The following is a 111,442-nucleotide window of genomic DNA, read 5'->3' as shown; positions in this document are numbered from 1 at the left end:
TAGTGCTGCTATAACAGAAATACCACAAGTGGATAGCTTCAACAAAGAGAAATTTATTCTCTCACAGTCTAGTAGGCTAGAAGTCCAAATTCAGGGCATCCGGTCCAGGGGAAAGCTTTCTCTCTCTGTCAGCTCTGGAGGAAGTTTCTTGTCATCAGTCTTCCCCCGGACTAGGAGCTTCTCCACACAGGAACTCCGGGTCCAAAGGACGCACTCTGCTTCCGGCACTGCTGTATTGGTGGTACGAGGTCCCCATTTTTCTCTGGTCGATTCTCTCTTTGAAATATCAAAAGAGATGGGCTTAAAACACAACCTAATCTTGGAGATTGAGTTCTGCCTTGTTAACATAACTGCCACTAATCCCATCTTATTAACATCATAGAGGTAGGATTTACAACACACAAGAAAATAACATCAGATGACAAAATGCTGGACAATCACACAATACTGGGAATCATGGTCCAGCCAGATTGGTACACATTTTTGGGGGGACACAATTCAAACCATGACAATGTCCTCTTCTGAATCTGGCTTGAATTTCTGGCAGTTCCCTGTTGATATACTGCTGCAACAGCTTTTGAATGATCTTAAGCAAAATTTTACTTGCATATGATAATAATGATACTGTTCAATAATTTCGGCATTCAGCTGGATCACCTTTCTTGGGAATGGTCACAAATATGGATCTCTTCCAGTCAGTTGGCTAGGTAACTGTCTTCCAAATTTCTTGGCATAGACGAGTGAGTGCTTCAGTGCTGCATCCATTTATTGAAACATCTCAATTGGTATTCAGTCAATTCCTGGATCCTTGTTTTTCACCAATGCCTTCAGTGCAGCCTGGGCTTCTTCCTTCGGTACCATCGGTTCCTGATCATATGCTGCCTCTTGAAATGGTTGAACATCAACCATTTCTTTTTGGTATAGTGACTCTGTGTATTCCTTCCATCTTCTTTTGATGCTTCCTGTGTCGTTTAATATTTTCCCCATAGAATCCTTCAATATCGCAACTCAAGACTTGCATTTTTCTTCAGTTGTTTTCAGCTTGAGAAATACCAAGCATGTTCTTCCCTTTTGGTTTTCTAACTCTAGGTTTTTGCACATTTCATTATAATACTTTACTTTGTCTTCTCGAGTTGCCCTTTGAAATCTTCTGTTTACCTGTTTTACTTCATCATTTCTTCCATTTGCTTTGGCTACTCTATGTTCAAGAGCAAGTTTCAGAGTCTCCTCTGACATCCATTTTGGTCTTTTCTTTCTCTCCTGTCTTTTTAATGACCTCTTGCTTTGTTCATGTATGATGTCCTTGATGTCATTCCATCACTTGTCTGGTCTTCGGTCATTAGTGTTTTATGAGTCAAATCTATTCTTGAGATGGTGTCTAAATTCCGGTGGAATATACTCAAGGTCATAGTTTGGCTCTCATGGACTTGTTCTAATTTTCCTCAGCTTCCACTTGAACTTGCATGTGAGCAATTGATAGGCTGTTCCACAGTCGGCCCCTGGCCTTGTTCTGACTGATGAGATTGAGCTTTTTCATCATCTCTTTCCACAGATGTAGTCAATTAGATTCCTGTGTATTCCATCTGGCAAGGTCCACGTGTATAGTCACCGTGTATGTTAGTGAAAATGACATTTGCAATGAAGAAGTCATTGGTCTTGCAAAATTCTATCGTGATCTCTGGCATCATTTCTATCATGAAGGCCATATTTTCCAAATACTGTTCTTCTTTGATTCCAACTTTTGCATTCCCATCACCAGTAATTATCAATGCATCTTGATCACATGTTTGATCAATTTCTGACTACAGAAGTTGGTAAAAATCTTCAATTTCCTCAACTTTGGCTTTAGTGGTTGGTGTGTAGATTTGAATAATAGTCATATTAACTGCTCTTCCTTGTAGTCGTATGGATATTATCTTATTACTGACAGCATTGTACTTCAGGATAGACCTTGAAATGTTCTTTTTGACGATGAATGCAACGCCATTCCTCTTCAATTTGTCATTTCCAGCATAGTATACCATATGATTGTCCTATTCAAAATGGCCAATACCAGTCAATTTCAGCTCACTAATGCCTAAGATATCAGTCTTTATGCAGTCCATTTCACTTTTGATGACTTCCAATTTTCCTAGATTCATACTTTGTACATTCCACATTCCAATTATTAATGGATGTTTGCAGCTGTTTCTTCTTATTTTGAGTCATGCCACATCAGGAAATGAAGGTCCTGAAAGCCTGACTCCATCACGTCATTAAGGTTGACTCTACTTTGAGGAGGCAGCTCTTCCCCAGCCGTATTTTGAGTGCCTTCCAACCTGAGGGACTCATCTTCTGGCACTATATCAGACAATGTTCTGCTGGTATTCAAGGTTTTCACTGGCTAATTTTTTCAGAAATAGACCGCCAGGTCCTTCTTCCTAGTCTGTCTTAGTCTGGAAGCTCAGCTGAAACCTGTCCACCATGGGTGACCCTGCCGGTATTTGAAATACTGGTGGCACAGCTTCCAGCATCACAGCAACACGCAAGCCACCACAGTACAACAAACTGACAGACGTGTGGGGATACACAGAATAAGGGACTATCTTTCTCTGAATCTTTCCCCTTCAGGACTCCCCCTTCACTTTTCAGTAGCCTTGGCTGCCCCAGATTTCATCCCTGGCTCCCTGGGCAGAAAGATGGTAGACTTTCTATGGGAATTTTAGCTGCTTGCATAATGTCATGACTCGAAATAAATGTGTATTCTGCGGTTGTTGGGTGAGGTGTTCTATAAATGTCAGATAGGTCAAATTGGTTGACAGTATTGTTTAAGTCTTCTACATCCTTGTTGATTTTCTGTCTGTTGTTCTGTCAGTTATTGAGAGCCAGGTTTTGAAATCTCTATTTTCATTGACTTGTCTATTTCATTTCTAAATTTTGCCTGTTTTTGCTTCATGTATTTTAGGGTTTTGTTGTGGGGAGTGAATTCATTTATAATAATTGTATCTTCCTGATGTATATCATTACAAAATGTCCCTCTTTGTTTCTGGTAATATTTCTCACCTTAAAGTCTGCTTTATCTGATATTAATATAGCCACTTTAGGTTGCATAGTTACCGTTTGCATAGTTACTGTTTCCCATCCTCTTATTTCAACCATTTTTGGCTTTGAATCTAAGGTGTGTCTCTTATGTACAGTGTATGGTTAGGTTTTCTTTTTTCTTTATCAAGTCTGATAATCTGTGTCTATTGATTAGAATGTTTAATCCATTAACATTTAATTTAATTATTCATATGGTTGGATTTACATCTGCCATTTTGCTATTGGCTTCTTGTCTCAATTTTTTTGTTCCTCTTCTTCCTTTATTGGCGTCATTTTGTTAAATAATATATTTTAGTGTACCATTTCATTCTTCTGTTGATTTTTAAAAGTTTGTGTTATGTAACGTATATCTGTGTGGGCCCTGGTGGCGCAGTGGTTAAGAGCTCACCTGCTAACCAAAAGGTTGGTGGTCCGAATCCACCAGCCACTCCCTGGAAACCTTATGGGGCAGTTCTACTCTGTCCTATAGGGTTGCTATGAGTTGGAATGAACTCAATGGCAATGGGTTTGGTTTTGGTTTATGTATATCCATGTAGTAGTTGCTCTAGGGATTACAATGTGCATCTTAATTTATCACTATCTACTTCTGAAAAACACTAATTTAATTCTGGTAAAATATAGAAACTTTAATATATTCTCCATTCCTTTCAACTTTTTTAAGCTATTATGGTTATATGTCATGTCTGTGTATGTTATAAAGCCAACAACATAACGTTATATTGCTTTATAAAACCTTACATCTTTTAAAGAAGACGAGATACAAGAAAGAGTGTATTTGTAGAATGTTATATTTACCCACATATTTACCATTTCCAGAAGTTTTCATTTCTCCTTGCAGATTCCACTTACTGTCTAGTATCACTTCCTTTAAGCCTGAAGAACTTCCTTTAGTATTTCTTGTAAGGTAGGTCTGCCAGCCACAAATCCTTTCAGTTTTGGTTTATCTGGGAATGTCTTTATTTTGCCTTCATTTTTGAAAGACAGTTTTGCTGAATATAGAATTCTAGGTTGACAGTTTTTTTTTCTTTCAGCATTTTGAATGTCATCTAACTGCCTTTTGGCCTCCATTGTTTCCAATGAGAAATCATCTGTTAATTGTTCCTCTGTTCATGATGCATTGTTTTTCTCTTGCTGCTTTCAAGATTTTCTCTGTCTTTCAATCTTTTGACTATTTTGTATCTAGGTGAGTTTATTTCACTTGGGGTTCACTGAGCTTCTTGGATTTGTCAAATTTGGGAAGTTTTCAGCTACCATTTCTTCAAATATTTTTCTCTCTCTTTCTCGCCTCTCCTGGAACTCCCCACACATATATGTTGGTATGCTTGATGTTGTCCCACAGGTCTCTGAGACTTTTTTTTTATAATAATATTGTATTGAGTTTTTGTGAAAGTTTACACAGCAAGTTAGGTTCCCATTTGACAATTCCCACACAAATTGTTCTGTGACATTAGTTACATTTATCACAACATGTCAGCATTCTCTTTAATTGTGTACAGTTTGTTCCCTTTCCAGTACTCTAATTTCCCTGCCGCCTTATCTTCTCATCTTTGCTTTTGAGTAATTGTTGACCTTCTGGTCTCATATTGATGCTTTTCAGGTAGGGCACTGATCTTACAGGTAATATCCTTTATTTTGTGTGCCACTCTGCTATTTCACTAAAAGGTGATCTCAGGATAGGCTCAGTTCTAGGTTTAAAGAGTGTCTAAGGGCGACAGTTTCAGGTAATCCTCTGTTTGCTACTGTTTCAGTTTGTCTGGATTTTTTTTTTTTTTTAAATAAGAATCTGATTTCTGCTCCATATTTTTCTGCTATTCTATCCAGGAGCAACTATTGTGACCTCAGCCAGAATGGTCAGTGGTAGTAGCTGGGCACCATCTAGTTCTTCTGGTCTCAGGGTAGATGAGGTTGTGGCTCACATAGACTTGTTTCTTCTCGATGCTTTGGTTACCTTCTTACTGTTTTGCTCCTGGCAAGTAGAGACCAGTAGTTGTGTCTTAGATGGCCACTTGAAAGCTTTTAAGACCCCAGGCACTACTCACTTCACTAGGATGCAGATTCTGATTTTTGTGAGCTATGTTATGGCAATTGACTGAGTCATCCCATGGGACTATGGTCCTAAACCTTCAAACCCAGAAAACCAATGTTAGAAGGTGTTCACTTATGTCTAAGGAGTATCTGTATTTGTGTCTTCAGTGAATATATGTGCCTGCACCCACATATTTGTATTTACTTGTACCTATAGATAATTCTATCTGTTCTCACCTATGTACACATCTGTACCTACCCATATACCAGTTTGCCTATACCCATCCATTTGTGCTCACTCGTTTTTACTTTGGTTGTGCTGTGCTCACTACATCCACTTTTGGTGCCACTTTTCCCATTGCCAAAAATAACTAGTCTCTGTGGTATAAAACATACTTTCCCCACCCTCCTCCACTCCCTGGTAACCACCAATGAACATTGGTCTCTCTATATTTGTCTATTCTTGTCTTCTTATAAAAGAGGGATCTTACAATATTTGCCCTTATATGATTGACTTATTTCAGCTAGCATTACGCCCTCCAGGTCCATCATGTTATAATGTTTTGAGGATTTATCATTGTTCTTTATGACAGCATACTATCCCATTGTATGTATATACCACAATTTGGTTATCCATTCATCCACTGATGGATGGACGCTTCCATTGTTTCCATTTATTTGCTGTTGTGAATAAAGCAGCAATGAACATAGCTGTGCATATATCTGTTCCTGTCATTTTTAGGTCTCTAGGGTATATACTGGAAACCCTGGTGGCGTAGTGGTTAAGTGCTACCACTGCTAACCAAAAGGTCAGCAGTTCAAATCCACCAGGCGCTCCTTGGAAACTGTATAGGGCAGTTCTACTCTGTCCAATAGGGTAGCTATGAGTCAGAATCGACTCAATGGCAACTTTTTTTTTTTTTTGGTTTAGGGTATATACCTAGGAGTGGAATTGCTGGATTGTAGGGTAGTTCTATTTCTAGTTTTTTGAGAAAGTGCCATACCATTTTCCATAGTGGTTATATCATTTTACAGTCCCACCGGCAATGGATAAGGATTCCAGTCTCCTCACATCCTCACCAACATTTGTTGTTATCAGGTTTCTTTTATCGGTGCTATTTTAGCTGGGGTAAGATGGTCTCTCATTGTAGTTTTGATTTGCATCTCTTTAATGACTAATGAGAGCCATTAGAGAGATGCAAATCAAAACTACAATGAGAGACCATCTTACCCCAGCTAAAATAGCACTGATAAAAGACGGCAACAGGTTTGGTTTTTTTGGTTTAATGGCTAATGATCATGAACATATTTTCATGTTTGTTGGTAGCTTGGATGTCCTCTTTGGTGAAGGTTCTGTTCGTGTCCTTTGCGCATTTTGTTATTGGGTTGTTTGTCTTTTTGTTGTGGAATTATTGTGGTTTTCTGTAGATTTTAGAGATTAGACCCTTATCAGCTAATTTCTGAAGATTTTCCCAGTCTGTAGGTTGTCTATTTACTCTTTTAATGAAGTCTTTTGATGAGTATAAGTTTTCAATTTTTATGATGTCCCATTTATCTGTTTTGTCTTCTTCTATTTGTGCATTTGTTGTCATGTTTGTTATCCTATTTTTACAAAAGATTAAGTCCCATAGTTTTCTCCCTATGTTGTCTTCCAGGGATTTTATGGTTAGGTTTAACATTTAGGTCTTTGATCCATTTTGAGTTAGTTTTTGTTGTATGGTGTGAGGTATGGGTCCTATTTCATTTTTCTGCAGGTGGATATCCAGAGACTGTTTCTGCCCCACTGAATGGACTTTGAATCCTTGTCAAAAAACAGTTGTCCATAGATGGCTGGGTTTAATTCTGAGTTTCAATTCTATTCCACTGGTCTATGTGTCTATCACTGAACAAATACCAGGCTGTTTTGATAACAGTAGCTGTATAGTATGTTTTGATATTGGGAATGTGAGGCCTCCTGCTTTGTTGTTTTTCTTCAATATTGCTTTGGCTATTTGGGGTTTCTTTCCTTTCCATATGAAGTTGGTCGTTAGTTTTTCCATTTCAGTAAAGACTGTTGTTGGGATTTATATCAGGATTGCATTGTATCTGTAGATTACTTTAGGTGGAATTGACATTTTCACTATATTAAGTCTTCCTCCTATCCACATGCACGATGTCTTTCCATTTTTGTAGGTCTCTTTTAGTCTCTTGTGGTGTGTTTCATGATTTTCTTTGTATAAGTCTTTTATGTCCCTGGTTAGGTTAATTTCTAGATATTTTATTGATTTGGAGGCTACTGTAAATTTTTTTTTTTTTAATTTCTTTTTCAGAGTAGTCTTTTTTAGTGTTGAGGAACTCAATTGATTTTTGCATGTTGATCTTGTACCTTGCAACATTGCTAACTTCTTCTGTCAGTTCAACAGTTTTCTTGTGGAATCTTTAGGGTCTTCTATGTTATCTGCAAATAGAAATAGTCGTACTTCTTTCTTTCCAATTTGGATACATTTTCTTTCTCTTTCTTGTCTTATTGCTCTGGCTAGGACTTCCAGTACAATGTTGAACAAGAATAGTGATAATGGGCATCTTTGTCTTGTTCCTGTCCTCAAAGGGAAGGCTGTCAGCCTTTCTCTGTTGAGTATAATGTTGGCTGTTGGATTTGCATATATGCCCTTAATTATGTTGAGAAATTTCCCTTCTACTCCTATTTTTCTGAGAGTTTTTATCAGGAAAGGGTGTTGAATTTTATTGAAAACCTTTTCTGCATCATTGATAGGATCATATGGTTCTTTTCCCTTGTTTTATTTATGTGGTAGATTACATTGAATGAATTTTCTGATGTTGAACCACACTTGTAATCCTGGTATGAATCCCACTTGATCATGGTGTATGATTTTTTTTGATATGTTGCTGAAGTCTGTTGGCTAGAATTTTATTGAAAAATTTTGCATATATGTTCAGAAGGGATATTTGTCTGTAATTTTCTTCTTCTGTGATGTCTTCGCCTGGTTTAAAAGTGTTAAAAGCAAAGATGTCACTTTGAGGACTAAAGTGAGCCTGACCCAAGCCATAGTATTTCCAGTCCCCTCATACGCATGTGAAAGCTGGACAATAAATAAGGAAGGCTGAAGAAGAATCGAAATATGGTGTTGGTGAAGAATATTGAATATACCATGGACTACCAGAAGAATGAACAAGTTTGTCTTGGAAGAAGTACAGCCAGAGTGCTTCCTGGAAGTGAGGATGGCAAGACTTCATCTCATGTACTTTGGACATGTTATCAGGAGGGATCAGTCCCTGGAGAAAGACATCATGCTTGATAAGGCAGAGGGTCAGCAGAAAAGAGGAAGACCCTCAACGAGATGGATTGACATAGTGGCTGTGACAATGGGCTCAAATATAGCAATGATTGTGAGGCTGGTGCAGGACTGGGCAGTGTTTTGTTGTGTTGTGCATAGGATCTGTATGAGTCACAACTGACTCAACAGCACCTAACCACAACAACAATTTTCTTTTCTTTTTCTTTCTTTCTTTTTTTTTTTGTCTTTGCCTGGTTTAGGTATCAGGGTTATGCTGGCTTCATACAAAGAGTTCAATAGTGTTCCTTCCTCTTCTATGTTTTTGAAGAGATTGAGTAGGATTGATATCAACTCTTCTCTGAATGTTCGGTACAATTCTCCAGTGTAACCGTCTGGTCCTGGGCTTTTTTTTTGCTGGCAGTTTTTTCATGACATCTTCAATCTCTTCTTTTGTAATGGCTCTGTTTAAATTCTCTACCTCTGTGTTAGTTTGGGTATGGAGTGTGTTTCTAGCAATTTGTCCATTTCACCTAAGTTTTCAAATTTGTTGGAGTACAATTTTTCATAGTAATCAGTTGTCTTCTTTATCTCTGTTGGATCAGTTGTAATGTCACCAATTTCATTTCTTAATTTTATTATTTGCCTCTTCTGTTTTTTTTTTTTTTTCCTTTTGTCAGTCTAGCCAGTGGTCTGTCTATTTTATTGATGCTTTCAAAGAACCAACTTCTGGTCTTGCTGATTCTTTCTATTTTTTGTTTCATTTATTTCTGCCCTGATCTTTATTATTTTGTTTTATTCTGGTAGCTTTTGGCTTCTTTTGCTCTTCTTTTTCTATCCATTCATGCTGGTGGTTTAAGTTAATGATTTTGGATCTTTCTTCTTTTTTAATGTAGGCATTTACTGCTATAAATTTTCCTCTGAGTACTACTTTTGCTGTGTCCCAATGGTTTTGATATGTTGCATTTTCATTTTAATTTGATTCTAGGAATTTTTAAGTTTCACTTTTGATTTCTTCTATAACCCAATAGGTTTTTAGCAGTGTATTATTTCATTTCTATGTACTTATTTATTTTCCTTATTTTTCCTGTTGTTGATTTCTAGCTTCATACCATTATGGTCAGAGATGATGCTTTGTATGATTTCAATATTTTTTAGATTTGTTGAGACTTGTTTTATGTCCTAGCATACGGTCCCCTACTTATTACTATGAAGTTGTCTATTTCTCCTTTCATATTAGTATTTGCTTCATGTATTTTGGAGCATTGCTGGTAGGTACATATATATTTATAATTGTTATGTCTTCTTGCTGGATTGACCCTCTTATTATTATATAATGTCCTTCTTTATTTCTTGTAATAGATTTTAATTTAAAGTCTATTTTATATGCTATCATTATGGCCACCCCTGCTCTTTTCTGTTTACTGATTGCATGGACTATTTTTCTCCTTCCTTTTATTTTCAGTCTGTTTATATCCTTATGTCTAAAGTCTGTTTCTTGTAGAGAGCAAAAGGATGGATCATGTTTTTTTTATCCATTCAGCCACTCTCTGCCTTTTTCATGGGGTGTTGACACCATTTACAGTTAATGTTATTACTGAAAATGAAGTGTCTACCTCACTCATTTCACTGTTTATTTATTCAGTGTTTCATATCTTCTTTGTTTTTTTACTCTGATTTTTCTGTTTTTTGTTTGTATTTGGCTGCTTTTTTGTGATGAGCCTATTTACTAACTTCCGTCTTTTCTTCTGAATGTTTCCTCTTGGTGATTTCTTAGTGGTTACCACATATGTTACCTTACACAACTTCCAATTGCAACAATATTTAACATATGAACAACAGTTAACATACAAACTTAACATAATAAATATATTCCTGATATGCTCCTCACTTGCCCATTTCTGTTAGTGTGTCTCCATTAACATCAGTATACAACCTGTATTCAATAAGTTTACTTTGTACTTATTTCTTACAAACTTGACATTGTATTGTTTGCGGGATTTGATTATTGAGTTTATTCTCTGAAAATATTCTTATGATTGCCCATGTTGTTGCATTTTTTGGAGATCTCTCTCTTTTTTTTTTTTCATGTATAGATATGAGTATTTATTTAATGTTTGCCTTTACATTTGGAGTGCTCCCTTGAGTAATGCTTGCATAGCTGGTCTGGTGGTGGCAAATTCCCAGAGCTCCTTTTTGTTTGGGGATGTCTTGATTTCCCCCTTGTTTTTGAATGACAGTTTTGCTAGGCAAAGAATTCTTGCTTGGCGATTGTTTTCTTTAAGTATTTTATGTGTGCTGTTCCATTGTCTTCTGGCCTCTAGAGTTTCTGGGGAGAAATCTGCACTGATTCTTCTGAAAGCCCCTAGATATATCACATTGCATTTTTCTTTGCTGCTTTCAGAATTCTTTCCTTGCTTTGGTTTTCAAGGGTTTTATTAGGCTATGGCATGGAGTTTATCTTTTTATGTCTCTTTTAATTGGGGTTCATGTAGCTTCCTGTATTTGCAAGCTCAGTTTTCAGGTCAGATCTGGGAAATTCTATCTCTTGGAAAATCATTTTTATTCTATGCCTTTGTTGTTGTCATGGTGCTCTGGAATTCTGATAATTCTGTTAGATTTATTAATTCAATCCCATATTTCCTTTTGGGTTTATTTGCTCTTTTTTGATTTTTTTTCTCTTGTTTCTCTGGAGACTTGATAGTTCAGTTATTTTATCTTCTAATTCATTTATTCTATCTTCTGTCTGTTCGACTCTATTTTTGAGTGTTTCTCTTGCTTTTTCTAATTCAGTTGTTTTATTCGTCAGTTTCAGTAGTTCTCTTTGTTTGTTTAATATTTTCAGTTTCCATGTTGGGTCTCTCATCTTGTTCCTCCATTTGTTTCCTGATTTCTGCTACTTTGTTTTCTGTGTGCTTTTTGCTTTTTTTAAAACATATTTATCACCATATTCTGAAAATTATCAATTCTTTGCATTATTCTGGCCTCCATAGGAGAAATTTCCTCTTCTTCATGTTTTGCTTTTGACTGGTCCTTCTTCTCTTGTGATTTTGTTTATTTTACTATTTTTTGTCAAACCTGGACCATTTTGCTATCTTTGTTTCTATACTTTAAATTTTGTATTCTGGTTTTTGTGGGAAATTTTCCTGATTCAATGCCCTGGTGCTACAGGGGCCAAGCACCCAACTGCCAACCAAAAGGCCAGGGCCAGCACCCACCAGCTGCTCTGTGAGACAAAGATGCAGTAGTCCTCCTCCACAAAGACTCACAGGCTGGGAACCCCACAAGACAGCTCCACTCAGCCCCACAGGGTCTCTATGAGTCAGAATTGACCCAGTGGCAGCAGGCTTGGTATCTTCTCCTGAGAACCAGTTGAGGGCACTCTTATCCTTAGGTTTTTTTCAGTGCTGACTGACAAGTTCTGGATGCTTGATCTCTGGAATTCAATACACTTGTGCAGGGTGGGGGGTATTTGCTGTTTTCAGACACTGATGTAAGCAGTGGGGCGTGACTTTCCTATGGTGAAGGTGGGGGGCTCTCTAAGTCTTTCCCTCATTGGCACCCCTGCACAGGCTTTCCCACAGTGTCCCGCTGTGGGCTGTTTCCTTCTGTGTTGCCCCATCAGTCTGAAGTATCCCCCTCACCCTGCTGCCCTGCTGTTCCTCCCGATCCTAGTGCCTATCTGTCTCAGGCCTCAGTGAGATTCAACAGCAGTCTCTCACAACACCACAGTCTCCTCCCTTTGCCCCCTCTCAATTGTATGGCCCACTAACTCCCAGGACCAATTTGTGCTGCCTTAAAAAAAATTGGGCTACAGCTTCCTCAGATTAACTCCTTTTCTGTGTTCCCTGATTGGGGTGTTACCCAGCTCCATTCCAAAATGGCTGCAATGAGAGAGCACTCCCAATGTTAGCAGGTAGCTTTACCAGCTTTTGTGTCATCCCCGCTCGTCCTCTCTCTCACTTCTGGACTCACCCCAACTCTCCAACACCTCAGCTGCCATCCAGAGTTCTGTGATCTCAGTTTGTGCTTGTTTTTATTTGTTGTTCAGTGTGTTAGTTGCTGGGGGTGTGACTGGGATCTTGCTCTGCCCCCTCCCCCAGGTCTCTGAGACTTTTGTTAATTTTTTTTTCAATCTTTTTTTCTTCTTCAGATTGGATAATTATTGATATATCTTAAAGTTCACTGATTTGTTCTTCTGCCATCTCAAATCTGCTACTGAGCCACTCTAGCAAATTTTTCCTTTCAGTTATTGTACTTTTCAACTCCAGAATTTCTGTTTGTTCTTTTTAAAATTTTATTGAGATTCTCTATTCATTGAGTCATTGTCACCGTATTTTCCTTAAATTCTCTACTTCTTTGGACATACTTATATTAGCTGCTTGATGTCTCATCTGCTAAATTAAATATCTGGGGACACGGAGAGAAAGTTTCTATTGACTGCATTTGCATTTTATTTCCTAAGCATGGTTCACATTTTCTTATTTCTTTGCATGTCTCTCTTGTATATCCTCTGCACGTGTGTCAGGCTCCATCAGCCAGGGACGTTTATGTGGCTTAGGCCCAATCTGGTCCCTGATGAGCATTTTCACAGCCTCCAGTCAACCCAGGAACATGAAGAGCTTATCAAATCCCTATGGATGTCTCACCTTCCAGAAGTCCCTGTCACATTCCCAGCTAGTCTATGAGTTCCTCAGTCCTTCCTTATTTTTCATGATATTGATACTTTAGAGGAACACTGGTCAGGTATCCTGTAGGATGTCCCACAATCTGGGTTTGTCTGATGTTTTTCTCACAATTAGACTGGGGTCATGGGCTTTTGGAAAGACTACAGAGGTGAAGTGCCCGTCTCATTTGATTCTGCTTTTACTCTGTGTGAGATTTGCTTGCTTCTAGAATCTGTGGGTTGATGTGCTTCATCAATTTTGGCCAATGTTGGCAGGAGAGATAGTGTGCCAGCTCTAGGCCCAGGACCTAGGAGGCATCATATGTCTCTGCTTGATCCTCTTGTGCTAGCATGCTGGTCCATGGAGCCTGACAGACACACTGAATAGACCTGAACCCAACCTGTGTCATGGAGCCAAGCCCCTCTGAGCCCAGCCTAGATCAAGTGACCCCTAGATGTCCTGAAGATACATGAGCAAGGATAAATTATCCTAGTCTTAATCCACTGAGTTTTAGGAGTGGTTTATTGGTTGCAATAGCTAGCTAATGCAGAGTTAGAGCATCTCACAGGTTCTCTTCCTTCCATCCTGAATAGCTGTTCTGGGAACCTGGTGTTTATCTACTTATCCCAAGTCAAAAGTGTCCTCCTCTACCTCTTCTTCTTCTCTTCTCTCCTTCCCTATGATCCAAGTCTAGAAACAGCCCCAGATCCAGAGGGTCATCATGTACTCACTTTCCTTCCTCTCAGCAGCATGGTAGGCCCAGGATCCTCTGAACCACCCATCAGCAACAACAGCTTCAGGCCCATCCCCTCCCTGAGGCTTTAGGCTACTGGGAGCAGCTGTATATATAGGCTTATATTTCTCAAGTGAGGTGGCACAGCCCAACGTGCTGAGTCCTTAGATATAGGATGATTCGTTCTGTGGGTCAGTGAGTTTGGAATAGGGTGTCAGGGAAAATTTCAGCACCATACCTTTGCTATAGAGTGGAAAATTACAAAAAAGATAAACAAAATAATCTCCCAAGAAGCTTACTTCAGCTGTATGTGAAGTGATTTATGTAAACCATCCACCTAGTAGTTAATTGTCATGCAGCAAAATAACTGTAGGTAATTGAACACAAGGCTAATCATGTTTTATTTCACAATAATATTAAATTCCCTTAGTTTATTTTTGGATATCTGCTGAACATGTAGCAAGACAACCAATCCACACAACAAAAAAATATCAAAGGTACAGGGCTGACCACTCTTCCGGAGCCTGGAACAAGTACGGATGGTTAGGACAGGGGAGGAATGGTGATACAGGGTAGGAGCTGGCTCTGTCCACTGCTCTCAAGTATGAGCACTCTGGGCTGGGATTTCATGGGCTCCTAGAAGCCCAAGACCTTTGCAGCAGGAAAAAGCCAGGAAAGGAGGAAAAGGAAGGGCTCTGTGCAGGAGACAATTTTATGCTTCCATGACTACTTTCCCCACCTCTACCAGCCCAAATCCTGGCCTCAAATCCTGCCCTATCATCCTAGCTCCCATTTGCTTCCAATTTCTCAAACCATTCCAATCTGGCAGATTCAATGTCAGGCTCACGTTCTACCACGCGATGGTCATTTCCCAAGCATGAGTTCCATTTCCCCCAACCAGGCACAAAGCTCTTTGAGGCCAGGCCTTCCATCCTCTACGGTCTTGCCTAGGCACCAGAATAGCACCAGTGAACTTTTGGGGATGGATGAGTCTGCATACAATGTGCACCAGTCCAAGGAGTGAGGTGGGTGTGGGGCATTCTGGGGCCTACCTGGTAGAGAAGGATTGAAGGCTGGGGGCACCTGAGCAACCCTCATCACCCCAACGAAGATAATTCCTCCTTCGGATGGTAAAGTGATCACTGCTCACCCCCTCAGTCTTGGTTCTCCCTCATCAGTGAAATGAAAAGGAGTGAATGAAGAGCATCCCAGAGACAATGAGAGTATCATGTGGCCAAGACAGAGGGAACCAGCATTCAGAGGGTAAGGCCACTAATCTTTACTGAGCCCTTCCTGTAAGCTAGGCACTGGGCTAGGTACTCTGCAGACAATCCCTTTCCAACCCTTTCCAAAAATCAAACCCAACCTATTGCTGTCAAGGGGGTTCTGACCCATGGTAACCCCATGTGTTACAGAGTAGAACTGCTCCATAGGGTTTTCTTGGCTATAATCTTTATGAAAGCAGATCGCCAGGCCTTTCTTCTGTGGTGCCATTGAGCAGGTTTGAACTGCTAACCTCTCAGTTAGCAGCCGAGTGCAAATAGTTTGCGCTACCTAGGGACTTTTTTCCACCATTTAAGGAGATTTTTATTTCCCCCATTTTAGTGCTGAGGAAAGGAGCTAATTAACTTCCTTCTGGTCATTTAGCTAGAAAGTAACTGAACCACTACTGAATTTAAGCCTGTTCCTTCTCCCAAGAGATAGATCCAGAAAGGGCTTCAAGAGGGAATCTGTACCAGATCCTGACAGTAGACATGTAAAGTGTTAGTGCTGTTTTTCAGAAGACCCAGGGAACACGAGAGAGAGAAACTGTGTGTGTGTGTATATTATGTGTGTATGTGTCAGTCTGTGTGTGCGTCCATGTATGTGTGTGAGAGAGAAAGAGGTATTGAACATTAGGAAAGAAAAATCTTGTCAAACTTTCTACCATCTGAGTCCTAGGGAAGAGAGGACAGAATTCAAGACACAAAGGGTTCCCCAAGTCTTTGACAAAATAAGAGGTGGGCCCAGCCAAGAGTTGGAAGAGGAGGCCTAAACCATGCCCCAGAGCCTCAGATCTTTCCTCTAGAAAGAATCCCAGCCCATGTTAGTGGGTGGAGGTCAGCCCACCTATCCCTTTCCATCTACCTCGAGGAATCTAAGGGGCTGTGTGGGCAAACCTCTCTCTCCCCAGTGCAAGGTTCTTTTCAAGGAGAGCCCCAAAGCCTGAGGCTCCAGAAACCATTTACTCCCTGCCCCCTGCCTGTTGCAGGGCCCACAGCAGGACCCTGGCCCAGTACAGGGCCACCCAGTTCTCCACAGGGAGCAAGACCCTCAGCACCAACTGTGGATGGTGGAAAGTGGGGGCTCAGGGAAGGCTGCCCCAGGGCTTCCTGTCCAGCCTGGCACCAGGACAGTGCTAGGGCAGAGGTCCGCTGAAAGTCATGATGGGCAGGCAGAGGAGGGAGCAGAGGTCGGGTGCAGCCTGGGCCAGTGGGTAGGGGGGCCTCTGACGTGGTGGGCGGAGGCTGCTCTTCTCTGGCTTGTAGCAGGGTGAGATCTCACACCTGTGGGGCAGGGCAGGAGTAAGGGCAGGCCTACCATCCCTCCACCTCCCTGTGGGCCTCTAGGGGGCAGATGTTGACCCCTCGCCTGGGGCCCTGCTTCGTTGAGGCAGAGCTGGGCACCCCTCTTTCCTACCTGACCACACTCTGCAGGACCTTCCTCTCATCCTGGTCCAGACACACTGCAAAGGGGCAGCTGTTGGAGCCGATGATCTGAACCTTGTCCACTTTGATCTGTGATATGCTGATCTGGAAGGATGTCCCACGTCAGCGCCCAGAGCCCTGGACACCCAACTGCTAGCCCACTACAGTTCCTTCCTGTGGAATTGCCCATCTGTGTCTTAGGGGTAGGGATGGGGATTTGGACAACGGCTCTCCAGGGTAATGGACCAGGTCGGGGGAGGGGGCCTGAGGCCTCCATCAGACCCTTCCTCCTCTCTGACCTCTGCCCTTTCCTGCATCTGGAAGAAGTGCGCCCTGAGGACAGACTGCACCCCCCACTGCCCTCATTGTGAGAGGCACAGGGGTCCCTGACAGTCTCTCTGCCTCAGACTTAGCCTCTCCTAGTGTCTGCCACAGAAACTTTTCATGTACTCAAATGCTCTCACGAGGGCACCCCTTCCTCCCCCATTCCTCACAACACTCCACACAGGTACACAACCCATACCCTTCACCCTGCCTCTCATCTTCTCCCACCCACTGCCCCAGAATACAGTCTCTCCCTCAGACACCCCACCACACACATGCTCTCTCTCTCTTACACACACTCACACACACAAACACACATACATACACACACTCCAGTAAATCTCCTGTCCCTCGGCCCTTGGGCTGAGGAGGGTGTGGCTGGAAGGGGAGGAAAGCCCTTACCTGATTGAAGCCCTTCTTGGATTTGGGATTCTGCCTCTTTACCACTTCTGTCAGGGTTAGCGTCAGGGCCTCCATGTTGGAGTCTGAAGGATAAGGATGGCTCAGGCCAGGCTCCAAATGCCCCCTGGCACCATTCCCTTTGCCCTGCCCACTCACCTAGCTCCTCCAGCTTCCGGCAGGCCTTGCTGAGGTTGACAGAGGTACAGACCTTCTCCATATTGCTCCAGCGACTCCGTCCACTGATGGCCCCCTGGAAGTGCAGCAAAGTCTGATGCTCTCAGCCCAAAGGCCCCAGAGCCTATACCTTCTCTTCAGAGAGGGGGCTCCAGACCAGCAGCACAGGGAGCGGCTTACAGTCAGCACACCGCTAGGAAGTTCTCATTAAGCTAAGTGGGTGGGCTTCCTCACCAAGAGCCCTTTACCGCCTGTACAGACCTTCATTCACCACCCATCTGTCAGGCTGTCATACTGCGATGGCTTGTGTGCTGATATGATGCTGGAACCCATGCCACAGTGTTTCAGAACTCCCGGGCTTTCAGGATGGCATGCTCCTGGTTACCCACCACCTCTGTGGCTGCTGTTTCTCTGCCCTGCAGGCCACCATCCCCTGGCCACCATTACATGATGAAGGTCCTCAAGGTTGTCTCCTAGGTCCTCTGCTCTTTTTACTCGGGGCTTTTTCCATTAGGGAATCTTGTTCAGGTTCTTTTTTCATTACTACCTATCCACCCATCTTCATATTTTGCCTCTGAATTCAGGCCCGTACATCCAACTTCCTATTCTGACTTTCCTTACACCTCTCACGGGCACCTCAGATTCAACACCACGATCTTCCCCCACCAAACCTGGGCCTTTTCTGTGTTCCCCACTTCAGTGAATGGTACTGCCAATGGCAGAAGACTGAAATCCAAGAGTTTGGGTCCTTCCTTTTCTAAGCCAAGCCTGCTGACCATATAACTCACACAGCTCCATTTCTTTCTGACTCCACCACCACCATCCTACTGCATGCCGCCCTTGTTTCTCCCCACCACAACAGCCTCCTAACTGGCCTCCAGCATCGCTTGTGGACACCTCCAGTCTGTCCTCTACATGTGTGATCATGTCACACACATTACCAGCCTCACCCCATGCTTAAACGCCTTCAAAGGATATCCATTTTCTTAGGACAAGACAGAATTCCTCTCATTGCCCTTGGTATTCTGGCCCTGCCTATTTCTTTAGCCTCTCCTCATCATCACGTTCTCACTCATTTTCTGCTCCAGCCACTCTGGCCTTCTTTCAGTGCTTTTTGACATAGATGCTCCCTCCCACCACAGGGCCTTTGCACATGCTATTTCCCCTGCCTGGAGAGCGTATCCCTCTCTTCTTAGGCTAATTAACTTCCAGTTAATTAACTTAACTATTCTTAATTAACTCTTTCCAATACCAAATCAGTGTCTCTTTTCAAAGAAGCCTTCTCTATCTTTCCTGACTGGATTGAATCCACCCCTCAGGGATCCTCACACTCCTGTGTGCTCCTTCATCTGTTTGTCACAGTTGTATTTTACATTTTGTGGGATCCTCTAACCAATGTCTACCACCCTGTAGATTGCAAGCAGGTCTCTTGGGACTGTTTAATCTTTGCTTACTCTTGGGAACACCCCTGTGCCTAGAAGAGCGTCTGGACATAGTAGGTGTCTAACAAACACCTGACACACAGTCAGCACTCACTCGGTGAGGGTCGGCCCCTCCTGCTCCCTTCCTTGACCACAAATTTAAAGTAGCCCCATCATCTCTATATCAGCTGTTTATTGTCTTGTCATCACACACCACTCTGAAATTGGCCACTTAATTGCTTACTTGTTTCTCATCTGTCTCCTCCTTCAGCAGAGTGAAATAGAGGGCCTAGCCTTCCCCGCTCACTGCTATTTCCTCTTGCCCAGCAGTGAGCTCGCCATAAGTAGGTGCTAAATAAATATCTTTTAAATGGCTGGAGGAAGAAGGAAGAAAAGAAGGAAGGGGGGCTCCCCATCTGTGAGGGCAAGCCTCTCTCGGCCTCTACCTGGGGCAAGACACGCTCAGAGACTCTGCCCTCTGGTGTGTTCAAGTGCTCCCCTCCCGCCCCTAGCCACAGCTCGCCTCACTCCCTGTCTCACATTGGTCCCACCTCCCATGCACCCAGCCAGGCACAACAGCCCCAGAGACCCCGACCTCTCCCTCATGTTGCCTCTGCAAGCCCCACTTTGCCCAGCCAGGCCCAGCAGACTCCTCCCCCAACACTTCACGGAAGATGCTGAGCACATTCAGGTGGTGAGAAAAGGCAGAGGGAGGGAGCCCTAGGCGGTCAGCTGGAAGAATGTCCACTCCCTCCCTTCCGAAGCATCCAGGGGAGCCTGGGGAGGGCCCAGGGACATCAGAATCTGGCTCTGGGCTCATGCTCTGGTGCAGGCAGGATCAGCAGAGGGGACAGGGCCTCTGCGTCATTCTTACCTTGCTGTAAACAATCTGTAGTGTTAGAGGGACGGCCTCCCGGTCGTCATCGATACCCAGCCGCTTACTGCCAGGACCTGTGCCATACACAGAAAGACCCTTCACTTCGTCTGACTTCCTCTGCCCCGCACAGACTGCACCGTTCGGGTGACCCAGCTTCCCGTGACTCCACCTCCTGTGTCCCCGCCTCCCCATGGCCCCGCCTCCCCGTGGCCCCGCCTCCCCAGGACCCTGCTTCTGGTCTGCACCCCGGTACTCACCCGAAGCCTTGATGGCTCGGGTGGCAGCAGAGTGCCCCAGCTCCAGGGACTGGATGAAGATCTCCGTGGTCTTCTCCCCAGTGCTGAAGGTCAGCTGGAGAGAGCATGTGCATCGGTGTGAACCGAGAGAAGGGCCCGCCCACCAGGCTCCTCCAGCCCAGGGCTGCCAGCTGCTGGGAGTGCGGTGGGGGTGGGACCTGCGGGGGCCGCTGAGGCCTCCAGCGCGTGCTGGGCTAGGCGGCGGCGTGGGACAGGCGGGCGGGTGGCCGTACCTCTGTCTGGTAGACCTGCAACAGCACCGGCCGGGCGGCGAAGCGGCAGTAGTAGAGCAGCATGTCGGCCAGGATGGGCAGTTGGGCGGGGCATCCCGCCAGGGGCCGCGATTCAGGCTTCAGAGACTGCTGCGGACCGGAGGGGAGCCCGCGCCGGAGGGACACGTGGGCAGAGTGAGAGAAAGAATGTGAAAGGACGAGAGGCAGAGACGCGGGGGTACCAGAGACAGAGACCGTACACAGGGAAATGGAGAGACAGAAAGAGAGGAAAGAGGTGCAGAGGCAGAGAGCCAGGGAGGGAGATGGTCAGATGCAAGCAGGAAACAGAATGACAGGCAGCCTCCACGGCCCTGCCTCACCTGAGACGTGGGCCTCCAGGGAGTTGAGAAAGGGGGCTGAAGCCTAAGTTCCGCAGAACCCAGCCCGCACACTGCTGAGGACCCTCCCCTGTCAAGGAAGTGCCCCAGCCCTTGCCCAGTGCCCTGGGTTCAGACTTGGCCCTGCCCCCACCCACCTTCCCTGCTCTTTTCCAAGTGAGCCTGGCCCTCCTCAGGGGCCTCCAGCTGGATTCCCCAAGCCCAAGACCTTCTAAGTGAGGCAGGTGTCTGCAGCCAGTGGGCCCCACCCCCACCCCAGGGCTCACTTACCTGGCATAGGACTTCAGGGGGTAGGTGCATGAGGCCCAGCACATTGCGCTCATACCAGGGGTCGAGCATGCCGAGGTAGTGGGAGATGTCATTGGTGCTCTCCTCCCAGGAGACCGAGCCCAGCTCCTGGGACAAAGGGCGAGTGTCATTCCAGGTCCTCAGGAGTCCGCCCAGCACAGTCCCAGGGCCTAGGTGGCCCCTGCACCCCAGTCTGAGCTTCTCCTGCCCTTGGAAAAGGCTGACAGCTTTCAGTACATATCATATGGCAATTCATCACACCCAAGTGCAGGGTGGGGACCACACCAGGGCTCCAGGGCCGGGCAGAGAGGACACCAAAAACCAAACCAGTTGCCTCCAGCCAACTCTGACTCATGGCGACCCCATGTGTGTCAGAGTAGAACTGTGCTCCATAGGGTTTTCAACGGCTGATTTTTTAGAAATAGATCGCCAGGCCTTTCTTCCGAGGTGCCTCTGGATGGATTTGAACCTCCATCCTCTCGGTTAGCAGCTGAGCTTGTTAACCGTTTGTAGCACCCAGGGACTAGGCATGGAGGAGGTGCCCCATAAATACAGATGATTGATGACTTCCAGCCAGCTCCCTTCAGGTAACTGGAACCCACTCATGTCCACTCTACTTTCCCACCCCACTTGGTCCTGGGCTTGGGACATACTGCAGGGCTGGCGTGCCTCGGGGAGTCGGTGGGGACTGGGGGCGTCTGGCTTGGAGGGGCTGGGGAAGCACTGGATCCCGTCCCATGGCGCCGCTTCACAGGTACGTAGAAGAACTGCAGCTTGAAGAACCGGGTGAGGAGTGGACAATTATTCTCCAGCCGCCTGGCACAAGAATAAGACGGTGAGAAGGAAGCCTCCTCAGACGCTAAGCCTCAGGCCCCAGGGGCCATCAGCACCACAGCCAGCTACTCGGCTCTTACCGCAGGTTGCTATACGCCCGTGCGACCTTGCCCGAAATCCGATCGGAGCCAAAAACCACTACACGGAGCGTGGAGGCCTTGGGGTCCTCGTCCCCGCTGAGGAAGGGTCGGCGGGGCTGGTGGCGTGAGGCGGGAGCCAGGAGCCAGCGGGGCACCTGCGCTCTGAGCTTGGACTGGGGCAAGGAGCGGGAGCGCTGGGCGCGGGTGGGGAGCAGGGCCAGGCAGTCTAGGGGGCTGGAGAGGCTCTCCGCCCGCCGCAGCGGGAGGACTTCAGCCGCGCCGCCCTCCAGGCTCCGCGAGTCCCTCCGCAGCATCAGCTGGCTGGTGCTCTTGAAGAGTTTATAGATCCGGTTGAATTTCCGCCCGGGCCTGCGGTGGCCCCGGCGCTCCTGGCTGCCGGGCTTCCGGGGCCACTCGGGGGAGCTCTCCTCGCTGTCCTCCAGGTAGCCACTGTCCACGCCGTCCGAGAGGCCAGAGACGAAGGAAGTCAGCAACTGGCTGGAGAAGGCAGGCCCTGAGGCCTGGGAGGAGGCCAGCGACAGGGCAGAGTCTCGCAAGGCCGACAAGCTGGTGGAGAGCAGAGAGTCCCTCTCGGCACAGTGCCCGTCGGTGTCCAAGTCCTCCTCTTCTTGCTCCTCCTCATCGTCCCCCAGGACCCCTGGCTGGAGCAGCTCCTGTTCCTTGAGCAGGATTTCCTGCAGGATGTCTGCAGAGAAGCCAGGGGAGGCACCATGTGGGTGTCTAGGCCTCCATCCTCCTCTTGCTCACCCTTCCGAGGGTGACAGGTTCAGACAGAACTCGAGGAGGAGGGCAGGACAGCAGGGCCAGGCCAGCCTGGACTCATAGCACCGCCCCTGCTCAGCCTAGAGCCTGCACAGGTGGGAGAGCTCTGGGGGTGGGAGGCACAGACCCAGGGGCAGACAGAGAGCTGGGGCAGGGTGGGGGCACTACTGGGCCCCAGTGCCTTACCAAAGCTGTCCTGGCTCCAGCTGTAGGTGTGGCACCTGGCCACAGGGATGGGGATGGTGTGGAGCTTGCCAGGGTTCGCAGTGTCTGTAGGAACAGGGTGGACAGGAGATGAGGGCTGAGACAGGCTGGTCCGGTCTCCATTTCCTTGTGTTATAGTAGAGAAGATGCCAGAGTTGGGAAAGACCCAACAAGGCCGGATGGGTGGAGGTTGAGTTAGATGCTGGCTGCCTCCCTCCTAGCCAGAAGGCCTTTTTTCCAAACACACCATATAGATGCCATGTCCCTCACTAGCTGTGTGAATGTGGCCAAGTCACAACCTCTGAGTCTCATTTTACAATGTCCGAATGGGAAAATAATGGTACTATGTCATAAGGGTTTTGTGAGGAATATTGTGATCCAACAACACCAGATGCCATTGAGTCGATTCCAACTCATGGCGACCCCATGTGCATCACAGTAGAACTGTGCTCCATAGGGTTTTCAATGGCTAATTTTTCCAGAAGTAGATTGCCAGGTCTTTCCTCCAAGGCACTTCTGGGTGGGCTCAAACCACCAACCTTTCAGTTAGCAGCCGAGTGCATTAACCATCTGCACCACCCAGAGACTCCAATATTGTGATAAAACCAAATGAAACCCGTTGCAGTTGAGTCAATTCTGACTCATAGTAATCCTATAGGACAGAGTAGAACTGCCCCATAGGGTTTCCAAGGCTGTAATCTTTACAGAAGTAGACTGCCACATCTTTCTCCTGTGGAGCAACTGACGGGTTCAAACCAACGACCTTTCAGTTAGCAGCCGAACACTTAAATACTGGGCCACCAGGGCTCCTTCAATATTGTGATTTAAGGAAAAAAAAAACAAAAAACCATTGCCGTTGAGTTGATGTCAACTCATGGAGATGGCTAAATGTTCCCCGGAATCTGTTCTCCCTTCTTCCATGGTAATAGAGTTGTAGAAATAACGTTTCCCAGGCTCCTCTGCAGCTGGGTGTGGCCATGTGACTAAGGAGGCTCAAAGGGATGTTGGTAGAAGTGATGTGTGCAACTTCTGCATTATCTTCAACTTACAAAACCCCCTTGCCCTCAATTAGTGCTCTCTTTTCCTCTTCCCGCAAGTTGGAACATGATGGCAACCCAGTCCTAACTCTGCAGATGGGAGCAATGCCCCAGAGGATTGCAGAGCAAAAAGATGTTGAAGAACCTGAGTCCCTGAATGACTGTGTGGAGCACAGCCACCAGGCAAACCTGGACCACTCGCCTTCGGAGCAAGAACCAGCGCTGGGGAAAGCAAGCAGACCCTCACTCTTCCAAGAGCCTCACCTAAGATGCCAGGGAAGCCGGCTTGTTCTCCCACCTCCTGCAGCTTGGTCCTGAGCCACTGCCGGGCCTCAGCTGCATCCCTGGTGCGAGATGCCAGCTCCTGGGCATCTGTGGTCTCCATGAAGATGTCCTCAAGCTCTTCCAGGGTCTTGGACTGAAACCCCAGGAGGAGACAGGGTTTGCTCCTATACCACAGCCTGGCTGCCCACCTTTTTCCAGCTCCTAGGGTCTCCCTGTGAGCAGCAGCACTCAGAGCCCTCCCCCGGCCTCATTGCCCACCTCTGTCCACAGATGGCCAGGGGGCCAGGTCTCCTCCTCCTGCTCCCCCTATTCCCCGAAAATGGTCATCACAGAAAGGACTTCAGAGTTCAGCACTACAGCCCAGAGAGGGCAAGGGACTTGTCCTGCCCACCAGAGAGGCAGGACTAGAACTCAGGATTTCTGGCTTCAGTCCAAAGCTCATTCCCATCCCATTCAGCCCAGGTCATCTTCTGAAGCACCAGACATTGATGCCCAGCCCCAGGGTGCCACCCAGTCCTGGTCAGTACCCAGCACACAAAAACCCTCTCCATGAGGCCAGGCCTTCAGCCACTGGCCCACCATGTCCCTCTGGGGAGGCCCGTGTACCCTGGAGACCATGGCACTGAGGTGCAGCAGTGGGGGCTGCATCTCTCTGGAGATGTGCTCTGAGGCAAGGGGGCAGTGCTGGGCCCCAGGGCTCCCAGAATGTACCTGCAGCCTGTGGTGCAGGCCCGGGAGGTCGCAGTGGGCCCCAAACGTGGCCTGGAAGGCGTGCAGCAGCAGAGTGATGTAGGCACTATGGGGCGAGTGCCTGGGCGTGCTCAGCTTGTCGGCCACGGCAAGGAACTCGGCCTGCACCTCCACTGGGTTCAGCAACAGGACGGTGCTGGGGGCACAGGGGATGCACTATGGACACCTGGGGAGGGCTGCACAGCACCCCGAGGGGTGGTCCCATGCCTCGTGCCCACTGGTGCTCAGCCCCACCAAGGCCTGGGCCTCCTCACAGCCCAGGCAGGGCCTGAGGAAGTGACCCGAGGCCAGGGGAGAGCCTGGGGCTCAAGGGTCCCAGCTCCCAGGAGAAAGCTTGGCATCTGCTTTTGAACATTTTTTAGCCCAAGTTTTCAAAGACCTTTTCAAAACTGAATTTAGTTTTTTAACACAAAATTCATCTTCATTTTTATTTAAACATATTTCCTACAGGATGCAAGATTACTCAAAGTGGGCACTGTGTTTCAGACAGGTTATTTTAAGTCAGGTGATCTTTATTTGGGCTGGAGGGGGCTGGGCAGCCACACACTGCTGTACGTTGTGGCCTGGGTGAGTGGGGGCAGAATCCAACCCACACTGCTCCTCCAGCAAGGGTCCTGGCATGGGGTGGCATCTGCCTGAGGAAGGGGTGCCAAGTCAGGGCTGCATCTGATTCCTCCGCTCACAGGGCGCCTTTTCCAAATACTAAGAGAACAGTGAACCCCCAAGTGTCCATCGCCCGGTTAACAGTTATCCACACATAGCCCTTCTAACTTCCCCATACCACCCCCTCCATCACTGTGTGAATCTGAAGCGAATTCGAGCCATCACAGTGTTATATCCGTAAATAGTGTAGCAAGAATGATGCTCTCTCTCTCTCGCACACACACAACTCCACACTACTTTTAAACACAGTGCAAAGAAGAACCATGGCAGGTAACGTTTTCTCCAGTCTCCGTGGACTTTTGTCCCAGCATTGCGCTGCCGGGTTCCAGGGCACAGAGACTGTTCCGGTGTCTTTCAGAGCACCCATCATTTTGGGAAAAACTACATTTGATTTCTCCATTTGTAAGAAAAGGAGGGCGAGCTTGCAGAAGCAACCCCTTATGGTGCCACTAGCCCTTGTGAGCACCTGATCCATCCTCTCCATGGACAGATGGATGGATGGATGGACGGACGGACAGAAGTGTGCTAGGTACAGGCTCCGTCCTAGGAGAAGACCAGGGGGTCCCTGTCCTCATGGACTTGCACGTTTTTTCTGCAGAAGAAGCTGCCATCACTCTTGATTCATAGACACTGAAAGAGAGCCCCGGAGCCCTGGTGGCGCAGAGCTACAGCTGCTAACCAAAAGTTGGCAGTTCGAATCCACTCCTTGGAAACCCTGGGAGGCAGTTCTACTCTGTCCTTATAGGATCGCTAGGAGTCGGGATGGACTCGAAGGTTTTCGTCAATGGGTGAAAGCGAGCTGATCTCCCAATCCCCACCTCTTCCTACTAACCTCTCTCTGCCTCAGTTTCTTTATCTGAAAAAGACCTTTCTCATGGAGTATTAAATGAGTACTTAGAACAGTGCCTGGAGCTCAAGAAGTGCCCAAGTGTGTTGACTACTCTCCAATCTGCCTGCCTCTGCCCCTGGGAGGTGTCTTACTTACTCACTAAACTGGAAGGAGGCACAGTATTTTTTGTCCTTTCTGCCTCTCACAAAATCAACCACAGGTTTTGTGTTTTGGGGTTTGTATTTACCTAGAAGGAGCTCAAGGAATATTTGCTCAGTGATGTGCAGTGTGATGTGAAACCCTGGGGCTGAGGAGGGAAAGGGACTGGGGCTGACTATAATCTCTGAGCCCATGGAGGCCAGAGAGCTGCCTGAGGGTCCTCAGAATGGACCTCCTCTCTAGCGCTTTCCAAACTGCAGGCCGCACACGCTAGTGGGCAATGAAATAAACTTTGGGAGTCACAGCCAGAATTGTTTTTTAAATGCAGTAGAATAGGACAGAGCTCATTCTATGTGGTCAGGGTAAGTTTCAGTTCATAAAATTGTTTCAGCTGCTGTGTGTGTGTGTTTGTGTGTATACCAGGCTATTATGTAAAAGGTATTTTTCTTATTGTAGGTCCCAGTCAAAAAAGTTTGGAAAGTACTGTTTTAATAACAGGCAAAAAGACCTCATGAAAAGATCCTGGGCTTTCCAGTAAGACACTTACTAGCTGTGTGATTTGGGGGAAGTTACTTGACCTCTCTGATCTCTAGTTTTTTCATCTGAAAAGTGGCGATAAAGGGAGATAATGTGTGCCCAGCACCTGGCACAATGCCTGGTGGGTGGTACTTTGGGGTTAGCCTTTTTTTTTAAAGTCTCAGACCCCTTTAAGAATCTGAACCCTCCGCCCAGAAAAATGAATCTGTGCACAAAACATTACCAGTGACTTCTGAGGCCCCCTGAAGCCCATTTGTTCATAGACCCTGGCTAAGAACTTTCTGGTAGAAGTGCAGTTAATTTTGATGTGTTGCTGTTGTTGTTAACTGCTGTCAACCCAAAACCAAACCCGCTGCCGCTGCCGTTGAGTTGATGCCGACTCCTAGAGACCCAATAGGACAGAGTAGAACTGCCCCACAGGGTTTCCAAGGAGTGGCTGGTAGATTCGAACTGCTGAACTTTTGGTTAGGAGCCAAACTCTTAACCACAGCACCCATGCACAATGGAATAAAATGCCGCCTGCCTGGTCCTGCGCCATCCCCATAATTGGTTGTGGATCACAGGGTTTTCATTGGCTGATTTTCGGAAGTAGATCACCAGGCCTTTCGTCCTAGTCCATATTAGTCTGGAAGCTCCACTGGAAACTGTTCAGCATCATAGCAACACGCAAGCCTCCACTGACAGACTGGGCAGTGGCTGTGCATGAGGTGCACTGGCCAGGAACACAGCTTGAGCCTCCCGCATGGAAGGTGAGAATTCTAACCCTGAACCACCAATGTCCCCCAGTTACATGATAGTGATTACTAACAGAGCTGTGGCTGGGATGGGAGGAGGTGCAGTGATGGAGGGAAAGCCAGGGTGGGGGAGCCCCCACCTACCCACAAGGCTGCCTCCCCGCCTTCCCCTGCCCTCCCTCCCTTTCTCCCTCCCTCCTCAAGGGCACTCACACAGTGGAACTGCGGTGTCTCCTAGTGGGCAGGCCCTGCTCAGCCCTCACGAGCCTCTGGTAGGAGATTCCTATGGGAAAAAAAGAAGCCATGGGTTGACTTGTTCCTTCAGCAGTCATTTCCTGGTGCCTCATGGGGAGCCAGGCACCAGAGCTGTAAACTCCTGGGTGAGGTTCATAAGAACCTGGGGGAAGGGAGCTGATATTTAGACACTTACTGTGCACCTGGCACTTTGTCTCATGTGTTCCTCACAAGAAACACTCTTATCCTTTTTTTACCTCAGCCTCCAACCCCCCAATTCTGTCCTGGGACTCGCTGCCCCCTGGATTTCCTCAGCATCTCGCTGCACAACCTTCCTAAGGGCTGCCCTCTCGGCTACTCTTCCCAAGCTTCATCCCCAGGCTCGGGGGCAGCCTGGTGAGAGAGAAAGGGATTGAGGGTGAGACGCCCAGGGAAGAAGCCTGAGTTCTTTTCTGGCCCTTCTGTGTGGTCTTGGGCAAGTCACTTTCCTGCTGGGCCTCAGTCCCCTTGTAAGCAGCAGATTAGAACGGAGGCCTCTGAGGCTTTAACAGGCTGTGATTTGAGGCCCCAGCTCGGCTGTACCCACCCTGTCAGGGTTTGCTCCTCTGAGACCTGGAGGCAGGGCATCCTGGGAGCTGGCTGAGCATCATGCGGCCCAGCTGCTCCCTCTCACAATCCTGTGTGTCCTTCACATCCCTCAGCCCCAGCTCAGTCTCAGCACAGGCCAGGCAGCGAGAGCGTCCACATCTCCCCGCCTCACCTCTGCATGTCTGCCTCACTTCCCACGGACTCTCTCAGGTGACTGCCGTCTTGCCTGGTCTGTAAAGCTGACCCCTCCTCGGTCTGCACCACAGACCCTTTCCTCCCAGCCCCTTCCATCACTCTCCCCTGTGATTTCAAACATGCTGAGAGGAAATGAGCCAAACGTGTTTCCTTTTTGCTGCAGCTTAACTCAGTCCTGTAGCTGGAAAACAGTTCCTTTACAATATGCATTCAGTTGTCTGTCAGCCATGGTCAGGAGTTTCAACAAAGGCTGACTCTCTGCAGGCATTGAGGAACTCAGGCCACAGACACTTTTTTGTTAGAGCTTGGAAATAATCACTTAGGCGTCCAGGAGGGGCTGGCAGGGACCAGGGCCAGGACCATGGGTGTCATCACGGCCACCACCCTGGACAAGGTATGAGCTGGGAGCAAGAAGGAACTCCCCTCTGTTAAATTCAGAGCCAAGGCTGGGATTTAGAGACAACTATACACAGAAGAGAATGTGGAACGACGGTTATCATTGTTGATGTCAGATGGATCTTGGCTGAAAGCAGAGAATACCAGGAAGATGTTTACCTGTGTATTGTTGACTAGGCAAAGGCATTCGACTGTGTGGATCATAACAAATTATGGATAACATTGTGAAGAATGGGGATTCCAGAACACTTAATTGTGCTCATGAGGAACCTGTACATAGACCAAGAAGTAATCGTTTGAACAGAACAAGGGGATATTGCATGGTTTAAAATCAGGAAAGGTGTGTGTCAGGGTTGTATCCTTTCACCATACCTGTTCAGTCTGTATGCTGAGCAAATAATCCAAGAAGCTGGACTATATGAAGAAGAATGTGGCATCAGGATTGGAGGGAGACTCATTAACAACCTGTGTTATACAGATGACACAACCTTGCTTGCTAAAAGTGAAGAGGACTTGAATCACTTACTGATGAAGACCAAAGACTACAGCCTTCAGTATGGATTACACCTCAGTGTAAAGAAAACAAAACTCCTCACGAGTGGCCCAATAAGCAAAATCATGATAAACGGAGAAAATATTGAAGTTGTCAAGGATTTCATTTTACTTGGATCGACAATCAACACCCATGGAAGCAGCAGTCAAGAAATCAAATGACCCATTGCATTGGGTAAATCTGCTGCAAAAGACCTCTTTAAAGTGTTAAAAAGTAAAGATGTCACTTTGAGGACTAAGGTGTGCCTGACCCAAGCCATGGTATTTTCAATCTCTCATATGCATACGAAAGCTGGACAATGAATAAGGAAGACTGAAGAAGAATTGATGCCTTTGAATTGTGGTGTTGGCCAAGAATATTGAATATACCATGGACTGCCAGAAAAACGAACAAATCTATCTTGGAAGGAGTACAGCCAGAATGCTCCTTAGAAGCAAGGATGGCGAGACTTCATCTCACGTACTTTGGACATGTTATCAGGAGGAACCAGTCCCTGGAGAACGACATCATGCTTGGTAAAGGAAAGAGTCAGTGAAAAAGAGGAAGACCCTCAAAGAGATGGATTGATGTCAACAGTGGCTGCAACAGTGGGCTCAAACATAGCAACAATTGTGAGGATGGCACATGACTGGGCAGTGTTTCGTTCTGTTGTACATAGTGTTGCTATGAGTTGGAACTGACTCGACGGCACTTAACAACAGCAATATAAACAAAAAGGCCCTGATTTTTGCTTAGTTGCTGTTAGCTGCCGTTGAGTGGACTCCAAATCGTGGTGACGAAGCATTGCCCGGTCATGCATCATCCTCACAATCACCGTCATGTTTGAGTCCATCACTGAGGCTATTGTGCCAATCCATCTCACTGAGGGTCTCCTTCACCCGTGTTGGTCCTCTACTTTACCAAATATAATGTCCTCTTCCAACGAATGATCCCTCCTGATGAGATGTCCAAAGAAAGTGAGTCAGACAATGTTCTGTGTGATCCATGAGGCTTTCATTGGCTAATTTTCAGAAGTAGATCACCAGGTCTTTCTTCCTAGTCTGTTTTAGTCTGGAAGCTCTGCGGAAACTTGTCCACCATGGGTGACCCTGCTGTTATTTGAAATACTGGTGGAACAGCTTTTAATATCACAGCAACATACAAGCCACCACAGTACAACAAACTGACAGAGGTGGTGATTTGTTTAGTAAATGGCAGAAAATCTCCAATTTATGCTACTCTCATTTGTGACCTAATTTGCTTTGATGTTTGGCCTTTCATTTGATGTTTATTCTATGTGATTGTCACATGTTTGGAAGTTAATGTTATGTCTATTTTGATAAGAAAGTCCCTGAAGCTGTGACTATTACTATCAGGACTTGGGACACCATCTGGTAGCACCTCACATGCGTTACAGAGAAACATTCTCCTCACCATCCCTCCACCCCTCAATATAATTCTGTTGTGGAGACAAACTGATATTCCCTAATCCCCCTAAACACTAAGCAAACACAAGAACAAACAAAATAGTCTCTTGACCCTACTGCTCTTGTCCTTTACTATCTAATGTTTTTAAATGGGTAACCTGTACCCCATTACCCCATTCCTTCACCCCAATTCTGCCTCTGTTTAACCAGGACATACAGCTGGTCACACTACTGGGGGTACTGGCTCTGAGATCACTCTTGCCTCCACATCCGGTTTCCTCCAAAATGCTGGGCCATCAGCTTCCAATCCCACAGCCCCCTTGACACCACCCTCCCAAAGCTGGCCAATGTGTTCCCAGCCACACAGCTCAATGGCTCAACCTTGTTGTCATTCTTCTTGATTTTTTTTTTTTTTTGAGTGTTTGATACTGTTGACAACTTTCTCCTTTAGCCTCCATGACAAAGAACCTTCTTTAAAATCTCATATTTCTATATCTGTTTTTGCTGTTAGCTGCCGTTGAGTCACGGCGACCCCACGCACAATAGAACAAAATGCTGCCCGGGTACTGCGCCACCCCCATGATCAGACTGTGGTGATCCATAGGGCTTTCATTGGCTGATTTTAGGAAATAGATTGCCAGACCTTTCTTCCTAGTCCCTCTTAGTCAGGAAGCTCCTCTGACACTCGTTCAGCATCATAGCAACATGCAAGCCTCCACTGGCAGATGGGTGATGACTGCTCATGAGGTGCATTGCCTGGGAATCAAACCCAGGTCTCTTGCGTGGAAGGCGACAATTGTACCACTGAACTACCACGGCCCCCAGGAAATCAAGAGGACTCACCCTATATGGGTGAAACCTGGGTACTAGTAGGGTGGGGGGGCAGGCAGGAAGCAGTCATGACGAAGTTCAAGCTCCTTGCCAAGGCATTGCAAGCTCTTCATACTCCAAGCCTAGTTTACCCATGTCAGCATCGTCTATTTTTTAAAGTTGTAAATAGACGGCCATTCTCAGACAGCAGGTGGCTATGAAGACAGAGGATGCTTGCAAATCATGACTTGTGTCATCAGGCAAGAATTAGCATCAAGTTAACGACACACAGACGTGTCCATGCTTAGGATGTTGTAAGGTTCTTGGGCACAGATGATGCAAGCAGCAACAACACGTCAACTCTTGTCCTCTTAGCTTCCCTCTCTAAGTCACCAGGTTTACACAGAGACAACAGTGCTCATGTGAAGCAGGGAGGAACCCCAGCTCGAAAGGTATCGCAATCCCAACGTTAGACGATTTTGTATCGTTAGCTGTCATCGAGTCGGCTCCGACTCATGGCGACCTTATGTACAACACAATGAAATGTTGCCTGGTCCTATGCAATCTTCATGATCGTTGGTGTGTTTGAGTCCATTGTTGCAATTATTATGCCAATCCATCTCACTGAGCTTTTCCGTCGTTTTTGTTGGCCCTCTACCTTCCCAAACATGATGTCCTTTTCTAGCTATGAGTTATCTGATGATGTGTCCAAAGTAAGCAAGATGAAGTCTCACCGTCCTCACTTCTAAAGAGTATTCTTGTATTCCTTCTGAGACTGATCTGCTCCTCTTCTGGAGGCTGTGGTATATTCGATATTCTTCAACACCCCAATCTGAATGCATCAGTTCTTCTTCTGTCTTCCTTTTTCATTGTCTAGCGGTCTTTGTTATACCAAGGCCCATGTTCTTTCTCTCACACTTGACTTTATAGCTTGGCTAAGTGACTTTTTAACTCTTCAGAGCCTTAGTTTTCTCATGTACAAGTTGGGAATAATGCTCCTTGCCCCTCCACTGCACAGCAGTGTGGTCTGGGTGAGATGTTATTATGAGGTTTGTGTGCTTTGAAAACTGCAGAGCAACTCACACACATATGATGCCCTCTGGCACCTCTCAAGATCATAAATAAATTCCTCGCAGGCAAATATTGCCCTGGGTGCACAGAGTAAATATTCAATAAACATTTGGGCTGAGTCCGAGGGCTGAAGCTGACAGGACCCAGAAGCACTGACATGAGGTTTCCTGCTCCCTCCACCCACCCCCCCAGAGTGGAGGAAGAAGTCAGGAAGATGGGGGAGGCCCACAGGCTTGATAACCTGAGTTGTTTCCTCTGCCACTCAGCCACATCAAAGCAGGGTAAACTGTTTCACTTGTCTCCATGGCAACTGGCTCCCTAAGGCTCCATGGGTGGAATGCCCAACTCCCCACATCCCTGTCACTTTCTCCCTGTGATCTCACCAGCACCCATTTCTTACAGACCATCCAGACCGGTGTTTTTCCAGCACTGGGTCATGGCCCACTAATGGATTGTGAAATCAATATAGCCAGTTGCTGTCAACTTGGCTCTGACTCACGATCACCTTATCGGTGTCAGAGTAGAACTGTGTTCCTACACGGTTTTCAAAGGTTGATTTTTTGGAAATAGATCATAGGCCTTTTTTCTGAGGTGCCTCTGGGTAGACTAGAACCTCCAACCTTTCGGTTAGCGCATTAACCATCTGCACAGCCATTTATGTGTTGCTCAGCCATTGATGGTTGTTTTTTGATGTGCTTGAATGATGTCCTTTGCTCACATTTCCATTGGGGTGTTGGCCTGTTTTTTAATTGACTCAAAAGAACTCTTCATGGGTTTGATACATTTTTTATTGCAAATATTTTTCTTAGTTTGTCATTTATCTTTGACTTGTTTTTTCTGCCATATAAAAGCTTTTTTACAGGGACTCCGAAATTGAGGCTAGCATTAATCCTCACAAACTGTGCTGAGAGGCAGGCATTCTTATTCCTATTTTACAGATGAGGAAACTGAGTCTCATGTAAGTTAAATGTTTTGTCCAAGGTCCCTACAGCTAGTGAGTAGAAAAACCACAATTTGAAACCAGGATGGTCTAGTACCAAGTATTGATAATCAGGGTAGTGTTGAGAAAAATTACCAGGGGCAAAAAGAACTCAGAAATAAGGCCAAAAGATTATTGCATGCCTTTTCAAAATCATACTAAACCATTTTCTAACGAGCCCACTTAAGGGTCATATAGGAGAAAGTAATTTGTTTGACTATTTGTTATTGATTAGGGCTCAGGCTCTGTAAGCTAGAGGTTAACTTGTAGAAGTATGATACGTTGCAAGCGATTTTTGTCTAGTAGAAAAGATAACCCCAAAGGTTACAGTTTCATTCCCCACTACTGTTAACCCATTTGGCAGCTAACCAAAAAGTCAGAGGTTCAAGTCCACCCAGAGGAGCCTCAGAAGAAAGGCCTAGCGATCTACTTCCGAAAAATTAGCCACGGAAAAGACTGTAGAGAACAGTTCTACTCTGACTCACATGGGGTTGCCATGAGTTGAAATGGAATTGATGGCATCTGTTGTTGTTTTTTTTTTTTTTTTTTAATAGATATTAACTAGTTTTGTATCTAACTTTACAATCTTATTCGAGCACCCTTTTTTCCCACTGACTATCTCAATTTCTCATGCTCTCTTTTAAACCAGCTCTACGACCCCATTGGTTCCCTCGTTAATGAGTTAGTTGGCTATGTCTGTGAAACAGGCTCACTACGTATTTGTAAGCATTAGCTTTTTAACTGTTGGGAAATAGTTCCGTGACCCAAGGGAGAGTTAATGGTTTCCTGTTTCGGTTCTGCTTTCTCTCTAAGCGGAGGCGTTTCTAGCATGGACAACATTGTCTGAGCGTCCTCTCCAGGCACTTGCCTTCTCCTGGGTCCACCAGGATGTCTCCCACCTCACAGGGGACCCCAATGCAAACCATAGTGCAGTGCCAGGAGCAATGTTGAGGGGAAGGCCCAAGTGACAGGGGCTCAAAGGGTTTTCCCTGCTCTAAGGCCATAGGACCCTCATTCTATTGCCATCTCCAGTTGCTGTTTTGCCTGGATCTTGTCCCCAAGGTTAGAATCCCACTGTCCCAGGGTCTGGGCCTCACCAGAGCTCGCCCCACTCCTCCACATCTGCCAGCTGGGCTGCCCAGAGGAGTTCCTTCTCAGTCACCCACAAAAATACCTCATGGCATAGCGTGCATTCAGCTGAGGAGAGCTGCTGGTTCCACTTGAAATTGGGAAGCAGTCTCTCCACAGATGACACCCCTCCTCTAACCCAAGATCTCCCTCATCCATTTCAAAATAGTAGAGTCATCTTAGACCTTTGGCATAAATTGAAGGCCCTGCCAAGGCATTTGCATTTTAAATCCTTTCCCTCTAAATTGTGGAAATGAAGAAAAGCTTTGCCCCTTGTTAAAAGAATTCTAGTCATCAGCAAGAAGCCCAGAAGAGATCTAGATCTGTTTGTTTGTTTGGGGGCTGGGCAATGGGGAGAGAGGAAATGGGGAGATTCTTAAACCTGATTGCTCATTTAGGGTGCCTTGGAAAGTTAGGTTGGCAGATGACCTATTCATCATGTACCCCAGCACCCTTCCTCGTCCCACACCTTCTCCCCACGGTTTCCTGCTTTCTTAGCTCTCCCTTCTAAGTCTCCGCCATGAGGTGAAGACCATATGATAGGTAGGCTTTCGGGTTGGCCAACCCTAGCCTGTTGTGCCTGCTTTGCTTCGTTGTAAGAACAGACAGCTGATTGATTGGTTGGGAACAGACAGTTGATTGACTGGGAGCAGATAGATCAGCTGATTGGTTGGGGGAGACTGATAAGTAATTTTCTAGGGAAGGAAGTCATGATCTCCTCTGAGGGAGTTCATATGCAAAGCTTCAGCCCTGGGCTTCCTACGGTCCGTGAGTCATTCGGGAATAAAGTTTGGTACTTCCATCCGCTGTGTGTGATAAGAGTTAAATGCTCTCAGTACTAAATGTGACCTGGTACATATATACATTTAAAAGAAAAAACAAAAATGGGATTACAACATACATAGTATTTTGGGGCCTGCTTTTTTACTCAACAAGTTACTCAACATTTTTTTTTTAATAATTTCTCTTTTTTTTTTCCTGAATTCCTCTCCTCCTCCTTCCCCACCCTCGTAACCATCAAAGAATGCTTTCTTCTGTGTTTAAATCTTTTCTTATAATAGTGGTCTCAGACAATACTTGTCCTTTTGTGACTGACTAATTTCACTCAGCATAATGCCTTCCAGATTCATCCATGTTGTGAGAGGTTTCGCGGATTCATCACTGTTATCGTTACGTAGTATTCCATTGTGTGTATGTACCATAGTTTGTTTATCCATTCTTCTGTTGATGGGCTAGGTTGTTTCCATCTTTTTGCTATTGTGAACAGTGCTGCAATGAACATGGGTGTGCATATAGCTATTCGTGTGACGGCTCTTATTTCTTTAGGATGTATTTCAAGGAGTGGGATTGCTGGTTCTTATGGTACTTCTATTTCTAGCTTTTTAAGGAAGCACCAAATCATTTTCCAAAGTGGTTGTACCATTTTACACTCCCACCAGCAGTGCATAAGTGTTCCAGTCTCTCCACAACCTCTCCAGCATTTATTATTTTGAGTTTTTTGGATTAGTGCCAGCCTTCTTGGGGTGAGATGGTATCTCATTGTAGTTTTGATTGCATTTCTCTGCTAATGATTGTGAGTGAGCATTTCCTCATGTATCTGTCAGCCGCCTGAATGTCTTCTTTGGTGAAGTGTCTGTTCATATCCTTTGCTTGTTTTTTAATTGGGTTATTTGTCTTTTTGTTGTTGAGGTGTTGCAGTATCTTGTAGATTTTAGAGATTAGACCTGTAGTTCTCTTTTTACTCTTTTGTAGAAGTCTTTTGATGAGCACAAGTGTTTGATTTTTAGGAGCTCCCAGTTATCTAGGTTCTCTTCCGGGTTTTGTGCATTGTTAGTTATGGTTTGTATACTATTTATGCCAGGAGCTAGGGGCTCCTAGCATTGTCCCTATCTTTTCTTCCACGATGTTTATCATTTTAGATTTTATATTTAGGTCTTTGATCTATTTTGAGTTGGTTTTTTAATCAACATTTTTTTATCTCAGTAAGTATGTTTCTACAGGATCTTTTTTTCATTACCTTTTCTTTTTTTAAATTATTAACATTTTTGTACAATATCATTTTTAATGATTTAATAACATTCCATAAAATACTTTGCCACAATTTATTCAGCTATGTTGAATATTTAGGTTTGTCGGGACTGGTTGATTATCAGATAAAACACATTGGTGAACATCCTTGTAGCTAAATCTTTGCGTGCATCCACCATTACTCATCAAGATAAATTTCTACGAGTGGAATTGCTGGGTGAAATGGTATGTACCTTCCTGATGCTTTTTCTAAACTGCTCTCCAAAAAGATTGTACTGATGTATGCAGCACCAGCAGGGCAGGAGAGAACATGGCCCTCCTTTCTCACCAATACTAGTATTTTCATTCCTTTTTATTTTGCCAATTTGATAGACAAAACAAACAAGCAACAACAACAAAACGGTGTCTGCTGTTGTTTAGTTTTGCATTTTATTGCTAATGAGGGTGAATCTTGTGGGGGGGGTTGCTTGGTCATTTTTGGTTCTTCTTTGATGTGCTTGAATGTCCCTTACTGATATTTCCATTAGTGTGTTTGGCTATTTTTTAATTGACTCAGAAGAACTCTTCATGGGTTTGATATATTAATTTTCTGTTGCAAATATTTTTCTTAGTTTATCATTTACCTTTTCCCTCCCCCAATATAAAAGCTTAAATATTATGCTCTCAAATCTGTCAGTCTTTTCCTTTATAATTTTCACCTTGGGGCTATGGTTGGCAACTCTTCTCCACTCCAAACTGATGTAACATATTTTTCTTCTATTACTTTTATGGTTTTGTTTTCCACACTTAAACCTTTAACCTATCTGTAAATTATTCTTAATTTCTTTTTTTTTTTTTTTTTTGAGACATGACTCCAACTCTTTTTTTTTTTAAATAGTCTGTCAATTATCCTGATAACCATTTATTAAATGACTAACTATTTCATCACTGGTTTGAGGATGACACTTTGTTATATAATAAATTTTTATAGATATTATATTTTGTTCCATTAGTCTATTCTTATACCAATAATGTACAATTTTAATAATTGTATCCTGATAGCACCTTCAAAGATGTATAAGGGAAATATCTCATTCTTAATCTTCTGTAATAAATAAAAAATAAACACACAATAAGTGCATAAATGAATGCTATTCTACAGCATTTATTCTTTCAAATAGACTTTACTTATTTTGCTAAATTTTAAAAGGTCTTGTTATTTTGACTGCACTCATATTTATTTTCGTAACACCTGCTATCATTATAATATTGATTCTTTCAATCTTGTAACAAGTCTCTTCAATTATTTTTCCTCCAGCAATGTTTGTTTTCTCTAGTTTAGCTTAACTAGTAAAAATGTCTGCCTTGAGCATTATGCTCTTTTAAGAACTATCTATATGGGATCAAATTGACAACAGCAACTCAAAAGATTGGACAGGAAACTTAAGGGGCAGTGAATTTACATTAATGGGAGGGGAACATCTCAGAAAAGGAGGGTGAGAATGGTTGCACAACTCGAAGAATGTAATCAATGTCACTGAATTGTACCTGTAGAAACTGTTGAATGTTTTGCTGTGTATACTCTCAACAACAACAAAATAAATAAAATTTTAAAGTTTGTTTTCTCTATGTAGGTTATTCACATTTATTTTACATTTTTAGTTGTTATTATAGATCGGTTTTTTTTTATTATGTTTTCTTACTGGTTAAGAGTATATAGGAAAGCTATCTGTTTACTAGAGTTCTTCAGGTGATTCTCACAGTCTTGACAGGTAAGCAATTGTTTGATCTGTAAATAATTAAAATTTTATCTTCTCCAGAAGAGGAAATATTCTTTATTGCTGTTGTTTGCATAAGCAAAGTACTTATAAGCAAAAAGAGGAAGGTTATTAACTTTAATGGAAATGCCTCCAGTATTTCACTGTGGTTTGTTATTATATGAAGGACATTTCCATGTATTAATATTTTCCACATATTAGAGGAGTTCTGAATATCAGGAATGGATGTTGAATTGCATTGGATATCTTAGAGGCATCTATTGAGATGTTTATGTGACTTTATTCTTTTGAGCCATCGAGTTGGTGAATTACATTAATAGATTTTCTAATATTGGTCCATCGCTCAGTGAATTACATTAATAGATTTTCTAATATTGGGCCACCGCTCAGTAAATCATACTTGATCACGTTTTCTCTTGCTCTGTAATAGTTTTCTTCGATCTCATGTTCATGTCTATAACAGTATCTGCAATTTTTCAAGAACTCCTACTCTTCAGACCCCACATACGACTACTCAGACAGCACCAGACCCTTGTCTGTACTTGTCATGGCGGCCACTGACATTTCCATTCCTAGCAGCAGCCACCGTTCCCGGCCAGAATGAAGTCTATACACACATGCAAGTTCCTCTTTGCTCCTGGGGCAAAAAGAACAAGCAAAGGCCCCTTGTCAATATTCCTGGGCGCTCTCTGTCTACCTGAGGAGTCTCTCAGAGACCACTTGACTAACCAGAACTGAGGCAGAGCCAAGTGGTGGGGTCTTCTTGCCCTAAACCCCTGGCTCCAGTTGCCTCTAAGAATTCCACCTTGAGTTCTCTCCCATGTTTACTGCTTTCAGCTTGTGCATACTCAGCCATCTCATGCCATGTGCACCATGAAGAGGAGACTCCAAGGCTCTGCTCCAGGCCATGGGCAGAGACAAGCAGGAGGATTCAAGGTGAGGAGGTTCATAGTTAAAGAACAGTTTAAGAAAAGCTGGAAGCATCCTGACCACTTGCCCCGGCCCCATGTGCCGGCTGCCTCAACACTTACCAGGAGCCTTGAGTTCAGCATCGATAAAGGTGAGCAGTTCCTGGCAGATGCTGCAATAAGGATGAGGCCAGGTCAGGAACCGGTGGTAGGTTCTGGCTGCCTTCAGAAGGAGATCTGAGTCGGGCGGGAAGTGTGGCGTCTGGGATGGAGAGAGACCACCAAGCAGAGAGGTCTGGATGAGAGAAAGCTCACTGATATGCTAAAGCAGGCCCTGCTCCCTTTCTGGAATGTTGCACAAAGGGCACACATTTCCCAGGACAAGGCAAGGAAGAACTGGAAGTTACCCGCAGAGACTGAGTTACAGACGGGCAAGATGGCACCCAGGATATCTCTACTATAAGAACCCTGTTTTTACCAAACATTACTGCCATTCATTTTGGGGAATGGTCTTCAATGCCTAAATCACCTTTATTTAAATATCCTCACTAGAGGCAAATGTTTATTCTTCGGGGGTGAATTGATTGTATATATACGGAGTCATTTGGAACCACCAATCTGGTGAACAAAAGGGGTCATTACATCGTGTAAAACTGACCATTGGAGTACAAAATGAGGTGGGCTATAAAATCTCTCCACAGAATCTCTCTCATGGCTTGTGAACAGGCTGTGACAGCAGTTCCCATACGGAAGACCAGATATACCAGGCACAATGGCGTCTACATGGAGTTACCGAAGGTCTCTCAAGATGGCCGCTCTGAAGGTGAAACTGCCATTTTGTGGATTGAAACCAACTCAAATCTCGTTACTTGACAGTTTTTCTCTCTGTGTGTTTATCTCCAGAGGTGTGAGGGCTGTGTCCCTCACATTGGTGGTTCCCCCCTTATTCTCCCCTGCCTCCCCCAGCCTGGCCCACTCTGGAACTTACACAGAGGACAGTGGAGTAGAAGAGCAGGGCCAGGGGGGCAAAGAGGTCATAGGTGCCTTTTTCTTGGACCTGTGGAAAAGACGGACGAGAAAGGGTGAGGCGCATTCACAGGGCAGCGCTGGCTCCTCCTATTCCTTCTTGTTTTTTTGTCTGTTTTTGTTTTTAAAGTGAAAAGCAATGTCACCACAAGACAAAAAAATTGGAAAATAGAAGTAAAAAAAATTAATCACTCACAATACTCCCCATTCAAACTCAACCACAGCTAATGTTTTCAACGTACTTTTCCTTATACCATTTTTTCCCTGTGCATTTTCTTCTGTAAAGTTATAATAATAGTATGAATATTTTTACTCTTGATATCTTTTAAATATAATAAGTGAATTTCTATTTTGCTATACGGTCTCTAGGACCATCTTGTCCACCTCCCCCCGCCCCACCCTGTTAAACACATTTATCTATTGTGTTGTAAATATTTTTTTCCAGTTTATTGTTTGTCTTTTAATTTTGTGGAATTTTTTGATGTACAGAAAGTTCAAGTGTTAGTTTTTCTTTTATGGGTTTTGCATGCTTTGCACGCAAGGATCATATATATATTCATATATACTTTCTCCTTTTCTTTGATGCTTAATTTTCTTAAATTTAAATCTTTAATCCATCTAGAATTTCATCCGGTGTGTGGTGTAAGTTAAGACTCTCACTCTGTATTTTTCCAAATGTTTAGTCAATTTCTCCTAAATCATCTAAAATTTTTTACTGATGAATTTTTATTCTCTATTGAATTTTAGATAACACCCATCATTTTTATTGGCTGGATAATATTCCTTCTGGTAGATCTCCATAATTTTATCATTTTAATTTTAATATTTGAGTTCATTTTCTTGTTTTTTCATATGTTGTTGCAATGAATTTTTTTTTTTTACACAGGAAAGCTTATTTCTGTATTTATCGTGGAGTATTTTACATGCAAGAACCCAACTTAAAGAGATGACACTGAAGGGGTGCTAGTGGGTGGCCGGCAACTCTGGGCTGCTCTGAGCTTCACACACACTGATCGCGCACAGAAACGTGTGACAGGGACAGGAAAACCAGCCTCCAGGGGCCACTGGACAACGAGCTCCACACGTTTCGCCATGAACATTTTTGTGCACATTCTTTTTTCTATAGTTTGAATTATTAATATTTAAGAAGTAGAATCAATGGATCAAAGATTAAAAACATATATATGACCTTTGAAATGTATTGCCAATGGCTTTCCAAAAGTATCTCACCATTTATAATGTCTTGAATACATGGTACCAGTCTCACCAAACCCTTCACTGGATTGAATTATTAGTTATTACAACTTTTGCTAGGCAAATGCTATACCTTTATGGTCTTAATTTGCGTTTATTTTATTAGAACTGAGGCTAAATATTTTTTTTATGTGTTTACAAGTTCTGTGTATTCTTTGGTGAATTACTTCTTCATTTGGAAAGCATTCAGATAGAGTCAACACACCGTATACACACACGTACCCATGTTTTAGAATCTTTGGTCAAAATGCTAAAAGTCTCTCAGTCTGTTCTGGCGCTCATGAAGACACAGGGAGAGCCCCACCTTCTCTGCCGTGCCTGGTAACCTCAGCAGGCTTGAACTTAGAAATCTCCTTCTCTTTACCCTGAATAGAAGATGTATCCTCATACCTGCTTCTCAGTTCATTCTATCAAACCCTCCTCTATTGCTACATGGTACTTGGTCCTTTATAGTTGGCTTTATAAGTTAAGCACTCCAGAGGTTGTTTAGCTCTTCTATGTTGATTTGCTTGTGATCAGGGTATAATAAACCAAAACCAAACTAACCCGTTGCCATCAAGTCAATTCCAACTCATGGCAACCCCATGTGTTACAGAGTAGAACTTCTCCATAAGCTTTTCTTGGCTGTAATCTTTACAGAAGCAGACAGCTAGGCCTTTCTTCCGTGGCACTACTGGGTGGGTTCAAACCGCTGACCTTTAGATTAGTAGTTGAGAGCAAACTGTGCCACCCAGGGAGCTTCCAGGGTATAACAGCACCCATTAAATGGTGCCAGCATTATCACCTAGGGTGTCTTGATGAACAAAGACTTTCTTCTTATAGAAATAGCCACCTGAGAAAGTCACATGTTTTCCCACTTGAGCTGTGTATTAAAAAAGAAGACAAAAAAAAACGCTTAAAAGAGAATTTTTTTGTGAGAGCCAGAATCCTCTGGAACCCTAGCCCAGCTCAGTGTTAAATGCAGTCCTCTCTTTTAGCCACCAAAGCCAATTTATTAAACAATGAGAGGAGACCTCGGTTTACTTTTCTGTCCTTTCCCATCAGTCTTCTCTTTCACTTCTTTGTTTTTATGGATCTTTTTGAGGAAAGGAATTCCGCCAAGTTTCCTTCATCCTTTTTAATCAATACCTTGATTTACAAGCAATGCCCGCCCTAAGCAGCTGCTTACATGCAGGACCCTTGCTCAAATATTTCTTGTTTTTGTTGAAAGGACCACACCTCTTCCTCCAGTTACCAACTGCCATCATGTTATCCGAGTAGAGCTGTGCTCCATAGGGTTTTCAATGGCTGATTTTGTGGAAGTAGGTTGCCAGGTCTTTTTTCCAAGGCACCTCTGGGTGGACTTGAACCTCCAATCTTTTGGTTAGCAGCCGAGCACATTAACCATTTGCACCACCCAGGGACTCCGCCCCTTCCTAGAAACCTTCAGTCTATAAGCACTGCTGAAACAGAAAACTCACGGCTTCCCAGTGCCTTTGCCAAGCCCCCCTGGTGGTCTGGGCACCCAGACCTGCCATTCCTCAGGACCGACTTCTCAATTCTGTGAGGCAGTCCCCGCTCCGCCCTTCGATCCCTACCCTGCCCTCACCTCTCGGGTTTTCTTCAGGATCTGCTCGAGGAGGATGAGAAAGTGGCCCGGGTCCCTGCTGACCAGCTCCTGCAGGCTCCAGCAGTTCAGACACAGCCCAGCTGAAATGGAGAGCAAGGCGAGTGGTCAGTTGGGGGTCTCTTTCAGCAGCCCTCAGCTCGGGGGTGAAGAAACATTTCCTTCTAAAGCAAGAGAGTCTTGGAGAAAATGCTGGGCCAACTCTCAACCCTACCACATCCCATCAAGACATAACAATGTTTCCTGCATATATGGGGGCTCAAGAGATGGGGATTGGGTATTGCAGCTGGGGGTCCCTTAGAAGCCAGTGAGCCTGACCTGATTCTGCTCTCCCCAACCTCACCTTCCCTGACTTCCTACAGTGGGTGCCGGGACCTACAGGTGCAGGGAAGGGGGGCAGAAGCAGAGAGGGCTGGAGGAATAAAGAAGGGGACCATGTGCACTCTGCCCTGGGACACAAGGTCTGGGACAGCCCTGGGACTTCCCACGACTGCCTGGCAATGAAGCTCAGGAAGGAGAAGCTAAATTCATTTAAATTCCAAAAGCTAGATGCACACTTTGTCACTTTGTAACCTCCCCAGGCTTTCTTATTTGGCAGTTTATTTCCCTGCAGTCAGCAAGGGTAAACCCCTAAAAATTAACGGGATGGTCACAGGGGGACTCTGTGTGTACGCACGTATTCGTGTGCAGCATGCACGTGTACTTGTGTAGCGGAAAGTGAAGCAGGAGGGGTGGACGGGAAATGACCTTGAATTTCATCTAGCGGAAGCTCCAGGCCCCTCACATGCATGGGCTCCTTCTTCAGAAGGTCCCTAGCAATGTGTTCAAGTGGTGATAGGTTTTTCTAAAATTTGCAAAAGTCAGATTTTTTTTTTATTCCTTTTTTTAATGATGACACCCCAGATTCTATCAGCTTAAAAGCAAGTTGCCATTGAGTCCATGCCAACTCATGGCAACCCCATGTGTGTCAGAGTAGAACTGTGCTCCCTGGGTTTTTCAGTGGCTGAGTTTTCAGAAGCAGATCACCAGGCCTTTCCTCCTAGCTTGTCTTAGTCTGGAAGCTCCACTGAAACCTGGCCAGCATCCTAGCAACACACACGCCTCCACTTACAGGTGGGTGGTGGCTGTACTTGAGGTGCATTAGCCAGGAATCTAATATGGGTCTCCCGCATGGAAGGCAAGGATTCTACCACTGAACCACTGCGGTCCCCTTCTATAATTTTTGGCCCCATCAAAATCTGGTGGGAGGCAGGCAGGAAGAAGACTACCGTTTAATGACTGCCTACCATGTGCCAACACAATATTGTCGTTGTTAGGTGCTGTCGAGCCGGTCCTGACTCATAGTGACCCTATAGGACAGAGTAGAGCTGCCGCATAGGGTTTCCTAGGCTGTAATCTATACAGGAGCAGATAATCAGGTCTTTTCTCCTGCGGAGCTGCTGGTGGGTTCGAACCGCCAACATTTCGGTTAGCAGCCAAGCGCTTAACCATTGCACCACCAGGGCTTTGCATTCATGATTGCGGTTGAGTCTCCCTTCTTCCTTTCAGGAAAATGGTCCCTGTTGTTAGTATTCCCATTTTACAGGCTAGGCAAGCGAGGGCTTGAGAGGGTGTGTGACTTGCACATGGTTGCACAGCCAGTGAGAAGCAGTTTTAATCCAAATCTGATTCCAAAGACCAGGGAAATTTGCTCAGAGGAGGTGACATTTAAGCTGAGACTTTGATGAGAAAGAGCCGCCTATGTGTTGTTCTGAGGGAAGAGTTTCAGGCAGAGACTAGCAAGTGCAAAGGTCCTGGGGCAGAAAGGAACCAGGGATGCCCAAGGAGCAGGAAGTCAATAGTGACTACCCTGCCTATCTCATGGGGTTGTTAGGGAGACAGGGGAGAGAGAGAATCTGAAAAATCTTTACAAGCATAAGGAATTATCACATCTATGTGCTAGTCTTCAGAGACACAACTGCCCCAGCCTGCAGATACCCCCATTTCTCAGTCCTGGGGAACACGGAGGCCTCCTGCTCCCTGGAGCTCTGCTGAGATTCTCCCTAACTCTACAGGGAAGGGGATGCTGGGGCTACAGAGGGAACTAGAAACCAAGCAAATAGGAGGATTCTGGGCAAAGCTGCTACGAATTCCCAGCTGCTCTTTCGGAATCAGCAGTTGAGGTGTCTCTAAGCAGGTTCAATACCTTCTCCAGGGAGTTATACAGGCTTTCAGCACATGCTGAGGAGGATGAAGAAGGAGGAACTGCCCTATACCAAGGGCCTGCTCTACATCAGGTGCTGTGCTGGGCACCTGCCCAGGTGAGGTTCAGGGGCTCAAACGAGAATCTGCCAGCTGCCCAAGCCTGGTCCAGTGCTCTCTGGGCCCTGAGGCTCCCCTGGGTCCTAAGAACGCCTCCCAGCTCCCTTGGACTTACCTGACCAGGAAGTGGAGCGGCGGCTGAGGCTGAGCCCATGCAAACAGCGCTCCAGGGCATGCTGGATGCGGTCCTCCGTGCACGTCGTGGCCCCTGGCTGCATCCTGAGTCATCGCCTGCAGAGGGGAGAGACACCAGTCAGCCAGCCGAGCTCCTTCCCCCGAGAGCACCAGGCCGGGGAGCGTGTGGTTCAGCAGGGCAGACTGCACAGGCAACAGGCACAGCCCACTGCGATCCATCTCTCTATACCACAAAGCTGTGGGTGCAGCCGCAGGGCCCTTACAGCTGCCTCTGGAAGCACTGTATCTGACTGCAGGACACAGCCCAGAGTTCTAGGAAGCGAGCAGTCAGAGATGAAAGGAGACAGGTAGCTGGGGCTTGCCTGATCTCCAGGGTAGCGGTGAGTACTACCAAGAGCCCAGGGAGTGCCGCAGAGTGGCCAGACCCCGGTGGGCTGGGCAGAAGGACCCCCAGGGGAGAATCAGAACCACTTGGAGACTTTTTTGAATGCCTCATGCCTGCATCCCCCAAACCCCGAGGAATGGGGCCAGGAGCTCTGCTCCTGATGGGAAGGCCCCAGGGATCTCCTCAATGAGCCAGGCGTCCAAGGCTGGCGCGCAGGTGCAGGCTGTCTTCACGAGCCCCACCCCCACCCACCACACCCTCTGTGTAGGGTGCCCAGGTCACAGGCAACTCGTTTTTTTTTCTGCCGAAACCTCCACATTTGCCATTCCTTTTCCTGACCCACGTCTGAGGCTTGGCAACATTACCAGTTATCCAAAGACCCTGCCTGGCCCCTGCTCCTTGCCCTACTGAGGAGAAACCAAGGTGCTTAGCTCAGGCTGGAAGGCCACTGAGTAGAGGATTAAACAAGAAGCTATAGCACCCCACAGGGAACTGTGCTAAATGCTGAATTCTGAGAACCTCAGGCAGGGCCAGCCCAAGGTCTTTGTTACGTGTGAGGGCTCCCGGTTCCTTCCAGAAGCCAAGGCAGGCAGTGCAGCTCCGCAATGAAGCCTGGCCTCTGGCATCCAACAGACTTGGGCTCAAACCTCAAGTGCGATATTTGTTTTGCCCATATGACTTTGGGCAAATGCTTTACCTTTCCCAAACCTCAGTTTACATGTCTGTAAAATGGGGATAATGATGGCACTAACCTCATAGAGTGTTGGGAAGATGAAATGTCACAGCGGGCACACTGAGTAAGCTTTCAGTGCATGAACGCTGCATTCATTCCCTCCAGACAGACCCCATCTCTGGCCAGGTGGGCCAGGTCACAGGAGGAACCCAAAGAAGTAGTGGTCCAGCTCTGAGGATCGGGGGACAGACCCGGAAACCAGAAGCAGAAGCACAGAGCTGAGCCATGCAAACGACATGCAAAGAGATATGAAATCCTAACCCGAACCAGCTGCGTGGCCGAAGCGCACGGAGGCGCCCACGTAGGCAAATCTTCCTACTTCCCCAGCTTTGGAGGAACTGTGCCAAATGAAAAATAAGCCCTTTGTGAGCTGTCCAGCATCATTTCACTGCTACCAGTGGTGGCCCATGCATTCTAAGGCAGGAAGGGTGGATACATTCATTCATTCTTTCAAACACTTACTGACCACCTACTGTGAGCCAGGCATTAGTGATACAACAGTGAATAAAGCAGGCATGCTCTTTGAGAGGTGAGAGACAGACATTAACAAAGAAAGAAGGAATCAAGAAATGAAGAAAGGTGATGGTATTGGGAGGGTGAATAGTGGGGACCTACGATCAACGCCCATGGAAACAGCAAAGAAATCAAACGACGTATTGCATTGGGAAAATCTGCTGCAGAAGACCTCTTTAAAATGTTGAAAAGCAAAGATATCACTTTAAGAACTAAGATGTGCCTGACCCAGGCCATGATATTTTCAATTGCCTCATAGGCATGCGAAAGCGGGACAATGAATAAGGAAGACTGAAGAAGAATTGATGCCTTTGAATTCTGGTGTTGGCAAAGAATACTGAATATACCGTGGTACGCCAGGAGAACAAACAAATCTGTCTTGGAAGAAGTACGGGCAAAATGCTCCTTGGAAGCGAGGATGACGAGACTTTGTCTCAGGTACTTTGGACATGTTATCAGGAGGGACCAGTCTCTGGAGAAGGACATCATGCTTGGTACGGGAGAGAGTCATCAAAAAATAGGAAGACCCTCAATGGGATGGACTGACGCAGTGGCTGCAACAATGGGTTCAAACATAGCAACAATTGTGAGGATGGCGCAGGACCAGGCAGTGTTTCATTCTGTTGTACGTAGGGTTGCTATGAGTCAGAACCAACTCGACGTCACCTAACAACAACACTCTAGGTTGTTGGGAGGTCAGGGAAGCCTCTTGGAAGAAGGGACACTTAAGCTGGAGGAGGAAGGCAGGAGAAAAGTGAGAGGGGGGACCATTCCAGAAAAAGGAGACAGCATGTGCTAAGTTCTGGGTGCAGGAGTAAGCTTGCCAAGGACTTAGACTCTGGAGACAGGGCCAGGTTGCTGGGCTGGTCTAGAGCACAGACTAATAAGCCTTACCAGGTCTCACACCTTTCCCCAGCCTTCTGGCTATTGAGCTGGTGAAATGAGTTCAGAAAAACTTTCAATAGTGATTTAAGACTGTATTAGTTTCCTAGGGCTATTGCAACAAAATCTTATAAACTGGGTGGCTTATAGGCACAGAAACGTATTGTCTCACAGTTTTGGAGGCTAGGAGTCCAAATTCAGGGTGTCAGGAGGGACATGCTCTCCTTTCTTGTCTCTTGTCTCTTCCCTGGCTTGTAGGTGCATCTTCACATGACTGTCCTTCCTCTGTCTCTCCATGTCTCTTCTCTTTTATAGGACACAACTCAGATGGGATTAGGTCTAACCTTACTAGGGTACGCCACACATTACTTTATCTGATGACATCTTCAAAGACCCGATTTCTAAACAAGGTCACGTTCGCAGGTATGGAAGTTAGGAATTCAACATATCTTTTTAGGAGACACAATTCAATCCATAACAAGGACTGTGGATTTGGATATTTCCATTAATGGCACCTGGAAGTCCAAAGACATACTTGACCCTTCCACGGCAGTGTTTACAGTTGCCTTTGGACCTTTTGTTTGTAGGCTCCTCCACAGGTAGCAGAGGTCATAAGTCCACTGACCTTGAGTGTTGAAACCAGACTGGGCAGATTTCAGGTTTTTAGACCCCTCCCACATGCGCAAGTGGTGCCAACACCTGGCTTGGATGAGTGTCCTTGGAAATTAAAATTTGAGATGAAGTCTCACCCTTTCACTTTTGATGGCGGCCCAAATACAAGACCCTTTCAAGCTCAGTCCTGGCTCAGAGCCAGGTCCAACTCGTAGCTGCCTGGTGGAGAAGCTAAAAGAACCAAAAACCAAAAAAAACCCGTTGCCGTCGAGTCGATTCCGACTCATAGCGCTAAAAGAACCAGCACCTTGAAAAGGTTGAGTTTGAGAGGATGAATGACTGGCCCAGATGGCACTCAATGGACCTGTTGGGGGTTGAATTGTGTCTCCCAAAAAGATATGTTCAAGTCCTAACCCCCGGTACCTATGAATGTGACCTTATTTGGAAACAGGGTCTTTACAGATGTAATCAAGTTAAGATGCGTCATACCGGAATAGGGGGCCCTAAATTCAATGACTAGTGTCCTTCGAAGGACAGAGAGCTTTGAAGACAGACACACACATACGGATGGAAGATGGCTATGTGAAGACAGAGGCAGAAATTGAGTGATGCAGCTACAAGCCAAGGAATGCCAAAACCACCAGAAGCTGGATGAGACAAGAAAGGAGATTTTCCCTCAAGCCTCCAGAGGAAGTGCAGCACTGCCGACATCTTGAATTTGGACTTCTCCGCTGAACTGTGAGAGATTGAGTTTGTATTGTTTTACGCCATCCAGTTTGTGGTAATGCATTATGGAAGCCCTAGGAAATTAATACAGGCCCTTTGTCGTTGTAGGCTGATTTCTTCCCCCATAGCCCATGGGCAAGTTCTTGGAGGGGGCTCGGAGTTTGCCCACCACAAGTCCTTCCTTTTACAGAATGAGACCAGAGAGGGTAAGGAACTTATTTAAGGCAGCCAAGGGGTGGAGGCAGAGCTGAGAGCATTAACACCAATATAAAGAGACAAGGGTATCAAGTGGGACTTACACGTATTTTCACATTGCAGCTGAGGCCCAAGTCTAAGGACCCAAACCAAACCAAACGCACTGCTATCAAGTTGATTCCGACTCATAGCGACCCTATAGGACAGAGCAGAACTGCCCCATAGGGTTTCCAAGGAGTGGCTGGTGGATTCAAACTGCCTGCCTTTTGGTTAGCAGCCGAGCTCTTAACCACTGTGCCACAAGGGCTCAAATCTAAGGACCAAAAAAAAAAAAACACACACCAGACCTGTTGCCGTCAAGTCAATTCCAACTCATAGTGACCCTATAGGGCAGAGCAGAACTGTCCCATAGGGTTTCCAAGGAGCGGCTGGTGGATTCGAACTGCCGACATTTTGGTTAGCAGCTGAGCTCTTAACCACTGTGCCAGCAAGGCTCCAATCTAAAGACAGAAGGCTCTAAATATCCTACATTCTAAAGTTCTAAGATCCCCACCACCCCCAGTGAGCTGCTGGGGATGGGCCAGTGACCACCCTGGTGGGCTTGCCGGAGGTGTCAGTTCAGAACTGGCACAGCAATGCCCCTCCTCGCCCCTGTCAATATAAAAAGACTGGACCCAGTTCAGATTCAGGTCTAACCTGAGAAAGAGCAGTCAACCACGTGGGGAGGGCTCTTCTTTCTCTCCTCAAAGCCAAGGGCTCTTGTAGTTTTCAGTTGTCAAGTTGGTCCTCAACCCACAGTGACCCCACACACAACAGAATGAAAACGCTGCCTGGTCCAACACCATCCCCATGATCGGCTGCAGATCAGATGGTAGTGACCCATAGGGTTTTCGTTGGCTGATTTTCAGTAGATTGCCAGGCCTTTCTTCCTAGTCCCTCTTAATCTGGAAAATCTGCTGAAACTTGTTCAGCATCACAGCAACACGCCATCCAAAAGATAGGAGGTGGCTGACATGAAGTTCATTGTCTGGGAATTGAACCCGGATCTCCCGCGTGGAAGGTGAGAATTCTACCACTGAACCATCAAAGCCCAGGGCAGAGGGGCTTTAAGAGAATCCCTCATAATAATGGTGGGGGTGCTGCCTCTTTCTTCTGCAGTTCATGATCTACTCAACCAGCAAAGTCACTGATCAGCCCCTGGGTGACCTGTGAGAGAAGGCAGAGCTGAGAGAAGAGACAGAAGGGGCAGCTGCAGGCCCACTGTACAGCCAGGCAGAGACATGAGACCTCATGGGTGGAGGGAGGACTAGGAACCAAAGCTGGGCTTCAGCTGTTTTTTCTTTTGATACTTCACCCTAGAGGGCCACCAGCAGAGTGAGGGAACCTTAGAACTAAGGCTGAAAGCTGGACCACATTTGGTGGAAACTGGAGTAGGCAGGATGAAGTGATGGGAAAGTCAGGGCATAGAGAAGTTCAACAACTGGCCTGCGGTCACACAGCTGGAAGGTGGCAAAGCCAGGATCTGAACCCAGAGAGTCCGGCTCCTAAGCACAGCAACACAAGGCCCCTCAGCACAGGAGACACAGTTACTGGAAGAAAAGTAAAACCAATCCATGTTTCTATCCAACAAGTAAAGACTCAATGAACTAACTATACCATGGCCTTGCTTTAAGGGAACTAGATTCCTGGGTGGTACAAATCATTAACGTGCTCAGCTGCTAATGGAAAGGTTGGAGGTTCGAGTCCACCCAGATATGACTCAGAAGAAAGCCTGGTGATCTACTTCCAAAAGATCAACCACTGAAAACCCTATGGAGCACAGTTCTACCCTGACACACATGGGGTCGCCATGAGTTGGAGTCGCTCGACAGCAGCTGGTAGACTCCAAGTTGCTGGGAATTTTGAATCCACCGTGTCCGTCTATACCATCTGCCCACCACCGCCCTTTCTCCTCCAGAGAGATTAGAGTTCCCAGGAGTGGGTGCCGGAGAGAGGAGATTGACCAGGCAGCTCTCTCTGGGCTGACCTGAGTAGGTACCCTCGAGGCTGGTGGGCCCAAGGCATCTCCCAGTCTGGAGCAAGGGCTGAACTGTGCAAACTGGGTTTTAACACGCCCCTCTGCCCAGCCCATGAAGTGATGGACAAGTCAGTCATGCCACGAGGCAGGAATGAGTCACCCTGCAGACAATGTCCCACGTTGTAACTAACACAAACACAAGATGCAAATGAACATTCTCAGCCACCAGCACTTCTACCAGGCTCCTGTCCCCAAGGGGGTGGAAAACTGTCCTGGGGCTATTCAGAGGGCTTAAAGCTGCTCCCCAGCCCCTGTGCCACGCCTCCCGTCCTGTGGCTTCTCCTTCTGTTCTCGGTGCCCCATGTGATTTTCCCATCTTCTGGCTTCAGTATCCCCTCCTGTTCAGTGGAGACAATCAAGACCTTCCCCACTGAGGGACTGATGTCCTCGGGGCACTGGGCAGGTTTCTGGTGGGCCAGCCACCCTGACACCCTGGGCCACCTCGAGCTTGCCCCCAAGCTCTGCTTAGAGGCAGGATTTGCCCAAGATGCTGGGCCTGGGTACCCATGGGTGGTGGGAGAGGGAGCTGGCCGCGGAGATCCCGGCTGTGCTGGGGGTCAGACACAGCACCTGCAGCCTGTACCTGCCCTTCTGCCCTTCGGCACACCCCTTTCCATCTGATGAGTCAGTTGTCAGCTGTTTCTTGTGACTTGTCAGCAGAACCCCACCAGCTTTGGGGTGGGGCTCAAGGGGGAAGAAGGTGGGACCCCCCTCCAGGACGATGCCCTTTGTCAAAAGCCTGCAAGAAAGGCCTGGCTCCTCTGGCATCCCACTCTGAAATCCCCTCCCCACCTTGCCGTCCCCTAAGAGAAGCTCAAGTTGTGAAATTCCCAGCTGCTGCTGGGAATGCATCCCCCAACCCGCAATGCGGTGGGGTAGTGTTGAAACATTCAGCAGTGGGGCCTTCTCTCACTGCTAAGTTCCTCTTCCAGAACAGCAAATACTCATACTCCGTACTGGGGACCCTAGACAGGGCAGAGAGGCCTGGAGTAGGGGGAGAATGGGACCCTGGAAGGCACAGAGGGAGGGAGGCCTGTTCCACCCCCTCTTGACATGACCCCATGGTGCAAGAGAGGGGTCATTTTCTCTAAAGTGCAATGCTAGTCAGAAGGGCAGTGTCTGCCCAGGCCCCATCGTGCCGTCAACTTCCTGAGGCAGCCCACACAGGGCAGGGAGGGGCTTCTTTTCTTGGGAGGCTTCTTAAACAATGCTTGGAGGGTCTATATCTTATAGGGAGGGAGGGATGGGCCTTCAGGTCCTGGCTGGCACCCCAAACTGCTTCCCACTGTTCTGGAATAAGAGAAGCACCAGGGCACGTGGTCACTCTTCCCTCTCCCCTCCTGTCCTGAGCGTTCCTTCATTGCCCCCCACTCTCCTGCTCTGACTGCTCAAAGCAGATCTTTCCTGTGACCTAAGTGAAAAAAATCCTCATTCCCTGTACAGGACACAGCAGAAACGAAAGAGCTCCGTTACCTTTGGGAGGTGGGGATGAGAAATGGGTAGAAAGAAAGAGGAAGGAATGAGAAGGAGGGATGAGGCGGAACAGGGCTTCTCTGAGGATCATTTCTGTACAGCTTTGACTCAGAACCAGAGCAAGGCTTCACAGACCTGTGATTAAATAAATAATTCAAACCGACCAGGATATGAGGGGAGGGAGACCAAAATGAGATGCAAATAGTAACAAATTAACCTAACTACATTACCAATGATTAACATAACCACATTGAAGGGATAGGGGAGAAAAGACCTCACCTAAGTAACTTTGGAGTCCCTGGGTGCTGCAAATGGTTAAGTGATCAGCTACTACTAACAGAAAGGCTCGTGGTTTGAGTCCACCCAGAGGTGTCTTGGAAGAAAGGCCTGGTGATCTACGTCCAAAAAATCAAGGTTATAAAATTCACTAGCAAAGATGTGGACCTAGAATTTCTATATAATGTTTATACTTATTTCTGAAACTGCTAATTCCTCCTCTCTTAATCTGAATGTTGTAGCACTGTTAACTATACTCCTGTGAGAAGCAGATTTAATAATTAGGAAACAGATCCCAATTTGTATTAAATATTTTTATACTACATCAGAATTCTTTTTTAAAATTTTATTTATTTTGCTGTTGTTGTTGTTGAGAATATACACAGCAAAACATACACTAATTCAACAGTTTCTACATGTACCATCTAGTCACACTGATTACATTCTTCAAGTTGTGCAACCATTCTCATCCTCCTTTTCTGAATTGTTCCTCCCTCATCAACATAAATTCACTGCACTATGCCTGACAGAGACTGGAGAAACCCCAAGAGTATGGCCTCCGGGCACCCTTTTAGCTCAATAATGAAGTCATTCCCGAGGTTCACCCTTCGGCCAAAGATTAGACGGCCCCATAAAACAAAATGAGATTAATGGGGCACAACAGCCCAGGGACGAGGACTAGAAGCAGGAGGGGACAAGAAAACTGGTAACAGGGAACCCAAGGTCAAGAAGGGAGAGTGTTGACATGTCGTGGGGTTGTTAACCAATGTCATAAAACAATATGTGTACTAACTGTTTGATGAGAAACTTCTTCTTCTGTAAACCTTCAACTAAAGTAAATTAAAAAAAAATTCACTGCCCCCTAAGGATCCTATCTAATCTTTTGAGTTGCTGTTGTCAATTTGATCCGATATAGATAGATCTTAAAAGAGCATAATGCTCAAGGCAGACTTTCTTTACTAGTTAAGTTAAACTATTGTTTGGTTTTAAGGAGAATTCAGGGGATATTTTTGACTTAAGGTTTAAAGATTATCTCAGGGCAATAGTTTCAGGGGTTCATCCAACTTTCATGGCTCCGAGAAATCTGGAGTCTATGAAAATTTGAAATTCTGTTCTGTATTTTTCCCCCTTTTGATCAGGATTCCTCTATAGAGTCTTTGATCAAAATGTTCAGTGATGGTAGCTAGGCACCATCAAGTTCTGGTCTCGTGGCAAAGGAGGCAGTTTTTCTTGGAGGCAATTACCAACACATTCGATATCCTCCTTCTGTTTCTGATGCTCCTTCTTCCTTTGTTGCTCCAGGCAAATGGAGACCAATTGTTGTGCCTTGGATGGCCACTTGCAAGCTTTTGAGACCCTAGGCACTACGAAATGAACTAGGAGGTAGAACAGAGGCACTAAACGTGTTATTAGGCCAATTAACTGGGATGTTCCATGAAATCGTCACTCTAACCTCCAAACCAAGGAACTAAATCCCATGAGGTGTTTGGTTGTACATAAGCAGGCTCAGCAGTTACTCTTTTTTTTTTTTTGCCTTGTTGTAAATATACCTATCACACAACTTTTACCAATCCAACTTTTTACAGGTGTGCAACTTACTGACAGCAATTACAATAATTAGCTGTGCAACCCTACCCTTAATCAGTGTGATATTTCCACCACCATTATTGTTCTTGTTAGGTGCCATTGAGTCGATTCCAACTCATAGAGACTCTATGTACAATAGAATGAAACACTGCTCGGTCCTGCACCATCCTCACAATCGTTGTTGTGTTTGAGCCCATTGTTGCAGCCACTGTGTCAATCCATCTAGCTGAGAGTCTTCCTCTTTTTTGCTGACCCTCTACTTAACTCTGCCTTTTCTCCTCCCTCTCACCCCTGGTAACCACTAATAAACTTTGTCCTCTATACATGTGCCTTTTCTTGTCTTTTTATATAAGTGAGGGCCTACAATATTTGTCCTTTTGTTATTGACTTATTTCACTCAGTATAAAGTCTTCCAGCTCCATCCATATTGTAGCATGCATCAAGACTTCATTTCTCCTACCAGCTGAGTAGTATTCCATTGTATGTATGTATCACATTTTGTTTATCCATTCATCTATTGATGGACATTTAGGTTGTTTCCACCTTTTGGCTATTGTGAATAGCCAATGAACCCAAAACCCCAACCTAATCCACTGCCATCAAGTCAGTTCCGACTCATGGTGACCCCACAGGGTTTCCAAGGCTGTAAATCTCTATGGAAGCAGACTGCCACATCTTTGCCCTGTGGAGCTGCTGGTGGTTAACCACTGTGGCACCAGGGGTCCTTGCTGCAATGAACACTGGTGTACAAGTGTCTATTTAAGTCTCTGCTTTCAAGTCTTTTGAGTATACATCCACTCCTCACTTATCGACATGGTTAGGCTCCAAAGAGCAGGTCATTATGTGAAAATCAGCATTATGCAAAAATGGAGGATGACCACATCAGATCACAAAATGGAAGATAAGTAGATCATTACATAACTGCCAAGTTACATCCTTACCTAACCGCCAAACCACTGAGAATCATGGTCCAGCCAAGTTAACACATAATCTTAACCATCACAGCCAACGTTACACTTGCCTTGCACCTCCACGTTTGTTACTTCCAGCTGTACGTCATTAATGTGCAAAATAGTTGGATAGCAGAGTTTTTATTACTGTAAATGTGAAATGTACGCTAACAAGATAATCAGTAAGTGAGGAGTAGGTGCATATCTACGAGTGGAATTGCTGGGTCATATGGTAGTTCTATTTTTAGCTTTTTGAGGAACCACCACACTGTTTTCCACACTGGTTGTACCATCTTGCATCCCCACTAGCAATGGGTAAGAGTTCCAATTTCCCCACATCCTTGCCAATATTTGTTATTTTCAGTTTTTTTATCTTAGACAGCCTAGTGGGAGTCAAATGGTATCTCATTGTGGTTTTTGACTTACATCTCTTGTGGCTAATATATCACAATTCTTTAAAAAATTATTTTTTATATTTGTATTAAATTCAATAACTATGATAACAGCAGTCTTTTTGACAGTGACTTTAAGTTTTATTTATTTCATTGCTCACTTTTTTTTTAGTATTTTTTATTGTACTTTAGGTGAAGATTTACAGAACAAATAGTTTCTCATTAAACAGTCAGTACACATATTGTTTTATGACATTGGTTAACAATCGCATGACATGTCAACACTCTCTCTTCTCGGAGGACCTTTTTTTTTTTTTTTTTTTTTTTTGGTGAAAGTATACATAGCCAAAGATACACCATTTTGAAAGTTTCTACATGTACAATTCAGTGACATCGATTACATTCTTCCAGTTGTGCTGCTATTCTCACTATCCTTTTCCAAATTATTCCATCACCATTATCTTCAACTCACTGGCCCCTAGGCTTCCCATCAAACCTTTGGAGTTGCTGTGTCAATTTGATCTCACACAGATAATTCTCTTTTATTTTTTTGTACCTTAGATGAAGGTTTACAGAACAATTAGTTTCTCACTGAACAGTTAGTACACATATTGCCTTATGACAATGGTTAACAACCACACAACATGTCAACACTGTCCCTTCTCAATCTTGGGTTCCCTATCACCAGCTTTCTTGTCCCCTCCTGCCTGCACTGCTGTGCCTCATTGTATGGGGCTGCTCACTTTTTTTTGTTTGTTTGCTTATTTTTTGTACCATGCCATTCTTATTTGTGAGTACTTTGAGTCATTTCTTGCTTAGCTGGAGAACTTTGAGCAATTTCAGAATGGGTGTGTGGGTGATGTACTTTCTGAGATTTTATAGGTCATATCATTTGTTGAGGCTTTGCCAATTACAGAATTGAAATAATTCATAATTTTTCACCTTCCAAATGTGTATAGAAACCCAAGGTAATCAACTGAAAAATTACTATAATAAAGAATAGAATTTGGTAAGGTGGTTGGGTATAAAATTAATACAGAAGTTAAGAGCCTTCAATCACACAAAGGAATAGTTACAAACTGTGCTGAAAAAAAGATTCCATTTATCATAGCAGCAAAAAGAATAGAAAAAGAAAAAAATAAACTCTAAAAATATGTGAGATTTTTTACGATGAAAACTTTTGAGGAACACAAAGGAAGGCAAAAATAAATGATGTTGACATCTTTGTGATATTACATAGGAATGGAAGTGTCCACTCTCCGCAAGTTAATCTGTACATTTAATGTGATGCCAATAAAAACGTGAAAGGATTCTGAGGTGGGAGTGTGAATAGTCACACTCATTATAAATTTCATACAGGATAATTAATAAGAATCACCAGCAAAACTTTTTAAAATGAGAGTAATGAGGGGGAGACTAGCCCTATCAGTTTTTAAAATATATTATAAAGCAAAATAATTAAAACAATGTGATACTATCCCCTGAAAAGGCAGATCAATAGAATAAAATAGAACGTCCAGAAATAGACGCCAAAACATAGGAATTAAATATAAAGAATATTAGATACCACTTTTTGACAGCTCATTCTTGTCTGGCACTGTTTTAACTCTCTGAATCATCACAATGTATGTATGAGGAAAGCACTATTATCATCCCCATTTTACAGATGAGCTCTCTGAGACACAGAAAGCTATTTGACCAAGGTCACACAGCTAGTAAAGAGTAGATCCAGGATTTGAACCAGGCACTCTGCCTCTAGAGAAAGTAACAACTCAAATCAATGGGGAAAAGACAGATTATTCAATAAAAGGTGTTCGGCCATCTCGCTGGCCATCTGGGGAAAAACCCTGGATCCATATCTCACACTGGGGCAAATACCAAAAGGATCAAAGATTTAAGTGTAAAAATGGAAACCATAAAGGAACATAGGAGAATTATTTTGTAATCTCAGGGTGGAAAAGATCTTTCTAAAGATGTCTACAAACCCAGAAGCCATTAAAGAAAAGGCTACTTCATGTCTATCTCTTGATTGATTTTACCTCGTCCTCACTGAGCCCTTTGAGTCTTTCTTTTGCTCATGGAAGTCTTAAAACATTATTTCTTTGGTCATGGGATCGCCTCTCTCTAGCTTTTTTTCTCCTTCTGAAACTCTTAGCAGCCACATGCTTGCTCTTCTGGATCTTTCTACAATGTCTCAGCTCTTCACCCTAATCATATTCATTTCTTTATCTCTTTCCTCTGAGTTTCTGAACATTTTATTTAGCTTATGTTGAATGCATCAGTTCCATTTTCTTCAAGATCCGATCTGTTTTCCACTGTCTTGTTTTAAAATCTAGCGGTGATCTTTTTCATCAAAAACAATATTTTCTGATGTTTGCTTGTTTTCTCCATAGATGCAATGTCTTTCAAAATCTCTCGTTTAAAGACTTGTATAATGCCTCCTTTTTAAATAGTGCTTTAAGTGAAAGTTTATAATTTAAGTTAGTTTCTCATACAAAAATTTACACACACATTGTTATGGGACCCTAGTTGCTCTTCCTATACTGTGACAGCACACTCCTCCTTTCTACCTCTGATTTCCCGTGTCCATTCAACCAGCTCCTGACCCTCTCTGCCTTCTCATTTCACCTCCAGACAGGAGCTGCCCATTTAGACTCATGTATCTACTTGAGCTAAAAAGCACACTTTTCACAAGTATCATTTTATGTCTTATAGTCCAGTGTAATCTTTGTCTGAAGAGTTGGCCTCGGGAATGGTTTTCGTTTTGGGCTAACAGAGAGTCAGGGGGCCACGTCTTCCGGGGTCCCTACAGTCTCAGTCAAACCACTAAGTCTGGTCTTTTTACTAGAATTTGAGTTCTGTACCCCAATTTTCTCCTGCTCCGTCAGGGACTCTCTGTTGTGTTCCCTGTCAGGGCGGTCACTGGTGGTAGCCAGATACCATCTAGTTCTGGTCTCAGGCTGATGGAGTCTCTGGTTTACGTGGCCCTTTCTGTCTCTTGGTAATGCCTCCTATTTTCTTGCAGATCATTTTTTTCCAACCCTTCTCATTGGTCCATTCCTTTTCGTATCTGCTGATTTTTCTGTTTGCTCATCCTTCTGAACAGGGATCTGGATTTGTGCAGTATTGTGAGCCTGGGGTTCTGTGAGAAATTGTTTAGGTCTCTGTTTAATCGTAAGAATATCATATGTGCTAACTGTTGTATTAAGTAATTGCACTTACATAATCCAATGACATTTTATATTTGTTCTAGGAGAAAAAGAGCTTCAAGTTGACACAAAATTCTTCCAAAGAGGAAGGAAAATGTATTTAGAGAATAAATACATAAGGATGTTGGTGCAGATAAGTTTCAGTATTGAAAATGAGAAAGAGGGAATGAATGAACGAACGAAGGGAGGGAGGAAAGAAGAAAGGAGGAAAAGAGGGATGGAGGCAGTTATTGAGTGTTCTACGTTGGACACTATTCTGGGCATCTTCACTTGATTACCTAGTTTAATGATCTTAATCACCCCACGACATAATCATGGTTAGCCCCAATTCCTGCAGTTCATGGAGGGTAAGCCATTTATTTGCCCAAGTTCCTGTGATCAGAATTCTTATGGCCTGAGCCAGAAGCCCATCCAAAGTTGGCCTGATTCCCAAAACCAACATCTCTTCCTACACTATGTTCATAGGAAATCATTTCTACTGTTTTCTAGGCACCTAAAGGGCTGAGTATGCTGTTCCACCTCTGTGTTATAATTTGAGACTTCCAAGGAAGATGTCTTGCACAAAAATTGCCTGAATTTCCATCTTCAGAGATTCTTTCTCCATGGGCTAAGGTTGCTCACTTCCGCTATCCTAGCTTACATTTCAAGATGTAAGATTTTCAGAGGGACATTTAGCTACCTAATGAGTATATTATGCTAGCAGTAATGGACAGTGGGCAGCAGAAGGACTCCAGGGCCAGGAGTGAGAGGAAATGTGAAAAGGTAGGTGGGTACAGGGGGAGGGAGAGGGAGGAGGGCGGAGTAGAAGTGTGCAAAAAGGGAGAACCACTAAGGAAGCATAGACAAGCCTTCTGCCCACTTCCCAACTTTGTTCAAGCTCTTCTTTACCAAGAAAGGACACAGGAAACAGTACAGAGTGCTCAGAAAGACTGGAGTTGTAGTTAAGACCAAGAAGAAACAGGGTGAGAAACAGCGGAAGGAGTAGGAGACTCATGTATACAGCACCAGATATGGTATATGGTATATGGCACTCCACACCAGATCCTCTGCTTAAGGCTTGAAACCCATTCTCTCATTTCCTCTGAACAACCCTATAAAACTCTGAACACACAAAGATGAGGAAAGTGCAGCTCCTAGTAGCTAAATGACTTGCTCAAGGTAATACAACTCGTCAGTAGCACGAGCAGAATTTGAACTCAGGTCTGTCTAGCTCCCCTCTATCCAGTGAATCATCTGGAAGAGTATTGAAAAGAAAATAGGATGTATGATATTATCTTTGCATATAATATTTACAATAATAGTAGCTAATATGAAGTGCCCCCACGCATCTGTTAGTTTGTCTAATGCGTTGGCTTGCGTATTGCTGTGATGCTGGAAGCTATGCCACTGGTATTCAAGTGCCAGCAGGGTCACCCATGGCGGACAGGTTTCAGCTGAGCTTCCAGACTAAGACAGACTAGGAAGAAGGACATGGCTGTCTACTTCTGAAAAGAATTAGCCAGTGAAAACCTTATGAATAGCAGCGGAACATTGTCTGATATAGTGCCGGAAGAAGAGCCCCTCAGGTTGAACGGGCTCAAGCATAACAACAATTGTGAGGATGTCACAAAACCGGGCAGTGTTTTTTCTGTTGTACAGGGTCGCCATGTGTCAGAACTGACTCGACGGCACCTAACAACAACAATATTAAGTGAGGGCTTATTATGCGTCAGTCACTTTTCTAAGCGTTTTATATGAATTAGCTCATTGAATTCATGTGAGGTAGGCATTTTTATTCCCATTTTATAGATAAGGAAATTGAGGCACAGCGAGTTATCTCAGCTGCCCAGTGATATATGTCTTCTCTGGGCATGCCCTAGACAATTTAGCTTCTATCTGCACAAAACTGAGGCACTGGTGGTTCAGTGGTAGAATTCTCGCCTTTCACGCAGGGAACCACTTTGGCCCAATGGACCTCACGTGCAGTCACCACCCATCTGTCAGTGGAGGCTTGCATGTTGCTATGATGCCGAACAGGTTCTAGTGGCGATTCAAGACTAAGACAGACGAGGAAGAAAGGCCTGGTGATCTACTTTTGAAAATCAGCCCATGAAAATCCTATGGATCACAATGGTTCGGTCCGTAACCGATCATGGGGAGGGCACAGGACCAGGCAGCACTTTGTTCTGTTGTGCATGGGGCTGGGGGCTAACTCAATGTCAGCTAACAACCATAACAACAATGTGCATGTAAAGGAAGCTAGAACGGAGCTAGAAATGAGCAAACTGAAGTTACTGCTAAGATGGGATAATTTTATATGAACTTACCGAGGTGTAAACTCCAGGCAGCAACCAAATTCCACGGGCCCCCAAGCTAAACCATGAGCAGCTGGTGCTGGAGACTGCCGCATTCCAATGTAATGCCTGTCTTGTTTGCTAGCAAATTGCTGTCAGAGTAAAAAAGCAGCAAATGAATGTAAAGGTAGAAACTTTAAAAAGGCCCAACACACATATTTTGACAGCTTTCTGGTTTCTCAGGATGTGGACAAAAGATTGTGATTGTGACAAACTTCATTCATATATCCCAGACTTGACACTGAAAAGCCAGCTAATGGGTGCAAACAAAAAAAGCTCCAACAGAAGTCTGCTCTATCTAGCCAAAGGACCAGAAAAGGGTCAACTTAGCAAGACAGAAAACTTTTGGACAATAATTGCTCTACACCAGCCAAACAACACAGAAAAAAACTGTGGCCCCAGTCCCACCAGCAAAGGCTAGGTGGTGATCCTAGATTTCCACTCTGGCCGGGCTATAATGAGGTGCCCCAACTCCCCTGTCATAGGTGGTACCTTTCATCCCCACTGGCAGTAATGAGTGTCAATGGAGACAACTGAGGAGCCTGGATGGGCTTCTTCCCCTACCAGACAGTAAAAAGGGACACCTCCTACCCTACAGGGGTGGCGTTAGAGGGGGCCTAACAAAGGGTCAGGACTTTCCCCACTGCCCAGCAGTAATGAGTCACATCACCCCTCTGGTGTCACAGGAGCAGTAATGAAGCACTCTTACCCCTTCTAGCCAGGGAGGTATCAGTGGAGGCTTAGTGGGAACCTGAAACTCCCACCCTACCCAACAGTACTGAGGGGCACTCCCCAAGGTCAGTGGGGGATAAGTGTGAAATCTGGATTCTTCCCCTACCAGGCAGTAATGAGGTGGTGCCCCCACTTCCCCTGTCAAAGTGGTATCAGAGAAAGCCAGATAAAACAGAAGGTTTAAATAAATCCAGAGCCTCACAATCCTCATAATACCTAAAATGTCCAGGTTTTAGTCGAAAATAATTTCTCATGCCAAGAAAAGGCAGATCTCAAATTGAAAAAAAAAGGACAATCAATAGATGCCAACACCAAGATGACAAAGATGATAAAATTACCAAAGATTGTAAAGTAGCCATCATTATAAATGTTTCAACGAGCAATGATAAACTCTCTTGAAACAAATGAAAAAAAAAAAGTCTCAACAAACAAAATCTCAGCAAAAAAAATAGAAGATATAAAGAAGAGCCAAATGGAAATTTTAGGACTGAAAAATACAGTAACTGAAATTAAAAACTTACTGGATGGGCTCAACATCATAACAGAGGGGACAGAGGGAAAAAATCAATGAATTTGAATATAGAACAATAACATCATCAATCTGAACAACAGAGAGAAAACAAGCAGGAAAAAAATGAAAAGAGCCTCAGGGACATGTGGGACTATAATAAAAGATTTAACATTTCTGTGATTGGAGTCCCAGTGGCAGAGGAGAAAGAGGGCAGGACTGAAAAAATACTCAAAGAAATAAATGTTTGAAAACTTGAAAATTTGGAAAAAGAAATCAGAAACAAACAAACAAAAACAACAGAGTGAAAAAAAACAGAAAACAAACTAGAAGAACAGACTTAAGCTCCAACATATCAATTGTTGTTAGGTGCCACTGAGTCAGTTCCAACTCATACCAACCCTATGTACAAGAGAACAGAACACCACCTGGTCCTGCGCCATCCTTACAATTGTTGCTATGCTTGAGTCCATTGTTGCAGTCACTGTGTCAATCCATCTCATCGAGGGTCTTCCTCTTTTTCGATGACCCTCTACTTTACCAAGCATGATGTCCTTCTCCAGGGACTGGTCCCTCCTGATAACAGGTCCAAAGTACACAAGATGAAGTCTCACCACCTCGCTTCCAAGCAGCACTCTGGCTGTATTTCTTCCAAGACAGATTAGTTCATTCTTCTGGCAGTCCATGGTATATTCAATATACTTGCCAACACCATAATTCAAAGGTATCAATTCTTCTTTGGTCTTCCTTTTTCGTTGTCCAGCTTTCGCATGCATACAAGGCAACTGAAAATATCATGGCTTGGGTCAGGCGCACCTTAGTCTTTAAAGTGACATGTTTGCTTTTTAACACTTTAAAGAGGCCTTTTGCAGCAGATTTGCCCAACACAATATGTTGTTCGATTTCCTGACTGCTGCTTCCATGGGCATTGATTACGGATCCAAGTAAAATGAAATCCTTGACAACATCAATCTTTTCTCCATTTATCATGATGTTGCTTATTGGTCCAGTTGTGAGGATTTTTGTTCTCTTTATATTGAGATGTAATCCATGCTGAACGCTGTAGTCTTTGATCTTCATCAGTAAGTGTTTTAAGTCCTCTTCACTTTCAGCAAGCAAATTTGTGTCATCTGCATATTGCAGGTTATTAATGAGTCTTCCACCAATCTTGATGCCACATTCTTCTCCATATAGTCCAGCTTCTTGGATTATTCGCTCAGCATAGAGATTGAATAAGTATGGTGAAAAGATGCAACCCTGATGCTCACCTTTCCTGATTTTAAACCATGCAGTATCCCCTTGCTCTTTTCGAACATCTGCCTGTAAGTCTATGTAGAGGCTCTGCATGAGCACAATTAAGTGTTCTGGAATTCCCCTTCTCAATGTTATCCATAATTTCTTATGATCCGCACAGTTGAATGCCTTTGCATAATCAATAAAACACAAGTAAACATCTTTCTGGTACTCTCTGCTTTCAGCCAAGAGCCATCTGACATCAGCAGTGATATCCCTTGTGCCACATCCTCCTCTGAATCTACCTTGAATATCAGGCAATTCCCTGTTGATATACCGCTGCAGCCACTTTTGAATGATCTTCAGCAAAATTTTACTTGCCTGCCATATTAATGTTATTGTTCGATAATTTCCAAATTCTGTTAGATCTCCCTTCCTTGGAATGGGCGCAAATCTGGATCTCTTCCAATCCTTTGTAGCTGTCTTCCAAATTTCTTGGCATAGATGAGTGAGCACCTGCAGTGCTACATCGATTTGTTGAAACATCTCAGCTGGTATTCCATCAATTCCTGGAGCCTTGTTTTTCACCAATGCCTTCAGTGCAGCTTGGACTTCTTCCTTCAATACCATCGGTTCTTGATCTTATGCTACCTCCTGAAATGGTTAAACGTTGACCAATTCTTTTTGGTACAGTGACTCTGTGTATTCCTTGCATCTGCTTTTGATGCTTCCTGCATCATTCAATGTTTTGCCCATCATTGTTGTTGTTAGGTGCCATCGAGTCAGTTTCGATTGCAAGCAATTCTAGGTACATCAGAACAAAACACTGCCTGGTCCTGCACCATCCTCACAAACTTTGTTATGCTTGAGCCCATTGTTGTAGCCACTGTGTCCATCCATCTCATTGAGGGTCTTTCTCTTTTTTTGCTGACCCTCTACATACATTAATGGTAGAATCATAAAATGGTACAGCCACTTTGAAAATTGGTTTGGCAGTTTCATAAAATTAAACAAATTCCTATCCCCTTGATCCAGTAGTTGGACTCCTTTGCCCCCAGAAAAATGAAAGCATGTCAACAAAAAGACTTGTACAAAAACATTCACAGTAGTTTTATTCATAATAGTTTCAAACTGGAAACAAGCCAAACCATCAATAGGAGAATGGATAAACACATCGGGTTTATCCATACAATGGATTACTACTCACCAATACAAGGGATAAAAAGGAACAAACTAATGATACACCCAACGACGTGGATGAATTTCAAGAACTTGTGTGAATTAAACTGAACGCTAAAAGATAGACACTGCCTGATTCCATTTACACGAAGTTCTAGAATAGGCAAAACTAATCCAAGTGAAATAAACCAAGAGCGTGGTTGCCTCTGTAAGGGGTGAGGGGAACTGACCAGGAATGGGCAAGAGGGAACTTTATGGGATGATGGAAACAGTCTATATCTTGACAGTACGGGCTACACGGGTGTGTGTGTTTTTCATAACTCATCGAAGTGTACAATAAAATCTGTGCATTTCACTGTATGTAAATCATACCTCAATAAAAATATTTTTAAAGAGTCATGCAATGCAAAAGTGTATAAAGTAAATCATGAGAGTTTTTTCTTAGTCTGACCATTCACTTGCTCCCGATTCTCCACTTTCAAACATATAGACATTCTCCACCTTTCTTTTTTTTTTCCTTGGGTGGTGCAAATGGTTAAGTGCTCAGCTGCTAACCAAAAGGTTGGAGGTTTGAGTACACCAGAGGTGCCTCAGAAGAAAGGCCCGGTGATCTACTTCTGAAAAATCAGCCATTGAAAACCCTATGGTTCTACTCTAACACACATGAATTCGCCATGAGTCAAAGTCAACTTGATGGCAACGGATTGGTTTTTCAGAGAAGGCCTCCCTAACCCCTAGGCTGGGTTGGCAGATATCCCCTGCTCCCTGGAGCTCCCATAGTTTCTCTGTTTCCCTTAAGCTTGCATTGGTGATCTGGTATGTAATTACCTGTTTCCTCTACTGGACTTTCAATTCTATAAGAGCAGTGGCCATCCACCATTCTAACCCCAGAACCTGGCACTGGACTTGGACGCATTCTCCCTGGACAGTTACGTCAGGGCCCCACCCAGATACGTGGCCAAAATGTTACGATCACATCAGAAATAGTCAGGGGATATTCCTCAGGCCTCAAGGGGAAATCACGTCCATTGCAACTTCCCAGTGAGTCAGCCTCTGAGGTGATGAATAAGCTGTTCTGGGCCACCCACAGTGTGGGCAGGTCACCTCAGAGACCCTGCTTCCTTCCTAATTTCCAAAGGATGAGACTCAGGTGAGAACCTAGCTTCCCAGGAGTTGTTCCTGAGGACCCCAGGGACAAATTTAGGGTGCGATTAAGTTCTTTCTTTCTGTATATCGTTCCTTTCCCTCACCCAGGCCCCATGATAAGAAGGGCAACCAGTCTCGGAGAGGTTTGTGGCAGGAAGGTATAAAACTCTGAACTCTTGGACAGGTTCTGGCAGAATGGAGCTCAGGGTTGGATTTCAACTAACTTAAGGTACAGAAATTGTTATTTCTTTTTAACTTTTTAGTGAGGTTCAATTCACATAATGTAAAATCCACCATTTTAAAGCATACAGTTCAGTAGCCCTTAGTATATTCAGAGTTGAGTGACCATCACCACTAATTCCAGAACATTTCCACCAACCCAAAAAGAAACCCCACACCTATCAGCGGTTACTCCCCATTTCCCCCCTCCCAGCCCCTGACAACCACTAGTCTACTTTCTGTCTCTGTAGATTTGCCTATTCTGGATGTTTCATATAAATAGAATCATGTGATACGTGGTCTGTTGTATCTGACTTCTTTCACTTAGCATAATGTTTTCTAGGCTCGTCCACACTGTAGCATGTAATTGCACTTCATTCCTTTTTATTGATGAATAATATTTGATTGTATGGATATACCACACTTACTTCTTAAATAACTGGGTTCAGACATATCAAAGATTATCAAGATGGCTCAGGACCGGGGAACGTTTTGTTCTGTTGTACCTAAGGTCACCGTGAGTCAGAGCCAACTCGACAGTAACTAACAATTTCTTAAATACTTGAATTTATGGACCAAGATTCCTATCAGACACCAGGGGGCTACGTGCTCAAGCTCAGAGCAGGAGAAAAAGACGAGAGACATTATCCAGGTTTGACCCAAGCTTACCCTTGTGCATGAGGGACAGTAAGAAATGAACTCAGCCTGGAGTTCCTTCTCTGATAAAAAGAATCGTGCTTGGGAGTCCCTGGGTGGTGTAAACAGTTAAGCACTCAGCTATTAACCAAAAGGTTGGGGGTTCCAATGCACCTAGAGGCACCTCAGAAGAAAGACCTGGCAATCTGCTTCTGAAAAGGTCACAGACTTGAAAACCCTATGGCGCAGAGTTCTACTGTGAAACACATGGGCTCACCATGAGTAGGTATCAGCTCAATGGCGGCTGTTTTTCTGTTCTTTTTTGAGTCTCATGGGCTTAAATATACTGCTGCTACTGCTACCAGCTACTACCCACAGTGGAGCCCACACTGCCTGCCAGGCACGGGACTATGCGAGCACTTGAACATGGGAAAATCTTTCAAGGTGGGCGTGATTCATCTCTATTTCACATATAAGGAAAATATGGTTCTGAGAGATGAAGTCACTTTCTCAGGGTCTGCTGCAGGTGAGAGCAAGGACTCTAACTCAAGTCTAAACCCCAAAACCAAACCCATTGCCTTTGAGTCAATTCAGGCTCATAGTGACCCTATAGGACGGAGTAGGGTCCCATAGGGTTTCCAAGACTGTAACTCTTTACAGAAGCAGACTGCCACATCTTTCTCCCATGTAAGGCTGGTGGGTTCGAATAGTCGACCTTTCGGTTAGGAGCCAAGTGCTTTAACCACCGCGCCACCAGGGCGTCTCAAAAAAAAAAAAAAAAAAACACAATGAAACCCATTGCCATAGAGCTGATTCCAACTCATAGCGCGCCTCAGGTCTGCCTAATGCCAAAGCCCTTCTAGAGTTCTTGACCCCATTGCTCTGGGAGCAGGAGTTCCTAACCCTTTTTGTCTCATGCACCCACTTGGCAGTCTGAAGAAGTCTACAGACCCTTCTTCAGAATAATGTTTTAACTGCACACACAAAAATTGCAAGGGAAATGAATCATACTGAGATGCAATGAACAAAAATTCTTCTCATTAAAACTAATAATCAAATCCAGCAGTGGGTCTAATAACTTATCATTCTGAAATAGTAAAAAGCATAAACAACATTCAAAATACTGGTAACAACTGTAAAGTGATATGAAAACATCTGGATTTCTGTTGACAACAAAGTCACAGGTGCTACTAGGACAGCTGTGGTTTGTTGCAAGTGTTCATAATGGAAGGAAATGCAAAGCTTCAGTTAGAGGTGAGTGAAAATACAGATGTTAGATCTTCCCCACCCAAGTTCAAAGACTCCTGAGTGAGAAACTGTGCTCCCAGAAGCTGTTGGACCAGGGAGAGGGAATGTGGGTGGAGAGAGGAGGGAGGAGCCTCCCCCAGAGCCTTTGGGAGTCCCTGAGTGAGGAGTCACCTTCTCTAGTCCAAACTGAAAAAAAACCAAACACAGCAGAACTGTCCCTTAGGGTTTCCAAGGAGCGGCTAGTGTATTCAAACTGCTGACCTTCTGGTTACAGCTATAGTCACTGTAGCTCTTAACCACTGGGCCATCAGGGCTCCTTCCCTAGTCCAGAATTCCTCCAATTCTCTTTTTTCTTGGGGAGCTCCCTAAATAGAGTGTTTTTCAATTTCTCAGGCTGGCCCCCTAGCTTAGCTTAGTTTTACACATCCTGTCTCTCTCTGGACAGTTCAATTTTAAAAACAACACCCCCAGAGAAGACTAGGGAGTTTCTAATCTCTCATATCAGACTTCATGTATGACTTCAGGAGGGCAGCCCCTAAGCCCCGGTTCCCCTGGGCAGGGGAGGCCCCAGATGAAGGGGAGATGTGGAGGTCCCAGCAAGGACGAAAGCCTGGGGCAGAGCCCGCCAGGCGGCGGGGTGGACAGGCAAAGAAGCTCCAGCCCACCTCACCTCTGGGGGGCTTGCCTGGGGAACAGCAGAGCAGCAGTTAAGCCACATAACCCGTCTAGGCCTCAGTTTCTTCATTCATAAAATGGGAGGAGGGACTCCCCATAGTAGGCAGATTATAAGGTGGGGAGCAAACAGCAAGAAGGCTTGAGTACAACCCCAAATCAACCACGAAACATTCTCAAAGGTCAGCCCTGACAAGATGAGACCCAAGAAAACCTCCCCAAGGGACACCAGGAAGCAAAAGTGCTTTCTGGCACTTTATAAGGACCCAGCGCACAAAATGACCACAGTCCCCGCCCTCCTGCCGCCTGCATTCCAGAGCCAGCAAGGGGCTGGGCCAGAGCAGAGCCAGGCTCGGGATCTCCTCCCACTGCCTGTTCTTTCTCTGTGTGTGCGGCTGCTAATCGGGGACTCTTGGTGAGCCCCTGCTCTGGGCCTCAGCGTCCCCATGGGTAAAGTGACATCGAGGGTCTCTCCAGCTCCAGTCTGACCCAGAAAGGGTAAAGGATTTCCCTCCTAGGCCACACCAGCCCCACTTATCAGCTTGTAGGTCTCAGGACAGCGGAAGCCCCTTGGGCTGTCCCAGCTGCGGGGACCACTGTACTCCTGGTCTAACCACAGTGACAGAGGTGTGAGTATAGGGAAGCGGGTGCAGGGAAACCAGATTCCACAGAAGCACTTGTTCATAGTTACACGCATCCTCAAGACACAACGCCTGTTTCCCTGGTTACCTGGATCTGCCCTCTCCGCCCCCACAGCAGTGATGGGGAGAAGAGGCAAAGACTAGAGGGAGAGAGAAAAAGAGGATGCATAGACGAAGTACAGAAAGGGAAGGAATGGCGGACAAGGAGAAGGTTTGAAGGGCAGGGCTGAGCAGAAACACCCTGAAACCTCCTGAGACTGAGGCAGATGAAAGGAGTTCAAAAACAAAAACCAAAAAGTCAAAATGCACGCCAGCAGCCCCAATGTTTCCTGTTTTTCTAACAAATCACCAGTGATTTCCAAGAAAAGCAAGCTGTACGTGCTGCACCCTGGGCAGAGCCGCAGAATTTGCACATTTGGCCTGTGCTTCGAGAGCAGCAAGGAGAGTCAGGGCACAGGAAGCCGCTGAGTGGCCCCAGGTCTGCGGCTCGTAGGAGCCGTGGGGGCTGGCCCTCGCAGCCAGGGACGGTCAGGAGCTCAGGGCAGGACCAGCCACAGCCACCTCTGGATGCCTGTGCACGGCCTTTCCACAGGAGCTTCTTACTGTCGGCCAGTCAGTTCTTCCGTATGGTCTCCCTAAATCCTTCCTGCTGTATTAATGCAGGCGTCAATACACTCACCACCACCCACCTGTCAGTTTGTCATACTGTGGTGGCTTGCATATTGCTGCAATACTGGAAGTTATGCCACCAGTATTTCAAATACCAGCACGCTCATCCACGGTGGACATATTTCAGCAGAACTTCCAGGCTAAGGCAGACTAGGAGGAAGGGCCTGGCGATCTACTTCTTAAAATTATCCAATGAAAACCCTATGGATCACAACGGAGTATTGCCTGATATAGTGCTGGAAGATCAGCCCCATAGGTTGGAAGGCACTCAAAGTACACAGTGGTCGCAACAATGGACTCGAGCATGCCAATAACGGTGATTATGGTGCAGGAGCAGGCAACGTTTCGTTCTGTTGTATGTGGGGTCACCATGAATAGGAGCAGACTAGGCAGCAACTAACAATAGCAACAATTTACTCATTAAGACAGGGGAAGACAGAAAGATCACTCTGTACTCAGAAGCTGCTTTGGGGGTATTTACGTGCATGGGCTTTCCCACATCTATCTGAATTCTCTGAGAATTTCCCAGTGGGGCAGGGTTTCTTCAGAGAGGACAACTCAGGCAGGGGGCTCCTCAGAAGGTAGCCCCCTGCCGCCATCCAGCTTCTCCCCTACTTGTTGCAGAGGGTCTCATAGAACCTGGGCTCTTTCAAAAGCCCCTATGGGATGGGCAGACCCTGAAGCAGAGCTGAAAATCAGTCTCGTGACCCCAAGACCTCCACTACCTCTCACATCGGCCACTGCCTCCTTCTCACAGCCTCCCCAGGAAACCACGCCCGCCCCATCTCCTGACCCCAGCCAGAAATACACAGCTGGCCCCTGAGAGCCCCTTCCTGCCCCCTGCCTGCTTCTTCCCTCCTTTACCCACACCCTCCTCAGCAATTCCTCTCCCAACTCCTGAAGCATCACCTGTGTCCGGATGCCCTAGACTCTGAGGAAAGGTGCCATCTTTGGGTTTATCTGGACAGAAAACTGAGCACCTTCACTTCACCCATTCAGGCTAGGGCAATTCAGGCTGGAGCACACCTGGCCTGCAGGGTCCCAGCTTAGCCCCACCATCGCCCACCCACACCAGGCAAGGCCAGGAGGCAGGCTGCGGGGGGTGTCATGGAAGGAAGAAAGACAGAGGGACATTCCCTATCCTCTTTGAGCCCAACCCATGGGACTCTTTTCTGGCGGGTGACCCTTGGCCCAGGAGCCTTGTCACAGCAGCATCCATGTAATTAAATCCAGGGACCCAGACCTGGGCACTGAGCTGTGGGACTAGGGAAAAAGGGTCTACAGCTATCCTTTGATAATTAGTCCCACAATTGCCAGCTCTGAGGTTAACAGTTCAGTGTCCAATAATTTTATAACAAATAAATAAGCCTGAGAAAAAGAAAGACATAGGAGGGCTCTTTCTCCCCAGGAACAGTGTGGTGCCTGGGGCTGCAGGCAGCCATGCTGTGGGGAAGCCCAATGAGCCTACAAGCTTCACTTACTGTGTTAGCTCTGGCGGGCTTCTAACCAAAGCCTAGCTCCCTCCTCACCCCACTTCGAAGGAAGAACTGAGTCCTCTCCAGCTGCAGGAACACTCACTTTCAAGCAGACCTTGACTTCCCACCCACTCAGGAGGCAGAGCCAGGACCCAGGAGCATTAGCCAGGAACCTAGTCAGTGGGGTCAGACATGTGATTGGACACTGGCTCCAGGGAATTCTTCCCTATCCAACCAACTTGCCTTCCTGCAACACAGACACATACAGCCTTCAAGGAATGAAAATTTGGTGCCATAGCTGTGTTCCCTCTGGCTGTGCAGATCGTAAGTCACTCCTTGAGTACTCCTCACTCATAAAAGAGGCTTCATCACCGGAGAGCCCGGGACAACAGAAGCCGTGTCGGCAACAGACAATAAGCAAACAATATCTGCCTTATTTGTTAGAAGACTAGCATAGCACTTGGAGCTCTGAACCGCAGTGCTAGATATGTGACTATCTGGTGGTTACCATGATGTAAGGAAGCCCAAGCCACATCGAAAGGCCCTTGTAAGCATTCTAGTTGACGGTTCCAGTCCCCAGCTATTCAGGTTCTTCCCAGCTGAGGCCCTAGACATCACTGAACAGAGACAAGCCATCCCCATTGTGCTTGGTCCAAATTCATGACCCAAAGAATCCATGAACATAATAAAATGGTTTTAGTCTTATATCACTAAGTTTTGGGGTATTTTGTTACATAGCAATAGTATCTAGAACATACACATCTGGTCTAGCCACACGCCCTGATACAGAACAGGTCACATGGCTTGAAACTACTGGACCATGTGTTCAGAAGAGCCCAGATGGAGCCATTGGAGAAAAAGCTACCCAGAGATGGGTGTCACCCACCAGGCAGCTAAGATAATCACAGCAATTCAGAGATGGAAGAGTCCTTAGAGGTTGTCCAATCTAAATTCAGTTACTCAAAAACAACAACTTTCTTATCAAGTGAATATGGTCCACAAGATATTTTGCTGGATACTGTGGTAGATATAAAGATGACTAATGCACAGTTTGTCATTTCAAAGACTGAGATTTGTTGATGCTGGCAACACACAAGGTACACTCCTGCCTCAGGACTTCTGCACCTACTGTTTCCTCTACCTGGAATGCTCTCCCCTCAGATGTCTGCTTGGCTCACACTCTCACCTCTTTTCAGTCTTCTGTTCTCAGCGAGGACTCCTGACAACCCCCACCTATGGCACCTCTGTTTTCTTTTTCTCCACATCTCTTATCACCAACTGACACCCTGTATGTTATTTATTGTGTTTACTGTCTGTTTCTCACCCCCAGCCTCATTAGAATGTAAGCTCCATGAGGGCTTAGAAAAGTGCCTGGAACATATGTGCTGGATGAATGAACAAATAAATGAATGAAGAAGTAAACGATAAAGAGGTTTAAAGGAAGACGAAAGAAGACAGAATCACATAGACTCATATACACCTAGCTTGACTGAGGTATGGATGATGCTTCTCTCATATGAATCACAAAACTGACCCAGAGCCAAGGCCAGGGGGTGGCAGGGTGCTTTGCCTGGACACCAGCTAGACGTCTTATTAATCAAAATCAGGTCATCTGATAAAGCCCTACTCTTCAGATAATCTCACCTCTGGGAGGGTTGAAGAAGGAATGACAAAACCAGTATCTCCCATTTTTAATTCTGACGAGAACAATGAATGGTCTGTAAAAGAGAAGTGGGAGGAAAACAGGGAGAAAATGACCACATGGCTTCAGTGTTTGTGCTAATCAGGGAAGAAAATGCTACAGAATCAGACACACGTCTCTGACTTTAAGAAAGCAGATTTCTGAAAGGCCAGGAATCAGAGAGGATGGCTTAGCAAGGGCAGAGACCCCTGAATATTAAACTCTGAAGGCACAGTCACAGTCTCATGAGGGAGAAGAGGGAAGGATGTAAAGGGGCCATTGTGACTTCTTGGAGCATGGGTTCCTAAATAAGAATGAATACAAAAGACAGAGCAAAAATGTCAAAAAAGCAAGATTTGAGAAAATCCCTGAAGATGTCAAAAAGGGTCTGTAAAGTTATTTTCAGAGCCCAACCCAGGAGTGATTAGGCTAACTGCTCTGGACAGACAAGGCAAATTGCGGATGCCTGAAAGTAGAATGCCCCCACCCCTACCCCCCTTATTCTGTTTCCACTTTTTTTCTCAAGGAGAATGGTAATACAACTGGGAAGTATGAATCAAAAATGGTTTATTTAGTCAATGGCAAATATGCATAGAGGATCTATTATTTGAGGGATTTTACTAGGCACTGGGGGTCCAGAAATCTCAAGGAGCTCGTGATCAGAGGGGAAGATGGCCCCTGAGCAGTTAACTTACATCGTGGTAGGAGCAACAAGAAAATAAGAAAAAAACAGACAGCCAAATAGAAAAATAGGCAAAAGACTTGAAGAGACATTTCACAAAAGAGGATATCCAAATGGCCAACAAGCGTATGAAAAAAGGAATCAGACCAAACTCATTGCCATCAAGTTGATTCTGATGAGTGGTTAAAGTGATGGACTAGAAATCCGTTGGGGTCTCACCGCGCAGGTTCAAATCTTGTCAACTACACTTTAAACATATGAAAAGGTGCTCAATTTCATTAGTCATAAGGGAAATGCAAATTAAAACCACAATGAGATATCACTACATAACCACCACAATGGCTAAAATGAAAAAGATGGAAAACACTCAGTGTTTGTGAGAATGTAAACAACTTGAACATTACAACTGCAGGGCAGAGTGTAAACTGGTACAGCCACTCTTCACACGGAAACCCGTTTGACAGTACCTACCATAACTGAGGAGTCTCTGGGTGGTGCAAATGGTTAACACGTTAGCTGTTAACCAAAAGGGGATCACCATGAGTCAGAATCAATTTGACAGCAATTGGTTACTATACCTGAACCACGACCTAGTAATTCTACTCCTAAGTATATACTCAACAGACGTGTTCACAAAGGATGTGCACCAGAATGTTGAGAACAGCATCATCCATAATCACCTTCAAACTAGAAACTACTCAATGTGGTAGATGTCCCAGGGGATGTTAACAGGTAAAATAAGAACGTGATGGAGAACTTCAATCAGCAACACTTGTCCAAGAGGGCAACTCCTGAGGTAACCCTTCAGGAGGAAGGAGCTGGCCTGGAATTCAGAGGTGGTGGTGGGAAAGTGGACAGAAGCAAGAGGAGGGAGACAGCATGGTTCCTTTAGGAAAAGTTCAGTCATACCACCACCACCACCGCCAGTTGCCATCAAGTAGATTCAGACTCATGGCGACCCTATGTGTGTCAGGGTGGAACTGTGCTCCATAGGGTTTTCAATGGCTGATTTTTTGGAAATAGATCACTGGGCCTTTCTTCTGAAGTGCCTCTGGGTAGACTTGAACTGCCAACCTTTTGGTTAGCAGCCAAGTGTGTTAACTGTTTGCATCACCAGGGGCTCCAAGTTCAGTCCTACTGGAGGATAAAGTATGACACAGGGCATGCTGGGAAGTAAGGCTACAGGCGCTGGGGTGGCAGACTGGGAAAGGCCTTATATGAAAGCTCAGTGGTTAAGGGTTTACTCAAGAGCCATGTGGAGCCACTGTCGAATTTTAAGCTGGTAAGTGACACACCTGCCTTGGGGTTTAGAAGATGACAACAGCAACAGAGTGGAAGCAGACTGGGGGGGAAGGGTACAATGTAGATGGATCCAAAGTCAAGCAGGAGGCCTAGCTGCTTAAAATGAGTTTAAGGCTGACAGATGGGGATAAAGCCATCTCAGAGTTACAAAGAAACTTGAGGTTGTGAAAGGGAAGTTCTACTGATAATCTTTCAAGAATCAGAGATGTACAAGAAGAAGGAGAGAGACTAGAAAAGGTGATCCTGATTTTTGAAAAGAGAAAAGAAGTAGAATCCTACAAACTACAATCTTGGAGCCTGATAGCCCCCTGGTAATGTTCTCTATGAAGTCACTGGGTGGTTCAAGTGGTTAATGTGCTCGGCTGCTAACCAAAACGTTGGGGGTTCGAGTCCACCCAGAGGCTCCTTGAAAGAAAGGTCTGGTGATCTACTTCCAAAAAATCAGACATTAAAAACCCTATGGAGTACGGTTCTATTCTGACACACATGAGGTCTCCATGAGTTGTACTCAACTTGATGGCAACTGTTTTCTGTTGTTGTTGGTTTGTTTTTAAATGTTGTCTACAGATCATTAAGTGGCAGTTTGTGAACACTTAGAAAAGGATTCAGGGACCACCAGGGGCTAGCATGGGTCACTAACTAAACTGACAATAACTAAAAGGCCATAAAAATAGTATACCTGACTTTTAGCAAATCTTCCTATAGTCTCATGACAATGTAGAAAAATGTGAGCTGAAAGATAACTCAGATAGGCTGATCCACCACTGGTTTAATAACCTCATCCGAAGGGTGTTGAGTACCTTTATTTCTAGGGATATTTCTCCTAAAATGCCAGATAACTTGCTTTCAATTTTTTATAACATGTCATTTTTTATTAATGGTTTTCAATAGGAAAAATGACTACTACACAAAAGAGATAAAGAACATTTATATGACAGTGAAGAGCCAAAAAAACTCTCAAACTAGTAGAATCCTAATGTGGATGATACCAAATTGCCCCTCCATATACACTTTCCCTTCTTCTACAGCAATAGAATTTTTAGAAATTTTTTATTATGTTTTCCAGACTCTCTTGTAGCTGAGTGTGGCCATGTAGCTAACTCCACTCTGGCCAATGGAATATGAGTAGAAGTCTATGAGTGCAATTTCCAAGTTATACTCTTAAAATGAAAAGGCATGTCCTCCCCTTCCCTTTTCCTCCTACTTGATGGCTGGAATTCAGATGTGATGGCAGTTGCTACAGCAACCATATTGGACCATGAGCTGCAAGCTACATGTTGAGGAAGGCGGAGCAACAAGATAGAAGCAGCCTGGGTTCCCAACCTGTGGAGCTGTCATGGTATGCTCAGACTGTTACTTGAGTGAGAAATAAACCTCTATCTTGTTTAAACCACTATTACTTTGGTTCTGTCTGATACAACAGGCAAATCAATGTACTAACATTTTAGTCAATATTTAGTAATCTAATGAGCAAAACTATGTTTCTGTGTATCTGTTACTGTGTCATTTAGATACAGCTGGCGAGAGGTCTGGTTTAAAATACAGACTACGTGGTCTATCCAAAATCTCCTTGGGGAAGATACCACAAAAACTCTGCAGTTCTTCTCCAGAGAAGCAGCATAAATTTTGTATATGCCACGCATATCTCTGAGCATTCTGCCCCAGGGGGAGCAGTAGCAGAGACTGAATTCTTTAAAGAAGGACAGACATTCTTCCGAGCAAATTGGGTTGGCCAGTCAGTACTGAAGCAACTCCAGTTGAGAGGGTACTGCTTAGTGCATAGAGATAATCTTTTATTGGTAAATAGGAAGATACCAAGAGGTGGTGCAGTGGTTAAGTGATACGGCTGCTAACCAAAAGATCAGCAGTTTGAATCCACCAGCCGCTCATTGGAAACCCTATGGGGCAGTTCTACTCTGTTCTCTAGGGTCGCTATGGGTGGTAATCGACTCCGTGGCAATGGATCTGGTTTAGGAAGATACCATGGGAACAAATTATGGACATTATAAAACTTCTCCTCCTTAAACAAGATAAAACAGTTTAGTAAAAATAATGTTCCCACTTCCATCTACTGAGTAGGTATTAGTAATGCAGCCAGTGAGAAGTAATCCTCTGTCCTTGAAGGAGCTGGATGAGTAGGGGGAGAAGGAAAGATGGGGTCTCCCTGAGGAGCTGAGCTCTGGACCCAAGGTGGAATTGCTAACATTATCACATGATGATTGTGGCCCCAAACCAAACCCTTCAACACTCTCTAGACAGGAGCCTTGATGGGAACTCAGTAAAGTTGAGCCATGACCCAAGAAGGGGCATCCTCAGCCAGCTACATCCATCTCAGAGGAGAACATTGGACCATAACAGCTCCATGCCTTAGGATGGGGGGGAGGGAGATAAAGGGAGTGGGCAATTGCTATCCATTTTATCCTCCTTTATCCTGTGCATGCAATGCATAGTCCAGTATTGAGGGCTTACTTCTATCGATTCCCTCAAGTTCTCACCATCTTGTTCTTCTGGCTGACTCAGATACCTTCCAGAACAACCTTTTTACCTGATTCCCAAACATCTCACACACCTTGGGCCTGAGTTTAGCCTCACAAGTTCAGAAGTGTGTTTCTTGAAGCCCACACTTGGCTAGCCCTTGCTTAACCCCATCTCTCATTTCCCTTCCTCAACCCCTGTCCTCAGGCCAACCCCGTCTCTCTCAAATGGAAGGCATTTTTGTTTGCTTGTTTTTTTGATCAGTTTCTTTAGAGAATCATGGTCTGATTTTTTTTTCTTCTTTTCCACTTCATAGCAAACCTCCTTACATAAACCAATGTTATCGCGTTTGACCCACTGGCCAACACGCTGATGTGACAGAGGCTTTGCACCTCTGCTCTGAAGCTGGGTGGTTCATACTCTGTTAGAGAAGGGATTCACCACAGAACACACCCTCAGGTCATCAATTGTCAGGTGGCGAGGGCAAGCCCCATCTTGTAGAACTGCTGCTTCGATCACCCACTCACTAGACGCGGAACATACAGTAGTCCTGTCTCCAAACCAAGCAAGTCTGAGGCATTTTCCCAGGCTTTCCAGATATATAAGCTCTTGACCTTGTGGGCACTATGGAGGTAGTCTCAGCCACAACCCTTGCAGAGGCTGGGAGGGAGCCTCAGCATCCTCCTCCCATTTCTTAGGTATGTATGAAGAGGGTGTCACTTCTCATCTTGGATGAATTCTGAATAGGAATGGGACAGTTCTTTCCACTGCTCTCCGAAAACCCTTTCCTCTCCAAAACATAACCTCCACTTCAGAAAAACAAAAAAAGAACCTCATCCTTGCTTACCCTTGCCCACACTCCCTGTTTGATAGAAGGGAATTTCCTTTTGCCCCAAGGGTTACACACTAACCTAGTAGGGCCACATTTGTGGAAAATGCTTCGTACGCTGTAAAGGACAATATGCAAATTAATCATCATTATCAGTAATACAGTTGGCCTTCCGTATCCACAGGATTCACATCCCTGGATTCAACCAACCATGGAGCAAAAATATTCAAGAAAAAAAAAATTCCAGAAAGTTCCAAAAAGCAAAAATTGAATTGGCCGAGTGCCAAGCACTAGACGGAATTCACTGGAATGAAGTGGTGGGTAGGCATACCCTGCTGTAGCCTCCGCCATGTCACAGACCGTGTGTCTCTCCTGCACTCACTGTCTGAGCATTGTTCGCTTCACATCTGACGTGTACTATGTAGGAAGGCCTACAATGATTCTGCCTGTACTGAACATGTACAGACTGTTTTTTCTTGTCATTATTCCCTAAACAATACAGTATAACAACTATTTACATAGCATTTACATTAGGCATTCTAAGTAATCTAGAGATGATTTAAAGTATTTGGGAGGATGTGTGTAGGTTATATGCAAATACTCCACCTTTTATATAAGGAACTTGAGCATCTTCAGATTTTGGTTATCTGCCAGGGGGTCCTGGAACAAATCCCCTGCGGATACCGAGGGATGACTGTATCTGCTCCTAATTTAAAAACCTGAGTTCTACAGCTCCTTTGTGCTCCTCCAGGGATCAACTAGGCCAGGCACCTCCTGGGGATCTTTGAAGAATCCCCCTAAATCCCCCAACCATTTCTTGCCTGACTCCTCCTGAAAACACAGCTCCTGGGTGCCCCACAGCCTGCTGGGTAGACAGGGCAGGAAGCCCCTCTTTGTAAACACCACGTTGCAAACAGACACTTCCCCAGGCTCGTCTGAAAAAGCTGCCACCAGACAGTGAGTGGCTTGTTTGGGGAAGGTTCACCCAGGGCTTCCCCTGCAGTCAGATTTCAAGAACTACTCATCTTAATCTGACTAAATCGGAGGGTGGGAAGAGGATCTCAAAGGAGAGGGGTCTCAGCATCTGAAGTTTGCCAGGACCTTTCAGAGGCTCATGGGGTCTGAAGCAGCCCAGAAGAGAATATCTGCCTTGTCCCATATGGACGGCAAAGACACAGGTATCTGAAGTCCCTTCAGATGACCAAAGAAAGCCAGTCTAGTGAGACGCCTAGTGGGTAGATGCCTGAGGGGGAGGATGACCAAACCCCACAAAGATCTCAGATGGTGAGCAGCCCAGCCTGCTAGATCATCAGATGGGATACTGTGCCATCCATGGCTGCGGTCCACGTCTCCTCTGAGCTGGTTGCTCATCAGGCAATCATTCATTCAACAAATACTTCTTCTTCTTTTTTTTTTTTTTTTCCTCCTGTGGCTGAATCCTCCTCAGCACCTCTCCCACCTGCCTTCCTTTCTCAGAATCATGATATGATGTGCAAAGTACATGTCCATGCCTTAAATTCCAAGTGTCTTATACTGTAATCAGTTCCACATGGATCTTGGTAGTTGATGGTACAATTCATCATCACTTTCACTTGTGCCAATTGGTGTTTGCCGGGCCTTGGTACCCACAGGAACAACATGCACCACGGCCTGGTCTCCCTGCATCTGTCACAGAGGAGATCGTCTCCAATCCAGCACTGATAGATGGGGGAACGGGGGCTGTTGGACTTAGTGGAAGGCCAGAACTGTGGACTCGTTTGCTACAAGGTTGTGTGGGGTTCTGGTTCTGTATCTGTGAGGCTGATCCCTCCATACCTGGTTGGGCATTGGCGTCATCTGGGGGAACGTTTGTTTTATGTTTTTATTTTATCTTATTTTTTTTTAGGTGGTGCATGAACAAACATTTTTATTTTCTTTTTTTGTGTGTGTGTGTATGCTTTTGGTGAAAGTTTACAGAGTAAATTAGTTTCTCATTAAACAATATGCATATTGTTTTGTGATATTGGTTGCCAACTCCGCCATGTGTCAACACCCTCCCCTTCTCCACCTTGGATTCCCCATTTCCATGTGTCCAGCTTTCCTGTCCCCTCCTGCTTTCTCATCTTCACTTTTGGGCTGGTGTGCCCATTTAGTCTTGCATACAAAACCGAACTACATGTATTATTGTTTGTTTTATAGGCCTGTCTAATCTTTGGCTGAAGGGTGAACTTTAGGAATGACTTCAGTACTGAGTTAAAAGGGTGTCCGGGGGCCATACTCTCGGGGTTCCTCCAGTCTCTGTCAGACCAGTAAGTCTGGTCTTTTGTTGTGAGTTAGAATTTTTGTCTACGTTTTTCTCCAGCTCTCTCTGGGACTCTCTATTGTGACCCCTGTCAGAGCAGTCTGTGGTGGCAGCCGGGCACCATCTAGTTGTGCTGGACTCAGTCTGGTGGAGGTTGTGGCAGTTGTGGTCCATTAGCCCTTTGGACTGATCTTTCCCTTGGGTCTTTGGTTTTCTTCATTCTCCTTTTCTCCACACAGGGTGGGACCAGTAGATGTATTTTAGATGGTTGCTCACAAGCTTTTAAGACCCAAATGCCACTCACCAAAGTAGGATGCAGAACATTTTCTTAGTAAGTTTTGTTATGCCAATTGACCTAGATGTCCCCTGAAAGCATGGTCCCCAGACCCTATCCCTGCTACTCTGTCCCTCAAAGTGTTTGACTGTGTTCAGGAAACTTCTTAGCTTTGGTTTAGTCCAGTTGTGCTGACTTCCCCTGTAGTGTGTGCTGTCCTTCCCTACACCTAAGATAATTCTTATCTACTATCTAGTTAGTAAATAGACCTCACTCTCCCTCCCCACCCTCGTAACCATCAAAAAATGTTTTCTCTGTGTGTAAACTTTTTCTTGAGTTCTTATAATAGTGGTCTTATACAATATTTGTCCTTCTGTGACTGACTAAATTCACTCAGCATAATGCCCTCCAGATTCCTCCATGCTATGTTTCACGGCTTCATCCTTCTTCCTTATTGTTGTTTAGTATTCCATTGTGTGGATATACCATAATTTGTTTATCCATTCGTCGGTTGATGGGCACCTAGCTTGTTTCCATCTTTTTGCTATTGTGAACAGTGCTGCAATGAACATGGGTGTGCATATATCTGTTTGTGTGACGGCTCTTATTTCTCTGGGATATATTCCAAGGAGCAGGATAGGTGGATCGTATGGTACTTCTATTTCTAACTTTTCAAGGAAGCGCCAAATTGATTTCCAAAATGGTTGTACCATTTTACCTTCTCCCCAACAGTATATAAGTGTTCCAGTCTCTCCGCAACCTCTCCAGCATTTAACAAACACTTCTTGAACACACCCAATGCCAGGCCTCTGCTGAACAAAATGGTTGGGAATGTTCCTCCTCAGGAAAGGGATGAGAGGCAAGAACACACAGTAGGTCTTGGGGAAACTGAATCAGGCAACCTGGCTGGAGGAGAAGGATTCATGGAGAAAACAGTGGGAGTTGATTTTAGAAATTTGGACAGAAGACCCAGGACTTTGGACTTGCCCTACGTGGTGGGTGGCATCAAAGGCTTCTGAACAGGGGAACACGGTAACAAAAGGAGTTTTTGTAATAAGAATCTCCTGGTGAAGTGAGAAGAGACTACAGTCAGTAAGGCCCACCAGCAAGCATATGGTGACGAAAGCTGAGTTGAGTGGCAGAGAGAATAATGAGGAAGTGAGAGAAGCAAGAACAATAGGGAAAGGAAGCACCAGCAAAGCTTGCTGGAGAGTAGAGAACAAGGAAGGTGGAGGGCTTGGAGATGACTCCAAGGTTTCAAGACTGGGAGTCTGGTTTCACCAGAGGCAGAAATGGGGAAGTCAGTAGAGGAAGGCTGCTTTGTGGTGCAACAGTTAGTTTGTGGGCATGTGTTTAAATTGCAATTGGGCATCCAAATGAAAACAATCAACACTTAATTGAAGATAAAGGTTTGAATGAATGAGAGAAGCATATCCGGGGATGACAAGATGATGCATCAGCAAAGGAACGACAGGAGATGTAGGTGATAGGAGAACCAGAAGAGACTATCATAGAAACCAGCAGAGGAAGAAGCCAACAAAGTGAGGGTGTTGGACATCAAATGCTACAGAAACATCAAAGAAAGATGAATGTTGCAAAGAAGCCATTGGAATTCCCCATTGCAAAGCCAGTAATGACCTTGAAGGAAACCATCCAAGAGAAGAGCATGGGCTAGAGGGTGGGATGGCTGCCTTTGTGATCCTGGTCACTGGGAGTTCTGCTATGAGGCAGGCACCATGGGGGAAGGAGCAGTTTCCCTCTCTGTTCAGCCCATTGGGGAAGCTCCTACAAGTCTACGCACAGAGAAAAGGCTTTGAAAATTCATAGGATGTCAGGATACTCAAGTCCAATTGCTCCAGTAGGAAGCAGGCCCAGAGAAGAGGAGATAATGAGAGGGCAGCTAGGACTGAAGAACACATCTCCTATCCCCATCCTGTAGCCCGTACATCACACCACTGCCCTCTGTGCTCTCTTAAGCAGTGACAGTCCAAGGAAAGCTCTGAGTTTACAGCTTTCTCAAAATGAAACTCCTAAGATGTTAGTAGAGAAACTAATGCAAAATGCAAAAGCCCCTGTGAAATGCGAGCTCGAAAATTCCAAGAACAAGAGGCCATGAATAACTGCTCAACTTGGGGTTTGGGCAGCTTGGCCGGGAGAGCTTATCTGGTACACCCAGATAGGAAGGTGGTTCTGAAATGGGGCTCAATTAGTTTATTTCACCAGATGTCAGAAGGAGCCAAGAATAAGTCCTTGGCCCAGCCCAGGATCTGGGCAAGGATCCCCTAGTCCCATGGGGGCTGCAGGAGCTCTCACCACGGAAGGTCATGGTTTTCTAACCACTAAGATGCTCCTGCTCTGAGGAAATGAGCTGTGAAGCAGAACTGTGAGATCTGTGAGGGAACTGCCCAGCTTTGGGATTTGTTTAGTCAAGGCCACTGAGGTTTTTAAATGTAAAGCATGTTCTCAGAAGAACCAATTTTTATCCAATCAGTCAGACGTGGCCACTATGATTCAGAGAAGTAAACACTCTTAGGAAGGGAGTTTCAGACTATCTCAGTCTCCATTCTCACAGCTATCATTCCTACAGCATCTGCCATGTATTTTCCCTGAATGCCTCCCCTGACGGGGAACTCACTACCACAGGCCTCCCATTCCATTGTTGATCTGCTCTGATTTTCTCCAAGCTCTTCCTTGTAGTGAGCTGAAATCTATTTCCTTGTCATTCCCCTTCACTGATCCCTATTTCATCCTGGAGGACGACCCCCACAGAGCAGGTCTTCACCTCTTCCGAAGGATGTAGCTCTTCAAGCATCTGAAGACAGCTGTTAGACATCCCTTGTTTCCTCTTCTTAGAGAAAAATGTCTCTATTTCTTTAATCATTTCTTACATGCCATCACTATCTTGGTTACTGTCTCTGGGTATAAAATGGTTTATCACCATCCCCACTAAGTGCAGCACCTGGAGTTGAACTACACTCCAGATGAATCTGACCAGCTCAGCATGGAAACAGGTCTGCTTGTAAGCCGAAGGACATATAAAGTCAGGACTAATGTGACTTCCCACCACCCGTCTGTCAGTTTATCGTACTGTGGTGGCTTGCGTGTTGCTGTGATGCTGGAATCTATGCTACAGTATTTCAAATACCAGCAGAGTCACCTGTGGTGGAAAGGTTTCAGCAGAGCTTCCAGATTAAGACAGACAAGGAAGAAAGGCCTAGCAATCTACTTCCAAAAATTAGTCAGTGGAAACCCTATCGATCACAACAGAATACTGTCTGACTGACTTGCCTTGGACACAGCATCAGGAGGGATCAATTGCTGGAGAAGAACATCATGTTTGGTGAGGCAGAGGGCTAGCAAGGGCAAGTGAGATCCTCAGTGAGATGGATTGACATAATAGCCATAATGATGGACTCGAACATCTGGCAATTGTGAGGATGACACAGGACCAGGCAACATTTCATTCTGTTGTACAGAAGTTCACTGTAAGTTGGAGTCAATTTGATGGCAGCTATCTATCTAATGGGACTTGTAATTGGGTCTTGGAGACTAAGAATCAAAGCTGACTCTCAGGTTTAGCTTGGGACCACTGAGGTGATAGGTATGTATCTGGGGGGGAGCTGAGGAAGACAGAACAGAAGACGAAGGCTTGGGGAGTGGAAAGTTAAGAATCCAGCAGTAAATGACATAAAGCCCAGAGCCATTCTCCCAACTTTCAAGGAACAGATAATTCCCCTGCTCTATAAGCTGTCCCAGGGTGCAGGGAAAAGATAAAACATTTCTAAAATCATGTTGCAAAGCCAGTATATGAAAACAGCAGCACAGAAAAGGACAATATGAGTATAGATGCAAAATCCTAAAAAGAATCACAGCAAATCAAACCTAGCGCTCTACTAAAAGGATAAAATAGCTTGCTCAAATTGAGTTTATTCCAGAACTGCAGGGTGGGCTCGCTATAAGGAAGTGAATGATATAATCTGTCACATAAATATATCACAAGACAAAAGAATACAGAAATTTCCTAACAGATGCTAAAAAAAGATATCTGACAAACTAACTTCCATTCGTGCTTCAAAAATCTTTAGAAATGAGGAATTGAAGAAAGCTTCCTTAATGCGTGGCACGTTAATTCATGGCGCTGGTTCTCAAGAACTGAGACTCCATCAAAGAAATGAAGCCCCAACCTCACGCCAGACCCTTGGATCTCAGGGAAGTTACAAACATCTGTGGTAAAGAAACAGCAATGGCGGTCTCTCCCTGATTCCTAGCCCTTTTCTCTTCATAGGTACAGACACTGAGAGGGCACTGAACAATACAAGATGGATCCTGCCCACAAAGGACTCTGGGGAAGAACCAGAGTAACTTACTGAGCAGTGACCTCAGCCAGGAAAAACACACCAAACACCTGACTTCATGGTAACATCAATTGAACCCCATTAACTAGTACAAAAGCAACCCCATTAATCAGTTGTTTAGACTCCCCTGCACATAGGCACATTGATCTCCCTACACATTGGCATTAGATGACACTATACATAAATACTCAGGCCTCACTATTGTGCGCAGACCTCTACCCAGGCAACTCTTGGTGCTTCGCTGTCCGTCGCAAGATTTTTGGCACTGATCTCCATATGTAAGTTTTCTAACAAAGCCTTCTCTGATTCTTGTTACTTTTGGTGATGGGAAATGTGGCTCCAAGTATGGAAGTAGTGAGCACAGCACAACCATAGTAAAGACAAGTGTTTGAGCACAAATAGAAGGGTATAGACACTACTAAAGAGAACGCTGACAAATTGTGATAAATGTAACTAATATCAATGAACAATTTATGTGAAAATTTGTAAAAAAAAAATTCATTGGGGGACATACAATTTTTCAACAACAGTAATAAATATATCTTTGGTTACATAGACATATGATATATAAGTACACATAAATATGCACAGGAAGACATATATGAATAACTGTAGGCATATGTGTATATATGTTTATGTGTGCTGTATATATTTTCAAGTATAAAATAAAGCACATAGGGGGCACAGTTATGGATACTTCCTAGACACAACCAAATACCTCAAGGATTGGTCTACTGGTTTTGAGGGCTTAGGACCATAGTCTTATGAGGCAACTCAGTCAATTGGCATAATATAGTCCATAAAGACACTGTTCTACGTCCTAGTTTGGTGAGTAGTGTCTGGGGTTTTAAAAGCTTGCGAGCAGCCATCTAAGATACTACTGTTGGTCTCTACTTGTCCTGAGCTAAAAAGAAAGAAGGAAACCAAAGACTCAGAGAAAAAACTAGTCTACAGAACCAATAGTCTACACTAACGACATCACTTGCCTTGAGACCAGAGGAATTAGATGGTGCCCGGCTACCATTAACGACCGTTCCAATCAGGGACTTGATAGACGGTCCCAGATAGAACGGGAGAAAGATATAGAACAAAATTCAAATTCCTAAAAAAAAGGCCAGATTTACTGGACCGGTAGAGACTAGATGAACTCCCAGGACTACCGCCCTGAGATACTCTTTAAACTTGCAACTCAAACCACCCCAAGAGGTCACCTTTCAACCAAATGACAGATTGGCCCACAAAATAAATATCACCTGTGAGTACTGTGCTCCTCAAAATAATCATCTAGATGAAGCCAAATGGTTAACATTTACCCTAGACCAAAGATGAGAAGGCTAGGGGGGACAGGGAAGCTAGATTAATGGAAGCAGAACAACCAAAATGGAAATAATGAGATGCTGATATATTGGGAAGAATGTAACCAATGTCACTGAACAATATGTACAGAAATTGTTAAATGAGAACCTAATTTCCTGGGTAAACTTTCACCAAAAATTTAATAAAATACTAAAAAGAAAAGAAAAAAAGAATATCAACCAATGGGCTTTTCTTCCCCTGGCTTTTACTGCCTCTATTTTCGGAATCCGACCTGTGCCCTTCGGAACCACTCCTACTGCTGTGGCGCGCAGCAGACACAAACACACGTTTTCTTTGTTTCTCAGCCCCAACCTTAAACCTGCTTCTCTGGTTCCAGGACAGAGCAGAAGGGTCTCTACTTGCAAAATTAATGCCCTTTACTCATCTTGAAAATGGGCTTGATGAGAAATTTAGAAAGTGTAAGCATTGTGATGGCTCAGCTAGGAGTCAGGGAGCTGGCCCAGAAGTCAGGGAGCTGGTCCTCCCATGCACAACGTGAAGCCCCACCAGTGAATCATGGGGTCCTCTGCCCCTGTCTGCAGACTTTTGTTCTCCGTCACCACCACCAGCTCACCTCTGACAACAGTTTACTCCTATGCGGAGTTTGCTGGGTGTTATACAAAGAAATTAGCATGGAGAAAGTCCTGTTTTCTATAATAGAGGTGGTTATTAACCTGGGTTCCTTGGTGGACCTCCGAGGTCTGAGAAGATCCTGGAGTTTTGTGCAAAACTTTGAAAGAGAGAGAGAGGAGAAACTGTGTGTGTGCGCATGCATGTTTATATGTGTGCATATATGTGTTATGTGTGAGTGTGTCTGTGTGTCTGTGTGTGTATATGTGTGTGAGTCTGTGTGTGTGCATGTGAATGTGTTTGTATGTATGCGCACACTCATGGTTTTCTGGGGGTGGAGAGGGAGATGATCTATCACTTACATCAGTTTTTCAGAGGGGCCCGTTATCTAGAGAAAGTTCGAGACGCTCCCTTGAGAGCTGTGGGTGTAGATGCAATCTAACTAAGCAGAAAACCAGCACACAGTGAGGAGGTTGGTGGCCTCAGCCAGCTTGCTAGAAACGGCTAGGTGCAGATGTGCCTGACAGGAGTCAAAACCACTGAGCCATCCAGGAACGACTGCTCAGACCAAAAGCCCAGATTACTTTGAATGAAAAAGAACAATGTGGGCGCTGAACAGGTGAGTTCTTAGATGGTACAGAAAATCAGGATCTGGGCTTCTTAACCTTGCAAAAACTGCAGCTCCTACAAGGATAGGATGAAGGCCCAGGAACAACGAGGTGGAGTTTTATTTGGATGGGACTTCCTTCCTCATCTGTGGATGGAGAAGAGGACCTTCATGTGGGGTCCAACAAAGGAGACTCAGGGAGGGAGCTTATGCAGCTCTCTGAAAGGGAGGCTACCTATAATAGTGTGATGACCTCAATGTCCCTAAACTAGGGGCAAGGGGGGTGAGGGTGGGATAGAGGGGGTGGGGGGTGGGGCAAAGAGGATGTGCCTAGTATCTTTCGCATAGACTGTGACTCCATGAAGACAGGAAGATGGTCTGTCTTGCTCAGAGCCTAGCCCACACCTGGCACACAGAATGTACTCAATACAAACACGCTGAGCAAATGCATTGAATGTTAGAACAGGGAGCCTCCAGCGCAACATTTCTGTCTTATATATGGGAAAACTGACCCCAGAGAGGTGCACGGATTCACCAGAGGTCACATGGGCAGGAGTGGCGGAGTAACAAGGCCCCCTGACTCCTGAGAAGACAGGGACCTGGAAGCCACCCTCCAACCTCACACCTGCCCTGCCCCCAACAAGGAACCCACACAAGCTTATTTGCCTAGGTCAACAACAACAACAAGAAGGCTCTGGAGGACTTGAAAATGAAAAGCTCACCACTCCCTCCTGACCCTGCTCTGCCCCCCACACCCATCCTGCTTTCAGGCGGCTTCCACGGGTGAGTGCATGGACTTCTTGCCTAGGACATCCAGGGGACTTTCCTGGGGGCAGCTTAACAGCCACGCAGGCGGCTCTGTGAGCAAGCCGCAGCTGTGCCAAGTCACTGGTCAGACCCTGTGTGTCAGGGATCATGCTCTAGAAGGAGCATACCAAGGCAGGGTGAGGACAGGAAGGGTGGTCAGTGCTGGGGGTGAGGATGGGGGTTGGACAAGACATCGAAAGATGAGGCTTGAGCTGGGCATTGAAGGATGAATTCACAGCTCACCAGACAGATGCAAGAAGGGAAGTACAATCTGGGCCAAAGGAATAGCACATGCAAAGGCACAGGGGTCTGAAATTGTCTGGAAGTTGGCAGTTCAAATCCACCAGGCACTCCTTGGAAACCCTATGGGGCAGTTCTAATCTGTCCTATAGGGTCGCCATGAGTTGGAATCGACTCGATGGCAATGGGTTTGAGTTTGCCTGGTTTTTTTGGTGTTTAGGTACCAGCAGGAGCTCAGGGAGCCTGAGCATCTAGAGATGAGGCAGAATCTTCTATTGATGCCAAACTCTAAAGCCCAAAACCTAGCACCCCAACTGGTAGTACAGTGGACTCAGGAAGGACTCAGTACCTACTCTATGCCAAGAGAGTCACCCACTTCTTCCCATGCATCAGCCCCCACCCACCTATCAGCTGCACCTTTCTACAGCGATATCTCACGTATCCAGAAGCCACGTAACTGATAACTCAACTATCCAGAACCTGGCTGCAAACCTAGAAGGAAACAAAAAAGACCTGTTGAACAGTCACAATTCACGCCCCAAAATTCATGTCCTACAGGCCATGCACTTTACACCCAGGAAAGGTGCTCTCGCCTGCCTTTCTGGCTTGGCTGTCTCTGGTTAAGAGCAGATGCCGGAGTCAGCCCAGCTCTGGCACGTTGTAGCTGTGTGGCCTTGGCCTTCACTTTCCTTATATGTAAAATGGGAAAATAGTTGTAGCTACCTCAGAGCGTAGCTGTGAAGATGAAAGGACACGAAATACTTAGCACAGTGCCCAACACCATGAAATCATAGCTAAAGGGGGCAGGACAAAGAAGAGAAGGAGGAAAGAGAAAGGGCGGAAAATGTATCCTGAGCAGACCCAAAGTACAAAGGAGAATGGCAAGCTAGAACCATTTGATATTTTCAGAAAGTTATTAAATCATCTTACAATTTACAATGATTTCCTTTAAAATGGTTGCAGTGAAAAGTTTTGGTGTTTAAAAGGTAGAGCTACTAGAAAAACTAATGCATGCAAGTTCACCTAGGGGAATGACATAATTCTGTGTGTACCTGTGTACATTTAAAGCACCCAAAGGGATTTATAAAACAGACATCGTACTTAACCGAACCTAAGATGCCATCAATCGTAAGAGACGCCATTATTTTGGATGCCATTGAAAAAGAAATACCACTGTCTGTTATCGTTGTAAAGGAGCCCTGGTAGTACAATGGTTAAGCACTTGGCTGCTAACCAAAAGTTCAAACCCACCCAACAGCACTGAAGGAGAAAGACCTGGCGATCTGCTTCAGTAAAGATTACAGCCAAGAAAACCCTATGGGGCAGTTCTACTGAGTCACAGAGGGTCACTATGAGTTGGAATCGACTCACCAGCACCCAACAACATTATACAGTTGGCCCTCCATAACCAGGGGTTCTGCATCTGCAGATTCAACCAACGGTGGATCAAAAACATTTGGGAAAAAAAGACTTTTTTTTCTTGTCATTATTCCCTGAACAATACAGTATAACAACTATTTACATAGCATTTACGTTGTATTAGGTGTTACAAGTAATCTAGCAATGATTTAAAATATACTGGAGGATGTGCATAGGTTATATACAAATGCTATGCCATTTTATATAAGGGACTTGAGCGTCCCCGGATTTTGGTATCTGCGGGGGTCCTGGACCAACTGTAATTGTAAGGAGTCTGTGGGTGAGCAAATGGTTAAGTGCTGGGCGTCTAACCAAAAAGTTGATGGTTTGAATCCACCCAGAAGCACCTCGGAAGAAAGGCCTGGTGATCTACTTCCAAAAGATCACAGCCATTGAAAACTCTATGCAGCACAATTCTACTCTGACACGTGGCAGGGTGGGGGTTTCTCCATGAGTCAGAATTGATTCAACAGTAACTGTTTGTTTTTTTTTTTTGATTGTTGTTGTGGTTACAATTGTAAGAGGCAAGAGATGGTAATATGCTATTTTTTTACTTCAGGGTTGTTAAAATGTGAAAATCTGTACATCTTCAAATCAATGGGATATCCCAAGATGAAATACTGTTTGCTATGAGAATTTCTTCTTCCCTTTGGGCAGCAGTCAGGTATAGTCTTTCCTTTGTCCCTCTATCTATGCCAGAGGCTCCAAAATAAAATTAAACACCTCTTCCTGTCCTGCTAGTGATCACTCTATCTCGTCCCTCCAGAAGTTTCCTTATTTAAGAAGCTGACCCAGCCTTTCACCACACCTACATCTGAGGCCAAACAGGTCCTCTGCCATTTCTAGGCCAGCAGACCCCATGAGCAGTGACTAACCTGGGACTGTGGATCAGCGTCCAGCATCCAGCCTCCTTCACCACTGTGTCTTCTCAGCATTACATTTCCATCAGCCCCAAACAGGCTTCCTGCCCAGTACAACCATTTAGCTTCCACCCTATTCTTCTTTTTTTTAGTTTTAGTTTTTTCCCCCACCCAAAAATTTATACACACATCGTTATGTGACTCCAATTGCTCTCCCCATATTGTGACAGCACACTCGTCCTTTCCACCCCTGATTCCCCAGCCAGCTCCTAGCCCTTCTGCCTTCCCATCTCACCTCCGGACAGAAGCTGCCCATTTAGTCTCTTGTATTTACTTGAGCTAAGAAGCACACTCCTCATGAATATCACTTTATGTCCCACAGTCCAGTCCAATCCCTGTCTGAAGAGTTGGCCTCAGAAATTGTTTTAGTTCTGGGCTGATAGAGAATCCAGGGGCCATGCTTTCCGGGGTTCCTCCAGTCTCAGACAGACCATTAAGTCTGGTCTTCTTACTAGAATTTGAGTTCTGCACCCCACCTTTCTCCTGCTCCATCAGGGACTCTCTGTTGTATTCCCTGTCAGGGTGGTCACTGGTGGTAGCTGGGCACAATCTAGTTCTTCTGGTCTCTGGCTGATGAAGTCTCTGGTTTATGTGGCCTTTTCTGTCTCTTGGGCTAATACTTTCCTTGTGTCTTTGGTGTTCTTCATTCTCCTTTACTCCAGGTGGTCGGGACCAATTGATGCAGCTTAGATAGCTGCTTGCAAGCTTTTAAGACCCCAGACACCACTCACCAAAATAGGATGCGGAACACTTTCTTAATAAGCTTTGTTAAACCAATTGACCTAGATGTCCCCTGAAAGCATGGTCCCCAGACCCCTACCCCTGCTACTTTGTCCCTCAAAGTGTTTGATTGTATTCCCACCCCATTATTCTTGAAAGAAACAAAAAGGGGTGCACCAGAAGAAGGAAGAGGAGGCGGGGAAGGCAGAGGCGGTCTGCTTCCACTGCAGCTTGGAGAGGGGACATAATCACCTGCCACCTAAGCTGGAGATAAGGGAATGGCATCCTAAAACCCAAATGGGAGGCCCTGGGTGGTATAAACCGTTAACATGCTCAGCTGCTAAACAAAAAGCTGGAGGTTTGAGTCCACCCTGAGGCACCTTGGAAGAAAGTCCTGACAATCAATCTATTTCCAAAAAGGCAGCCATTAAAAACCCTGTGGAGCACAGTTCTACTCTGGCTCACACTGGGTCACCATGAGTTGGAGTCAACTTGACAGCAACTGGTTCTTTGGAAAATCCAAATAAGGTCCAGCACACAAAGACCCCAAGACTTCCTGCCCCAGAGTTCTGGTGAGTTATGCTTCAAAAAGCAGGGGAGCGTATCCTGAAGCAGGAAGAGGGAGCCTGACCATCCCATACTGTCTTCTTCGTCTTCCACAGCCCCTGGGGTGACCACCACACCACTGTGGTCACACTGAGGAAGCAAGTAAGCCCTTGATGCCCCCTCTTTGTTCTACAAACATTCACAGAGCACTTCCCATCTGCAGCCGCTTTCAACACATTTAATTTAATTTTCCACACAGCCCTGTGAGGTAGGAATTAGAGCCTATTTTACAGATAGGAGACTGAGGGTGCGAAAGGGGCAGTAAGATGCTGAAGGTACTCAGCTAGGCCTGGCTGGAATGCATATCACACACGGTTCCCAAGCAATGGCTCCAGCATCATCACTTAAAGCTTAAGCGTATTACTAATTTAGAAAAACACAGATTACAGACCCCACTCCCAGAAAGCTGTGCTGCAGGCCTGGGCCCGGAGAACAGGTGTTTTAATAAGCAGTCTGGGAGAGTCGGAGGTGAAGACAGCTCTGGGAAGTAGGGTCTTACCAGGTGATCCCCGGGGCAGAGGAACAGGGAGAGAACGGCAATCCAGAGGGAACTTCCAGGCCGACTTGTCCTACTTTCAGCCCTCTTTTTGCCTAAACCCACCGCTGCTCTCTGCACCGAGGCTTGTTAACTCATTTTGTACCACTTCCTGCTGCTTTCATCTCGCCTTCCTTTTCCCACTGAACAATCTCCTTCCTCCTACTGACCTGAACTCCTTGCTTATCCACCCCGACCCTGAGACGGGCCAGCGCGTGCGCGTGCACACACACAGCCACGCAGACACACCCAGGGTGTAAACACAAACCCCCTGACAGCGCATAGCATGCACTTCCCTAGAACAGCGGCCACGCTCTGGAGGGCCCACACTCACCAGCGGGGAGCAAGCTGAGGCCCACAGGGGGTGCCTTAGGCAGGCACTTCCACGACTCCCAGGTCCTGATGGCAAAGGACTCCTGATGCCAAAGTTAGCCGAGAGTTCCCCCGAAGGGGCGCAAACTCCTGGACCTCATGACACAGGGCGGCCTGTGGAGGAGACAGGAGGCTGCGCGCATCCTCGCATCGTATAGAGGCGCCAGGAGGGGTAACCGGTCCTCGGGAAGCCCCTCTGCCTCTGGATTCACTGGGAACGCGGTTTATGGACCCTTCCCATGGACTCAAATGACTGCAGGATCTGTCCAGCTACCCGCTCCTGTCAGCGCCCACTGTCCCCCGACGGTCCCCAGCCAGCTCCTGTCTGTCCTGAGCCCCCACCCGTGCCCTCGGCGCCCGCCAACCGCCCAGTCACACACCTGCAGTCCCCGCCGGGCGTCCAGCCCCTCTTCAGCGGCGACTCCCTGCAAGTCTGGTTACAGTCACCACTACAGCGCCGGGTCTGGAGCCTCGCGCCAAGTCCCGGTATCTGCCGAGGCCCGGCATCTGCTCAGGCCCCGCCCCTCGGGCGGGCAGGCTGGACCGGGGTGGGGTAGGGGCGGGGCAGGGACACTCGGGGGGCGGGGCTTGAGCCGGGGAGGCCTGGGCCACACCCACCTCCCAGCCACGCCACCTGGTGGCGGGGCAGTGTCAGCGAGGTGCTGTCCTGGCCCTTGCATCCTGCACGTCTTGCCCCAGAGCCCGCAGGCGTCTCAGAATCAGCCCCCTGCTCCGGTGCGTCTGCCCTCGCAAGGAACAGGCCCTGGCGAATGCGTGGCCTTGGCCCAAGGGCCACCAGTGCCGCTCACCAGAGACCGCCCCCCACCCCGCCCGCCCCAGCAGTAAGGTGAATTTGGCCTGGCGAGCGGAAGCAAGGCTTTGGCCTCGCAGGACGGGTGGGCGGAGCAAGGGAGCGGCTTGAGGTGGGGGCTTCGGGGAAGGACGAGAAAGGGGAACCTGCGACGCACTGCTTCCTTCTCTCACTGCGACCCAGCGCCCCACTTCCTTCTCCTACTTCTATTTTCTTTGGGTGCTTTTAACCCTTAAAATGCCTGCACCTCTGCTGTGCGGACGGGCGCCGTGATCCCCCACACCCCCTTCTGCGGAAACCTTTCTAGAAATATCAGCCAGTCCAGACTCTCAGCGCTGCTCCTCCAGTCTCTGGATCTGACTTTCCCATCTTCCCTCGCTGGCGCTATTTCCCAGCCCCTGGGGGTCCTTTACTTGCCTCTCGCCTTCTCCCCACAAATGACATGGCAGATGGTGTCATACCACAGAGTTGGAGGAACTCGTCACGGAATCCCAGAAGTCACTGCACTTCCCAGTGCCTCAGTTTCCGCATTTACAAAATGGAGATAAGAAAGTTGGTTTCTGCACACGCAGGCAGCCCTGGCAATGAAAGAATAGCACTTTATATAAGGGTTAACAAAGGGTAAGGCTGGAATTTCCACTGCACTATTAAATAGGACTCTATGTCACGGTATCTGTTAACCCGAAAAAAACCCCACAAAACTCATTGCCGTCCAGTCGATTGCGACTCATAGTGATCTTATAGAAGAGAGTAGGATGGCTCAGGGTTTCCAAGGAGCGGCTGGTGGATTCGAACTGCCGACCTTTTGGTTAGCAGCCATAGCTCTTAACACTGCATCACCAGGTCTCCTCAATATCTTTTAGAGACATCCAAAATCTGCCAAAAGGTCAGCGGAAGCCACGGTACAGTCCTACTGAGGCCTTGAGAAACTTGAATACCAATCACTTCTTTTCCTGACTCATTAAATACCAAGAAAAAGCAACTTCCTCAAAGGAATAGAAACACTACTCTTGGCTGAACACAGAGGACTTGTTCCAGCTTATAGTTAGAGATAGAAGAGAGCTCCAAACCCATTTACTGCAACTTCTACTCTTCTACTCTACTCCTGGAATCCCTGGGTAGCAAAAACAACTAAGCCCTCCACTACTAACCAAAAGTTCGGTGGTTCGAACCCACCCAGAGGCACATCAGAAGAAAGGCCTGGTGATCTGCTCTGCACACAGGGAGTCACCACCAGTCAGAACGGACTGGATGGCAACTAGTACTCTTCATCCACCACCTCTACCCCCACACGCCACCATTTTACAAATAAAGAGGACTGTGTAATGACAAACACAAGGCCATCCTACTTGATAAGACTGGTCCCCAGACCCCTGCTTTTTCCACCACAAAAATGCCAGCATTTGGAGGAAAAGGAGAAGGTGGAAGCAGCCTGGAGGTGGCCAGGGTAGAAAGGAGGGGTTAGAAACTCATTTGGAATCAGGAATTGAGTAGCAAGAATGATACAGTGTGTGCCAGATCAAAATGTTGGATTATGAGAGCACCTTGAAAGGTAAAGAAAATGCTAGGAAAGTTATGGGATTCTTGATTTCTTCCTCCATGGGCCATATCCTTGGTGTTCCTAAAACTGAAGATGGAGGAAAGCCAAACCAGAGTTGGTGATTAGCGCTCACTGCTAGGGAGCTCAGCATCCCATGAAGCAAACTCGGTACCATCCTGCATCACCTTAGAGATGGGCATTCTCTGCTCCACCAGCAGCTGTGGCCCAAATGTTGAGCTTGCATGTTCCTTTCCCCCTCAAATACTCAACTCCGCCTGTGTTTCTCTGCCCCTAGTTGAGAACTTGGCTACTAACCAAAAGGTCAGCAGTTCGAACCCACTGGCCACTCCTTGGAGGCGCCATGGGGCAGTTCTACTTTGTCCTATAGGGTTGCTTATAAGTCAGAATCACTGGACGGAAACAGGTTTGGTTTTTAAGAGGGCAGTCTACCAATCAAGAGATGTAATCAGCACCTGACACCTCGTGGCCAGAACTTAGAACTACAGCCACCAGGCACCTCTTCTACTCCCTGTCTCCCCAAAGTGGCTGGTTTGGAAAGGTGCCTCTGTCACTAATTTCGCACCTGATTGCATACCACTTTGTACAGCTCTTCTGTTGTTTCATTCTTTTATATATCTACGTATAATTTTTCCCCTTGCATTTACTGCCTAATGTTTTCAAAGAGGAGTCTATCCCTGTCTCCACTTCCTCAATCTACGTTTATTCCTCAATGCTCTGAAAACGGTTGCCAGTGACACCCCAAATGCCAAATCCAGTGGTGTCGTTTTCTTGCCTCACTGCAGCATTGACACAACCCCTCCTTGAGAATTTCCCCTTGGCTTCTCCTCTGTATCTCAACAGTACTTTTACTTTCTTTTTCTGACTTCATTTTCTTCATCGTCCCTTAAACATTGGAATTTGTGAGGTCTGTATTAGGCAGCTTCTCTTCTCCTTGGGCAATTCATTCACTCCCATCATACTGATCCCTCCAAAATTTATAGCCCAGCTTCTCTCTTGTGCTCCAGAACTATAATTCCAAGTGGATAACCTGGATAATCCCAAGGTACCTTAATCACTCCATGTCCTAAAATGAATTCCTCATCTTTTCCCCAAACTCCTTTTCTTACATTTTCTATCTCAGTTAGTACCTTTACTGTCTACCCATTTTCAAAGCCAGAAACCCTGCTATAGAAATAACTTATATCCAGAATATGTAAAGAACTCCTACAACTCAAAAACAAAAAGACAATCCAATTTAAAAATGGGCAAAAGACTTGCACTGACACTTCGCAAAAGAAAACAGATGGCCAATAAGCACATGAAAAGATGTTCAACATCATTAGTTGTCAGGGAAATGCAAATTAAAACCGTGAGATACCACTTTACAGCCATTAGGAAGACTAAAATTAAGACAGACCACACCAAATGTTGGCAAGGATGTAGAGCAACTAGAACTCTTATGTGTTGCTTGTGGGAGTACTACAATGGCATGACTACTTTGGAAAACTGATTGGAAGTTTCTAATAAACTTAAATATACATGTACTTATGATCCAGAACTTTCACTCTTAGGTATTTATCCAAGATAAAGAAATGTACATGTCCACACAAAAATATGTACATGAATGATTATAGCAGCTTTATTCATAATAGCCCTGTGATGGTTAAGGTTTTGTGTCAACTTTGCTGGGCCATGATTCTCAGTGGTTTGGCAGTTATGATGTAGTTTGGCAGCTATGTGTTGATGTAATCACCTCTGTAATGAGATCAGATATAATGTAATCACCTCCATGATGAGATCTGCTATAAGCAGCCAATCAGTTGAAGGGGAGTTTCCTTGGGGATGTGGCCTGCATCCAATATATGTGGACTTTCTGGCAAAGCATGCTGGTTTTTGCTTGCTCTGGATCCTCAGCTGACCTCTGGTTCTTGGGACTTGAGCTAGCAGCTTACCTGCCTGTCTTGGGATTTATCAGCCTCTGCAGCCTGTGAGCCAGAGGCCTGCTGTCTGAACTGCCAAACTTGGGTTCACTAGCCCTTTCAGCTACTTGAGTCAGGAGAAGCCTCCAGCCTGACCCATGGACTTGGGACTTCCAGCCTTCCAGCCTCTACAACCTTGTGAGCCATTTCCTTGATATAAATCCCTCTCTCTCTCTCTGTACGTGTGTGTATATATACATATATACCTTCACTGGTTTTGCTTCTTGAGAGAAACCAGCCTAAGACAAGCCCCAAACTGGAAACAACCCAAATTCTACTAACAAGAGAATGGACCAAAAAAAAAAAGGGGAGTGGAGGTGTATTCATGTAAGGGAATGCTATTAAGTAATAAAAAGGAATAAATTACTGATACATGCAAAAACATGGATGAATTTCATGAACATGTTGAACAGAAGAAGCCAAACACAAAAGAAAATATAGTGTATGATTCCATTTATATGAAGTAATATAAATTAGCAAAACTCGACATTAGAAAAAAATACATCCGAACAGACCAATAACCATGAAATTTTATAAATTATCAAAAAATTATTCTCTTGAAAGTCTCCAGGTCCTGGTAGTTACACGGATGACTTCTATCAAACTTTAAAGGTCAGAATTGTTCTACACTTTCAAAAAATACTGCAGTAAAGCACATTTATGTCTAGAGTATGCTGCCTAAAATGGAATACAAACAGTAAAAACTGAACCTAATTCTATTACAAAAGCATGACACAACCAGACAGAGGAGGGTGGGGACAGAAAAAACTAACCTAAGTAATTTAGAAAAACTGTATTTTGACTGCATAATGTAAGCCTAAAGACAAAAATAACTGTATGCACACACTGTACTCTAGTTAGTCTGTTTCTCACAGGGGTATGGGTTAGCAATTCTGAAACTCCTTTATGTACACACTAAGATTGAACAAGTATATAAATACATTGTAAATAATGACAGCCAGTTTTCTCACTGTTGGAGAAAGAAGTTACAAATAGGAAAGGTGGAAGACTGGAAAGAATCCTGTGGTGTTAATCTGAAGTCAGCGATATCAGTATGTACTCATGATTTTTGATAGATGGATAGATAGGGATGTGTGTGTGTGTGTGTGTGTGTGTGTGTTTCCTAGTTCTGTCCACTGAGAGGGCCTAGAAGTAATGACATCCCAGTAGCAACGAGCACATCTTACATCCAGATCTTGGTTTCTAAATAAAAGAAACCAGGGCTCATTTGAGAAATGGCTGATTGAAGGGCCAAGACAGGGAAAGAATAAGATGAATCTAAAATATCTTGCAGTACTAGAAAGAAAAGCAGTGCTCAAAAATGATGAAGGCTTGTCAAAAAAACATAGAGGTCAACTTGAAGGGGCTCCCGATGGCCAGATCTACGGTAATTTGAGCAGCATAATACATAATATAGTTATGAATTATAACCTGTAGAATAAAATAAATACCCATGAGTCCATATTGACATTTAAAAAATTGAATAAGTAAATGGGGGAGAAGAGACAACCTCTCCTTACAGTAGAATTCTAGTTAAGCATAGAAGGAGTAATAGAAATAGAAAACCTCCATTTGGTAAACATCACAGTAATAATTCTTTTTTTTTCTTTAAATTGTGTTTTAGATGATTAACAGAGCAAATTAGTTACTCATTAAACAATTAAAACACATACTTTTGTGACATTGGTTGCCACCCCCGTGACATGTCAACACTCTCCCCTTGTCCACCTTGGGTTCCCTGTTACCAGCTTTCCTGTCCCCTCCTGCCTTCTCGTCCTTGCCCCTGGGCTGGTGTGCTCGTTTAGTCTTCTTTTGTTTTATGGGCCCGTCTAATCTTTGGCTGAAGGGTGAACCTCAGGAGTGACTTCAGTGCTGAGTTAAAAGGGTGTCCAGGGGCCATACTCTTGAGGTTTCACCCGTCTCTGTCAGACCAGTAAGTCCATCCTTTTTTTGGGGGGGGGGATTAGAATTCTTGTTCTACATTTTTCTCCAGGTCTGTCTGGGACCCTCTGTTGTGATCCCTGTCAGAGCAGTTGGTGGTGGTGGTAGCCGGGCACCATCTAGTTGTGCTGGACTCAGTCTGGTGGAGGCTGTGGTAGTTGCAGTCCATTAGTCCTTTGGACTAATCTTTCCCTTGTGTCTTTGGTTTTCTTCTTTCTCTCTTGCCTGACGGGGTGAGACCAGTGGAGTATCTTAGATGGCCACTCACAAGCTTTTAAGACCCCAGACGTCACTCACCAAGGTAGGATGTAGAATATTTTCTTTATAAACTATGTTATGCCGATTGAGCTAAATGTTCCCCAGGACCATGTTCCCCAGCCCTAAACCCAGTAATTCAGTCCCTCAGGGAGTTTAGATGTGTTTATGGAGCTTCCGTGACCTTGCCTTGGTCAAGTTGTGCTGGCTTCCCCAGTATTGTGTACTGTCTTACCCTTAACAGTAATAATTCTAATTCTTGCAGGCAAGAATCATCAATGAATGCTAATTCTAGTGGGCAAAGGTATGATGATAAATGGAATATCTGCATAGTCTTAAAGTAGCTCCCCACAAGATATTTGCTCATTACAAAGGGAAAAACACTGACTTTACAGTGGAGAAAGCTGGCAGACACTACCTGTCTTAGCAATAAAGTGCTGCTATAACACTAATACCACAAGTTGATAGCTTTAACAAAGAAATTTATTCTCTCACAGCTTAGGAGGCTAGAAGTCAAATTCAGGAGTGGCGTTCCTCTCTGTCAGCTCTGGGGGAAGGTCCTTGTCATCAATCTTCCCCAGTTGAAGAGCTTCTCAGCCCAGGAACCTTGGGTCTAAAGGCCACGCTATTCTCCTGGCTCTTCTTTCTTGGTAGTATGAGATCCCCCTGTCTCTCTGCTTGCTTCTCTCTTTTATATTTCAAAAAAGATTGATTTAAGACTCAACCTATATAAAATGGTACAACCACTTTGGAAATCTATTTGGCGCTTCCTTAAAAAGCTAGAAATAGAAGTACCATACGATCCACCTATCCTGCTCCTTGGAATATATCCTAGAGAAATAAGAGCCATCACATGAATAGATATATGCACACCCATGTTCATTGCAGCACTGTTCACAATAGCGAAAAGATGGAAACAACCTAGGTGCCCATCAACGGACAAATGGATAAACAAATTATGGTATATCCACACAATGGAATACCACTCAACGAAACAGAACAACGATGAAACATCTTACAACATGGAGGAAGCTGGAGGGCATTATGCTGAGTGAATTTAGTCAGTCCCAGAAGGACAAATATTGTACAAGACCACTATTATAAGAACTCAAGAAAAGGTTTAAACACAGAAGACAACATTCTTTGATGGTTACGAGGGTGTGGAGAGAGGGTGAGCGTTATTCACTAACTAGACAGTAGACAAGTATTATCTTAGGTGAAGGGGAGGACAGCACAAACTGCAAGGGAAGTCAGCACAACCGGACTAAACCAAAGCTAATAAGTTTCCTGAACACAGTCAAACACTTTGAGGGACAGAGTAGCAGGGGTAGGGGTCTGGGGACCATGCTTGCAGGGGATATCTAGGTCAATTGGTTTAACAAAGCTTATTAAGAAAACGTTCTGCATCCTACTTTGGTGAGTGGCATCTGGGGTCTTAAAAGCTTGCAAGTGGCCATCTAAGATGCATCAATTGGTCCCAACCACCTGGAGTAATGGAGAATGAAGAACACCAAAGACACAAGGAAAGTAGTAGCCCAAGAAACAGAAAGGGCCACATAAACGAGAGACTCCATCAGCCTGAGACCAGAAGAACTAGATTGTGCCTGGCTACCACCAATGACCGCCCTGACAGGGAACACAACAGAGAGTCCCGGATGGAGCAGGAGAAAGATGCGGTGCAGAACTCAAATTCTAGTAAGAAGACCAGACTTAATGGTCTGACTGAGACTGGAGGAACCCCGGAAAGCATGGCCCCTGGATTCTCTATCAACCCAGAACTGAAACAATTTCTGAGGCCAACTTTTCAGACAGGGATTGAACTGGACTGTGGGACATAAAGTAGTACTCATGAGGAGTGTGCCTCTTACCTCAAGTAAATACAAGAGACTAAAGGGGCAGCTTCTGTCCAGAGGTGAGATGGAAAGGCAGAGAGGGTTAGGAGTTGGTTGAATGGACATGGGGTATCAGGGGTGGAAAGGAGGAGTGTGCTGTCACAGTAAGGGGAGAGCAACTAGAGTCACATAACAATGTATGTATAAATTTTTACATGGGAGACTAACTTGAAATGTAAACTTCATTTAAACTACAACAATTTAAAAAAAAAGACTCAATCTAGTTGACTGAGTTCTGCCTCATTAACATAACTATTTCTAATCCTGCCTCATCAACATCATAGAGGTAGGATTTATGACATATAGGAAAATCATAGCAGATGACAAAATTGTGGAGATCACACAATACTGGGAATCATGGCCTAGCCAAGTTGACACACATTTTTGGGTGACACAGTTCAATCCATAACACTACCTTAACCAAGTGAACAAAGTTAACATTACCATAATGAGATACAGCAGCTTCATTTACCTCATGATTTGATACATTGAAAAAGGCACAACAGAATTTCTGTGGGATTCTTGCCGAAGATGCATGACCTCAATCTAATCATGAAAAAACACCAGAGTAACCCAAACTGAGGGACATTCTACAAAATAACAGGCCAGTATTCTTCAACAGTGTCAAGGTCAAGAAAGACACAGACTGACGTACTGTCACAGATTGTCACACAACAATTAAATACAACGAGGGACTCTGGATTGGATCCTGGAGCAGGATAAGGACATTAGTGGGACAACTGACAAAATTTGAATAAGGTCTGTAAATTAGTAATATCATATCAATGTTAATTTCCTGATTTGAGTAAGCATACGACCTAATGTGAGATGTTAATATTTAGGGAAGCTGGATAAACGGTAAATGGGAACTCTATTTTTGCAAAATTTTTGTAAATCTAAAATTATTTCAAAATATAAAGTTGAAAAGTTAAAACTAAAAGTTGCAAATTGTACAAACTTTTTAAAAACTTCCCAGTTCATTTTACCCTAAATGAATATTATAAAACTGAAAAAGAATACTACAGGCCCATCTTCTTCATGATGCAGATATAAAACCCGAAATAAGTACAAATCGTATTCAGCTTTTAATTAAAATAGTAATATGCTGGGTTTGTTCAAGGAACGCTGACATCCTAGATGAGCATAAAGGGACTCAGACATACTAGATGCTTCAGCAGGACTGGTCACCCACAACCATCTGCCTGTATGCATTGATGTGGTTAAAAGTCAGGGGCTGGGAGGAAGGCTTACGAGTGGGCCCTGGGGTGCAAGATAAGGACTGGACTCCAGTGGAAGCGCCAGAATGTCAACATAGGATAGGCCTTGTTATTATTATTAGTTGCCATCCAGTCGGCTTCAACTCATGGTGATCCCACTTACAACAGAATGAAATGTTGCTCAGTCCTATGCCTTCTTCACAATCATTGGAATGCTTGAGTCCATTATTGTTGCTACTGTGTATTTTGAGTGCCTTCCAACCTAGGGTGCTCATCTTCTAGCACTATAGAGGACAATATTCTGTTGTGATCCATAGGGTTTTTGTTGGCTAATTTTTGGAAGTAGATTACCAGGCTTTTCTTCCTAGTCTTTCTTAGTCTGGAACCTCCCCTGAAACCTGTCCACAGTGGGTGACCCTGCTGATATTTGAAATACCAGTGGCATAGCTTCCAGCATCAGCGTAACACACAAACCACCACAGTACGACAAACTAACAGACCGGTGGTGGAGGATAGACTGAGGGTCACTATTTTTAAACTTAGATTGTATGTTTTGAGAGGAGCTGCTGGAGTGGGGTCAACCTTCATCCTGCATTCCTCCAAAGCCTTTCCCTTGGTGGTGTTACTTAAGGAGATCTGACTTCTGTTCATCTGAACTCTCGGAGGAAAGAGCTGCAGGCAGAAGAAAAAGAAGCCATCTCAAGCGTGGGTCACAGCAGAACAACCAAGTGAGAGGCTGGAGGAGGCACACACCTTGGCTCTGCCCCATGCATTGTTGTTGTTAACTGCCGTCAAATAGGCCTGCGACTCATGGTAACCCCGTGCGCAACAGAATGAAACACTGCCCTATCCACCATGCCCATGATGGATCGTGGATTGGACCATTGTGGTCCATCGGGTTTTCACTGACTGATTTTTGGTAGTAGATGGCCAGGCTTTTCTTCCTAGTCTGTCTTAGTTTGGAAGCACCACTGAAACCTCTTCAGCATCATAGCAACATGTAAGCTTCCACTGACAGACGGGTGGTGGCTGTGCATGAGGTACATTGGCTGGGACTCTAACAGGGTCTCCTGCGTGAGAGGTGAGATTTCCATCAGTGAACCACCACTGCCCTCTCTGGTGGTCCCATGCAGACTTCAGGAAAAGCATTGTCTTGAAACCACAAAGCCTTGCACACTTGGGAGCACGGGAGCCTGACCCCGGCACAGTCACCACTGCGAGACCATCCAGGGGATCCCCACAAATAACTGGGAGGCTTTCAGGGGGCTGGAGCAGGGTCAGAAACTCAGATGTCTCCAAGGGCCAAAGAGGTCATAGAAACTCACAGACAGAGCTGGTGAGATGGTGTTCACTTAATACGTTATGACAGTTCACAGCAGCGTTGTTCCTGCTCTGTACCTCCTGGAAAAAACCCTGTTGAAATTTCAGTCATTTTTTCCACGTCAATAAGTTTTTCTTTCCCCACACAGCTTTTCCAGATTCGTCCTAGAAATTCTTTCCTAGTAGCATCTTACACTGCATTCTTTCAACAGACATACTTTGCATGTTAAACATATAGGAATGCTCTTCACTTCCACCAAGAAATGTGCTCACTCCCATTTCTCTTGAATCACGTAGCTCTCTTGGCTCCTTTTATTTTTTCCACATTTGAATAGAGACATAATTTCAAGAAACACTTCTCTTTCACCTCATTTCCATTCTAAGAAAAACAATAGCCCAAATGCAAAAACGGGCAATGATCCTTGACCCCGATGTCAGGGGAAAAACAGAGGATGGAGACAATAGGGTATGGGGAGGATGCAAATGAGAAGGTAAATGAGGGGGCCTCTAAAAGGGGCTCTGCCCTCAGCTCCAGCCCACTATGGCCATGTGGGAATGAAGGACGGGTGTGGCCAGACCTTACAATTTTTAAAGAGAAACCCAAACCCATAGCCGTTGAGTCAAAGTCCGACTCATAGAGACACTGTAAGACAGAGCAGAACTGCCCCAGAGGGCTTCCAAGGCTGTAAATCTTTCTGGAAGAAGACTGCTACATCATTCTCTCTTGGAACAACTAGTGGGTTCGAACCGCCCACATTTCAGTTAGCAGGCGAGCACTTAACCACTGTACCACCAGGGGTCCTAAAGAGAAACCAGAAGTTGGAATTCTTATCTGAGAGCTGCTGATTTTAAAATGCTGGCAACTAATTGAAAACAGTATTTAAAAACCCTTTGCAGGCCAAACTAGACGTGACCTAGTGGCTTTCGGCTTGTGACATCTGTTTTGTATTATACAGGTGGGAGCATGAAGCAGTGAAACCTGAGTTATTTCTGCTAGTATGAGCTAATTATTCCCACTGGTTCAGGAGACACTTAGTTTATACCAGCAGGTATCAATGTTAACAGTTTATTAATGTTGTCCACCACATTAATAGGACACAGGAGAAAAACCATATAATTATCCTGATAAGATGTCCCTGATTAAAACTCGTAATGACTAGGAATAAAAAGAGAGTTTGTCAACATGATAAATAATGTCTATCTCAGTCCAACAGATAATATGATATTTAGTGATGACCTGGAGCCCCGGTGGTGTAGTGGTTAAGATTTCAGCTGCTGACCAAAAGGTAGGCAGTTTGAATCCACCAGCTGCTCCTTGGAAACCCTGTGGGGCAGTTCTACTCTGTCCTATAGGGTCGCTATCAGTCGGAATCCACTGGATGGCAACAGATTTGGTTTTTGTTTGTTTGTTTTTTTTTTCCAGTGAAGACCTGGAACAGAGGGCAGATACAGTCCTTATTAATAAAGGCCATCCTATGAAAACAAGGAGCAAAACAGGGAAGCTCACAATTATGAATAGTATTGACAATATCCTGAAACTCAAGGCAGAGCAATAAGAGAGGAAAAATAAATAAGAGCCATAAATTTGGGAAGGAAGGGTCAAGTTTATCATCATTTGCAAATGATTTCACTGTCTACCAGAGAAACCCTGGCTAATGGACTGAGGGATATTTAAAATTAATAAGAGCGTTCAGTAAAGTAAAGCTGGACCCAAAAGTAAATGTATGAAATGTAATCGTTTTTTATATATCAGCAATGACCAAATGCAAAGTAAAATAGAAGATAGAGCTCATTCACCCCAGCCTGGAGATAGGAAATTCAAAGGACCCAGAATAGCCAAAACAATTTTTAAAAGGAAGAATAAAGTCAGAGGACTTGCACTTCAACTTATTCCAAAGCTATGGTGTGATAATCAAAACAGTGTGATACTAACATAATACGGACTTATAGATCAATGCTACGGGGCAGTTCTACTCTGTCCTATAGAGTCGCTATGAGTTGGAATCGACTCGACAGCAATGGATATAGAGCAATGGAGTAAAATTAACAATTGAGAAATAAGCCCTCACATTTGCAGTCAATTGATTTTCGACAAGAGTGCCAAGACAATTGAGTGGGGGGAAGAATAGTCTTTCAATAAATGGTGCTGAGATAACTGGATATCCATATGCAAAGGAATGAAGTCTGGCTCCTACCTCACACCATATACAAAAGTTAACTCAAAATGGATTATAGACCTAAATGTAAGAGCTAAGACTATAAAACTCTCAGAATAAAACCACAGGTAAGTCTCTGTCATCTTGGAATTGGCAATGGTTTCTTGGATATGACATCATAAGCACAAGCAACAAAAGAAAAACTAGATAAACTGGACTTCATCAAAATTAAAAATTTTTGTGCTTCAGAGGACACCATCAAGAAAGTGAAAACATGACGGCTGGGGACCACAACCACCACAGGCTCCACCAGACTGAGTCCAGTACAGCTAGATGGTGCCCAGCTACCACCACAGACTGCTCTGACAGGGATCACAACAGAGGGTCCTGGACAGAGCTGGAGAAAATTTAGAACAAAATTCTAACTCACAAAGACCAGACTTACTGATCTGCTAGAGACTGGAAAAACCCCGTGAGTATGGCCCCCGGATACCGTTTTAACTCAGCGCTGAAGTCATTCCTGAAGTTCACCCTTCAGCCGAAGATTAGACAGGCCTATAAAATAAACAATAACATCTGTAGTTCAACCATGTATACGAGACTAAATGGGCACACCAGCCCGAAAGCAAAGACGAGAAAGCAGGAGGGGGCAGGAAAGCTGGACACATGAAAATAGAGAACTCGAGGTCGAGAAGGGGAGAGTGTTGACACATCATGGGGTTGGCAACCAATATCACAAGACCATACGTGGATTAATGTTTGAGAATTTACTCTGTAAACTTTCACCTAAAGCACACTAAAAAATTTAAAAAAGACAAATCACATAATGGGAGAATATTTTTGCAAATCATATATCTGACAAGGGGTTTATATCTATAGTATATAAAAACATACATAGCTTAATAATAAAAAGACAAATAACTCAATGAAATAAATGGGCAAAGGAGCTGAACAGACATTTCTCCAAAGAAGATACACAATGAAGAATAAGCACATGAAAATAGTTGGACACCATTAGTCATCAGGGAAATGCAAATCAAAACCACAATGAGATACCACTGGACACCCACTAGGATGGCCAGGATCAAAAAAATCAGATAATAATAAATATTGGCAAGGATGTGGAGAAATCAAAACTTTCATACACCGCTGGTGGGAGTATGAAATGCTGCAGCCACTTTGGAAAGTAATCTGGCAGCTCCTCAAACAATTAAACAGAGTTGCCAAATGACCCGGCCATTCATTCCAAGAGAAATGAACACGTGTGTCCACACAAAAATGTGTACATGAGTGTTTATAGCAGCATTATCCGTAATAACCAATAGGTGGAAATAATCCAAATGTCCATCAGCCGATGAAATGATAAACAGAATATGGTATGCCCATACAATAGAATATTATTTAGCCATAAAAAGGAATTAAATTACTATTAAAAAAAGGTTACCATCAAGTTGATTCCAACTCATGGTGACCCCGTGTGTTACAGAGTAGAACTGAGCTCCATAGGGATTTTTTTGACTGTAATCTTTATGGAAACAGATCACCAGGCTTTTCTTCTGTGGTGCCACTGGATGGATTCGAACCACCAACCTTTTGGTTGGTTGAGTGTAAACTGTGTGCCACCCAGGGACCCTCTGAAGCTACTATAAAGCTTCAGTAATCGCGACAGTGTGGTATTGGCAAAAGATAAATAGATCAATGGAACAAAATAGCCCAGAAATAGACCAAAAAAATACAGTCAACTAGTCTTTGACAAAGGAGCAAAGGCAATTCGGTGGAAAAAGGATAGTCTTTTCAACAAATGGTGATGGAAAAACTGGATAGCTTCATGCAAAAAGAAAAAAAAAAAAAGAATCTAGACACTGACCTTACACCTTTCACAAAATTATCTCAAAATGGATCACAAAACTCAATGTAAAATGCAAAACTATACAACTTCTAGAAGATAGTGTAGGAGAAAATCTAGGTGACCTTGGGTTTGGTCCTGAATTTTTAGATAAAATACAAAAGCACAATCCGTGAAAAAATTGTTTAGTTAGACTTCATTAAAATGGTACAATTTAATGGAAATACCATACGATCCAGCAATCCCACTCCTAGGAACATAACCTAGAGAAATAAGAGCCTTCACAGGAATAGACATATGCACATCTATGTTCATTGCAACATTGTTCACAATAGTAAAAAGGTGGAAACAACCTAGGCACCCATCAACAGATGAATGGGTCAACAAACTGTGGTACATACACACAATGGAATACTATGCAAAGATAAAGAACAATGTAAGCCATACTCCCAGGGAAAATTCCTTTCAACTGATTGGCTGCTCACAGCAGATCCTATCATAGAGGTGATCACATTACATCAAATCTCATCATGGAAGTGATTACATCATCATACAACTACCAAACTACATCATAACTGCCAAACCACTGAGAATCATGGCCCAGCCAAGTTGGCACACAACCTTAGCTACCACAATGGACTTTAGTTAATAATAATGTTTATCAACACTGGTTCATCAGTTGTAGCAAATGTACCACACTAAGGCAAGACGTTAATAATAGGAGAAACTGTGAGGGTGGTAGAGGGAGCATATGGGAACTCTCTGTACTATCTACTCAATTGTCTATAAACCTACAATTGCTCTAAAAAATAAAGTCTGTTAATAATAATAACAAACGAAATACTGATACATGCTAACATGAGTGAGCCTTGAAAACATTGTGCTAAGTGAAGAAAACAAGTCACAAAAGACCACATATTACATGATTTTATCCATATGAAATGTCCAAAAACCTGTTGCTGTCAAGTCGATTCTGAGTCATAGTGACCCTATAGAGCAGAGGAGAAATGCCCCATAGGGTTTCCAAGGAACAACTGGTGGATTCAAACTGCCGACCTCTTGGTTGGCAGCCAAGCTCTTTAACCACTGCACACCTAAGGCTCCATGAAATGCCCAGTACAAACAAATCTACAGAGGCAGAAGGTACATTTGTGGTTGCTTAAGGCTGGCGGAAGGGAGAAATGGGGGTGATAGCTAAAAGGTACAGGCTTTCTTTTTGTTTTTTCCTTTTTTTTTTTTTTTATTGTTGTGCTTTAAGTTAAAGTTTACAATTCAAGTTAGTCTCTCATACAAAAATTTATACGTACAGTATTATGTGACCCTAGTTGCTCTCCCTATACTACGACAGCACACTCTTCCTTTCCACTTCAGATTTCCGGTGTCCATTCAACCAACTCCTGACCCTCTCTGCCTTCTCATCTTGCCTCTGGACAGGAGCTGCCCATTAGTCTTATGTATCTACTTGAGCTAAGAAGCACACTCTTCATGAGTATCATTTTATGTCCCATAGTCCAGTCTAATCTTTGTCTGAAGAGTTGGCCTCGGGAATGGTTTTAGTTTTGGGCTAACAGACAGATGTCTTCCATGGTCCTTCCAGTCTCAATCAAACATGAAGTCTGGTCTTCT

General features: G+C 45.0%; 1 protein-coding gene across 1 annotated transcript; it reads right to left on the bottom strand.

Moving 5' to 3' along the window:
* Nucleotides 1–14,022: 14,022 nt before the first annotated feature.
* PIK3R5 (phosphoinositide-3-kinase regulatory subunit 5) lies at nt 14,023–95,310 on the bottom strand. Its single transcript, XM_023731072.1, has 21 exons — nt 95,240–95,310; nt 94,452–94,973; nt 62,444–62,562; nt 46,108–46,223; nt 43,674–43,774; nt 40,794–40,862; nt 39,929–40,067; nt 27,966–28,035; nt 24,792–24,966; nt 24,060–24,213; nt 22,741–22,824; nt 21,772–22,477; nt 21,511–21,673; nt 20,840–20,965; nt 20,193–20,321; nt 19,921–20,014; nt 19,661–19,737; nt 17,348–17,441; nt 17,192–17,274; nt 16,458–16,570; nt 14,023–16,324 (listed from the first exon to the last, which is right to left on the bottom strand). The coding sequence occupies exons 4-21, from the start codon at nt 46,208–46,210 to the stop codon at nt 16,177–16,179; spliced, it is 2,628 nt and encodes an 875-aa protein (XP_023586840.1). The 5' UTR covers nt 46,211–46,223; nt 62,444–62,562; nt 94,452–94,973; nt 95,240–95,310; the 3' UTR covers nt 14,023–16,176.
* Between the last annotated feature and the right edge of the window lie 16,132 nt (nt 95,311–111,442).

The sequence above is a fragment of the Trichechus manatus genome, unplaced genomic scaffold, assembly GCF_000243295.1.
Source record: "Trichechus manatus latirostris isolate Lorelei unplaced genomic scaffold, TriManLat1.0 scaffold00040, whole genome shotgun sequence".
Classification (NCBI taxonomy): Eukaryota; Metazoa; Chordata; class Mammalia; order Sirenia; family Trichechidae; genus Trichechus; species Trichechus manatus.
This window is presented reverse-complemented; position numbering and strand designations above follow the sequence as displayed.

Coding starts and splice junctions, on each gene's coding strand:
- PIK3R5 (XM_023731072.1), bottom strand. CDS start 46,210: ATGCAGCCAGGGGCCACGACGTGCACGGAGGACCGCATCCAGCATGCC. Junction 22,825..24,059: donor CGGCTTCCCTGGCATCTTAG/GTGAGGCTCTTG, acceptor CTGTTCCTACAG/ACACTGCGAACCCTGGCAAG. Junction 22,478..22,740: donor CTGGAGCCAGGACAGCTTTG/GTAAGGCACTGG, acceptor GCTTCTCTGCAG/ACATCCTGCAGGAAATCCTG.